The sequence below is a fragment of the Malania oleifera genome, chromosome 2 (genome assembly GCF_029873635.1).
Source record: "Malania oleifera isolate guangnan ecotype guangnan chromosome 2, ASM2987363v1, whole genome shotgun sequence".
Taxonomy (NCBI): Eukaryota; Viridiplantae; Streptophyta; class Magnoliopsida; order Santalales; family Ximeniaceae; genus Malania; species Malania oleifera.
Genome location: NC_080418.1, coordinates 88,447,181 through 88,591,359, shown reverse-complemented (window position 1 = coordinate 88,591,359; position 144,179 = coordinate 88,447,181). Strand labels below are relative to the sequence as shown.

General features: G+C 36.0%; 2 protein-coding genes across 11 annotated transcripts; one reads left to right on the top strand and one right to left on the bottom strand.

The window, feature by feature from the left end:
- Nucleotides 1-66,465: 66,465 nt before the first annotated feature.
- LOC131149123 (DExH-box ATP-dependent RNA helicase DExH10) lies at nt 66,466-123,425 on the top strand. Of its 10 annotated transcripts, none has more exons than XM_058099234.1 (19): nt 66,466-66,771; nt 67,181-68,234; nt 80,304-80,618; nt 80,759-80,863; nt 80,959-81,027; nt 81,288-81,455; nt 81,545-81,616; nt 81,702-81,818; nt 82,303-82,512; nt 82,663-82,821; nt 83,586-83,675; nt 95,748-95,840; nt 111,005-111,158; nt 111,575-111,723; nt 111,841-111,936; nt 112,557-112,649; nt 117,624-117,702; nt 122,578-122,654; nt 122,787-123,425. In XM_058099234.1, exons 2-19 carry the CDS (start codon nt 67,269-67,271, stop codon nt 122,865-122,867), a joined length of 3,093 nt encoding a protein of 1,030 aa, XP_057955217.1. In that variant the 5' UTR covers nt 66,466-66,771; nt 67,181-67,268; the 3' UTR covers nt 122,868-123,425. The 10 variants fall into 10 exon arrangements, 8 of the variants coding, with proteins under 8 accessions (XP_057955217.1, XP_057955223.1, XP_057955224.1 ...); XR_009135135.1 differs by having other exon boundaries at nt 66,529-66,771; nt 122,486-122,757; nt 122,833-123,425; XR_009135134.1 differs by having other exon boundaries at nt 66,529-66,771; nt 122,486-122,761; nt 122,833-123,425.
- Nucleotides 123,426-124,485: 1,060 nt separating this feature from the next.
- Nucleotides 124,486-126,761, bottom strand: LOC131148278 (uncharacterized). The gene is made up of 5 exons (XM_058097998.1): nt 126,326-126,761; nt 125,866-126,231; nt 125,723-125,760; nt 125,481-125,621; nt 124,486-125,361 (listed from the first exon to the last, which is right to left on the bottom strand). The coding sequence occupies exons 1-5, from the start codon at nt 126,759-126,761 to the stop codon at nt 124,486-124,488; spliced, it is 1,857 nt and encodes a 618-aa protein (XP_057953981.1).
- Nucleotides 126,762-144,179: the final 17,418 nt, after the last annotated feature.

Sequence of the window (144,179 nt, the reverse complement as noted above, 5' to 3'; positions counted from 1 at the left end):
TTGTATCGTTTCATACATACTGAGCTTCAAGTTTCATCATATGTATACGTGACTGTACTCACTTAGCTTTATTAGAAGCGATTCTTGAGTTATTTTGCAGATTTGATATTATAGTGCAATCACTATTTGAGTTGTGAACCGGGTGAGGAGGAAACTATGCCTTTCGTAAGTAGCAGATGTAAGGGAAGCTCCGTCCCAATTTAAGGAGCAGAGATTATAGTGGAATCCTTGAGTACGTGCTCAAGGCGAGGACATAGGCCGGGTTGACTGAACCTCGTAAAATCGTGTTTGCCTTCTCTCTTCCCTTATCTTTTTATTTTCTGTATCGCATTTCAATATCTAGTTTACATGTGTATGTTGAATAACTCCACATGCACTTAACTGGGTAAAAAGAATTCATATTGTAATTTAAATCAGCCTCAAATCCCTACCATTAATTAGTCAAATATAGAAATAGGGATTAATTGGTAAATAATCTAAAATACTTTTAAAATACCCAATTCACCCCCCCCCCCCCCTTCTCTTGGGATTACACCTAAATCAACACATTTCACACACTTCATCCTTAGATGCTAGAATTAAAGCCCATGTGAAGCATAAGTTTTTCCTCCTGGACTTTAGATTTTAGTTGGACCAAATAGATCTAAGTGAAGCAATTCTAGTAGCCTACTGGTGAAGATAAACTGTTTCTTTTTTAATTTTGACTTGGCTTGTTTACCAAGTTGACAATCATTAAAAATCTTGTCCTTTACAAATTCAGTTTTAGGTAGGCCTTTAACTAAGTCACCCTTGACTAGTTTTGAAAGAAGATCCATGCTAGAGTGACCTAACCTCCTATGCCATAAAGAACTAGTTTCACTTACAACTGAAAAGCATTTTCCATCTTGTGAAGCTAAGTTTTCAAAACTAATGGTGTAGACATTTTCAAAATGATTTGCAACAAAAAACACTTTATGTTCATTAGTATTTTCAGCAATGCAACTATCCCTTTTGAAAGTAATATCAAAACCCTTGTCACACAATTGGATAATACTTAATAAATTATGCTTTATTCCTTCAAAGAGCAACACAATTTCAATAACAAGGGAAGGTTCCTTACCAACCTTTTCGAATCCAATAATTTTGCCTTTGGCATTATCTCCAAAGGTGACAAATCCTCCTTGCTTTGGCATAATGGATGTGAACTTTGATTTGTCTCCCGTCATGTGCCTCAAGCATCCACTATCCAAGTACCATTTATCTTTGGAGGAAGAGCACCTAAAGCATACCTACAAAAGAATTTAGGTGACTTTCTTTGCTACCCAAATTTCCTTGAGTCCTGTAGGGTTAGAGTTAAATTCACCTTTTACTTTCCAAACCATTTTAGTTTTGACATCTAAGCTTTTAAATGGGCATTCAAATTTAATGTGTCCCTTCTTTTTACATAGGTGACACGTAGTATAAGCATAAGAATTACTAGAAGGGGTATGGGATTTTGACTCCTTTACAAAATAGCCCATATAAATATTTTGTTTCTTTTTCTTGTTTTCTATACCATTAAAACCAATGTCTTCTTTATCTTAAGACCTCCTTTGAGAACCTACAAGTTTTTCAAAATTATTTTTTCCATTTGTAAACTTGTAGATAATTTTGGAATCGTCTTCCACTTTTCTTTCTAAGTTTGCAATTTTCAACTCTTTGTCTTTCATAAGAGTGGTATAAGATTCTTTAAGGTTTTCTAAGTCAATAGTTAAATTTTTATTTTCATTTTTCAGGGTGGTGTTTTTTTTAGGCATTTAAATAAGAATCTTATGTATGTTAAGCAATTCCATTTGCAGTTCTTTATATGAAGGCATGCTATCACTACATGAATCATCACTGGAATCAGTATATAAGTAAGAGAAGAAAAATGTACCTCGTCATCATCCAGTGCCATTAAACAGGGGTTTGCCACCTCTTGATCACTTTACTCACTCTCTGAACTACATGATCTTGATTTGTCCCATATAGTTGCCTTCATTGCCTTCTTTTTCCTTTTGGGGTCTTTTTTTAGTAGAGGACACTTTGGCTTAATGTGCCCAACTTTTTACAATTATAGCAAGTGGGCGTATTCAACTCTCACTTACTTGATTCCTCTTTCTCAATTCTTGAGCCTAGGAAGTTTTTAGTGAGTTTTCAGTTCTTCTTGAAAAACTTTCCAAGTCTATTAGTTAGGAGCACCATGTCCTCATTTGACTCCTCATCATCTTCGTCACCTAAGTTCACCGTAGAAGCTTTGAGGGCAGTAGACTTTTTTGTTCTATTTAGCTCATTTAATCTTTCGTCGATTGCCATTTCTTAGGTGAGAAGAGATCCGATGAGCTCATCCAAGGTCAAAACCTTCAAGTCTCTTCCTTCTGCAATGGCAGTTGCTTTTGGCTCCCATATGGAAGGTAATCCTCTAAGCACCTTCCTGATCATCTCATAAATGGGGCAAGTTTTCTCAAGAGCATTAAGAGAATTAGTAATGTGTGTGAACCTAGTGTACATAAAAGATATAGATTCATTGGGAATCATTTTAAAAGCTTCGTATTCACTCATGAGCATGTCAATGCGACTATCTTTAACATCTTTAGTTCCCTCATAAGTAATTTCAAATTTATCCCAAATCTCTTTAGCACTTTTGCAAGCCATGATCCTATTGAATTCATTTACATCCAAAGCACAATATAAAGCATTCATAGCACTAGAATTTTTTTGCATTAACTTCATACCATTTTTCATTCATTTCTTCTTCACTTTTAAGAACTTCTTTATTTTCTACAATTTTCAAAGGTACATAGTATCCCTAGACAATAACTCTCCACGCTCTCCAATCCATGGTTTGAATGAAGATTCTCATGTTTTTTTTTTAAAAAGTATAGTTTACACCACAGAAGATTGAAGGACGTGTAAAGGATTGACCCTAACCAAAAGGGGATACAAAAACTTGTGCCATGTGATCTTTATACAAAAAATGGTTAGGACTATTGCACCGTGCTCCGATACCAAGTGTTAGAATTGGTGCAATCCCAAGAGAGGGGTGAATTGGTTGTTTAAAAAGTTTAGCCAAATATTTAAATAATAACTAACTCAATTAATGCTAGTGTTCAAAGTATGTAACTAACAATCTCAAAATGTATAATGTAGAAGCGCATAAATAAAAGGAAATAAAGAGCAACATCGGGATTTTACAAGGTTCGGCAATACCAGCCTATGTCCTTGCCTTAAGAAAACCACTTGAGGATTTCACTAATCGCTCCTTCAATAGGCGAAGCTACCTCTCTCCTTCACTCAGCGGAGGTGCATTTACAACCCCTCCTTACACTAAGGCGGAGACACCTTTACACAACCTCAAGCAATATACCCTTGCTTGAGTCAATTCACACCTGAACCGTTGTTCTTAAATGAAGATTTAAATCATGTACAAATGAAAGCTCCACAATAGAGCTAATGAGTACAATAGAAAAGCAAATCTAACACACCCCCAATGAATATGATTGAAGCTCAAAGGAGAAACAAAGTGTTCTCTAGGGTTTTTGAGAAATATATGGGGTAAGAGAACTTGAATATGATGTGAATGATAAATCTTAACATGTATCAATGGTTCATCATTGTTAAATGACTATAGAAGCCTTGTATTTACAAACAAGGTCAGGATATGGCAGTTATATAACCATTGGGCAAGTTAATATATATTTTATTTCAGAAAAATAATTGTTTTAAAGTTGTTATTGGCTTTTCCCAAGAGATTTGGTCGACCAAATTGATATTCGGTCACCCAGATTGCTAGCAGTTTCCCATTTCGAGATTTTTGGTCAGCCAGCCTTATGATCTGGTCACTCGGATTAAGGCAATTTCCAAAGCCATTTCTTGCGATTTTTGGTCGCCCGGATGACTTGAATTTTGACTTTCATATTTAAAATCATTTTAAGCCTTTGAATTGATTTTGCACTTTAATAAAATGATTTTTCATGAAAACTTAGAGTGGCTAAGGTACAACTAAGGTCAAGTTTCAGCTTTAACTCAAGTTCATGGGAAATATACTTACAAAAACTCCTAAATGCCATATACATAGATAATTATTTTTAAGTCTTCAATCTTAATCTTTAATGGCTCCATGAAATTGGCCAAGTAATGTCACCTTGAATGCTTCATGGTTTCCACTTTGCATCAATCATTGTGCTTACTTAAAACGTCATTCCTGTGAACACACTTAAAGCATAATTACGATGCTTTAGTTTGTCATTATCAAAACAGGATAAGGCTCAAAAAGTCAACACATCCCATACGTTAAAACATGTTGAACCCATCATGTTTAGAAAAACAGAAAATTAGGTTTGAATTTACTTAGTTTCCTATTCATTCATTGGTCACCCTAAACGCCCATTCTCATTTTAACATTAAAGCTATTGTCCAAAAGCCTATTTAGCCTTGACAATAAACTGTCCTCAACCTGGCCTTTCAAACTTGCAGATTCTTCTATGCAACCCTAGAGCAAAAAGGAGTAGGGTGCTACAAAATCTTATAGGAAAAAAGACTCTTCACAAAACATTAATATGAGGTATGAAAAGAGAAGAATGGAGAATATGGAAGAGTACTAGCTAGAAAATTTGGAGGTGGGGGGACTTGGAAAGAAAGTAAAAGTTGTTAATGAACAAGTAAATACTGAATGTTTTCTCTTTGCGAATGGAAATGCCTGACCTAACTCAGGGGTTTGTTTTAAAATAGATTATTGTGAAGGGATGGTGGAAGCTGGCCCAAAACATCCTTCAGAAATAATAAGAATTTTAAGTTAAAACTGTTGTGGGTTGGGGTTTCTTGCGACATATCGTTATTTAAAAGATCAGGTTGGGAAATTTCATCTAGACCTTCTTTTTCTGGAAATTAGAAGCAAGATTTCAAGCACAAATCTCACTCTCACAACTTTAATTTTGATCACTATGCAGTAGTTAATCCTCTTAGCTAAGCTAGAGGACTTTGAATTTTTTAGAGTGAGGTAGCTAGAAAATTTGAACTTGAATTTTGTGACAAAAAGCTTGTTATTATTTTATGCAAATAGATTAATGGCTTTTAATTGGATGCTTTTCTTGGTTTACGATGAACCCAAAACACATAAATGTTTAAAAGTTTGGGATTTGATAACAACAACAATAAACAAATTTCAAAAACATGTTTGCTTAATTGGGACTTCAACAAGATTATAAACTCTAAGGCCAAAATAGGTTTGAGGTTCTCACCCCCATATCTTTTTTTTAGCAATTTATTTGCTAATTCTTTTATTGATATTTGACTTAAGGGGAGAAAATTTACCTGGAATAATAGAAGAGAAGGACGAAATATGGTTTTGGAAAAAAAAAATTAAATCGAGTTGTTGTAAATCAAGGATGACTTGATTTCTTTGAAAATCCTTTCCTTCAAGTGTTGCCTATAATTTGTTTTGACCATTCTCCAAATTAACATACAATTGAGAATTTTTCTCATAGGAAGCTAATTTTAAGTTTGAAAATTGTTGGTGGCTCAATAATAAATTTTTTTTTGTTGTTAAGGAAATGTGGGGAAGAACTATGAAAGGTCCCCAATGCTCAAAATTAATGAGAAGTTAAGATTTTTTGCTTGTAAGTTGCTAGAATGAAGTAAGGTTGAGATTGGGAATTTAGGAAAACAAATTAATGATTGTCAAGATAATTTATATAAACTTAATTTGGATGATCCATCTTCCCCTGTTCAATTTCAAATCAAATAAATTTCAAAGAAGAATGAGAATCTGTTGCAAATGGAGGAAATTAAATGGGTGCAAAGGGCAAAATTGCAGTGGTATCCCTATGGCAACAAAAATTCTAAATAGGAGAAAATTTTGGATAGGTAAATATTGGAATATATATTCATTCATCTTGTACAGGAAAAGAGAAGAAATATACAGAATTTTATTTTTATTTTTCTATCATGGTATCAGAGCAATAGATCCATGGCTCTCAAACACTATCTTCCTTCTCCAATGACAGCCTTACATCTTCGGCGACGACCTTCCATCTCTGGCGATTATGACCCTCCTTCTCCAGCGACGATGACCCTCCTTCTGCAGCTGCTGCATCACTCCAAGGGCTTTTGTACGATGTTCTTCTGTTGTTCCTCCCGATTAAAGAAGAGCTACACGAATCCGAGTCCTCTACGGCCGAAAAATCAAGATTCAGCGAGTCATAGATTGAATTACACGACTCCGAGGCACGCCATCGCGACCGAATCGAACAACCTATAGCTTTCAATTGATTAACCTGTGTTGGCCTAACAATGCATAGGAATCTTATTTTGATGATAACAAATCAAGTGAACTTAACATATGTGGTTAAGTGATGATATTTCACGATTCAAGTGATCTTAATAAAAGGTTCAAGATCTTAAGTGCTTGATCAAGTTCATTAAAATCTTGGACTCAAAGACAGAAGATCAAATTAAGCTTAAAGTCCTTTGAAGAAAGAAGTCAAGATAGACTCAAAAAATGGAAGCAAAAGCATGAAGACTTAGTGTTATTAAAAGTTAGAATATTAGGAAGTGTAACGACCCCAAAATTTTTAACTATTTAAAATAATAAGAAAGATAATAAAAGGAAAGAAAGGAAAAAGAAATTTTAAAAGGGTAGCAAGCAGGTGCTCGTCAACGAACTGGATTTTCTCGTCGACGAGCAATCTTCTGAGCCTCGTCACCGAGTATGCAGGTCTCGTTGATGAGGGTTTACCAAGAGAGGTTCTCAAGTATCTAAATTTCATCTATGAGCTCCCGGTTTCGTCCACGAGTGGTGTTCTTGGGCTCGTCAACGAATCCAGATGTCTCGTCAATGAGGCCACGTGGCAAGTTGCTTATAAATAGGCAAAAATCATCATTTCAGCGAAGGATTTCATTTTTCCTTCAGTTTCTCTCTCTAAAAATGATCCCTCTACTTTCTCTCTTTGAATCCGGCCTGGATTTCGCCCAATTTGACGATTAGAAACTACCACGAGACTCCTGGAAAGATTCTCTACAACATAGGCGGAGCAGAATTTTGATTTGAGAGGTTTAGGAAACATCCCAAAACCAGGGTAGGTGAGATAATTTAAGGTTTTATTCTTATTTTAAGATATTTAGAACATACGAAGTATTATATGGGTATTTTTCTGAGATTTGAGAATGTTGGGATTTTTGGAATACAGGATCTCGTTTTGTTCAGTTTAGGCAGGAAACCCGTGGAGCAGGTAAGGGGAAATACTTTATAACAGATTTTTATTAATTTTTAACTGGATAATTTTTTGGTATAAAATTTTATATATTTAGGTAAATTATACTAAATGGTGCAGGAAACGAAAATATGGTTTTGATTATATATTATATTCAGAAAAATCGTGTGGCATGAAACCAACTTTGCTAATTAAATGGTTGTGAATACTGTGGAATGATAAATTATTGTGATTGTGAATATTGTTTGTAACGACCTACTTATCTTATCACATAATAAAACATACCTAATAACATAGTCAACCCAAAGCCATGGGTAACGGGGACACATCTGACATTCACAGCAGAAACCTAAGCAGCAGTAAATATAATTCACATTTCCATAACCATAAAATATAAATACCAGAGTCAACTACATTCCCAAATATCTGTGTTTATGTACAATCTCCAAAAGTACAAAATACATATAAACATATCTAGGAACCCACAACACACATCTACTGTTCCTAGATCAAAACTTACCCTCCTAGCGGGGTAGTACTACTGACTCAACGGCGGCCTCGCTCAGCCGATCTTTCTGGGTTTCCTGAAAATTATTTAAGTTCAGGGGTGAGACACTTCTCAGTAAGGGAAAATAAACTAAATACAGTCATGTGGCAATATGAATATTTGATGCAATTATACATATACAGTACATTTCGTATACCTGAAAACATTCATCAAATCATACTGAATAATCATATAGTTTTGTATTTTCTAATAAATCATATAGCTCATAAAATGTATGATATAACTGCTATTACTGAAAATTTACCCGGGATGTATAGCTAGCTAATGTCATGTATTACCCCCCATGACGAGTTGTGCAACCCGAAGGCAAGACCCGACAATGGATGGCCGCCCACTACCAAGTCAAAAATGTCTGTAAGTACGATGGGCTCGCCACACCCTGGTCCGAACTGCTAGGTGGACGTCTACAACTCTACACTGAAAACCACATCGACTATCCATCTCCCACCCCCTTGTGGGGTGGTTAGCACAAGTCTGAACATAATATCTGATCTGTATAGCAACGGTATCGTGCTCCTGTAACTAAACTAAACTATCATCCGAGTTCTAATAATACATAATATATGATAATATACAGTTTAATGTGAATAGATTGATAGCATATTCTATAACAACGTAAAAAAATATACGGCCTTACGCCGTTTACTTTGATATATGTGGCCTTGCGCCAAAATCATACATACGGCCTTGCGCCAAAATCATATATCATACACGGCCTTGCATCGGTTATCAATCACGACCTTGTGCCAAACATTTCATAAATATCATTCTGAATAAATAATTCATTTATCATGTATTTGAAACCATAATGTACTGCATTATCTCATAATCTATAAAAACATGCTTTATTCGTAAAATTTCCATTACATAATACTTTTCAAGTAAAATAATATTCATGCCACACAATGCTGAATAAACCGTATATTCTGTTCTAAAAATCATATTTCCTGACATATCATACTAATAAATATATATACATTTCAACATAATAGCAATTTTTTCCTAAACATGCATTATTACCAATCTCTTCATATACATTATATATGCCTCCTGAAAATAAATTTACTGATAAATAATAATAATAATAATATAGCTTGCATGGAAAATAACTGCTTTAGTTTATTACCTTACCTGACACTGAGAAGAAACCCCCCTAAAAATCCACTCGTCCTGCACCCGCGGGGTTCCCCATTCAATACCCTAAATTCAACAAATCACATAACTAAACTTTAGTATTTTTCCATGAATAACATTTCCTATAACTATGGGAAAACCAAATTTGGCATAAAAAGCCTTATCTCAACTCAGGGATGAATTTCAACTTAATCCCACCAATGATCCGCTCCAGCAGATTTGGAGAGAACCTCCCCAGAAGCATCGCGGTGGCCTCAGATCATCGATTCGAAGAACGACGGAGCCGAGATTGAAGAGAGAGGAGAGAGAAATCGTAGGGAGGAGGGAGAGAGAGAGAGATTTTCGCAGATTTTTCTGCGTAAAACTTCAGGTTTACACTATTTATAACATGGGCTTTGTCGATGAGCCATGTCACCTCGTTTACGAGGTTAAAAGGCAATTCGTCGATGAACTCTCCCCTTCGTTGATGAAATTCAAAGGCCCAAATATCGTCTTGGTATCTTCTCGCCGAAAAAACACACCTTCGTCGACGAGCTCATAATGCAACGTCGTCGACGAACATGAAGCTTTCGTAGATGAACCTTGCTGCCGCTTTTATATATTTTTCCATTATCCTCTCTCCTATTATTTAAATACCATTATTCTTTGGGTCATTACATTCTCCCCTCCTTATAAAATTTCGTCCTCGAAATTTTCTAATCATACAACTCATCATCCCTTAAAGGCAAAACGGTCTACTTATTTTATTACTTACCCTTACTTATGGCAGAGGAATACTGTGGTTATATTCCAAGTCCTGGGAGATTACATATATCAAAAGAAAATTCCCCCAAAACTAAAATACCACTTACTAACTAAAGTATTACATGTACCTGCAAAAGAAATACTACATATTTATTTACATTTCCTAATTATATCTGAACTTCTTAGAATAATTGCGAGTACTTCTGTCTGATCTGTTCCTCGAGCTCCCAAGAAGCCTCTTCTATTGCATGATTCCTCCACAAAACCTTTACTAAAGGAATCTTCTTATTACGTAGTTCCTGTTCTCTTCTATCTAATATCTACACGGGTACCTCCTCATAGATTAGTGAATCACTGAGCTCTAATTCACCATAACTGATAATATGAGAAGGGTCTAGGACGTATTTCCTCAACATAGAAACATGGAACACGTCATGCATCCTGGATAATGCAAATGGTAAAGCTAACTTGTAGACAACCGGTCCCACTTTCTCCAGAATCTCAAGCGAACCCATAAACCTAGGGCTAAGTTTACCCTTCCTTCCAAATCTCATAACTCCTTTTAATGGAGCTATCTTCAAAAATACATGGTCACCAACATCGAATACCAAATTCCTATGACAATTATCTGCATAACTCTTCTGTCGGCTCTAAGCTGCACTGATTCTATCCCTGATAAGCCAAACGTTATCGTACGCTTGCTGCACAAGCTCTGGTCCCATAACTCGCCGCTCACCCATCTCATCCCAATACAAAGGAGAATGGCATCTCCTACTGTATAGAGCCTCGAACGGTGTCATACCAATGCTGGCCTAATAAATGTTATTATATGCAAACTTTACCAGCGGCATGAACTGAGTCCAACTACCCCCAAAATTTAATACGCATGCTCAAAGCATATCCACTAGTATCTGTATCGTCCTCTCAGTTTGCTCCTCTGACTGAGGATGGAATGCCGTACAAAAAGATAGCTGAGACCCTAAGGCTTCCTGCAAGCTTCTCTAAAAACATGACGTGAAATGCGGGTCTCAATCTGACACAATAAATACTGGAACCTCATGAGAACGAATTATCTCCTGAACATAAATCTCCACTAAACGGCTAAGAGAATAGCTAATCTTGATAGGGAGGAAATGGGCGGTCTTAGTCAGCCGATCTACTATCACCCAGATCGCATTCTAGCCATGCGATGTCGACAGCAACCCTGAGACAAAATTCATAGATATATGGTCCAACTTCCACTCTGGGATAAATAGTGGCTGCAACTGACCAATCGGCCTCTAGTGCTCAGCTTTTACCTGCTGGCACGTCAAACACTAGGCTATATACTCAGTGATTTCCTTCTTCATGCCACTACACCAGTAAAACTCTCGCAAATCTCTACACATTTTCCTACTGCCGGGATGAGTTGTATACAAAAATCTGTGAGCCTCCTCCAAAATAATCTTCCTGATGTCAACATCGGCAGGAACACATAACCTTGTATGGAACGAAAAAGCTCTGTCATCTAAAATGCAAAATTCCTCTCCTTGACCAGTCTGCACTCTGTCTATCACCTCTGCTAATTCTGGATCTTCCTTTTAAGCAGCTTTAATCCTTTCCTGCAGAGTAGGTTGTATCACTAAACTGGAAATACACACTAGAGGATCACTCTCTACCAGTTCTATGCCGAGTCTCTCCAGATCCATCATGATCGGATACTAGATCTTCATAGCTGTTACCACTGGTCTTGCAGACTTCCTCCTTAACGCATCAGCTACCACATTTGCTTTTCCTGGGTGGTAACTAATAGTACAATCAAAATATTTAATTAACTTTAACCACCTTCTTTGTCTCATATTTAATTCCTTCTAGGTGAAAAAATACTTTAAACTTTTGTGGTCGGAGAAAATCTCGCATTGCTCGCCGTACAAGTAATGCCTCCAAATCTTTAACACGTGTACCACTACAGCTAATTCAAGATCATAGGTAGGGCAGTTATTCTCATATTCTTTCAATTGTCTGGACGCATACGCCACCACCCTGTCATGCTGCATCAATACACAGTCAAGTCCCTTCCAGGACGCATCACTATAAATGACATAACCCTCACCCCCTGACAGAATGATCAACACTGATGTTGTGACTAGTATTTGCTTCAATTCCAGGAAGCTCTGCTCACAGCTGTCGTCCCATTCAAATCTAGCATTCTTTTTAGTCAATCGTGTCAGAGGTCCAGATAATGCTAAGAACCCCTCAACAAAACGATGGTAATAACCAACTAACCCCAAGAAACTCCTAATCTCCTGGACGTTCCTCGGTCTAGCCCAATTCACTACCGCATCAATCTTACTAGGATCCACAGAAATTTTGTCTCTTGAAATAACATGCCCCAAAAACACAACTTTCTCGAGCCAGAAGTCGCATTTACTAAACTTGGCATACAGCTTCTTCTCCCTGATTGTCTGTAAAACCTACCTCAAATGTATCTCATGCTCCACATAGCTCCTCGAATAGACCAGTACATCATTAATAAAAACAACAAACAACCGATCTAAATATGGATGAAAAATCCTATTCATCAAATCCATAAATATCGCAGGAGTATTCGTCAGATCAAACGACATAACAAGGAACTCGTAATGCCCATATCTGGTCCTGAAGGCCATCTTCGATACATTGTCTGCTTTTACTTTTACTTGATGGTTGCCTAATTTGAGGTTGATCTTAGAATATACCCGTGTACCCTGGAGCTGATCAAACAAGTCATCGATACGGGGTAGGGTATACTTATTCTTAATGGTCACTTTATTAATCTCCTTGTAATCTATACACATCCTCATAGACCTGTCCTTCTTCTTCACAAATAGTACTGGAGCTCCCCACAAAGATACACTAGGTCGTATGAAACCCTTATCAAGTAAATCCTACAACTGCTCTTTTAATTCTGCCAACTTTGCTGGCACTATTCGATACGGTGCTTTAGAGATCGACGTTGTACCTGGAAGTAGATCAATAGGGAAATCTACCTCACAATCAGGTGGCAAACCTGGTAATTCATCTAGGAACACATCTGTAAATTCTTTCACCATAGGTGTATTGATAAACTTCAATTCATTTTCTGAAATTTCCTTCACAAAAGCCACAAATCCCTGATAGCCACTCTGGAGTAGCCTCCTCGCTTGAACAGCTGAGACCATCTGAAGTAGAGATTGCACTCATGACCCTGTAAATTTGAATTCTGGATTCCTTAGAGGTTTGAATATCACTTCTCTTGCGTGGCAATCTATAACGACACAATTAGCTGCTAGCCAATCCATGCGAAAGATGATATCAAACCCATGCATATCCAGCACCACTAAGTCAGCAAAAAAAAATTCTCCCCTCAACATCAACTGGACAACCACAAAGCATCCTACTACATCTTACCATTGACCCGATCGATGAAGCCACTAATAATTCAACATCTAGTGATTGTGTTTTAGCCCCACACAATTTAACACACCCCATAGAGACAAACGAGTGTGTGGCCCCTGAGTCAAAAAGTGCAATAACTTTAAATAAAAACGTATTAACCATACCTGTCACCACATTGCCGGCTGTCTCAGCATCACCCGGCGTTAGAGCGAAAACCCTGGTTGGGGCCATATTCCTCTGCTGGCCACTATGTGGCACCTGGTAGCCTCCTCGAGTAGGTCTAGGAGCAGGAGCAACACCAATCTGAGCCTGATAATCTCTCATCACATGTCCTAGCTCCCCACACCGGTAGCAGACACCTTGCCCGGCACAACACTCCCTCGGGTGTCTCTTTCCACAAGTTGGGCAAGCTGGAAGTGGATGCATACTCTGAAAACCTCGAGGCCCTACCTCCTGCCTCCGATCTCCATAGTAGCTAACTCTCTTCCACAAACCATGACTGACTCCCTGCTATGAACCAGAAGGTGCGGATCTCTTCTTCTGCCTCTACTCCTCAGCCTTTAACCGCTCTCCAATCTCTACTATAGTGGCCCTATCAACCAGCTTAGCAAAATCCCACAATTTTAGTATCGACACATGCTTATATATTTCTCTCCTCGAACCTCTTTCAAACTGTCGTACCTTCTTTGCCTCATCTGGAATAATGTACAGGGTAAAGTGAGATAGTTCGATAAACCTCACAGCGTACTGCTGCACTAACAGTTGTCCCTGTTTCAGGTTTAAAAATTCCTCTATCTTAGCTTCCCTAAACGAAGCCAAAAAATACCTGTCGACAAATATCTCCTTAAACCGCTCCCATAACATCTCCGCAAGTACTTTCCTCTGCTGCTCTAAAAGTTTCACCGCCGTCCACCATCGCTCGGCCTCTCCAGTCAATTTATATGTAGCAAATAGCACCCTCTGCTCCTCAAAACACTGCAGCACTGCAAATACTTTTTCGATCTCCTGCACCCAGTTTTTAGTGACTATAGGATCAATTCCTCCCGAGAAAACCAGAGGATTCATCTTAATAAATTTCTCTTCTGAGCTGTCATGGCCTACAGACGAACCACCCAGCTCCCTGGAACTCCTAGCAATCTCAACCATGACTTATTGTGCCATGCTGCGCAAAACTACATCTGAATCTCCACCCGCAACGCCTGAGGGTCCAGCACCCTCATTTCCACTAGCATAAGCACTACTGCCACTAGGGTCCATCCTAAAAAACAAATAACTTAACTTAGAACCCTATCACCATAACATATCATCCAACTAGTTTTATATTTCCTTAATTAATTCATCACTCCTAATCTTAATTTAAGGTTCAATCCTGCAACCTACATACCCAACCCGACGATATTTTACTATGACTTTCCTGAAACCGTCACCCCAGGAAAATCACATGGAAGTCCTACATCTAGACTACAAAATCAGACCTCAAATTCCCTTATCCTATACTCTGGTATTATTACTGCTGCATTCTAGAGTCTACGGAACCTAGAATCCTTGGCTCTGATACCAAACTATAACGACCTACTTATCTTATCATATAATAAAACATACTTAATAACAAAGTCAACCCGAACCCATGGGTAACGGGCACACATCTGACATTCACAGCGGAATCCTAAGCAGCAGTAAATATAATTCACATTTCCATAACCATAAAATATAAATACCAGAGTCAACTACATTCCCAAATATCTGTGTTTATGTACAATCTCCAAAAGTCAAAAATATATATAAACATATCTAGGAACCCACAACACACATCTACTATTCCTAGATCAAAACTTACCCTTCTAGCAAGGTAGTACTACTGACTCAACGGCGGCCTTGCTCCGCCAGTCTTTCTGGGTTTCCTGAAATTATTAAAGTTTAGGGGTGAGACACTTCTTAGTAAGGGAAAATAAACTAAATACAGTCATGTTGCAACATGAATATTTGATGTAATTATACATACAGTACATTTCATATAACTAAAAATATTCATCAAATAATACTGAATAATTATATACTTTTGTAGTTTCTAATAAATCATACAGTTCATAAAATGTCAGATATAACTGATATTACTGAAAATTTACCTAGGATGTATAGCTAGCTAATGTCATGTATTACCCCCCCACCATGACGGGTTGTGCAGCCCGAAGGCGAGCCCCGACAAAGGCTAGCCGATCACTACCAAGACGAAAATGTTTGTAAGTACGATGGGTCCGCCACACCCTAATTAGGACTTCCAGGTGGACGTCTACAACTTTACACTGAAAGTCACATCGACTATCCATCTCCCACCCCCTTGTGGGGTGGTTAGTACAAGTGTGAACATAATATCTTATTTGTATAGTAACGGTACAGTGCTCCTGTAACTAAACTAAACTATCATCCAGGTTCTGATAATACATAATACATGATAATATACAGTTTACTGTGAATAGATTGATAGCATGTTCTGTAACAATGTAAAAAAACATACGGCCTTACGCCTTTTACTTTCATATTTGTGGCCTTGCGCCAAAATTATACATATGGCCTTATACCAAAATCATATATCATACATGGCCTTGCGCCAGCTATGAATCACGTCCTTGCGCCAAATATTTCATAAATATCGTTTTGAATAAATAATTCATTTATCATGTATTTGAAACCATAATGTACTGCATTATCTTATAATCTGTAAAAACATATTTTATTCGTAAAATTTGCATAACATAATACTTTTCAGGTAAAATAATATGCATGCCACGCAATGCTGAATAAACCATACATTCCATTCTAAAAATCATATTTCCTGGCATATCATACTAATAAATATATATACATTTCAACATAATAGCAGTATTTTCCCAAACATGCATTATTACTAATCTCTTTATATATATTATACATGCCTCCTAAAAATAAATTTTCTGATAAATAATAATAATATAGTTTGCATGGAAAATAACTGCTTTATTTTATTCCCTTACCTGACACTGAGAAGAACCCCCTCTAAAAATCCACTCGTCATGCACCCGCAGGGTTCCCCATTCAACACCCTGAATTCAACAACTCACAAACTAAACTTCAATATTTCTCCATGAATAACATTTTCTATAACTATAGGAAGACCAAATTTGGCATAAAAAGTCTTACCTCAACTCAGGGATGAATTTCAACCCAATCCCACCAACGATCCGCTCCAGCAGATTTGGAGAGAACTTCCCCAGGAGCATCGTGGTGACCTCAGATTGTTGATCTGGTGAACAACGGAGCCGAGATCGAAGAGAGAGGAGAGAGAAATCATAGGGAGAAGAGAGAGAGAGAGAGAGAGAGAGAGAGAGAGAGAGAGAGAGAGAGAGAGAGAGAGAGAGATTTTCACCAATTTGTCTGCGTAAAATCTGAGGTTTACACTATTTATAACATGGGCCTCATTGATGAACCATGTCACCTCGTCGACGAGGTTAAGAGGCAATTCATCGACAAACTCTCCCCTTCGTCGACGAAATTCAAAGGCCCAAATATCCTCTTAGTATCTTCTCTTTGAGGAAACACACCTTCGTCGACGAGCTTATAATGCAACGTTGTCAACGAACGCTTCAATTTTATATATTTTTTCATTTTCCCCTCTCTTATTATTTAAATACCATTATTCTTCAGGTCATTACATTGTTGGGTTGCGAATCTTGGTTGGTTGAAAATACTATTTGTTATGTATACTATGATAGATGCGTGGATGTGTTAAGTGGTTGGATTTGCTTTTGATTTGTGCTGTGGTTCATGTAAATTGCAATATAGCGTTGGCAGTGGTATGAGGAGGTTGTTATATAGGCATCTATATTAGGAGGTAAACATTGGCGGTGGTATAAGGAGTTTGTTTACCTATTTACCATGAACATGGTGGTTTAAATTACAATCTGTGTGATGGTTAGTCCTATGTGAACCGTGTAATCTGTGTGATTGATTAGTCCTGTGTGGACCAGTCTTGTGTGGACATATATGTTGTATGGTTGATGGTCCTGTGTGGAAGTGTATGTGTGTGTACTGGAGTCTTGTGCGGACGTTACATTCTGTTTGGATATAGACTTTGTGCGGGTGAGAATGGATAATGTGTATATTCGGTGTGAAATGATTGTGATATGTGTGTTCATGTGGAACTTTAAGAAATAGGTTATTATAGGTTGTGGGTGACTTTAATTATTTAAGTATTTATGGTAAAGTAGAATACTCCACCCGAGGGCTTGCTGAGGAAGGCGAGTACTCTAGTGGTTGTTTGGGGATACCAGAGTAGAGGGAAGCCACTTGTGTAAATTCAGGTGTAATCCCAAAAGGGGGGTGAATTGAGTATTTTGAAAATATTTAATTTTACTTCATCAATCAGACCCTATTTTAAGATTTAACACAGACAATCACCATGGCTTGAAATTAATTCAATCCAATAATTTTATATTCATTTATACCCAATTAATTACCAAGTGCTTGTAAGGTTATTCAACATACACACATGTAAGATAGCTAATGAAATGCGTTGCAGAAATTAAAAGGAGTAAGGGAAGAGAGAAGGCAAACACAATTTTTACGAGGTTCAGCCAACCCGGCCTACGTCCTCACCTTAAGCAACCCACTCAAGAATTCCACTAAATCCTTACTCCTTTAACCGGAATGGAGATTCCCTTACAATCTGCTGCTTACAAGAGGTATAGCTTTCTCCCAATCCGTTGCTTACAAGAGATATAGCTTTCTCCTCAAACCCAATTCACAACCCGAACCGTGATTACAGTATAACTATTTTACAAAAACTCAATAATGTTTTTACACAAGCTAGTGAGTACAATAGAAATCCCTAACATATATTCATATGATAAAAATTGAAGCTCAGTATGTATGTAACGATAAAATCGTTATATGTATTATATGCTTCACAAAATTACCTTCAAGAAAATATCTCTGAAAAATTAATTTCTTATAAATAAACACTTTGGAGATTTAGGGTTTCAAACCAATCCACTTTGATGCAGGAAAATAAAGATATGATCCTTGTAAAACTAATCTTTAGTAGCACTCAGATCTAGGTTCCAACTATCAAGTAATTTGAAAGATTAACTCTTTGAATAAAAATACAACTTGAAATATCCCAAAAAATTTTCACACATATATATTTAAAACACTCTCTAATTGAGCAATCAAATAGTTTTTGTAGTAGTCAATCTTAGAACAATAAATATATTCAAGAATATCTCAAATAATTTAGTTTAATCAAATTTTTTCTCAAGTATGTATATTCAATCAGTGAATAAAATCTTCGGATTGTTATTTTTGTTCCCAAGTAATATATATATATATATATATATATATAAATTTTATGAGTTAAGGGAAAACAAAAATAAAATTTAAATGTGTAAAATACTTTTACCAAAGCTCAAATCTCATGATGAATGAAACGTTGCAGTAAGATATGAGTGAAAGCTCTTGACTCTTGAATGAGAATGCCCAAAACTTGATATATAGAAGTTGGAATGCATGCCCGTAGAGAATTTTCGTTTAATGCTCTCAAGATATGTTCAAAAAGTGGCACTAGGGTTCTTAGGTTAATTTTATATGTGTTCTCAACCCTGAGTTTAATCCCAGCCATTAGATCATTTTATCTGAACAAAATTCCACACGTATCCCCGTTGAACCGAAGTTCTGCGCCTGACATTCGTCGACGAGAGGACACCTTCGTCGACGAGTGTTCAACACTCGTTCGTCTACGTGAATGTGAGTTCATCAACGAGAGACCTATCAGAAATTTTTGTGCTCTCGATATTTTCTCATCGACGAGAACAAGGTGTTCGTCACTGACTGTCCTTCATGTGTTCATTGACGAGACCATTGGGTTCATCCATGAGGCCCCTAAAAATTTGCCTCCAAAATTCAGTTTAACTTAGACTCTTTTAAATAAATTCTTCATGATATGCATGCATCCTAAGGTCAATCTAAGGTATGATTTTAAGCTTTTGGCTATATCATATAAAATATGCAAATACAATAAAATCTAAATGTCCATTCCCATGACTATCTTGAACTTGTTGCTTGCATCTCCATTCTTCTACTCTTTTAGTTCCATGGATTGTGCCTGGTTATATACTCTTTAATCCTCATGGCTTCCATGACTTCCTTAACTTCTGTGCATGCTAAATAATGTTCCTGTTCACACACACAACGCATAGATCAAATACCAAGTGATTTGTCATTATCAAAATGAGATTGGACTAATAGAGTCAACAATCTCCCCCTTTTTTATGATGACAATTACACGAGTAAAAATAGAAAATGGGTTACCCCTAACAAGGCTCCCCCTCAAATAATGCACAATATAAAATTCAGCAATATGAAATATGCTCATCTATAATGTAAAAGTAGGCAATAGTTTTGCACATATAACTCATGTTCTTATGTGCTTTTCTCTCCTTGCTTTAAAAAAAAACACTTATATGCTTCTCCCCCTTTTTGCAAACTTATACTTGCTATAAACTATTATTGCTATGAAACTAATATCTATAAAGCTTATATTATTCTCCCCCTTTAGACATCAACAAAAAGGTAGGTATCCAAATGTTCTGACTTAGATATCTCATTTCTAGAAAACAAATCTCAACTTCTCCCCCTATGTTATTAAATTTACTCCTCAGCCTTTCTAATGTATATCTATGTTGTGGAATCAAATGTCAATGTGTACAAACACAGTATTTCAATTTACATAGGCATGTATAAGCAAATCAGTCATTAAAATTTAAACACTTAACCATGCGATAACCATATCTTGAGTTCAATGCCAAATATCAAGAGATTTTGGAAAAATTTTGATACTAAATGTTAGAAAATTTTGCCAAGTGTGATACCAAATATGATAAATTTAACCAATTGTTAATTTTAGTCCCTCGTAATTATGTTGTCTACTATAATTCTAGACAACTTCTCGACTATGCATAAGACCTAATTCACATCTAATCTAGATAAACTATCCTCTGAAAGTGGTTTCGTGAATATGTCTGCCCATTGTTCATCTATACATACAAACTCAAGTGTCACATCTCCTTTTTGTACAAGATCACGAAGAAAATGATGTTTAATTTCTATATGTTTAGTTCGTGAATGTAATACAAGATTCTTTGAGATGTTTATTGCACTCGTATTGTCCATCTTATAGGAATTGTGTCATAACTTAATCGAAAATCCATCAGTTGTTGCTTCATGTATAGCATTTGAGCACAACAACTTCCTCCAGCTATGTATTCTACCTCCGCTGTGGAAAGAGCAATTGAATTCTGCTTCTTTGAAAACCAAGATACTAAAGAATGTCCTAAGAAATGACATGTGCCACTCGTGCTCTTTCTATCCACTTTACTACTGGCAAAATCATCATCTTAAATAGCTAATACTCTCAAAGGATGTATACTTAGGATACCATAATCCCAATTCATTGGTTCCTATCAGGTATCTAAGTATTTGTTTGATAGCTAATAAATGCAACTCTTTTGGTGCAACCTGAAATCTTGCGCACAAACATACACTAAACATTATGCCAGGTCTGCTGGCAGTCAAATATAGTAAGCTACCAATCATCCCATGATAGAGCTTGATAACCACCGATATACCTTGTTCGACTTTGTCTAATTTCAATGAAGAGCTCATAAGTGTCCTTAGTATTTTTCCATCTTCCATATTAAACATTTTGGACAGATCTCTAATGTATTTCGATCAATTTATGAAAATTCCATGTTTTTCTTGTTTTATCTGAAGTCCTAGGAAGAAATTTAGTTCACCCATCATGCTCATCTCAAATTTATTTTGCATAGTACTTGCAAACTCATTGCACAACTCTTCATTTGTTACTCCAAATATGATATCATCTACGTATACTTGAACTAGGAGCATGTTATTATTCTTAGACTTTCTGAAAAGTGTTGTGTCTATCTTCCCTCTAATAAATCCATTATCTAGTACAAAACTACTTAGTCTTTCATACCAAGCTGTAGGAGCTTGCTTTAAACCGTACAAGGCTTTTGTTAGTCTATAAATGTGATTTGGATATTTATGGTTTTCAAAACCTGGGGGTTGTTCTACATAAACTTCTTCACTTATATAGTCATTTACAAATGCGCTTTTGACATCCATTTGATACAGCTTGAAATCCTTAAAAGCAGCATAGGCCAAAAGAATTCGAATGGCTTCCATTCAAACAACAGGCGCAAAGGTTTCCTCAATGTCTATTCCATCTTCTTGGTTATATCCCTAAGCTACTAGTCTTGCCTTATTTCTAACAACTATCCCATGTTCATCTTTCTTGTTCTTATATATCCATTTTGTTCCAATAACTATCTTATCTTCAGGTCTAGGAACTAATGTCCATACTTTATTTCTATCAAACTGGTTTAGCTCTTCTTACATGAACATCACCCAGGATTCATCCTCAATTGCATCACTCACATTCTTAGGTTCTTCTTAAGATAGGAATGCACAATGACTAACCATGTTTCTAAGTGAGGATCATGTGACTACTCCACGTGATGGTCCACCTATTATTTGATCAATGGGGTGATTCTTTATATACTTCCATTCTCTAGGTGAATCATTAATCTTATTTTCAATCTGATTATTTTCTCCAGATGGTTCCTTAGCTTCATTTCTCTTATCTGAATCATTTTCAGTAGACAGTTTTTCAAATTCCTTATTTATTTCAATTTCATCCTCATTAGTTTTTTTTTTTTTTTTTGGAGAAGGGATTTGACTCATCAAATTCTACATGGATAGATTCTACAACAGTTAATGTTCGTTTATCATATTCCCTATAGGCTTTACTATCTAAGGCATACCCTAATTTTAGAAATCATTTTCTGATCCTATTCAAACACATGCAAGGTATTTTACCCATGAGATTACCTAAGGATCGGGGTGATGACCCACCCAAACAAGTAGCATCCCTCTGCTCCGATATAATAGGCAACCCAAAGGTCACAACTAAAACATACTAAGGCACTTACCTTACTTAGTAAGCCCTCAAGTGATAGATTAATCTCATACTCACACAGTTCATACAAAAGTTTACCAGCGAAGGCCCCCGAGAATAGGGAAATCTACCCGCCCATACAAATAGTTTCCCTCTGCCCTTGCACGTTATGCAGTCTACTGCTACATCTAATACTTACCAGGGCACTCGCCTTTCTCACCAAGCCCTCGGACGAAGAGTCTGCCCCACCCAAATGTAACATGCTCTACTAGCATAAATACTGATAATACCATAATACATTATTATGTTTGTCATTTCTCTATAATTCTCATATGTTCATGTTCTTAGTTTTGTCATTTCATAGCGTTTCACTTTGCGTAGCTCTTTCCCATTTTACGCTGTTCATATTTCACATTTTAATTTTGTTTCATTCATTTCCATTTTCATTTCATTTCATAACATACCCAGCATCTTTCAACTGTTTTACCCAACATCTTTCAGCTATTTTACCCAGCATCTTTCAACAGTTTTACCCAACATTTTTCAGTTGTTTTACCTAGCATTTTTCAGCTATTTTACCCAACATTTTTCAGTTGTTTTACCCAGCATCTTTTAGCTGTTTTACCCACCATCTTTCAGCTGTTTTACATGGTTACATTAACACTCACATGCAGAATATTCCATATAACATTTTTATACTCACTTCATTTCCTGTATATCCTGCATCTCACACATATAACATATTTCCACATAGAATTCCTATTTACTCATGTCACACTATTTAGAAATACAAATCATATATATTCCTGTAAAATAAGTTAACCTACATTTAACATTTATATGCTGAAAATATACCTTTCATTTCTTACATAATTATCTTTAAAATATCTTTTACTTTCATCAATTCAATTTCACATATACGTATCTAATAAAACAGCCTTAGGCTCAGAAAGCATAATTTAAACGGTTGGCATTTTAAACCCATACAAAGACATATACACATATATTCATAATATATTTCATTTCCCAATTAATTCATAAAATATGGTTTAATATATATATTCCCCCTTACTTGGTTTCTTGAAGTACGCCAACAAGGACCCCGAAAAGATACATGCGGCGCTCACTCGAGCCCTGAATAAAAAAAATCCTAGTTCCATTAAATCATTCCTAAATAAAAAAATACTATTTTAATATTTCCTAGGCCCATAAATTTCAAATAAATAATTATACCTTCAAATATAATCAATTTACTCAATTTCCCAAATCTCACTCTCGCTTTGGAGTGGTGCCTATGAAACCCAAATTAAAAATTTACTCCAACCAAAACGTCGGCAATCGTGACTACGACCCCGTGGTGGTGTCCGATCGTCGATTTAGTAGCAGATTTAAGGAGAAATTGAGAAAATAGGAAAATGTTACCTTACCTCAAAAGTGGTACCTATGCCGCTCCTACGACAAATCCGCTCCGGTAGAAACGTCGATGGCGGAGTTAGGAACCCAATGATACCTTCCGTTTCCCGATCGGCCGAATATTGGTGGAAAAAATAAGGAGAGACAAGAGGAGGACGGAGGAGATGACGGGAGGCAAAGAGTGAGAGAAGAGAGGCGCTGTAATCTGAAGATTGAAGGCTTCTTGCAGAAGCTTTACTATATATATATCTTTATTCAAAATTTTTTTTACTATTCTTTTTATTTATTTATTTATTTAATTAATTTAATAATATTTAATTAATTAATTAATTAAAATTACTCTTAATTTTTTTTTTCATACTATTTCTTTTCATTTGTTTATTTAATACATTAATTTAATAATGTTTAACTAATTAATTGATTAATAATTTTAATTAACTAATTTTTTAAAAAAAATTTATATACTTTTTTTCGAGTTGTTATATTCTTCCCTCCTTAAAAGAATCTCATCCTCGAAATTCGCTACCCAATCATTGTTCACATTTGTTTTTTTTTTAAATTTATTAACTAACGATCTCACACAATCTAATACATATCATTATATAGATTTCTACATTATCCATAATTAAATAAAACTATCATTTATCTTAAATATAAACTCATACCTGCCCCTTGGCAATATCTGCCTCAGTTGGAATCAACAAGTACACTTGCGTTGGTCCACCTTTACCTAGAGGTACTTGCTGGTTTCCCCCGATACCATAACCTCTAAAATCAACTAACCAACCTCATGTCATACATTTTCATATACTTCAATTTAAATATTAAACATTCAACTTGACCACAAACCATTAAATCATATCACCTAGATTATTCTCCTTCAAATATTTTTCTCTACAAATCAACCAACCTAACCTTCGAGTTCAAATCCCAAGTTCTAATTTCTCTGCTCGAAAACATCACCATCGACGGATTTACCATGATTTTCTGAAGCTATCTACTTCTTCAGAAAAACACAGAAGACCATCAAGGGATTTCTGCCCCCAAGCTTAAGAAAAACAACTCAGAATTCCTAATAGTATCTTAATCTACCCATTCCTATCCTCATCCTAACTCAATCCTATACTCTGGTATTAATCCATCCTAGAGTCTAAAGAACCCAAAACCTAATGCTCTAATACCAAAATGTAACGCCCCAAACCCAATAATAGTGCTCGATGCGTTACTTGATTAATCGTGCTTCATGTCGCCCCAAACCTGCCTGGTGGGACCCGAGTGTCACGTTATTTATTTTCCTGTACCTAATAATCCATTAACATTTATGCAGCGAAAAACATAATTATAATCCTTCAACAATAAAATATCAGAGTTTCTAACTATAACAACCCAAATAATCCATCCATCAAACTGCATCTACATATCTATACATCTCAAAAAACATAATCTACAACTTCCAGTATTCACAACCATCCTTTTCTCAGAAGACTTAAAACATAAAACATAAAATATAAAATATAAACATCCCAAAATATCATCAAAATTATACTTTTTTTTCTCAAAATTGCTATAACAGCTCTAGCTCTCTAAGCTCGATCTCGTGGAGGTCCTGAAAAAGATAAGTTCATATGCGGGTGAGACACATCTCAGTAAGGAAAGAAACAATATATTAAAACAGCGTGTGACCAACATGAGATTTCTATATAACATATTATTCATCATTTGCAAATCATTAACATAATTTCTAAAATCATTTTCTGATCCTTTTCAAACATATGTAAGGTATTTTACCCACGAGATTACCTAAGGATAGGGGTGATTACCCGTCCAAACAAGTAGCACCCCTCTGCTCTAATACAATAGGCAACCCAAAGGTCACAACTGAAGCATACTAGGGCACTCACCTTACTCAATAGGCCCTCAAGTGATAAATTAATCTCGTACTCACACAGTTCATATAATAGTTTACCAGCAAAGGCCCCCGAGAATAGGGAAATCTACTCGCCCATACAAATAGTTTCCCTCTGCCCTAATACGTTATGCAGCCTACTGCTACATCTGATACTTACCAGGGTACTCACCTTTCTCAGCAAGCCCTCGGATGAAGAGTATGCCCTGCCCAAATGTAACATGTTCTACTAGCATAAATACTAAAAATACCATAATACATTATTATGTCTGTCATTTCTCTGTAATTCTCATCTGTTCATGTTCTCAGCTTTGTCATTTCTTAGCGTTTCACTTTACATGGCTCTTTCCCATTTTACATTGTTCATATTTCACATTTTATTTTCGTTTCATTCATTTCCATTTTCATTTCATTTCATAACATACCTAGTATTTTTCAGTTGTTTTACCCAGCATCTTTTAACTATTTTACCTAACAACTTTCAGCTATTTTACCCAACATTTTTCAACTATTTTACCCAACATCTTTCAGCTATTTTACCCAACACCTTTCAGCTGTTTTACCCAGTATTTTTCAGTTGTTTTACCCAGCATTTTTCAGTTGTTTTTCCCAGCATCTTTCAGCTGTTTTACCCACCATCTTTCAATAATTTCACATAGTTTCATTAACACTCACATACAGCATATTTCATATAACATTTTCATACTCAGTTCATTTCCTATATATCCTGCATCTCATACATATAACATACTTCCACGCAGAATTCCTATTTACTCATGTCACACTATATAGCAATAAAGTTCATATATATTTCCTATAAAATAAGTCAGCCTCATTTAACATTTATATACTAAAAATATATATTTCATTTTTTACATAATTATCTTGAAAATACATTTTGCTTTCATTAGTTCAATTTCACTTATACGTATCTAATAAAACAGCCCTAAGCTCATAAAGCATAATTTAAGCGGTTGGCATTTTAAACTCATACAAAGACATATACACGTATATTCATAACATATTTCATTTCCCAATTAATTCATAAAAATCTGGTTTAATATATATATATCCCCCCTTACCTGGTTTCTTGAAGTACGCCAATAGGGACCCCGAAAAGATACCTGCGACGCTCACCCGAGTCCGGAATAAAAAAAAAATCCTAGTTCCATTAAATCAACCCTAAATAAAATACTATTTTAATATTTTCTAGGCCCATAAATTCCAAATAAATAATTATACCCTCACATATAACCAATTTACTCAATTCTCCAAATCCCACTCTCACTTTGCAGTGGTGCCCAAGAAACCCAAATTGAAAATTTACTCCGGCTAAAACGTCGACGATCGCTACTAGGACCCCGTGGTGGTGTCCGATCATCGATTTAGCAGCAGATTTAAGGAGAAATTGAGAAAATAGGAAAATGTTACCTTACCTCAGGAGTGGTGCCTACACTGCTCCGATGACAAATCCGCTCCAGTAGAAATGTTGGTGGCGGAGTTAGGAACCCAACAGTACCTTCCATTTCCCAATCAGTCGAATATTGGTGGATAAAATAAGGAGAGAGAGGAGGAGGACGGAGGAGACGACGAGGGGCAGAGAGTGAGAGAAGAGAGGCGCTGCAATATGAAGATTGAAAGCTTCCTGCATAAGTTTTACTATACAACAACGACAACAACAAAACCAAGCCTTAGTCCCACTAAGTGGGGTTGGCTATATGAATCCTTTTCCGCCAATTTATGCGATCATGGACCATTTCTTTTGATAGATTCAAAGACATGAAATCCTTACTCACTATCTCCTCCCAAGTTATTTTAGGTCTACCCCTACCCCTTCTATTGCCCCCCACAGTAACTAAGTCACTCTTCCTCACAGGTGCACTATAAGCCCTACGTTGCAAGTGTCCATACCATCTGAGTTGTCCTTTCCTTATCTTATCTTCTATAGAAGCTACACCTAACTTACCACGAATATGTTCATTCCTTAATTTATCTTTTAATGTTATACCACTCATCCATCTAAGCATCCTCATCTCGGAAACTTTTACTTTTTGGATATTTTGTTTCTTCGTCGCCCCACATTCTAATCCATATAGCATAGCTGGTTTTATAGCTCTCCTATAAAACTTCCCTTTCAATTTTAAGGGTATTCTACGATCACATAGAACACTTGAAGAACTTCTCCATTTTATCCAACCTGCTTTAACTTTATGCATTACATCATCTTCAATTTTTCCTTCAGCTTGCATAATAGATCCAAGGTATCAAAATCTACAAGTACTATTTATTTCTTCATCATCAAGTTTAACTTTGTCTCCAATATTCCTCCTATCATTACTAAAATTACATTTTATATATTCTATTTTATTTCTACTTATCTTAAAGCCTCTAGATTCCAAAGCTTCTCTCCATAATTCTAACTCAGTCTCTACTCCATCCCTAGTTTCGTCAATTAATACAATATCATCTGCAAACAACATACACTATGGAACCTCCTTTTGAATACTCTTAGTCAATTGGTCCATCACTAAAGCAAAACGATAAGGACTCAAAGCAGATCCTTGATGTACACCTATGGTAATTGGAAATTCTCTAGTTTCTCCATCTATAGTCTTTACACTAGTCATTACTCCATCGTACATATCCTTAATGACATCGGTATACCTACAACATACACCCTTTTTTTCTAAAACCCACCATAAAACTTCCCTAGGTATCCTATCATATGCTTTCTCAAGGTCAATAAATATCATATGCAAGTCCCTCTTCTTTTCCCTAAACTTTTCCATTAATCTTCTTAAAAGATAAATAGCTTCTGTGGTAGATCTCCCAGACATAAAACCAAATTGATTTTCTGAGATCTTCGTTTCTAACCTTAATCTTTGTTTAACTACTCTTTCCCATAGTTTCATTGTATGACTCATAAGTTTAATTCCATGATAGTTATTACAATTTTGAATATCTCCTTTATTTTTGTATATAGGTATTAAAGTGCTTTTCCTCCATTCATCTAGCATTTTCTTAGTTTTTACAATTGTATTAAATAAATTAGTTAACCATATAATTCCGTTATCACCCAAGCATTTCCAAACTTCAATTGGGATGTTATCTGATCCCATAGCTTTCCCATTTTTCATCTTTTTTAGTGCAAACTTAACTTCGTTAACTCTAATTTTTCGAATAAATCTTATATTTTTAGTCTTTTCCTCATTTGACAATTCTAAATTTAAGCCTTCTATTTGGTTTTCATTAAACAACTTACTAAAGTAACTTCGCCATCTTTCTTTAATATCTTCATCCTTAACCAAGACAATGTCATCCTAATTTTTTATACATTTTACATTTCCTAAGTCCTTATTCTTCCTTTCTCTAACTTCAGCAAGTTTAAATATATCTCTTTCCCCTTCTTTTGTACCTAATCTATCATACAAACTATTAAATGATCTATATTTAGCTTCACTAACTGCCCTTTTTGCATCTTTTCTTGCCTCCTTATATTTTTCAAAGTTATCGTTGTTTCTGCATTTTTGCCACGTTTTATACCAAATTCTTTTTGTCTTGATGATTTTTTGTACATCTTTATCCCACCACCAACTTTCTTTACTATTTGAGAATCTTTCCCTTGATTCGCCTAAAATCTCTTTTGCTATATTTTTAATAGAGTTAGCTAATCTATTACAAAGAGTATTTGAATCTATCCCATCCTCTAAGGTCCAATCCCCATCTTTGATCATTTTATCTTTAAATTTTATTATATTTTCTCCTTTTAGGTTCCACCATCTAGTTCTCCTACACTGGTTTATTTTATCTTTTTTCTTCCATTTTTTAATGCATATATCTAACACTAAGACTCTATGTTGTGTGGTTAGACTTTCACCTGGAATGACTTTACAATCCTTGCATGATACACAATCTACCCTCCTAGTTAAAAAAAAAATCTATTTGACTTCTATTTTGTCCACTTTTAAAGGTTATTAAGTGTTCTTCTCTCTTCTTAAAGCAAGTATATACTAAAATCATATGACATAACAAAGTCTAAGATCATCTCCCCAGACTCATTTTTGTCTCCATATCCATATCCTCTATGTATCCATTCATAATTTTTATTATCTCTTCCAACGTGTCCATTCAGATCTCCTCCTATAAATATTTTCTCAGTTCCTGGTATGCCATGTATAATACTATCCATATCTTCCCAAAATTGTCTCTTAAGATTTTCTGCTAAGCCAACTTGAGGAGCATAAGCACTAATGATATTTATTATCTCTTGTCCTAATACCATTTTGATTTTTATAATTCAATCCCTTACTCTAATTACATCCACAACGCTATCTTTTAAGTTTCTGTCTATAATAATGCCTACTCCATTCTTATGTTTTTCTTTTCCAGTGTACCAAAGTTTAAAACCTGATATAAGTTTTACTATATATATATATATATATATATATATATATATATTTTATACTTTAACTTAGATAAATATATTATAATAAACTTATATATATATATATATATTCCAATTTTTTTTACTATTTCTTTTTATTTATTTATTTATTAATTAATAATATTTAATTAATTAATAATTACTCTTAATTTTTTTTCATACTATTTCCTTTTATTTGTTTATTTAATACATTAACTTAATAATGTTTAACTAATTAATTGATTAATAATTTTAATTAATTAATTTTTTTAAAAAAAATTTCTGTGTTATTACATTCTTCCTTCTTTAAAAGAATTTCGTTCTCGAATTTTGCTACCCGATCATTGTTCACATTTGTTTTTTTTTTTTTAATTTATTAACTAATTATCTCACACAATCTAATACATATCATTATATAGATTTCTACATTATCCATAATTAAATAAAACTATCATTTATCTTAAACATAAACTCATACTGTTGACTCTATGAGTCTAATCCTGTTTTGATAATGACAAATCATTTGATATTTGATCTATGCATTGAGATTGTGAATAAGAATAATATTTCGTATGCACGGAAGGTTAGAAAGCCATGAGAATTAAAGGACATACAACTTGACACAATCCATGGAACTAAAAGTAGAAAAATGAAGATGCAAGTGTCAAATTCAAGGGTCATGGGAATGGGTATTTAGAACTAAATGTATTTACATATTTCATATGATTTAATTCGAAACTCAAAATATACCCTAAACTGACCTTAAGACTCATGCATCTCATGAAAATCTTCTAAGGTTCAAGATTGACTTAGAAACCTAATTTACAAAACCCCAGAAAATGTTTTAATGAGTACATAAAGCAAGAGAGCAAGGTTTAAAATCCTACTCTCACTTTGGAGTGGCGCCTAGGAAACCCAAATTGAAAATTTATTCTAGACAAAACATTGATGATCGCGACTAGGACCCCGTGGTGGTGCGTGATCATCGATTTAGCAGCAAATTTAAGGAGAAATTGAGAAAATAGGAAAATACTACCTTACCTCAAGAGTGGTGCCTATGCCGCTCCCACAACAAATCCGCTTCGATAGAAATGTCGGTGGTGGAGTTAAGAACCCAACGATACCTTCCATTTCCCAATCAGCTGAATATTGGTGGAGAAAATAAGGAGAGGGAGGAGGAGGATGGAGGAGATGACGAGAGGCAAAGAGTGAGAGAAGAGAGGCGCTGCAAACTGAAGATTGAAAGCTTCCTGCAAAAGCTTTACTATATATATATATATATATATATATATATATATATATCTTTGTTCCAATTGTTTTTTACTATTCCTTTTTATTTATTTATTTATTTATTTATTTATTTTAATAATATTTAATTAATTAATTAATTAGTTAATTAATAATTACTCTTATTTTTTTCATACTATTTCTTTTTATTTTTTATTTAATATATTAATTTAATGATATTTAACTAATTAATTGATTAATAATTTTAAATAATTAATTTTTAAAAAAATTTAAATTTTTTTTCTAGGTTATTACAACACCAATTCCAATAATCATCATTGGCACCTCAGCTGTGTGACAATTGCCTATTAAAAAAAATTGAACGTTTGGTATTTAAATAATATTCTTTTTTATCTTCAAATAACAAAATGTTGTTTAAAGATTTGATTTTTTCTTGGTGGCTATTAAATAAGAAATGTAGGTGTTGCAAAAGTTTGAACCCCACCTCTAGCTGTTGCTATTGTTGTTGAATGGAGGATATTGGTGACCTCGGCAACTCTGGTGTTGTTTTATTTAGTTCTTATCAACATGGTGAGAGTGATATTTGGATACTTGACTCCATGGCTACCGACCACATGACATTTGACCCCAATGATTTCTAACACACTTCTCCGCCATGACGCACAAACACTGTAAATGTCAATGGAGTTGTTTCTTCAGTCACCGGCCTAGCATTGTGACTTTGTCATTTTCTCTCACATTATATAATACTTTGTTGGTTCCCTCTCTGCCTCATAAGTTACTCTCTGTTAACCAAGTAACAACATACTTAAATTGTGTTGTGCTTATTTATCATACTTTTTATCTTCTTCAGGATATTCTCACAAGGGAGATCATTAGGCGTGGTACAAAAGGGGGGGATTATACTACATAGATTATTTCAGTATGGGTCGAGCACATCATATGCATCATCTGAATGGTATCAAGGAGAACCAGATTTGGCTTTTACATCGTCGATTAGGACATCCATCGTTTGGGTATTTGCGACATTTATTCCCTGATTTATTTTCACATTTATCAACTGCTGACTTTAAGTGTGATACTTGCATTCTTGCTACAAGTCATCGAGTTACTTATCCATTGAGTATGCATAAAAGTGACATTCCATTTGCTTTAATCCATTCAGATGTGTGGGGACCCTCTCGTATTTCTACTGCATCTGGAATTTGCTAGTTTGTAATATTTGTTGATGATTGTACTCACATGACTTGGCTATACTTGCTGAAACATAAAGATGAGGTATTATGTTTGTTCAAATAATTTCATGTCATGGTTCAGACTCAATTCTCTGCCAAGATACAGATTCTCTAGTCCTATAATGGTCGTGAATATGTTAATCGAGGATTCCTTGATTATTTCCAACACCATAGAATTATTCATGAAACTTCTTGCCCACAAACTCCTCAGCAAAATGGTGTTGCTAAACAAAAAAACTGACATATACTTGAAATTTCTCATGCCCTTTTACTTGGCGCCCAAGTACCCAACTGGTACTGGGCTGATGTAGTTGCTACAGTTGTGCACCTCCTCAACCGTATGCCATCCAAAGTTTTGGATTTTAAGACACTCCTACAGGCTCTTTCAACTTATGTGTCCTTACCTACAACATTAATGATTCCTCCCCGAGTCTTTGGATGTGTAGCTTTTGTACATCTCCATAGGAACCAACGTAATAAACTTGATCCATGTGCTGTTCGATGTCTTTTTTTGGGATATGTCATACATCAAAATGGATATTGGTGCTATGACCCGATCACAAAACACACCTATGTAACTATGGATGTAACATTCCTGGAATCCGACATGTTCTACTATCCCTCGGTGTAACGACCCAAAATTTCATACCTTTTTTTTTCTTATGTGTGTGTGTGTGTGTGTGTGTGTGTGTGTGTGTGTGTTTGTGTGATTGTAAAGTCATACTACTCTGATACTCCTTTAATAAATACAGAAATACACCTATGCAACAGAAAACATGAAACTGTACAACCATATACACAATATCAGAATTCAGTATCTCCCTAAAATATACATACACAAAAACATAACTCTCCAGTATCATCTATTAAGACTCCTGTGATCTACCTAAAAATACTTCTCCTTGAAAACACTTACCCTACAAACAGGACAGTGCAACCGACTTCCTTATCTCCAAGCATGATCTGCTCGTCTAGCTGGATCACCTAAAAAATGTTAAATTACTAGGATGAGACAACTCTCAGTAAGAAGAAATATGCTATTACTAGTGTATGGCTATTGAATTTACATAAATAATTTATTGATAAATAACTGAACTAAGATATCATGTAAAATATAATACTGTGTAACTCACACCTACGTGGCTTAAAATACAACTATATTATATGAACTTTCTATTTATTCATACTGCTAATATTATAATATATCTACTGTTATTCTGTAAATTTGTATATATATAAGTAACTGTGAAACATCCCTAGAAAAATGTATATCATGATTTAACCCCTCATAACAGGGTTGTGTGGCCCATAGGCGAGACTTAACTCTGGTTGGCCCACCAGGATTAGTCAATTGTTACTCTATCAATCCTTAGACCAACCTTACTGCAATCCCTCCAAAGGCTTGGTAACTGGCCTCTCCCGCGTCAAACCAGCCACCTCAACCCAGATTTCTAGGGAGCCTGTAATCCCTCCAAGGCATCTTGATGGAAATCCACACACTATCTGAGATATGTGATTGCCCTCTGATTTGAAATAGCAACGATACCATGCTTTGCTGACTAAAATAATTCATCAGGGTCTGATACTATATAATACTAATATATAATTATCTTACTGTTTCATCATGATTCCAAAATAACCATAACACTGTAAATTTGGTCTGAAAATACTATAATATCTTACTGAAATAACTGTAATATCTGACTGAATAATCTAAACTATTTAAGTGTTATGGTTTTGAAATTCTGGAAATCATGGTATTCTATAAATACTATAATATATATGTCTATAAAATATCTGTCTGTATAATTCTGTAAAATCTGGTAAGGCATATTTCTATGCAAAAAAACTGTAAATCATGATATTTTGAAAAACTGTATAAATTCTAAACTGTTCTGATATTAACTCATGCCACACAATTAATAAAACTCATGTTCTGAAATTTGTAAAATGGTATAATTTATACATTGTATCTTAATAAACAAATACTATAATTTACTAATAAAATTTCTAAATTTACCATAGTATATTTCCCTTACCTAGCCACTAAGCTGATCTGCTAACTTCTATCTCGCGCCTATGGCGACCATAATACCAAAATCTTGAAATTACATATATATATATATATATATATATATATATATATATATATATATATATCCTTGTCAATCAACTAAATTTCCCAAAATAGTTTCATACTCACATTTCCTGAATTATAAACTATTTATCATTTATCTGGGTTCTTGAGGAAAAACACCCACTGAAAATCCTAGCTTGCCAGCCGTGTATACATCAACCCTGAATTTTACAAAATTGCAATTTCTCAATTTAACATCATAAATACATTCACATCTAGGCCTATACCTTAAATAAATTAATAATCAATCCAAAAATACTCAAATATCCCCCTTACCTCAGTTTTGGGATGGTGCCCCAAAACCCCAAATTGAAATTCTACTCCTCCAACGTTATGTAGAATCTTCCCAGGAATCTCGTGGTGGTTCTTGATCGTCCAAATAAGGCCTATTGGAGTAGAAATTGTAGAGAGAAAGGAGAGGGGTTCGTGGGTTTTTGAAGAAATAGAGTAATTTGATTTTTCTAAGAAAAAAATGAAGATCTCGGTTCTTTATAACATTCAGCACTAGCCAGAAAACCGTCGCCAATTTTTTGTGCTTCTCAAAAAACTATTTCCAGTTTTCTATTAACCGGCTCCAAAATTACCGTTTTACCTTTACCCGGTCGTGGTTAAAACCCAAAACCGTCGCCAGTTTTCTGACTCCTTTACAAAACCGTCACCGATTTTCTTCTGCCTTAGCCCAAAAATCCCTTTTTTCGATTTCTTTATCATTATTATAATTCCTGGGTCACTACACTCGATATCCGATTCTTCTCTTTAGGGGGAGATCCAGGTTGAAGAGCAGAATTGGTCAAGATTTGACGGGCTAGGATTTGATGGCATAAATACGATAGTCAATGGGGAACCTGATAAAACTCCAGATGAATCTCTGGAGGATGACATAACTCTAAAAGCAACATCTACAGCTAAACAAGAATCCCCCCACTACTCAGTACCTAAAGAGCCATCTTCTGAGAATATCCTTGAGGTAAACTCTCCCATTACACTTCCAACTAGTAATGATATGGATATCTCTGCTGGTTATACCTTACCTTTTAAGAATAATCTGTAACGACCCCAAATTTCTACTATACATTTTTTTCCACATACTAATAATACTCAGATACCATAAAGCATAGTCAAAGTCAACCCGGACCCATAGGTACCAGGGATTTATTTGCTTATACATAGATGTCATCTAAGCAACGGAAACTACAACATATTTAACTTATATACAATACCAGAGATTCACTGTTCTACATATACACATATATACCCCAAAAATCCATCATGTCTCCAACACGAATGCTTACCATGCGACTAGGGTAATACCAACGAACTCCTCTATCACGTAGCTTACTCCACTCATCTGTCGAGATTTCCTAAAATATTTGTAATGCTGAGGTGAGACACCTCTCAGTAAGGGAAATAGACTAATATCAGTGTGTGGCAACGTGAGTTTCATCATAATGTAAACATATACTGCAAATAAGATAACTATACTACATATATATATATATATGTATATATATCTTAAGTTGTAACTGTTATCACATGGAAAAACTATACCTTTAAACATAATCTTACAATATCATAATGAATTTTCATATCATTTAAATCATCTATTAAATCTGTATATTACTGAAATATTATACCCTGGATGTATAACTGCATATCATGAGTTCACCCCTCATGATTCGGCTTGTACATCCCGTAGGCTAGACTTAAGGCTGGCTGGCCTACTAGGTTAAGTCAAACATGACATAACTACGCACGATTATCCACCTATCCTGGCCTACCCATCCTACTCTCCGTCAAACCTCTAATGGGTCAATAATAGAGTGGGAATCCTACATCATCACCTACACTTTGGGGCTAATCGGCCTCCAACCCACACTTCCCGAACAGCGCGGTTGCACTATCGGCTATACACCAATCTGGTCCACACATCCTACTCTCCGTCAAACCTCTAACGGGTCGGCACACAGTGGGAATCCTCTCTCCGATCTGGCTAGCTAACAACGATATCACGCTCTTAACATACGTAACGATCTGAGTTCTGTTACTATATAATACATTTCACATAATATATTTATGTTCATAAATAACATTTTCATATTTCTAAAATAAACTCTAACTTTTACATATTTCTGAATAAAAGCTATCATTTCATAATTTCTGAATAAATTGTCATATTAAAACTTGTCACGGCATTTGCGTTGGGTGTCATATCATGGCATCTACGCCGGCTATCATTTACACGGCATTTGTGCTGGTTGAATTCTCACGGCATCTACGTCGGCTGTATTATCATAATATACTGAAAAATATCATAATTTCTATACTGATCGTCATTCTTCTAAAACTATTGTCAAATCATGTTTTTTCTGTGAAAACATAAAATATTCTAATCATGTTAAAAGTTTGCGATAAAATCATTACACTCACGCAACACAAGTGAGTACTACTATATCATATTATCTAACTCGGAAAACATATTTTACTAACAAAATAATATTAAATTTGAAATCAAGGTTTCCTCAGTTCAACATCAGTATTCCCAAAACTAATTATTTCATACATATAATTTCTAAAACAAATACTATATAATATACGTTAAATATTCTGAAGATACCTGACTTAATTTATTCCCTTACCTATTTCCTAAGAAGCATGTAGAAAACCCTAAAACACGCCTGCAGCATTCAGAACTCCAAATCTTGAAATCCCATCAACCCTAGCTTAATCGGCTCAAACCCTAGTGTATTACCATCTAACACCTTTCCTGGGTTCACATATACCAACTAATCACATAAACCCTAAAATAACTTACTTATCCAAATTTTGGGATGGTGCTCAAGAACCCCAAATCAACATTTTGCTCCGGCTAAGTTGTAGAGAATCTCCCCGGGATCAATGTGGTAACTTCTGGTCATTGAAATGGGGTAAAACGGAGTCGGTCGGAGGAGAAAAGGAGGAGAAATCGAAGTTAAAGAGAGAAAATGAGAGATAAAGTGATTTTCACGCTGAATTTCTGATTTCAGCGTATTTATAGACTGCTAGCCACGTGGCCTCGTCGATGAGACACATGTACTCGTCGACGAATCGGATAAGGGTGTTCGTCAACAAAGATAATGAGTTCGTTGACGAACCCTTAATGGCCTGAATTCCCTACTCTTGGTATCTTCTTGTCGACAAGACACGTGTACTTCGTTGACGAGATCTAGAAGGACGTTCGTCGACGAGAACCGTGGGTTCGTCGACGAATGCCTGCTGATGCTCCTTTAATATAATTCCATTTTCCTTCTTTTATTTTCCTTATTTCTTTTATTCTTCCTTTTTCCTTTATTATTTTATTACTATTATTTTTTTTCTGGGTCACTACATAATCATGGAAAGCCACCAAATAGGTACTCTCCAAAAATTGAGGAACAAAGGTTTGGATATCTGATTGCCAACTATGTATCTACAAAGAAACTATCCAAACCCATTAAAAAATTTGCACACAAACTTTTCTCGTACCATGTTCCCATTGATGTTTAGGAAGCTCTAACAGACCCTAAGTGGACCCAGACTACAAAGGAAGAGATGAATGCATTACTAAAGAACAAAACATGGACTTTTGTGTCGTTGCCTAAAGGAAAAAGGACGGTGGGGTGCAAATGGCGGTTCTCCATCAAACACAAGAAAGATGGATCTATCAAATGATATAAAGCAAGACTGGTGGCAAAGGGCCATATACAAGCATATGGTGTGAACTGTCAAAAAACGTTCTCACCAATAGCCAAGTTGAATACAGTCAAAGTCTTGTTATCTCTAGTAGCAAACCTTGACTGGTCACTGCACCAGTTTGATGTAAAGAATGATTTTCTTCACGGTGATCTTAAGGAGGAGGTGTATATGGATATTCCACTAGGCTATACGGCAACATATACGACTAAGGTTGTGTGTAAATTACAACGCACACTGTATGGAATAAAGTAATAACCAAGAGCATGGTTTGGGTGATTTAGCTTGGCAATGAAGAAATCTGATTTTCAGCAAAGCAACTCAGACCATACACTCTTCCTAAAGCATCAACTAGCAAGGTAACAACACTAATAATCTACGTTGATGATATAATCATTATAGGAGAGGATCCAAAAGAAATAACAAGACTTCAAAAGCAATTGGCGACAGAGTTTGAGATGAAAAATCTAGGAGGACTCAAATATTTTCTGGGAATTGAGGTTGCTAGGCCTAAGCAAGGCATATTTCATTCCTAATGAAAACATATCCTAGATTTATTATCAGAAGTTGGGTTACTTAATTGTAAGCCCGCAAATACACCAATAATCCAGAATCACAAGCTTGGAGAATACCCAGACCAAGTGCCAACAGACAAAGGAAGGTACCAGAAATTGGTTGGGAAACTTATTTATCTATCCCATACATGGTCTGACATGCCTATGCAGTAGGTGTAGTAAGCCAATTCATGCATTATCCAAGAGAAGATCATATGAATGCGGTGATTTGGATTCTTCGATTCCTAAAGTCCTCCCCTGGAAAAGGACTTATGTTCTCAAAAAACAACCACTTGAAGGTTGATGGTTATACAGATGCTGACTGGGCGGGAAATATTTCAGATAGAAAATCCACCTCGGGCTATTTTACGTTTGTTGGAGGGAACCTGGCTATATGGAGAAGCAAGAAGCAAAAGGTGGTAGCATTATCAAGTGTCGAAGCTATGTTTCGTGGGATGGCTAAGGGTCTATGTGAGCTTCCCTGGCTTCAATGACTATTAACTGAAATTGGCTTTGCCTCAAACTACGAGATGGACTTATTATAATAACCCAAAAATTCTTACCATTTTTTTAAAATATACTGCAAAATAAAATACTCTAATACCCCTGATAATATTTGCTATAACATCTCAGGCCCTAAGTGGGCATTGAGGAAATTCTTGTTTACAGAATAACATACCTATGCAGCGGAAAACATAAAGTCATACATCCATATTTACAATACCAGAATCAAGTATTTTCCCAAAATATACATACATAGCTACTCATCATCCCAACATCTATTACTTAAAACACTTGAATGCTACACAAAAATACAACCCTTTGATAACACTTACCCTAAAGGCAGGGTAGTGTAGACGACCTCTTTACCTGCAAGCCTGATCTGCTCGTCTAGCTAATTCACCTGAAAAATGTTAAGTCACTCGGATAAGACAACCCTCGGTAAGAAGAAATATGCTATTACTAGTGTGTGGCAGATGAGTTTACATAACTGTAATATTTGATTTAAATGTACTATAGACAATTGAATCTGAGAAAATATGATTAAATAATACACAGTATAATTCACACCTATGTGGCTAAACATAAATTGTTTTCTAAATAATCTATTCAAGCATACTTTTAATATTTATAGGTATGACTATGGTTTCTATAAATCTAGATATATAATAATAACTGAGAAAACTTTCCTGGATGGATAACTGAAGTCATGAATTAACCCCTCATGATAGGGTCGTGCGGCCTGTAGGCGGGACTTAACACTAGTTGTCCGACCAAGATAAGTCAACTGAACTCCTATAGTCAGATCGACCACCTCAACCCTAACTAACGGAGAGCCTATCCACAATAAAGGCACGATCGACTGCTGAAAATCCATTTATCATCTGAGGTATGTGGTTGCACTATGAACTGAAATAACATCAGTTCGTGCTCTGAAAACTGATCTGGTCCATCAAAGTCTACTACTATAAAATACTAATATATAATTATCTTGTTGTTTAATCATGATTCCAAAATAACCATAACACTGAAAATATAATCTGAAAATACTGGAATATTTTACTGAAATAATTGAAATATCTGTCTAAATTAATCAAAATATCTAACCGAATAAATTGAGATATCTGTTTGAATAAACTAAAATATGTGAGTGTTATGGTTTTGAAATTCTAGAAAATCATGGTATAGCATATTCTTGTGCAAAAATAATGTAAAACATGATATTCTAAAATATTGTTATAAATTCTAAATTGTTCTAATATTAACTTATGCCACACAACTAAATAAATAGAAACCCCTGTAATCTGTATTTTCAAACAATGAAGATAATTTATACTCTATAAAATTTACCCTGAAACACATATATATAACAGATAAAATTTTTGAAATTCCTAGCATAGCATATTTCCCTTACCTATCTGACTAGGAGGCTCGCCTCCGATCAACCCTCACACCCTTGGTGTACCAACCTCAAAATCCTGCAATTAAATATATACAAATTCCTTAGTAAAACACTGAATTCCCCAGAAAATCATTATATTCATATTTCCTAAATCTATCCACTCGTAATTTTCTAAACTATAATTTACCTAGGCTCCTAGAAAAATATCCACTGGGGTCCTCAACCCATGCCTGCAGGGTCCCAAAAACACTCTAACCCTAAAATTATAACACCCTAATTTTACTCCAAAAAACACTAGTATATTCTCATACAATACAAAATCTGGGCTCGAATAAACCTGATAATACTGGAAATACCTAAATAATCTACTTACCCTGATTTTGGGATGGTGCCCAAGTTTCCCTAATCTGCAATTTGTTCCAACAGACTTGTAGGGAATCTCTCCAGGATCAACGTGGCGGCTTCTAATTGTTGAAATGGGGAGAAGCGAGACGAGAATGGTAGAAAGGAGGAGGGAGAACCGAACTAGAGAGAGAGAGCGAAGAGATTTTGATTTTCCTCACTGAAATGTCATTTTAGGCTATATATAGGCCTCTGGCCATGTGGCCTCGTTGACGAGCGACGACACCTCATCGACGAGTCCAAGAAGGAGGTTCGTTGACGAACACATAACCTTCATCGACGAGTTTCAGGCCTTGAAATCAGCCCTCTCGGTAAGTACTCATCAACAAGACCCTGCTGAATCCCCCTTTGAAATTCCTCTCCTTCCTTTTATTATTTAATTGCAATAATTTTTCGGATCTCTACATTCTCCCCTCCTTGTAAAATTTCATCCTTGAAACTTGCTATCAGTACTACGCACCATCCTTTGAGAAAAATGAGTTACTTATTTTATTAATTACCCTCACTTATGGTGGAGGAATACCATGGTTACATATACGGTTCTGGGAGATTATAAATATACTCATAAAAAAAATTCTCCTAAAACCAAAACACTATCTTATCCTATAATCTAAAATACAACCATGCATTTCTATACTAAATAAAACAAAAATGACTTTATCTAAATAATATTGATTAATACTATATCTCACTAAACAAGTGTGGGAATTTCTGTCTGATTTCCTCCTCGAGTTCCCACAAAGCTTCCTTTATGGCATGATTCCTCCACAGGACTTTCACTAACTGAATTTTCTTAGTGCGCAATTCTTGTTCCTTTTTGTCTAAGATCTGCACTGGTGTCTCTTATATGCCAATGAATCTCTGAGCTCTATCTCTGCATAACTAATCACATCGGAAGGGTTTGGGACGTATTTCCTCAACATGAAAACATAAAATACGTCATGTATTTTAGATAGGGATGGTGGTAAAGCTAGGCTGTAGACAACTAACCCCATCCTCTCAAGTATTTCGAATGGGCCAATGTACCTAGGGCTCATCTTACCCTTCTTCCCAAACCTCATCACTCCTCTCAGTGGAGCTACTTTCAAAAATACCAGATCTCCCACGTCAAAGTTTAACTCCCAGTGGCGACTATTTGCGTAACTTTTTTGCCGACTCTGAACTACACTGATTCTGTCTTTAATATGTCAAACTTTATCGTACACCTGTTGCACCAATTCTAGTCCCAAAACTCACCTTTCTCTCACTTCTTCCCAATATAATGGAGAAGGACACCTCCTACCATACAACGCCTCGTAAGGTGCCATGCCGATGCTGCCTTGATAGGTGTTATTATAGGAAAACTCAACCAGTGGCATATACTAGGTCCAACTACCCCCAAAATCTAGCATGCATACTCACAGCATATCCTTAAGTATTTGAATCATCCTCTCTGTCTGCCCATTTGTCTGAAGATGAAAAGCTGTGTTGAATGATAATTGAGACCCCAAAGCCTCCCATAAGCTCCTCCTAAACCGTGATGTAAAACGTAGGTCACAGTCTGAGACTATAGATACTGACACTCCATAGGGTCGAACTATCTCCTGAATATAGATCTCTTCTAGTCTGTTCATATGGTAGCTAACTTTAATAGGTAGGAAGTGGGCAGTCTTCATAAGCCGGTCTATAATCACTCAAATAGCATTCTAACCATGCAGTGCCAGCAGTAACCCTGTAACAAAATCCATGGATATGTGATCCCACTTCCACTAAGGGATGTGGAGTGGCTACAATTATCCTGCTAGCCTATAGTGCTCAGCCTTTACCTACTGGCACGAATTCGGCTATCTCCCTCTTCATAGCACTCCACTAGAAAAACTCTTGAAGGTCCCGATACATCTTAGTACTACTAGGATGAACTATGTACAGGGATTTGTAAGCCTCCTCTAAAATAGTCCTCCTAATCTCAGCATCTGCAGGAATGCACAGTCTGGTACGAAATCGTAGGGTTCCATCATCAGAAATACTGAACTCTTCTCATTGTCTGTCCTGCACTTTCTCTATCAACTCTGCCAATTCTGCATCATTCTTTTAAGCAACTTTAATTTTCTCCTACAAAGTAGGTTGTACCACTAGGCTGGCAATGAATGTCTGGTGATCACCCTCTATCAATTTTATGCTTAGTCTCTCCAAATCCATCTGAATAGGGTGCTGAATCCTCACTACTGACATCGTTGCTCCTCTTGCTTTCCTGCTCAATGCATCAGCCACCACTTTTACTTTTGCTAGGTGGTAGCTAATGGTACAATCATAATCCTTAATGAGCTCTAACCATCTTCTCTACCTTATATTCGAATTATTCTGCGTAAAGAAATACTTTAAACTTTTATGATCAGTAAAGATCTCGCATTTCCCACCATAAAGATAGTGCCTCTAGATCTTCAAGGCATACACCATTGCCACTAACTCTAGGTCATGCACAGGGTAGTTTTTTCATACTCCTTAAGCAGTCGTGATGCATAAGCAATAACTCTTCTATGCTGCATTAAAGCATGTCCGAGTCCCTTCAAAGATGCATCTCCGCATATAACAAATTCATCCTCCCCTAATGGAATGGATAGTACCGGTGCAATAACCAACCTCCGCTTTAATACCCAGAAATAGGGGTGAGCAAAATTCGGTGAAAACCGAATTAACCGAATTAACTGGCCGAAATTGGTCGGTTCAGTTCGGGTAAAAATCTTGGTTCGGTCGGTTCGGTTATAATTCTACAAATTTCGGTTAATTGGTTTCGGTTCGGTTATGGGTAAAAAAAATTTCGGTTAACCGAATTAACAGAATTACTAATTAATTAGATTTTAAATATAATTTATGAATATAAATTTTGCTTATGTAAGTGCATTAAGGAGTTTAATTAACCTATTTGGATTCTTTGTTCTATGGTAAAATATTAGTTTCATTAATAAAATTAATAAATAAGGTATTTAATTAAGTTGGATTTGGTTTTAAAAAAAAATTATAATTGTATTATATTTCTAATAATTAATTTAAAATTATTTCGGTTAAAATCGGTTAACCGAATTACCCGAATGGGCAATTCGGTCGGGGTCGGTTCGGTGTCTTTCGTCGATTCGGTCGGTTCGGTTAATGGTTTACATTAACCGAATTTTTCGGTTAATTCGGTTAATTACCCGAATTTAACCGAACCGACCGTTTGCTCACCCCTACCCAGAAACTCTACTCACAATCATCTGCCCATTCATACCTCATATTTTCCTCGTGAGTCGTGTCAGTAGACTAGATAATCTAGAGAAACACAAAGCGTCAGTAATAACCTACCAAACCTAGAAAACTTCTGACCTCCAGGACATTTCCCGGTCTCACCCAATTCACTACTATCTCTATTTTACTTGGATCAACTGATATTCCATCCTCGGAAACCACATACTCGAGGAAAGTGACATGTCTAAGTCAGAATTCATATTTCTTAAATTTAGCATATAATTTCTTTTCCTTTAACGCTTGTATAACCAATCTCAAGTGACCCTCATGCTCCTCAAAACTCTTCGAATAGACCAACATATCATCAATAATTACTACAAAAAATTAGGCCAAATATTGATGGAACACCTTGTTAAATCCATAAATACTACTGGTGCATTAATCAATCCGAATGGCATTATTAAGAACTCGTAGTGCCCATAGCTGGTTCAGTAAGCTGTCTTCGAATTGTCCTCTGCTTTAACTTTTACCTAGTGGTAACTCGACCGAAGGTTAATCTTGAAATAGACCTAGGTCACCCGGAGTTGATCAAATAGATCGTTGATTTTGGGAAAAGGGTATTTATTCTTAATTTTCATTTTGTTTTTCTCTCTATAATCAATACATATCCTCATGGTCCCATTCTTCTCTTTCACGAACAAGACTGACGCTCCCCAAGGCGACATGCTGGGCTTGATAATACCTTTATCTAACAACTCTTGTAGATGGTCTTTCAATTCTTTCAATTCAGCTAGAGCCATTATGTATGATGCTTTAGATATTGGTGCCGACCCTAGTAATAGATCCACAGTAAATTCAATTTCTTGGTCAGGTAGTAAGCCAGGTAATTCCTCTAGAAATACATTTGGAAATTCTCTGACTACCAGAATGTCAATTTGTTTCAGTTCTTCTTCTGGTATCTCCTTTATATATGCATTATAACCCTAGCAACCACCCCGAAGTAGCTTCCTCGCCCGAATTGCCGACACTAACTGTGGCGAGGCATGCACACTTGAATCTATAAATCTAAATTCTTGCCCACCTGAGGGTCTATAGGTCACTTCTTTTTTATAGCAATCAATACTGGCATAATTAGCTCCCAGCTAATCCACTCCAAATATCACATCGAAGCCTCGCATGTCTAACACCTCAAGGTCGACTGGTAATACTTCCTTCTGAATGCCCACTGGATAGTTTCTAAGTACCCTCCTACATCTTACTACTGATCCAGTTGACATAACTACTGACAATCCAACGTCTAGCAACTATATCTCAATCCCACATAATTAAACATATCCCAATGATACAATCAAATGGGTGGTACCTAAGTCAAATTAAAACAACAACTATTATATGGTAAAATAATGTTACAATGTCTCCAGCAGCCTCAGCATCTCCCGGCGTCGATGTGCAAACCCAGGCTTGCGTGGTATTTCTCTATTAGCCTCCACGAGGTGCCTGAGTATTATTCCGAAGTCGCCTAGGAGCAGTAGCTGTACTATACTGCATACGACAACTTTGTGCTACATGACCTGGTATACCACATCTATAGCAAACATTGTTTCCCAGCCGACATGCTCACGTATCTCTCCTACCGCATATAGGGCAAATAGGGTACATCTGCTTGCCCTGAACCTCATGGCTCCCAATCCCCTGCCTCTATTCATTGTTATGTCCATCTCTCCCCCTTGGGCCTCAGCTAAAGCCCGCTTGAAATTCAGGAGGCGTGGGCCTCTTCCTCTAGTTCAAGTCCATAAACTCTTCCGCTTGAGCGTCTCTGGTGGGAAAGTGAATGTATCGATCATAGAAGATTTCTTTAAAACGGTTCCATGTCAGGGTTGCTGAACCAGGCCTTTGTTCTTCAGGTAGCTTCACTGACATCCACCAACGCTTGGCCTCCCCAGTCATTTTTAAAATAACATATAAAATCTTTTGTTAGTCTGCATAGCGAAGGCTAGTCAATATACCTTCCATCTCTTGGATCCACTCCTTCGTAGTAATTACATCGGCTCTTCCCATAAAAGTGGGGGGACTCATATTGGTAAACTGCTCGATATAGCAGTCCAAATCAGTTGGTGATCAATACTGTCCCCTAAGATTCCACGCAATTCCAATCATAACCTATTGGCCTACATCACACAGCATCTGCTCACAATCACTGCCACCCATACTGAATGCCCCTACATTGCCACTCCTTTCAACATTCCTATTGCTATTTTCAGGGTCTATTCTGAAAAGAAAATAAACATAATATGAAAATTCCTACCTCATAGTGCAATTTTATCTAAAATACCCCATCCCTCTTATTACTAATTTAAGGTCTAACCCTACCATATGGAAATAGAAACCGACGATAGTTTACTATGGTTTTCATGAAATCGTCACCCCGAGAAAAACACAGAAACCACCCTGAAATTCCTACTTTCAGACTACAGAACAGAACCCTAAATCCTCATCCTAATTTCCCAACATTAGCTTACTGATATTTTGTTCTATCCTTTCCTAAAATTCTATTCCTATATTCTGGTATTGTTTTGCGTTGTACTCTAGAGTCTGCAAAACCTAGCAACCTAGACTATGATACCTAATTGTAACGACCTGAAAATTATTACCATTTTTTTTAAATATACTTCAAAATAAAATACTTTGATACCCCTGATAATGTCTGCTATAACATTTCAGGCCCCAAGTGGGCACTGAGGAAATTCATGTTTATAGACATACCTATGCAGCGGAAAACATAAAGTCATACATCCATATTTACAATACCAGAATCTAGTATTTTCCCAAAATATACATACATAGCTACTCATCATCCCAACATCTACTACCCAAAACTCTTGAATGCAACACAAAAATACAACACCCTGATAACACTTACCCTACAAGCAGGGTAGTGTAGATGATCTCTCTGACTGCGAGCCTGATCTGCTCGTCTAGTTAGATCACCTAAAAAGGTTAAGTCACTGGGATGAGACAACGCTCAGTAAGAAAAAATATACTATTACTAGTGTGTGGCAGATGAGTTAACATAACTGTAATATCTGATTTAAAAGTAATGTAAACAACTGAGTCTGAGAAAATACATATAAATAATACATAATATAACTCATACCTATGTGGCTTAACATATATTGTTTTCTAAATATTCTATTCAAACATACTTTTAATATTTATATGTATGACTACAGTTTCTGTAAATCTAGATATATAATAATAACTGAGAAAACCTCCTTGGATGGATAATTGAAAGTCATGAATTAACCCCTCATGACAGGGTTGTGCAGCCCGTAGGCGGGACTTAACATTTCCTTGCGAAATCTTTTTAAGTGAGTATATCTTGAGAGATCCTACAAAGCTATAATTCTCATTACATTTGTTGATAATTGATTTTCATATTGAGAGCTAAGCAAAGATTTTTCCACTGATTTAATTCGATAAATCTTTGTGTGGAAAAATCTCAGAGCAAAGTGGGTCTTTGCATTGTTATTGCAAGACTCATTTGGGCTTATATTTTTGTGTACAAAAATACTTTACAAACTTATTTTTTGAATATCTCCTTGTGCTTGAATATTGAGAAAATATTGTTTTGAGATATTTAGAATACTCTTGGTAGACATCTTTGAAACCTTAGACTTATGATCGAGATATATTTATATATATAGTTTCAAAGATAGTTCTAGTATACACTCTTGTGCTTATTTAAGAGCACACATTATAGTGAGTGTAGATTGCACACATTCACATCACTGAACTTATAGTTCCTATTGTGTTGATGTGCATTGTTTAGTGACTGTGCGTATTGGTACAAATCAGCTTGTTGGAAAAGCACTAAAATTGTACAAGAAATTTATATTGTAAATCTGTTGCATTCTAGGCATGGCCTGAGGGAGTGGTAATCCAACCCAGTAAGGATTGTGTAAAGCTTTGGGTCAGCCCTATGAATTTGACCTATGGCCTTCTCCGCCCCGCAAGGAGAATTTGTAAAGGTTGAGGTCAGCCCTGTGCTAATTAACCTGGTTGTAATCGGTGCCGCTCCACCCGTTAAGTGAGCATTAGTGGAATCCTCGGGCTTGCGAGTTAGAGGCGGGGACGTAGGCACAGTTGGCTGAACCCCGATGACATATCATGTGTGCACTTTATTTTACCGCAATTTATTTATTGCATGTGTATGTTATTCTTTGATTATCAATGAATGCTGCGCATGATTTAAATTTTCACATATTACATTTATCTGCGCATTTGGAATTGCATAGAAAGACCCTACGTTATGAAAACTGTTAACATCTAGTTTAACCTAGGAATAAGTTTTAAAATTTCCAATTCACCACCCCTCTTAGGAATACACCAAAACTAACATGGTCCATCAGAGTCTACTACTATATAATACTAATATATAATTATCTTACTATTTCATCATGATTCCAAAATAACCATAACACTGAAAATCTAATCTGAAAATACTAGAATATCTGACTGAAATAACTAAAATATCTGACTGAATAAACTGAGATATCTATCTGAATTAATTGAAATATCTGACTGAATAAACTGAGATAACTGTCTGAATAAACTGAAATATTTGAGTGTTATGGTTTCGAAATTCTGGAAAATCATGGTATAGCATATTCTTGTGCAAAAATAATGTAAAACATGATATTCTGAAAGACTATTATAAATTCTAAACTGTTCTAATATTAACTCATGACTCACTCTAAAAATGAGCAGTTCAGAAGTTATCCCAAATATAACAGTCTAGTCGTGTAATACTTAGCCCAAGGGCCAGATCATCTCCTTGAGGAAAGCACTTTAGTTCCAAAATTTGTGTAATTCTAAAAGAAATTAAGAAAAGACAAATTACTCAATACAGTTCAAATTCAGTTCTTAGGATTTTTGGGATTTTTGCAATGACACTTAAAACAACGTAAATCCTAACTGAAAATTTATCATACATAAAAATAAATAAATAAATGTCAGATTCAATACTAGAATAATGAAAGAAACAAATCCTGCAATCATTCTAGTAAATAAAAATAACAATAACATAGAGCAATGACTTATGACTTCCCATGCCAAGCAACTATACCGGAACCATCTTCGATTTACTGAACCTATTTTTGGTAAGGTCTTAGATACTACATTCTTTGAAGATGACTTTCTCGCCATTCTACTTTTGTTCAAAACTTTAGGATGGGACAAGTTTATCACTTATCAGGCAAAGGGAGTGTATCCAAATTTGGTTAAACTTTTTTATGCTAATATTATCAAAGGAGACATTGTGACCTCTACCCAAGTTATGGACAAAGCTTTTATCATTACTCCTCAATCCTTAGCAACCATTCTAAATATCAAACAAGGAGAATTTGAGTGGCCAATCATGGATTATGGCTCAAGATTTCTCCCCTAAGGAGTTTCTCCCTCTAGTTATGTTTGAGGATCCCATTTACTTTGGACATCCTCCCCTTTATAATCAATTGAACTTGTAGGCTCAAATCCTTCAAAAACACTTACAATATCTTACCTAGGGTAGGATCACACAACCACGTTTCTTATCTAGATTGCTTTGTAATGTGGTTTCTGCTTAAAGGAAAAAAGCTTGACTTGCCAAGCTTAATTCTGAAATGGATGATTTCTAGAGAAGAAGCTCGTAAGGTAATTATTCTATATGGCAGAGTTCTGAACCTTGTCTTTGCACATCTTGGTGTAGCCACTCCATCCACGTTGTTTATTAAGAGAACCCATTATGACATCTTTTCTTCTACCACACTTTAAAAAATAGGTTATGAGTGACATGATCAAGGGTGGTTTCCCAAATATGGTTGGCGGCTACGACAAGCTCCTGCACCCCAACAACCAGCTCAGCAACCTGCTCCTCTGGCAAGTGACACCCCTTCCTGGTTTATTGCTTATCAGCAACAGATCACTACTCTTCATGATGAAGTTCGTACAGGCTTTAACTCACTCCGAGCACATTACACTTCTCTTGATCAAAGGCTTGGACGGATTGAACAACATATGGTCGGTTCATCTTCTTCACATGGTAAGGCTCTTATGGAGACTACCTCTGAAGAAAATAAAGATAATGATGAAAGTGAAGAGGAAAATGAAGAAGCATCTGAAACTGTTGGGGCAAATAGTGCTTAGTTATTTTCTTAGCTTGATCAAACCTTAATTGTAATCTTTGCATCTGATATTACACATTTCTATTTTTTCTTATGCTTTTATGATTTTTCACATGCTATTTTGGGACTTATTGCTTATCTTTTATACATGTTGAATGCTAACTATTTGTTTTGTACTTATGATGGCTCAATGCATTAGACTTTGTATACTTTTCTTGATACCCTTCTCTTTTTGATTGATGTCAAAAGGGGGAGAAGTTTGGGCAAAAATGAGTTTAAATTAATTGAGTTTAAGTTGGGCAACTGGCAAAACTGAGTTTAAATTTGTTCCACTTTGAGCATGAAAACTAAGCATGAAGGTTATGCTAACGCAAGGGATATGCAAGTACAAACTGAGCATGAATGTATGATAAAATAAATCTGAAAATGATAAAATAATATAATGATATATAATGATATTAGTTTTATTCTATACATGGCTTAAACTTTACTTTATGAATGAAATTCAAAATTTTATTGCACATGACATATGTTTCATTCAAAGGAAGTTAGAGTAACATTTATGATGATATCATGATGTATGAGTATGAATTATAATTTACTTTACAAATCTTGTTAAGATTATGCTTATTGTAAAGGGGAGCCTTATTAATGCTTACTCACTTTTGCTCCTTATTTGTCATCATAAAAAAGAGGGAGATTGTTGGCCTAACAAGGTTTAATCTCAAGTTTTGATGATAACAAATTAAGAATACTTAACATGTTTGTTTAAGTAAGATTTCGGGACTTAAATGTTTTCATGTGATCAAGATCAAGTATTGGAAGAACTCTTATAAAGCTTGTGCTTGAAGTCAGAAGGAATGAAGAAGTTGAAACATGTTGAAGATGACATTTCAAGCTGGATATAAAGAGCAAGCCAAAGCATGAAGACTTAGTTCTTAAGATAGAGTTATAGTATATAAGTCGCATGTAAGTACTTCACAAATTCAATATTGAAGCATGAAGCTCTTAGGACGTATTATTGACTTAGAGACTTGGTTTTAAATTATGGAAAATGTTTTCATAAAGTCTCACTTACCTTTTCCAAGATCAAAGTTAAAGTTTTGAAATCAATTTTTGAAAAAAAAAAAAAAAAAAAACGTATAAGTTGCAAACAGGGCAAGCGACTGATGAATTTTCATCAAGTGACTGACATTTTATTTTGATGAATTATGAAGCAAACTGAGCTTAGAAAGGCAACTAACCTTTGAAGCCCAGTCAACTGACTCTTCATTGTGTTTTCAAAGTACACTGAACTTAAAAAGCTCAGGCAACTGGCCTTGGGGCATAGTCGATTGAGGTACATGTTTTAACTTTTAAACAGCATTGGGAAAATTTACAAAATTGATTTCTTAGGCTCCAAACTAAGAGGAAACTTGGGGAAAACAGAAAGATACTTTATGACTCTATATATACATGATATTTTCAAAGCCCAAATACAACATCAAGCATATACGAATCAAAAAATTCAAAATTATCTTGTTAAATATCTTTCTGAAACTACTATTGTGCTGTTGCATTATGATCTATTCTACTTAAATTCTCAACTCTAAATCAGAATCCCGGTGATATTATTCTGAGCTTCATATTCTATATTGTTTATTTATTGAAGTATACTGATTTCAATTATACAAATCTGCTCTAACTAAGAGTACTTGTTATACAAACAAAAGTTGTTTCCTTGTTCTTGTTTTTGTTTGATGATTTAGGATTGTTGGATCATTGCCTAATGAGAGGGGATTCTCGTTAGAGAGGCAAACTCCCCCTTTGAGGGAGAGAGGTTGTAACTTCACCTAGTAATGAAGTTGGAAAGGAATCCTCAGAGGGTGTTGCTTGGGGTAAGGACATAGGTCGCTGGCCGAACCTTGTAAAAAATATTGTCTTCAACTATTCTTCCCTTAATCTCTTTAAATTATTGCAATTATATCAACTACATGTATTCTTATTTGAATACTGAGAACTTATTGGTTATTGGGAAATTGCTGGAAAACTGGTCAAGGGAACTATATTGATTGTTTGATTGAATAATCAGATTATACTTAAATACTGAACTACTGAATATTGGAGCTCACTGACATCCTGATTTTGATTAATATTTGAATCAAGAAATTGATTGGCTGTATGATTTGGAAAGTTTTGAATATTGAAGTTACGAGAATACAGCTGAAGTAAACCTTGTGAATTTGAATATCTTATTAAAGATATATTACAGGGTATTTGAGATCAATCTTCTGAAATCCCATCTTGATATTTCTTATTGAAATTTATAGCTGATCTTGAATATTGTTCATTCATAGAAGATTGAACCTGGATTGTGATAATATATTTACATACAAAGGATTGATTGTTATTGAGAAGTTGCTGACTAGTATTATTGTGATTGTATGATTGTAGTTATACTAAATTAAAAAGGGTTATACTTAACTAAAAAGTTTATAAAGAAATTTTTAAGAACCCAATTCAGCACCCCCCCCCCCTCTTCTTGGGAGTACACCTTAATTCTCATATAGGAATTTTGAGTATGTAAAGTGATTCCCTTATCTCCTTATCTTTTTAGCCTTTGCATGAAAGGTTTCTTTTATCCTCTTGACAAGGACACATCTATGGGTAAAATTAAAAGGTATTAAACCCAGGAGAAATGCTTATGTGATTTTTCATATATATATATATATATATATATATATATATATTTGCAAATGACCGTTTTATTTTTTGCAAGGTTAACTTTGATAATTTTCATCACATTAATGCTGTGTTTGGAAGCATGAATTTCAGACCTTGAATTTATATGAGGTGTGAAAAAAGAATAATGAAGAATATGGAAGAGTACTAGCTAGAAAATTTGAAGGTGGAGGGACATGGAAAGAAAGTAAAAGTTGTTATTGAAGAAATAAATACTGAATGTTTTCTCTTTGGGAATGGAAATGCCAGACCTAATTCAGGGTTTATTTTCAAACAAATGATTGTGAAAGGATAGGGGAAGCTGGCACAAAACATCCTTCAGAAATAATGAGAATTTTAAGTTGAAACTGTGGTGGGTTGGGGTTTCTTACGACATATCGTTATATAAAAGATCAACTTGGGAAATTTCATCTAGACCTTCTTTTTCTCATGGAAATTAGAAGCAAGATTTCAAGCACAAATCTCACTCTCGCAACATTAATTTTGATCACTATGTAGTAGTTAATCCTTTTAGCTAAGCTAGAGGACTTTGAATTTTTTAGAGTGAGGTAGCTAGAAAATTTGAACTTGAATTTTGTGACAAAAAGCTTGTTATTATTTCAGGCAAATAGATTAGGTGCTTTTGATTGGATACTTTTCTTGGTTTATGATGAACCCAAAATGCAAAAATGTTTTAAAGTTTGGGATTTGATAACAACCACAATAAAGAGATTTCAAAAACATGTTTGCTTAATTGGGGACTTCAACAAGGTTGGGTTTGAGGTTCTCACCCCTATATCTTTTTTTAGCAATTTATTTATGCTTATTCTCTGATTGATAATGGACTTAAGGGGAGAAAACTTACCTAGAATAATAGAAGAGAAGGACAACATTTGGTTTTGGGAAAAAAAATTAGATCAAACTCTTGTAAATCAAGGATGACTTGATTTCTTTAAAAATCCTTTCCTTCAGGTGTTGCTTATAATTTGTTTTGACCATTCTCCAATTGAACATGCAATTGAGAATTTTTTCTTATAAAGAGCTAATTTTAAGTTTGAAAACTTTTGGTGGCTCAATAATAAAATTTTGTCTATTGTTAAGGAAATGTGGGGAAGAACTATGAAAGGTTCCCAATGCTCAAAATTAATGAGAAGTTAAGATTTTTTGCTTGTAAGTTGCTAGAATGGAATAAGGTTGAGATTGGGAATTTAGGAAAACAAATTAATGATTGTCAAGATAATTTATATAAACTTAATTTGGATGATCCATCTTTCCCTGTTCAATTTCAAATTAAATAAATTTCAAAGAAGATTGAGAATCTTTTGCAAATGGAGGAAATTAAATGGGTGCAAAGGGAAAAATTGTAGTGGTATCCCCATGGCAACAAAAATTATAAATATTTTTAACCTATGGTGAATGAGAGAAGAAGAACACTAGAATTGTTTCTATCGAAATAGAGGATGGAAACAGTATGATCGAGCCCAAGGAAATTATCAAAGTAGCAATTTTTTTTTTTTTTAGAGTACTTGTATTCTTCTTCCAAGCTTTTAGGGTCTCAAGCCCTTGTTCATTCTATTGATAAGGCCATATCGTATTATCACAATTTTTTATTTAGAAAAAAAGTGTTCTCTTTACAAGAAATTAAAACAACAACCTTTCAAATGGAGGCTTTAAAAGCTCCAAAACCTGATGGATTCCCTATATCCTTTTTCATAAATTCTAGGACATTTAGGGTGGGGATATTGTTAATGCCGCTCTTCATTTTTTTCAAAGAGGATTTTTGTTAAGAGAGTGGAACAAGACTAATATTACTCTTATTCTGAAATCTCATGATCCCCGATCTTTTAAGGATTGGAGGCCAATCAACCTTTGTAATGTCATTTACAATATCAACACAAAGACTTTGAGTTGCCATTAAGTTGGATATAAGTAAAGTCTATCACTCAATTGAATGGCCTTGTATTCTTCACATTCTTCAAAAGTTGGATTTCTTGTATTGTTGGGTTCGATTGGCTAATCAATGTATATACTATAAGTTTATCTATCCTTGTGAATGATCAAAATTCATAGGAATTTTGAGTATGTAGAGTGATTCCCTTATCTCCTTATCTTTTCAGCCTTTGCATGAAAGCTTTCTTTTATCTTCTTAACAAGGACACATCTATGTGGAAAATTAATAGGTATTAAAACCAGGAGAAATGCCTATGTGATTTTCCATTTTTTTTTTTTTGGCAAATGACTGTTTTAGTTTTTGCAAGGTCAACTTTGATAATTTTCATCACATTAATGTTGTGTTTGAAAGCATGAATTTCAGATTTTAAATTTGGATTTGAATGGATTTAGACAAATTTCAATGCAATTTTGTACTACATTTTATCCAAATCCAAATCCAAGACCTCTCCAAACATGGGTTAAAAATATCCTCGCCATTCTTCAAAATTTTTTGGAACTAAGAATTAATCTTGCCAAGTTTACTTGCTAGCTTATTCCCAATACTCCATGGACTTTGAGGAACCTTATGGCTGGAAGAATTGGTGTTCATAAAACTTGTAGTATTGAAAGGTACATGGGCACTTGTACCAATTTTGGAAAGAGGGAAGTGGTTGCTTTTCAAGGCCTTCACGAAAAAGTTTAAAAGAGAATTAAAAGTTGGCATAGCAAATTATTAGCCTAGGCAAGTAGAGGAGTTTTAATTAAAGTAGTGGGGGCCAGTCTTCCTATTTATAAAATGAGCATTTGGAAAGGTCTACTCTCGATTTGTACATCAGTGAATAATTATTCGAGAGATTTTTGATGCAGCTCGAAAGAAGATGGTGGTAAAAAAAAAAAAAACTCATTTCTCCTTTTGGGAAGCTTTATGCTTCCCTTCTTCTTTTAGAGGGCTGGGTTTTCATAACTTGAATATTTTCAAGAAGGCTTAATGCTTAAATAGGTGTGGAGGATGATTGAAAAACCTCATTCTATTTGGGCCAATACTTGGAAGACACTTAATTTCCAGACGTCCTTTATTTGAGAAGCGAAATGCTCAAATTCAGCTTTTTGGGGTTGGAAGAATGTATTTGAGGGCTTTTGAATTATGGAGAATTTTTTTGCATTCAAACAATAAGTGATGGTAACTTCTCCCTATGGGAGGATCCTTGGATGCCTTACCATCCTCCTTCCACCTTTAATCCTTTACCAAATGCTAACATTAACATCAAAAATTTATGGGTTAATGGCAATCTATAATGGGATAAACAATTTTTTTATCTCTCCTATTTGTTGATGAGATTAGCACAAATTTAGATAAGATGCCAATTTCTTATTTTTCTTTTAAACCAAAATGGATCTAGACATTTGCTAAAAACGGTTTCTTCTTAGCTAAATCAATCGTTATATTTGTGTGTGACTCTTATACTTAGTGGGATTCATAAACAAAGGAAGAAAAACATGAGTTTTGAAGTATTCCTAAGTGGCAACAGAAGACTCGTCAACGAGGAGATTTAGAGAGCAAGAAAAATTCAGAGATCTTGAGATACTGAGAGCAGAAAATGGGCTCGTTGACGAATGCCCTGTTCTCGTCGATGAGTGTCCTTCTTGGTCTTGTCGACGAATCCCCTATTCTCGTCAACGAGAAATTTTGGGCTGCAAGCAGCTTTTTGAATTTTGAATTTGAACGTTGGGGTGGTTGGGTAATTGGAGGAAAACCTATAAAACATTGTTATATATGTCATTCTGGGCATGTATTGAGAGTAAGTGATCATTTTGAGAAGTATACTGTGTACTTTGAGATTTCCATAATGAAATTTGTGTGTCATTGCTTCCGTGGATGTAGGTTTTATCGAACCACGTAAATTTATTGTTGTTCTTGTTGTTTATCATTTCCTGGTTGTGTTGCATTTACTTGTTGTATTTATTCTATTGTGCTTCGTATTTATCCTATCCATATCACAATAAATTAGTTAAGCGATTGTTGTTATGACATCGGGATCGTCTTCTGCAAGATTTGACATCGTCAAATTTTATGGAACCGGGAACTTTGGTTTATGGCAGAGGAGAGTGAAAGACATTCTTGTACAACAAGGAATGGGAAAGGCATTACTTAGTGTTCAACCATATGGAATGGATGAGAGACAACATGGGGAGAATTGCAAGCAAAAGTCAGTTCTAGAATATACTTGTGTTTGGCCGACGAAGTACTCTATCGGGTGATGGAGGAGGATTCTCTAGCGACTATATAGCAAAAGTTAGAGAGCTAATACATGTTTAAATCTCTTAATAATAAACTTTTTTCTTAAGCAATGTTTGTATTGACTTAAGATGGTTAAAGGATCAAACTTAGATTAACACATTAATGCTTTCAATTAAATTATTAGTTGATGAGAGTTGATGTTAAGTTTGATTAGGATGACAAAACTTTGATGTTGTTAAACTCTTTGCCCTTGACTCATACCTATGAAAATCTTATGACCACTCTTACGTGGGGAAAAGAAACTCTTGATCTTGAGGAGGTAACAAGTGCTTTGCTAAATTTTCATCAACGATTGAAGATATGTGATGAAGGAGAAGACTTGTGGTAAAGGGTAATAACGAGCAAGGCAAAGGAAAATCCAAACATGGATCAAGTTAGAAATCCCGAAATCAATCTAAGAAGAAGAAAGAAATCCAGTGTTATATATGCGGTAAAAAGGGGCATGTGAAACTGGAGTGTCTAGATTGGAAAAAGGAAAATTCTGAGAAACATAAAGGTACTTCAAAATCTGCAAATGTTGTTCAAGAAGGAGATTCAGCGTATGGTGATAGTGATGTTCTTTCAGTTTCAGTGGGATCAAAAAATCTAACGGACTCTTGGATACTTGACTCTACATGTTCTTATCATATGACTCCAAATAAGGAGTGGTTCAGCACTTATAGGTTAATGAATTCTGGATCAGTTCTTATGGGTAATGATGCTTCTTGCAAAATTATTGGCATAGGAAATGTGAAAATAAAAATGTTTGATGGTGTTGTAAGAATGTTGTGTAATGTAAGAAATATACCAGAGTTAAGAAAGAGTTTGATATCACTTGATACTTTGGATTGTAATGACTTTAATTACAAGTCCAAAGGTGGAGTTTTGATGATTTGGAAAGATAATCTAACTGTAATGAAAAGGCAAAAACTGGATGGGAATATCTACACATTATAGGGAACTACCGTTGTAGGAGAAGCTACAACAGTAGATGTTGAATTAGATGAGACCGTCTTGTGGCATATGCACCTTAGGTATATGGGGGAACACAGCATGAAGGAACTACACAAGAGGAAACTTTTAAAGGGCTTGAAATCATGTCAGCTGAAATTTTACAAGATTTGTGTTCTTGGAAAATATAATAGGGCAAAGTTCAGATCAGCTATACACAAGACAAATGGTATTATTGATTATGTGCATTCAGATGTTTGAGATCCAGTTAGAGTTGCATCAAAGGGTGGACATGTGTATTATATGAGTTTCATTGATGATTACTCACGGAAGGTCTGGGCTTACTTCATGCGTCACAAATCAAATACATTTGTCAAGTTTAAGATTTGGAAGGCTAAAGTGGAAAACCTGACAAGAAGGAGAATCAAATACTTAAGGTTGGATAATGGGACCGAGTATGCTAATTCTCGATTTATGAAGTTTTGTGCGAAGCAAGGCATCAAGAGACATTTTACAGTTCGCCAGACACCTCAACAAAATGGTGTGGTAGAACGGATGAATCAAACTCTTTCTGAAAGGGCTTGGTGTCTCAGATTAAATATAGGGCAACCAAAGAACTTCTGGGTTGAGGCAGTGAGTATGCCTTGTTTTCTGATAAACCAATCACCAAAGGTGTCACCAGAGGGTAGAGTGGCAGAAGAGGTTTAGACGGGAAATGCAATAGACTACTCCCGATTGAAGGTTTTCGGGTGTCCAACCTATGTGCATGTATTTAGTGAGGAGAGGTTTAAGCTTGACCCAAAGTTTCGTTGTTACATTTTTTTGGGATATCCAAAGGGTGTGAAAGGGTACAAGCTATGGGACCCAGTGGCAAACAAGGTGATGATTAGTAGGGATGTAGTCTTTAATGAGAAAGGTATGGTGAAGCGTACTAAAGGGTATGATGAACAGAAACAAGAGCCAAAAAGTTGGGGCAGTGATGAACATGTTGTGCAGGTGGAATTGGAAGTTCAGGGCAACAACAATGATCATGGTCCTATGATTGTAAGGAGCTCTAACTCGGGAAATCAGCAAGTCAACGATATTCCTATATGGAGATCTAGATGCACTATCAGACCTCCACCAAGGTAAGGATTTGAAGAGTTAGTATCTTATGCTTTCCTTACTAGTTGCAACGATCCAACTACATTTCAAAGGCAATGCACGACCAGGAGAAAGATAGGTGGATGAATGCGATGATTAAGGAGATGGAATCACTACATAAAAACCAAACTTGGCATTTAGTGGAGCTTCCAGATGGGAAGAGACTGATAGATTTCAAATGGGTATATAGGAAAAAGGAAGTAATTTTAGAAAAGAAAGGAGAGAAGTTCAAGGCACGGTTGGTAGCAAAAGAATACTCATAGAAAAATGGGATAGATTATGATGAGATCTTTTGTAGAGACCTAGAGAATTATAACAATTAAATAATAAAGGAAAAGAGAGAAAAATTTTTTTCCCAAAGGAACTTAGGAGGGTCTCATCAACAAACGCAGAATATTCGTCGATGAGTGGCCTTCTTAGGAACATCGACGAGGACACGTGTCTCATCGACAAAGAAAAACCGAGAGCGGGATTAAGGATATGTGGGCTCATCGACGAACCCATAGTCTTCGTCAACGAACTTCCTCCTTGGACTCGTCGACGAGGCCACGTGGGCAACACTCTATAAATAAGCTCAAGTCGGGATTTTGAGCTAGAAAATCACATGCAAAACCTCTTTCTCTCTCTAAAATCCATTTCTCTAACTTCTCTCTAGAATTTTGGCTTCGATTGTCATCGGTTTGATGACCGGAAGCCGCTACGTTACTCTTGGAAAGATTCTCTACAATATAGATTAGAATTTTGATTTGGAGCATTTGGGCACCATCCCAAAATCTGGGTAAGTTGGTTATTTTAAGTTTTATAAGTAATTGGGTATTTCTCGATTGAGGGGAATGTGTAGAAAGGTATTATACCGATGATTGTTGATTTGTTGGGGAAATGTAAATTTCAGGGTGTTGAGTTGGGAACACACAGGAGTAGGTTTAGTTAAATTTGTGGGCTTTTCAGTAAGCCAGGTAAGAGGATAAATTAAGTCAACATTTTTTATGAAATTATTTATTAATATACAACATTTACTTTCAGAAATTATGTATGTAATAGTATAGTGTTTGAGAATACTATTGTTGAACAGGAAAATAGATTTAATACATTTTATCATAAAATATGATTTTAGGTCAGATTTTATGTTTAGCGTATTACTCACATTTGTGTGGCATGAGTATAAATTTCTATGAAAGTTATATTATATCAGAATATTATGATTTTTCCAGAATAAGCATGTTACAACAGTTTTCAGAAAAACCATAAAAGCAGTATAGGAACTATGGTTGAAAATATTATGTTAAACAGTGCAGAAATTTCATGTTCAGTATGTTATGATATGGTTGACATAGATGCTGTGATTTATATGTTATGATATAGCCGGCGTAGATGCCATGATTTATAAGTCGGCATAAATGTCGTAATTATGTATGTTATGTCAGAAATCAAGAAATTATTATCATGTCAGATATTACTTTGAAATATGAAACAGTTATGTATCAGTAATATGATATGTACTATATGTTATCATAATCAGGATGACTTAGTCTAGATTTCAGAGCACGGTACCATAGCTATATGATAAGATTACGTTCAAGTATTAGTTTATGTTAGTGCTATCACACATCTCAGATAGAGTGTGGGAGATAGCAGACGATGTGGCTTCAGTGTAGTGTAGGTGTCCCCCTGGTAGTCCGGACTAGGTGGGGCAAGCCCATCATACTTACAGACATATGTTTGACATAGCGTGGTCGACCAACCATTGCTAGGTCCCGCCTACAGGCCGCACAACCCTGTCATGTGGGGGGTAAGACATGACATCATCTAGCTATCCATTCTAAATGTTATTTCAAGTATTATGCAGTTATAGAAGATGTTTACATGATTACAAAATTAGTACGTTATTTATTATGATATGATGAATCATGTTTTACTCATAATTTATACAACCAGTTTTATCAGATATATACGTATTATGTATAGTTCATGTTGAAGCACGATAATACTCATGTTGCCACACACTGATATTAGTTTATCTCCCTTACTAAAAGGTGTCTCACCCCAACTTTACAAACATTTCAATAAATCTAGATAGAAGAGCGAATAGAGCTCCGCAGTAGTAAAGGTTGACCAAACTACCCTCTCAGTAGGGTAAGTAGTTGAGTTAGGGTCAGATTGGTTTTTGAGTTATGACCCTAGGGTACTTTTTGGTCCTTTTGTGGATGTTTGTATATATATGACAAATTCAGTAAAATTTTGGTATTGTGCCTGTTGTTGAATCATGTATGTAATTTATGTTTTCTACTGCATAGGGTATTAGAGATGTATGATAGGTATATCCCCAGTACCCATGGGTCCAGGTTGATCATGACTATATCAGTTTAAGAGGATATCAAAGTTATTATAAATATCATTATATAAAAAATAAATAAATAAATATGAATATATGTATATGGTAAAATAGGCAAGTCGTTACATCTTTTCTCTAGTGGTCCGACATACTTCTATCGAAATTTTAGTGGGGTTGGTAGCTCATTATGATCTTCATTTGGAACAAATGGACGTGAAGATGCCGTTTCTTCATGGTGACTTGGAGTAACAAATCTACATGGTATAGTCAGAGGGATTGATTGAATCAAGAAAAGAAAATTTTGTTTTCCGGTTGAAGAAATCTCATTATGGGCTGAAATAGTCTCCAAAGCAATGGTATAAACAGTTTGATTCTTACATGATCAAGACTGGCTACAAAATGTGTGAGTATAAGGGCCGCGTATATGTGAAAAAGCTTGAGAATAGTTCTCTTATTTTCTTGTTATAATACGTCGATGATATGTTGATAGTTGCAAAAGATTTAACTGAGGTGAATCAGTTAAATGACCTGTTGTATAAGGAATTTGACATGAAGGATCTTGGCTTGGCCAAGAAAATACTTGGGATGAAGATTCGCCGTGACAAAACTGTAGGGAGACTATGGTAATTTCAGGGCAGTTATGTACCGAAGGTGTTGGAGAGGTTTAGCATGGCTGATGCAAAACCGGTGTGTACACCTTTAGCGAATCATTTTAAGTTATCTACTGTAGGTTACCCAAGTACGAATGAGGAAATCCGGGACATATCAAAGGTCCCCTATGCTAGTGTCGTGGGGAGTTTAACGTATGTAATGGCGTGTACGAGATCAGATTTGGCTCATGCAGTGAGCATGGTAAGTAAGTTTCTCTCTAATCCAGGAAGGTAGCATTGGGAAGCCGTCAAATGGATACTAAGATACTTACGGGGTATGTTGGGATATGGCATCATGTTCGGCAAACAATAATGTTGTCCTTCAATTATGGGGTTTGTATATGCTGATTATGCTAGAGATGTGGATGACAGAAGATCTACAATGAGATATGTGTTTACTCTTGTAGGAGGACCGGTATGTTGGAGATCCATGGTACATGTTGGTTTTTTGAGTCCGATTTATTTTTTAAGGTTGACAAACATACGTGTTACTTATGGGTGTAATCTAGTGACTGAACAGGTTATAATTCAACACACATATAAGGGGAAATTGAATACAGGAGGAACTTCAAGTTTATCATCATTCTGACGTGTTCCATGGAATCTTGAAGAGCAAAAGGAAGACGAAGACATTTGTTTATTTCATTTATAATGCATTTATTTTTTTATTTTGGTTTGTAATAACTACATTTATCCTGCATGATATGAATGTAAGCTCAGACAGAATTGTAAACAGACCTTAGGGCCGATTTCGGTCAACCAAAGGTCAATCGAAGCTAGGTTTTTTAGGGTAAATTAAAATCCTAGACCTTAGATTGACCCTAGGTCCTTGCACATAATTTTGCTAAAAATTGGGACCAAATCATAAGTGCGAAAGGGCTTCGGGTGATCGAACTATGTGCTTTGAAAAGGCCTCGGTCGACTGAATGACTGACTAGTCAACAAGTTTGAGTTGGTTCAGGTGACCGAACCAAATTGAACTGAGCATCCCCGAGCAACCGAACCCTTGAGCAGTCACTTTTCGCCTTCCCTAGGCACCCGAACTTCATGTTCAAATATGCTTTGGGTGACCGAAAGTTGAAGTTCGGCATACCAAACTTTAGACCGGGCTACCAAATCGCAGCCTTTTGAAATCACCTTCGGTTCAGTAAACCGAGTTCATTTTTAGGCACCCAAACCTCAAAAACTCGCTTTTTCTCTTGTGTCTGTTCGGCGACCAAACTCAGGTTCAATCGACCGAAACTCTCGGTTCGCTCATTTTTAATTGCGGTAATTAAGGTTAAAATTTAATTAAACTTTTCTAAAAATTCCCAATAGGTCCCTAATGGTCATAGTTTTTAGAAAAACTATAAATACCCCTTCATTTGTCAAAATTAGCAACTTTGATTAGCCCATTTTCTCTCCAATTTTTATACTAATCAAAGTTCCCCCAAAACATGCTTTAATTGCAAAATCTTTTATGGGGTAAATTTTATACTCTCCTAACACTCTTTGTTACCTTTTGAAAATCATTTGAAAGAGTGTATTCATTTTGATTGGACTTTTATTTTATCAAAGTGCATTTGCTCTCACCTAAAGTCATATTTTTAGAAAATCATTTTGAGGGTAAATCTTTGAGTTTCTCCCGTTTATTTGGTTGATAAATACTTTTGGAGAAAATATTTTATAGAATTTAAATCTTTATGTGCTTATTATATACATCTTGTTCATAGATTGAAAATATTATTTTGAGTAAAATACCCTTACTCCCTGAGCATATTTAATATCAATAGAGTGTGTATATTTGAGTTTTATTGTGTACATTTCTACTTGTATTTTTCGGAAGCATTTTCATGTACAAAAATAGTTTTAATGTACTGGTTAGGTTCAGCTCATTACTTAAAATAGGGAGTCTCAACCCCATAAATGAGACCGGTTTGATTCAGTCCAAAAATTGAACTGGGAAGTCTCAAACCCATAAGTGAGACTAGTTCGGCTCACCCTAGTAATTGAGTTAGGGTTTTCTACGGCCCGTAAGGAGAGGATGCAAATGACTTATACTCTGACCATTTAAGTGAGCAGGTATAGTGTAATCCTTGGAGAGTACGTCCAAGGCGGGGACATATGTTGGTTTGGCAGAACCTCGATAACAAATATCTTAGTCGCTTTCTCCCTATCTCATTTAAATTACTGCACTTTAAATTCAGTATGTGTATGCCTGTTTATTTACTGTTATATTTATTTGCATGCACTCATTTACTTTAAATGAGATACGCATGTATGCATGAACCAAATAGATTAATCTTTTTACATACACACGTTTAATATTGAATGAAATATGATATGTGGTGAATCAGTGAAACATTTAAATTAGCCGATTTTTTTTAAAAAAAATCTCCAATTCATCCCCCCTCTTGGGATCACACCATTTCCAACAGTACAATCTTTAGTAGCGTTATCCACAACTGAGGCAGAGTATATGGCAGTTGCCGAAACTACAAAGGAAGCCTTATGACTTACCAGTTTAGTTAGAGAGCTGGGGTTATAGGAAGATGGAGTGGTGCTGCATTGTGATAGTCAAAGTGTCATTTACTTAGCGAAGAATCAGATATACCATGCTAGAACCAAGCACATTGATGTGAGGTGTCACAGGGTTCAGGAAATGATTGCTTCAGGTGAGCTTGTGTTGGAGAAAGTTCACATGCCTGAAAATGCAGCGGATATTCTGACAAATCAGTTACTTCTGAGAAGTTCAAGCATTATTTGGACTTACTCCATGTCTCCAATTGATAGAAGGGAGACAAACCCAACCGAATGGTTCAAGTTCAAGGTGGAGCAGTTAGATATGTTTTTCGAAATTCTCCTAAGGGGCGTATAATCGCTAAGGTGGAGATTGTTATATTTGTGTGTGACTCTTATACTTAACAAAGGAAGAAAAACATGAGTTTTGAAATATTCCTAAGTGGCAGCAAAAGACTCGTCGACGAGTGTCCTGTACTTATCGACGAGGAGATCTAGAGAGCAAGAAAAATTCAGAGATCCTGAGATATCGAGAGTAGAAAATGGGCTCGTCGACGAATGCCCTGTTCTTGTCGACTAATGTCCTTCTTGGTCTCGTCGATGAATCCCCTGTTTTCGTAGACAAGAGGTTCTGTGCTGCGAGCAGTTTTTTGAATTTTGAACTTGAACGTTGGGGTGGTTGGGTAATTGGAGGGAAACCTCCGAAACACTGCGATATATGTCATTTTGGGCATGTATTGAGAGTGAGTGATCATTTTAAGAAGTGTATTGTGTACTTTGAGATTTCCATAGTGAAATTTGTGTGCCATTGCTTCCGTGGATGTAGGTTTCGCCGAACCACGTGAATTTGTTGTTGTTCTTATTATTTATCATTTTCTGGTTGTGTTGCATTTACTTGTTGTATTAATTCCGCTGTGTTTCGTATTTATCCTATCCATATCACAACATCAACATTTAATCTTTTGTTGAAAAATGGAGAAACCTCAATTTTAGCATTTTAGCAATGATCTAGAACATGTTTTTAAAAGAAAATGGTTGTCTAGATTATCAAGGGTGAAGACTAAGTTGAAATTTAAGAAAATTTTCTAGAAGCTTTTAATGAATCTTTTTCCTATGAGAGATGACTTCAAGAAGCACCAGTTTATTTCAGGAAGTTGTTTATATAACTGTAATTTGGAGAACGAGGATACTACTCATCTATTTTTGAAATGTTAGATGGTGTAGGAGTATGATTTTGCATTACCTATTCAAACTAAGCTGAAAGGTTTCTCAAGAGTAATGAAACCATTTTAAAGGGTTCTTGATGATCTAAGATGGTGTTTTGTGGATATTTCTATTTTCCTCTATTGCTTGATTGTTTTACTATGGTTAATTTGGAAATGGGGGGAATGATATTATCTTCAATGACAGGACTTAGAGCATCCTTTCAATAACATTCGATTTTGATTATTCAGCTACAGTAGGTTTGGTTTTTAGGAAAGATGCAAATGAAGTCTAGTTGAAATTTTAAGAGCATAATTTTTTTCTTCTATTTTTGTCCTCACAGATGCTATCTACAAAAAAAAAAAAGTGATTATTAATTTTAATTCTCTTTTGTTCAGAAAAAGAAAAAAAAACGCCCCTCATCATACCGTAGCATATATTATTAAAGAAATGACAAAATAAGTGATTAGGGCACAAATGCCATTTCGTTAGTGCTTCTGTACTCGAGGGGCCTTTCTCGCTTTTCGACGAGACTGTCCGTCCAGATCTTCTCCGGCGAACTCCTCAAGACGACTGTCCCGTCGTCTCTTTCCGGCCGTCATTCTCTCTCTTTCTCTTCGACGGGACGACTGGGCTGTCTTGAAGAATCTTTCTCTCTCATTTCGACTCTGGAGTCTTGACAATCTCTTCGTCTCTGCAAAGTTCAGCCTTCTCTGTTCAAAAGAAAGTCAGGTGAGTTGCTCTCAGACAACAGATGACCTGCTGTCCCCCCCCCCCCCTCTCTCCCAAATGCTTCATTTATGGAAAATGAAAGATTGAAAATTGAAGCGTTGAACTTTGAGCTTGAGCTGCCATTTCCCTCCAATAAACTGCTGTTTGTTAGATTTTTTCTCCGATTTTCCACAATGAAAGGCTGAACCTTGAGCTGCTGTTATTTAGGAATTATGATTTATTTTATCTTTATTATTCTAATTTTTTCTTCTATATAAAAATTTATTCTTATTTATTTATTAATTCAAAAAAATAATAATACAGTTTTCGAAGTCTTACGCCCCTGAACGCTTGGAGGCTTAGGCCTAACCCCGAGGTTAAAATGCCTCCTCTGACCCCCTAAAATCTGACTTTTCTCCTTTGTTAACAGTGGAGAAGAATTTGCAATTTATTATTTGAGGATAGAGCTTAGACTAAATTGAAGTGAAGTCGGAGGAAATTTTGAACTAGACCTTGAAATGGAAAAGCCTCTGACACCAGGGAAACGGAAACTATCTGAAAGTGCAGAAGGCAAAGAAGCCCCTAAGCAAGAATCTGTGTCTAAGCGCCGTAATTTGGCACGCACATGCATCCATGAAGTTGCAGTTCCTAGCGAGTACATTTCATCCAAAGATGAATCGACTCATGGGACACTTTCGAATCCTGTGTATAATGGTAAGATGGCAAAGAGCTATCCATTTAACCTGGACCCATTTCAGCAAGTGTCCGTGGCATGCTTGGAAAGAAATGAGTCAGTTTTGGTTTCTGCACATACATCGGCTGGTAAAACTGCAGTTGCGGAATATGCGATTGCAATGGCTTTTAGAGACAAGCAAAGGGTCATTTATACGTCACCACTAAAAGCTTTAAGCAATCAAAAGTATAGAGACCTAAGCCAAGAGTTCTCAGATGTTGGGTTGATGACAGGTGATGTTACGCTCTCGCCTAATGCTAGTTGCTTGGTGATGACGACAGAGATTCTAAGGGGAATGCTTTATCGAGGTTCTGAGGTTTTGAAGGAAGTTGCTTGGGTTATCTTTGATGAAATACATTACATGAAGGATCGAGAAAGAGGAGTTGTTTGGGAAGAGAGTATTATTTTCTTACCTCCAGCGATTAAGATGGTTTTCCTTTCTGCAACTATGTCGAATGCCACAGAATTTGCAGAATGGATTTGTAATTTGCACAAACAGCCTTGTCATGTGGTGTACACAGATTTTCGACCCACTCCTCTGCAGCATTATGTGTTTCCCATGGGTGGGTCGGGGTTATATCTTGTTGTGGATGAGAATGAGCAGTTCAGGGAGGATAATTTCATGAAGCTGCAGGATACATTCACGAAACAGAAAATAAGTGATGGGAATAGGGCAAATGGCAAGCCTAGTGGTAGGATTGCTAAAGGTGGGATGGCTTCAGGGGGCTCTGACATTTACAAAATTGTGAAGGTGCACACTTCTGCATTCATGCATTTATATTGTTTCTCTTTATCATAGTTTTCAAATCAAGATTCAAATCAAGAATTGAAATTCCAATTTCATGAATTGAGAATCGAGAATTGAATCAAATTGTAAGATTTGGGAAATAAATTTTAAAAAAATGATTTTAAATGACTTGCATAAATGTAAAACAAGCAAAATAGTAAAATACATTGAAATTTCAACAAATATGGATCATCCATATTAATAATTGGAATGAAGCTTGCCTTTGAAGCAAGTTTTGTAGGTCTAAATCGTGCTATGATCTATTTTAACTCATACATATATTGATCTAAAAGGAAAACTAGCCATATAAGGAAGATATTCCGTGATCTAACCATTCCACTTCTATCCAGTTAAGCTATAACACTTATTGTGTCACTCTAAACTAGAACACTAAGTCTAAGAGTTCAAGAGACACTAAAAAGTAAGTTAAGGGCGCACAAAAAAAATTTAAAAAATTGAAATTCATGCTTAAGGACACAAGCAAATCAACACTTATTGTCAAGATATAAGCATTGATGGCCATCGTAAGCTTGGTGCAATAGCATAATTGCATAAACAATGCACTTAACAAGTAAAGCTAACAAAGGAAATAGGAAAAAAACATGAAACTTTTTGTGATCGTTTTGATCTATAAAATAGATATTGAATGGCATACAAGTGCAAGTCCATCATTGCTAGTTTACATGTTTAACGATAAAAAAAATTCATGTGCATGCTTTCTTAAAAAAACAATAATGAGAGGAAACAAAAAAAAACTTAATGAAAAATTGAACTTTATGGTTTTTAAGGGAATGAATCAATGAAAACAATAAAAATTTGAACTTTATGGTGTTTTATAAGAAAAGTCTTTTTTAATGCGTGGGCTTGCTCTAATAACTAAAACAAGAGAGTAAATAAAAAACATAAACAAAACTTACTAAAATATAAAAGAAAAAGAAAATCAGATCTTTAAATCCGGCGGAGTGGAGAGGGCAACGTGCCAACCAAAAGCTCACCCACCTAGTTGACTTTGGTTTTCTTCTCAAAATAGGTTTCCTTCTCTAACTCTGGTTTTCTACAAATCTTATCTAATGGCAGACATAAGAGATGCAGAATTAGAGGGCCAACAGACTTCTTTCTTTCCTCTTGGAGGACAAAACTCATGTAAATTGCAAATAGAAGGCTAACATGAAAAAATAAAAAAGGTTTAAAAACCTTTAATTTGGGTTTTAGAGGAGTTGCATCCAAATCTTACGATTTGTACAATTTGATTCGGTTCACTGATTCGCTAGAGTTGCATCCAAATCTTACGATTTGTACAATTTGATTCGGTTCACTGATTCGCTAGGCGAATCATATGACTCACTAGGCGAATCATATGACTCACCTTAATTCACAACCATCTGTGATTCGAATCGATTTATGCCTTTCTTGATATGAATCATACAATTCTAACAACTACGGTCTTTATTTGTTGTTACTAGTATTTGCTTTACGTTATTGTGAAGATAGATTTTGAAGGAGTTTTTATTTTTTCAATTTTTTTAATAAAAAGTTAAATAATGTGTCAATCTTGTTGGGTGTCATATGGTTTTCCATTGTATTTTATATTTCTTTCTGACTAGCCTATAGGTGCAAGTAATTTATTTCAAAAAATCATGGGAAATATATTTAGGAGTAGTGGAGAGAGATGGTTGTGCAGCGGAAGCTAGTGCAAAATTTAAGTTATTTGAACTAAAAAATAAACCTAATGCAACTTCTATTTAATATGAGTGATGGTTGTTTTTGGGAAAATTGACAAATACACAAAAAGAAGAGTTGTCTTTACAATAATAATAGATATTCAAGGGCTTAATTTTGGAAATTCAGAATTCATATTTTCTGCGGTCACATATTTTTGCTAGTAGGCATCACTCATGGAATGTGCACTTCCAAAATAGAGTGGCCCTTGTAGGCATTGTTTGATGTATGGGTTTAGTTTCTACCTCATAGCCTTCTATTATATATATTTTCTTCAACCTTTGAGACAGTGAGGCGTCATCAATCCGTAGCACCTACATGCTTGACTTTGCCATTGCGTAGTTTTGAGACATTGCTGCTGTGCAATTTCTTACCTTTATATTATCGACTTCTTTTAATTGATTTCATCAGAATTATTGCATTTGAAGTAAAAAATTTCCTAGTTCACAAACATGTTGGGCTTTGTTTGGTTCTCAGGGAGAATGGAAGGGAAAAATATGCTTAAAAAGATAGAAGAGTGCCTTTCTTGAGAATTTATGAGATTTTTCGTTGTGGTTTCTGAGAACCAAATGACGGATGTGAAATTTTGAAACTTTAAAGAATTAGGTCACTTGTTATTGTTCAATGGTTTGTATGTTATGGGCCTCCATTTAAGCTAGCTGAAAGCTTTAATCATATTTAAATATTTCATATGATCAAGAAACTTCAATCATAGAAAATTTAATGGAATGTGACTTTGATAGCTGATATGATTGGGAGATGTTCACTAGTTGCAAGTTGAGAGGTTGTAAGAGATTTCCTAGTGCAAAATCCATTTGATCAATGTTGCTGGTGAGACATATCTGCCAAGGACGTTTAGAAAAGTAGTTCTTGAATGGTCATGGAAGCAAACTACCTTGTCTACTCTCTCTATTAATATTTTGATGCAGGACAAAATCGAGAATCTTTAGCTAAGGGAGAGATTAGAAGAAATTGAAGAGATGAAGGAAAGGGAAAAGAGGAGGGAGGAAATAAAAGGAGGTATCATATGTTCACTTTAATTCAAATTCATCAACAACCTAACTCTTTCATGGATTTCACACACTAAAATACATGAAATTACACATATACCCCTAAAAATACATGAAATTAGAAACAAACGTCTAACTTACAAACATACTAGCAAGCTCCCAAAATACATAATCAACACAAAGTCATTTAGCCAATGGAGAGATTAGAAGAAATTGAAGAGGAAGGAAGGGGAAAAGTGGCAAGAGGAGATACAAGGGGGAATCACACAATCACTTCCAATCAAAATTCATCATCAACAACTTAACTCTTTCGTGGCTTTGATTCACTATTTGTAAGAAAGCCTAAAATACATGAAATTATACATATACTGCTAAAGATACATGAAATTAGAAACAAACCTCTAAAATACACAAACATTACAAGCAAGCCTTCAAAATACATAATCCTGCTAAAGCAAACTGCACACGCATAATAAACAATTACTTAATTGAGGATATTTGGGTTTGGGACCCAACAATCCATTGACCCTATTCTTTGACATAGGCTTGCAAATTGGGTTGAAATGATCCATCGAATGACCTTCTTCTCATCCTACAGCAATTCCCTCCTTCCCAAAAGAACTCAACTCTATCCTGTTAGGAAAAGTGCCAAGAAGTTCATCACCATGAATAGAATCATCCCGCTTCATAAGAAAGGAACTAGTAGTACACTTCAACTTGGTGCGTGGAAGAACTCAAGATGGCATCAACTTATACTTCTTGTTGTCAACTTGGGGGCAGAAGGGGGGGGGGGGGGGCGATAAGAATTCTCATTTTCATCATGCTTAACCTTATGATGAAATAACCATGGACGACCCAAAAGGATATGCCAAAGTTTGAGAGGAAGGAGATCACATTGCATTGTGAGGAAGGATATCTCATTGCATTGTCTCCATAGTTGAACAAATCTTGAAGGTTCAAGTTGGTATTGTTAGCCCAAACAATATTGTATGGATGAGGTTCAACTTTCAAATTCAGCTTCCTTATAGCTTCTTCAAAACTACATTTGTACAACTACCAGGATCAATAATCAAAAGCTTTTGGCAAATCACCTGGGTTTGAAAGATGTTAGTCCGCCTTCAGTCTTCTTTTTCTTCAACCTTGTGGAAGAGAGCATATGTCAAAGCACTAAACAGATTTTCATGTTGCCATAATCATCTAGGCCACTTGGGATTTCTCTTTCAATTTCAACTACTTGAATGCCATTGTCATCATCTTCTTCTTTTTGTGCAACTGCAATGACCAGCAAATTGTGCGACCAAAACCTTGACATTTGAAGCATTTGATTGATGGTTGGCGCTTGGCCCTTAGAAGTTGTTTCAGAATGCTCAGGAGTCCTATTAGCCTGAACACCTTTGCCCAATTGCCCAACTGTCTTCTCTCATACAACCCTAGTAGTACTCTTCTCAATCTGAAGGATTGATGTAGTTCTAGGTGGATTTTCATTGCATATCCTGCTTAATTTGAGTGGCAACTTGTACTGCATCTCCAACTATAATGAGTGCAGCAATCTTGGAGGTAATGGCTGGCTTCAATCCTTTCCTATACAAAGCTATCATCATATCCTTTTTCCATTCCATCTCAGCACGAGTAGCCAAATGATTGAATGTACTCGTGTACTTGTCACTATCTTTTCTTCTTGCTTCAAATCAATGAGTTGGAGATGAACACACTGCTGGTAATTGGGAGGTACAAATGAACATGCTGCTGGTAACTGGGAGATATAAATTGTTCCTACATGGCTTGCTTCATCTCACCCCACGTTGTAATCTGACCAAATCTCCTTCTTCTAAGTGTCTCCTGTTGCTTGATCCACCAAATTCAAGTAGTTCCCATTTTGATTCATCCAAATACAACTTTCTAGCCTCATTTGTGTCATACCATTGGAAGTAGTACTCAAAAGAAATGAAGAATACACCCAATCATTAAATTTCATAGGGAGAACCGCCACTGTCAAGTTGTGAGACTACTAGTTTAATTCCCTCACTCAAATGATCATTTCGTGCAACTCAAAAGTGTGAGGGACAGCAGCTATACTACCTTGCTTGGTAGGAAAATCCGTGGATCTTTTACCTATGGCCGAAACTTTAGTTGTCAACCTATTCAAAGCCTTGGTAAGTTCCCAAGGCATTCTCCATGTTTTGTACTATCACATCCCTGCTTTTGGCCTGTGACCAGCCTTGACCCCATCTAAAATTTGATGGAGGTACAAGGCCTAAGCAAGAATTTATTTTTCTAAACCGTCCTTTGAAAACAAGTGAGAAACCAACAACAACAGCAACAACAAAACCAAGCCTTAAGTCCCACTAGGTGGGGTCGACTATATGAATCCTTTTCTGCCTATTTATGTGATCATGGACCATTTCTTTTGACAGATTCAAGGATATTAAATCCTTACAATCTCCTTCCAAGTTATTTTAGGTCTACCCCTACCCCTTCTATTGCCCCCCACAGTAACTAACTTACTCTTCCTCACTGGCGCAGTTTGTGGCCTACGTTGCAAGTGTCTATATCATCTGAGTTGTCCCTCCCTTATCTTCTATAGGAGCTATTCCTAATTTACCGTGAATATGTTCATTACTTAATTTATCTTTCAATGTTATACCATTCATCCACCTAAGCATTTTCATCTTGGCAACTTTTACTTTTTGGATATTCTATTTCTTTGTTGCCCAACATTCTGATCCATATAGCATAGTTGATCTTATAGCTGTCCTATAAAACTTCCCTTTTAATTTTAAGGGTATTCTACGATCACAAAGGACTTATTTCTACTTATCATAAAGCCTCTAGATTCCAAAGCTTCTCCCCATAATTCTAACTTAGCCTCTACTCCGTCCCTAGTTTCATTAATTAATACAATATCATATGCAAACTAGTGATCTGACAAATTTTACGCTGGCTGTCAGCTACCTAATGCAACCCTCCTCCTTTTCCTGGGTTGGGACTGGCTGTGTGAAAAAAATTGGACATTAAGTGAATATTTGTTGAAAACACAAGATACATATATTTCATAGAACAACTAGAAATGTTTTACTTTCAGTAACAACTAACAAGCTCTTCACATTGGGTTGTTCTTTACATACAACATCATTCGCACTTCGTAGTCTACATGCATAACCGCCAATCAAATACATACTTAGTATCTCATTCTCTTGGAGAACTTAACAAGTGGAGCTCTCGTTTAGTTCCTGAAATTATCAAAGAATAGGGTGAGCAACCACAAGTTCAGTAGACATTCTTAATTCCCCCTTATTCAAATAAGGATTTCAATGCCTGGCACATGATTTCTTACATGCATGCATAATCATAATGTGCATGGAACACTCTTTATTCAAAGCAATATGCAGGACACACTCTTTATTCACAGCAATCTGTTCATCTAAAATTAACATTGCAAGACATCCAAATAGCATGCATATACACATTTTTTCAACGTAGCAGCACTGTCCCAACTAAGTGCAAAGTTCATCTAAAAAAAGTGCCAAATTCTAGCTTTGCCAATCACTGCTTAATGCGGGCATGTGCCAAATTCCAGCTTAGCCAACCACTGCTTAGTGTGGAAACACGCTCTGGAAGTTTAGGGCCTTTCACCCAAGGGAGACTCAATCCTACTTGCTCAAATTTCACAATATCAGAGCCACAATAACACATGGTGCCAGCTGTTTCACACAATAGCAATTTAACATATGCATATGCAAGCTTTTCCACAGCAAGTAAAACAATCATCTTCACAAGATGAATATCTACCACATGTAAATTTCCAACTAAACAAGATATACAGCCAGGATAACCAAAGAAAAAATATATGCAACCATATCAAGTGATTATCAATAACAAGCTTAAATCTTCTGTATTAAGATTCAACTCTATGCAAGTTTTTCAACTCTTATTTCCTTTGAATAACCAAAATCCCTAGGTGAATAATTGAAAATTTAGAACACCTACCTTGATTTGCAGCTTCTTCAACTCAGTTTAAGTTTCCTTCTGAATTTCCTGTCTTTTCTTCCTATTTTCTCTGAATTTCCCTGATTTTCTGCGGAGTTCTCTCTCTCTCTCTCTCTGGAACTAGGGTTTACAGCAAGAGTTTATGGTATTTTTTCTGTGTTGGAAGGGTTAAGACAGAGGCTATTTGCTGCCAGCTGCTTGCTGAGTGTCTTCTTCTGGGCTGGAAACATGGCAGGACAGCAGCAGCTGGTGGCAACAAGGGTCCTGTAGTGCTGCTATCTGTGTGCTAGGTGTCTTCTGCTGGTTTTCAGAGCTGCCAGGTGGCTGCTGCTCGTTTGTAGTGCTACCTGTGTCATACCTGGTGTCGACATGCTGCATCCTTTTTTGTTTTTTAAAATTTTTTTTCTCTCTTTGCCCCAACTCTTACGTTGGTTGTGTTTTAGCATATCCCTCATAATTTTCTTTCATCTAAGCCCTTCCTACCACTAATAAGTCAAATTGAATTTCCAATATCAATCAACACAACTCAATTAATGAAAAACATGACTTGTATAAACTTGTTAAATGCAAAACAAAGCAAGCCATGTTAATTTATCAAAATAGTTTAAATTTTACCATAGCCTAAAGGGTATGGTTATCACATGTACCCTATCGGACAATAATTCCACCTTTGCAGGCAATTAACATTGGTCACCATGTTGCAATTGCATATCACTAGGATTTTTAAACAATTTGCTAACAATTCTCAATCTATTCATGCAAACCTCAAACTTCATTCTCAATCTTAAGAACAATTTTCAAGTACAACAAACCCTCATAATCAACTTACAAATGGCATCAATTTGGTCTTATTTTCTATGTTGGCACTCAATTTCTAGCCTTTTGCATCAAATTATCACGCTTGCTTGCAAAATATTAGTCCCACAATCAAACTATCATGTTGCAGATCAAAATGACAAGGATGAAGGCCAAAATATCGTGGCTGGAGCAATTTCTCGTTAAAGTGGGACATACAGGACTGCAGGAGAATTGACAGTTTTCCTATAGTGTCGCTGGCATGTGAGCCTCCAGCAATGAAATTTCAGGCGAAGGTAGATCAGGGGGTGAGGATTGAAATGATGGTGGTGGTGTGCAGAAATAATCCCAGAAACTTAGGAATTTAAGAGGGGCTGACTGGAAATTTTTGGCTGGTGCATGGGACTTTCACCAGTGAGTGGACAGTGATCATATTTCAGGTGAGAGGGTTTCCCCCCTGCCTTGGGGGGGGGGGGGGGTGGGGGTGGAGGAGGTATGTTTTCAATGGTATGGATGGTGTTGCAAGGTGATGTCTGGAGATTAGAGTTTAGAACCAGAGGCACAACTTTAATTGGACATTTCAGATGAACAGTGTTTCTGCTTTCTAGGATTTTCCTGTGATTTCTGAACTTAGTTGTTGGAATTATCTGGTTCGAAGCAAAGTTGGCGAAAATTGGAAGTGATTTGCATTGATTTTGATGTAGGACAGCAACTGGAATTTAGGAATCAGAGAGAGATTTGAGAGAATTGTGAAGAGGAGGAGAATGAGAGGAGAATGAGAGAAGGAGAGATGGGGCCAGAACATAACAGATGCCAAAGTGGACAATACTTTACCGGAGTTGGACCGTTACATTTGGTATCAAGGCTACCATGGGGGTTTCATGTGGGTGGATCCTACACAGAGGTGTAAGCCACTCTGACTAAGGCGTCAAAGATTGTACGGGAGGGCCTATCATGGTCCCACATCGGATGTGTACTAGGGATATCTTGGGCTTATAAGGATGGTTTGAACTCCAACTATGTGATACGCCTTTTACAGGACACACCCGTGAGGCTAGTCGGCCAAAGTGGACAATACCTCACTGGATTTGGGCTCAGGACCGTTACATTTGATATTAGAGCTATCCTGAGGGTATTATCATGTGGGTGGATCCTGCATAGAGGTCTAAATCATATTTGTATTTAGACTTTGTTGAAAACTAGAAGAAATCTTCAACCATTTTGTGTTGCTTTATTCAGCTACACTGTTCATATTTGCTGCTGCCTTACTGACTTGCTCTGAGGGCAGGTAGCTTTAATTTCTTGATGTAATGTTGCATGATCAGTTTATGCATCTTCTGACACGTTTCTTACCTCTTTTAATTTATGTTTTAAAAGGCAAAGGCGTAGGGTGAGGCGTTTTACCCTCCATGAGGTGTGGCGTAAGCATTTTGGAACTGCATTTTTTTAAATAATTAATAAATAAAATCAATTTATATATAGTAAAAAAAATGAGGAAAAATTTAAAATAATGGAGAAAAAAATAATTTTTAAATATTATATAGGCCAAGGCATTACAAATGGTTCCCATTAATTTTTAAATTTAAAAATTAAAAAGCTTATGCGCCATTTAAAACATTGGTTTTTACTGTAAAAAGGGGCCCAAAATTTTTAGCCCAAAATCTTGAAATCTAGGGCAAAATAGCTCCCAACAGCTCTGTCTAATAGCTTCGGTGTCCAATTCTTCGATCAGCAGCAAGTCAGCAACTAGTGAACCCTTCGAGCACTCTCGTCTCCCTTTGGCTCTCCTCTACTCTAGTCGAGAGAGGAGAAGAAGCTTTGTCGAGAGAGGAATCGTCGCTGGAGGAATCATCGTAGGAATCATTGAGAGAGGAGAAAACTGGAGGCGTCGTCGAGCGAGCAGAAGCTATCGTTGGGGAGAAGACGTCGCTGGAGGCTTCGTTGAGAGAGTAGAAGTTTCACCGAGAGAAGAAGCTTCGTCAAAGAGGCAGGGGTTTTAGATTCATTCTAGGTGTCCTTGTTTTTATTTATTTATAAAGTTTATGTTTTAAATCAAGCAGCCCAAAATGCGTATGCCTTTACATTTGAGACGTAAAATGCGAGTATTTACACCTGAGGCGTACGTATTTTTGAATTTGTGCATTTCCACATTCGCCTTAGGGCATTTTAAGCCCAAATTGCCGCTTCAATAACGCCTTTTGAAACACTGATTTTTAATAAATTAGGCACTTACATTTTATTTTTATTCACTTGTTTTGTTATAGTACATGGATTAAAACATTTGGAGGCTGATGCTGTAACGACCTGCTACTTATTAAACATTTTTTTTTTCCGTAAATATCAACTGTCTAAAATTGTACTGAAAATAACTCAGGCTCAAAAGAGCACTGAAGAAACTGTCTGTCTCTCATACATAACTAAGCTCAGCGGTGTACAAAGCTGGGAACTGCTATATACAATACCAGAAAACTATAATGCTCTTAAATATAATTACAACACAAAATACCCAGTGACAACATCCAAAACCTAAAATCTACCCCAAATCACTGGCATAAAAAATACACCTACCCTTCCAACTAGGGCAGCTCAAGTCAATCTCTAACCACGAGCCTGATCTGCTCGCCTAGCAGGATCTCCTGAAAAATAATAAGTCACTGGGATAAGACAACGCTCTGTAAGTGGAAATATGCTATTACTAGTGTGTGGCGGTTGAGTTACACATTTGTAATACTAAAATAGTACTGATACTGTAATCTGAGTAAGCTGATAAACAGTATAGAATATATGGAATATAATTTAAAACATAACTGTGTATCTGAGTTTGCTATTTGAAGGTACTGCTAATATAATAGTATAAACTGCTATTGTGTGATATATCTGTACATAGAAACTTCTGCTATACCCTGAGATCTGTATATCATGATATATCCCCTTATGATAGGGTTGTGCGGCCCATAGGCTGGACTTACTCTGATTGGCCTACCAGGCAAGTCAATCTGAATCTCTAATATCCGCCAATTTATGTCGATCTGGCCCACTGCAATCACTCCGGGCCATCTCTAACCTCTATCATCATCTAATTGACTACCTCAACCCAGCATGCTGGGGAGACTGCAATCTCTCTTGGCACGGTTAGACGGAATCCACATATTATCTAAGTCATGTGGTTGCACGTGTCTGAACTAGCAACGGTCCCGTGCTTTGCTGTATTTATCTGTCTGTAATTTCCACAGGGATCTGATATCGTGTCAGTATACATGTATAAATATATAATCATCTTGCTGCTTTTAACATGATTTCAAAAAAAACCATAACACTATAAATTTGAGCTGTAATATCTGAGATATCTGACTGAAATATATATATAATATCTGTATGTATCATCTATGATTTCTGTCTGTACTATCTGTAATATCTGTATATAATATCTATATATAATATCTGTAATCTCTGAATAATCTACTGTAGCATCTTGATGCTATAACTGCATAATCTGTCTGAATAAACTGTCTGAGTGTTATGGTTTAGAAATCATGTTTTTCTGAGAAATACTATAAGTCTCATTCATTGCTATAATCTGTATGACTGAATATCTATAATACTGTAAAATCTACATACTGTACTGTAATAAACTCATGCCACATATTTGGGAAATCAAAATCTCATGCTCAATTTCTGTAATTCTGCTGTAAAAATAATATTCATGCTATTCTGGAAAAATAATCTGATCTGCATGCTTATAAATATACATTCATAGTATTTTGTTTACATATTAAAAATCGCTAACATAGCATATTTCCCTTACCATAAATCTGAAAAGCCTCTACTAAATTCTGGCCCTATACTTGCAGAGTTCCCAGATTAACTTTTTGAAATCAACATCCCCTAGGACCAAACATTAGTATTTTTCTGTATACAACATTTCTTATAACTGTAGGGAAAGCAAATCCTGAATAAGTTGCCTTACCCTGAAATTGGGATGAATTCCAAACCAACTTTTCCCATGATCAGCTCCGGCAGACTTGCAGAAAACTTCGCCAGGAGTGTCGTGGTGGCCTTAGATCTTCAATCCGGCGAGAAATGGGGCCAGGATCGAAGAGAGAAGGGGAGGGAAACGTAGAGAGAGAGAGAGGAGAGGTTTCTGCGCTGAAAATTTTGATAAAAATCCGACTTTTAGCTATTTATAGAGCCGGATTCGTTGACGAGACACATCACCTCGTCGACGAGTCCTGTAGAAAGTTCGTCAACGAACCTGCACCCTCGTCGACGAGTTTCAGTCTGCCTTAAATCCTCTCTCGGTATCTTCTCGTCGACGAAACCCCTGTGTTTGTCAACGAGTCCTGTAAAAATTTCTTGGGTTATTACAGTTGCATACTGTCTTGACAACTTGAAAATGATTGTAAATTCATAATTAGCTTTTCTTTCTTTCTTTCTTCCTTGCTTGTTTTGTTCTTGCATCACAACTTTGTGCTGTGCTGTATTTCTTAAGTGATTGTCATGTAATATTTTCTGCACATTTCAGATGATTATGGAACGGAAGTTTGAACCAGTCATCATTTTTAGTTTCAGTAGAAGAGAGTGTGAACAACATGCAATGTCTATGTCCAAGCTTGATTTTAATACCAAAGAAGAGAAGGATGTCGTGGAGGAGGTTTTCCAAAATGCAGTACGTTGCTTAAGTGAGGAAGACAGAAATTTACCTGCTATTGAGTTGATGCTGCCACTACTGCAGCGAGGCATTGCTGTTCATCATTCTGGCCTTCTTCCAATTATTAAAGAATTGGTGGAGCTTCTCTTCCAAGAAGGTCTTGTAAAGGCCCTTTTTGCCACAGAGACAGTAAGATTTTCTTCAGAAGCCAGTTTTTTTTGGGTCTCAATACCAGTTTTGTGATTGTATTCACCTACCATCTAGCTGAAATGCTAATATCTAACTGCAAATTTAACAATGTTCCTCACTGTTTTTTTTTTTTTAAACAGTTTGCCATGGGATTAAACATGCCTGCAAAAACTGTTGTTTTCACAGCTGTTAAGAAGTGGGACGGTGACAGCCATAGGTTTATTGGATCTGGTGAGTATATCCAGGTGAGTGAAGATTGTGTTGTTTTTATTGTTGAAGTTTTTCAATTGATTTTTTTTTTCCATTTTATTATTGATAATTGTTGTCCAACTCATTGTAGATGAGTGGAAGAGCTGGGCGTCGTGGCAAAGATGAGCGTGGCATTTGTATCATAATGATTGATGAGCAGGTGGCTTTATGACTGGTTATATCAACTCTTTTTTCATTTTTGCGGTATCACCATCTAATCAACCAAGAAAATCCTTCTTACTTACGAAGCGCTGTGCCATGTGATTTAAACTTGCAGAGACATTTTATTCAAATCTAGTCATAGACTGACTTGTGCTACCAGAAGCATATAATATTCTTTGAATATGTTTGGCTGGCATATTGGAAAAGCAGGAAAATTTAACATGTTCTCATTCTGTTCTCACCCCATGATCATTTCAGATGGAGATGAATACGCTGAATGACATGGTTTTGGGAAAACCAGCTCCTTTAGTCAGTACTTTCAGGCTGAGCTACTACTCACTTTTAAACCTAATGGCCCGTGCTGAAGGCCAATTTACAGCTGAGCATGTTATCAGAAATTCATTCCATCAATTTCAATATGAGAAGGTTTCTGTTGAACCCTGTTTTTTTTTGTATCAGCACCTTATTTCTAATGATATTTACTGCCCCATGGGGTTTTTTAAAATCTGTTTCAGGCTTTACCTGATATAGGGAAAAAGGTCTCAAATCTTGAACAGGAAGCTGCCATGCTTGATGCTTCAGGAGAGGTAACCGTAGTACTTTATTGTTCTTACCTCCAGGCATCATTCCTTGTATTCATTCTTTAATTTATTGGCATTTCAATCATTGTAGGCTGTAGTTGCTGAATATCATAAGCTAAGGCTTGAAATAGCCCAGCTTGAGAAAAAGATGATGTTAGAAATAACAAGGCCTGAAAGAGTTCTTTATTTTCTTCTTCCTGGTAGGCTGGTATGTGCTGAGACTGGTTATTATAGTTCTTATCTTATTACAATCTTAATTATAAAATCCTTCTTACATGTATCTGTTAATAATATAGCATACCATTTCATCCTTGCACGTGTATAATTAATGACATCGTTAAGGGAAGTATTCATTGGTTGAAGAGTTTTTTCATTGTACATGTCAATAATGTCGTTTGTATTTGCTTTTTGGTCTTATACACCTGTGTTTATGCTTACTAATTACTTATCAGTTTTCATCTTTTTTTCCTCAAAAGATAGATTAGTTACATTTTTTCTTCCCAATTTCAATTATATTCTTCATGTTGAGCAGCATGTACCTGGCTTAGGCTGCTCCAACTGCTTCCCTTATTACATTTTGAACTTGGAAGATAATGGTAGTTAGATGGTTTTGGAGTCGGTGTATGTGGGGCTCAGAATGATATTTTTCTTGTAGCTTTTGACTTTTTTAGATGTGATTTTTCGTAATGCAGGTTAAGGTAAGGGAAGGTGGAACAGATTGGGGTTGGGGAGTTGTTGTGAATGTTGTGAAAAAGCCGGCAGTAGGGTTAGGCACGTTGCCTTCACGTGGTGGTGGCTATATAGTGGATACATTACTTCATTGCTCTCCTAATTCAAATGAAAATGGTGCGCGGCCAAAACCTTGTCCGCCCCGTCCTGGAGAAAAGGGCGAAATGCATGTGGTGAGTTGACTCATGTGAAGCAACTGTTTCAGTTACAATCAATTTTGGTTAAATGCAGTTTTTTTTTTTTTTAACTTTTTGAATTGATCTTTCCAAGAACATGATGATATGATATATGCTAATTCTCTGATCATCTAGCATCTTCTTTAGGTCCCTGTTCAACTGTCCCTAATTTCTGCCCTTAGTAAGCTCAGAATATCCATTCCTTCCGACCTTCGGCCATTGGAAGCAAGGCAAAGTATATTGCTTGCGATACAGGAGCTAGGAAATCGTTTTCCCCAAGGTCTTCCAAAGCTTAATCCTGTAAAGGTATCTACTAGTTATTTTAGATTTTAAATGGCAGTTTTTCAGTGCTAAATATTTTGATGCTTTTTGTGAGATTCACTTAATTATTTCAAAACTTTGGGACATTAGGCATTGGTTTCCTGCATCTCTTTGTAATGTTTTTCCCACTTTTTTGTCCCATGTTCAGCTGTATCTCTTAGGGAGGTTATGTATTACACTGACTTAGAATGGGGATGTGTAAAGATTTCTCCTGTACCAACTTTTAATCAGTTGATTGTGGATGGGTAAAGATTTCTCCAATACCAAAATTCAAGCAGTTGATTCTGCATTCATTCTCATTATATACTACATTAGTAGCAAGATATACCACTGACACCGTATTTGTCTTGCTTGTATATTTTATTGCGGGGGTCCTTTTTTTTTATTGTGGTGCTGTGTTCCTTCTTCATTTCAGCCTTGTATATGTATTGTGTAAATGGGTCCACCTCTTCTTTTGTTAATTAAATAATTTATTTACCAAATAAAAAAAAATATTCGAAGGTATTTTGTTCACAAGTTCACTCTGTTTGATCATATCTCTGTTGTTTTGTTTTTATGCGCATAAAATTTACTTTTTTTTCACTTGTTCTGCTGCAATGTAATTCTGTTCTCTAGTGGCAGAAGTAAACAATTTTCAACATTGTGCTTGCACTGTTGAGTATTTTTAGAAGAGAGAGAGAGTATGGATTAGTTGATTAGTTAATTAATGTTGGAGCTTTATTTAACTCATCGTTTATAATGTTTGGCAGGACATGGGTATTGAAGATCCAGAGTTCGTTGAGTTGGTTAGTCAAATTGAGGAATTAGAGCAGATATTATTGGCTCATCCAGTGCACAAGGTTTGCATATTATTTAGCACTCACTTTTTTGTTCCTTATTGCATCAATTAGGTTATTGCAGGCAGCATTTCATGTAGGGAGACACCCTAACTAGAATTTTAGTTTAAGCAAGGTTAAGAGAATTGAATGACAGGGCAAGGTCAACATATTCTTTTGATTAGATTATTGGGGGCATTATTTGATGTAGGGAAACACACCGTAACTATGACTTTATTTTAAGAGAGTAAGGTTACGTTTAGTTTGCGGAATTCCTATTCCCAATTATAGATTAATTTCAGTAGGTTAGTTACAATTAATTATACTAGAAATTATGTTGTTACTATAAAGCAAATAACAATATGAAACATTTTATGAGTCCATATTAAGGAATAGATAAGGAATAACTATTCCCAAATTTCATCATGGGATGTCTATTCCCTTCTTATTACATGTTGAATGAAATAATTAGGAATATAGAAGGAATAACTATTCCCTTGATTCCCAAAATTTAAACTAGTTTTCATCTTATTCCAATGAATAGCTATTCCGCCGAACCAAACGAGCTGTAAAGGAAGTGAGAGAGAGCTGTTGAGATTAAAATGCTCGGCCAAGGCTGGGCTTCTGGAATCCATGTCCTGGGATAGAAGAAAACATGTAAGGTTCTGGAAAGTTCATTATAGAAAAAAAAATCTAGCCTGCAGCTCTTTGTCGTATATAGCATAAAACCAAAACAAAAATAGAAATCTCAACCTTTTTTTGTGGGGTAGAAAAGGAAGTTTTATAAATTAAAAAGAGGAACCGATATTACAAGAAGTCCTCACACATGAAGACAGAGAAAAGCAAAAGCAAAATCATGCTATAAAAAAAACAAAAGAAAATCAATTTTTTATAAAGCTTCCCACTCTTGTTACAACTTGAAAGCAGCATACCTTAAAACATCCTGCGCGAAGCCCAGGAGAATCCAAATACCTCACCCTTCCCCAAAGAAGTCCGACTGATATCTCTTTCCATCAAAGATTCTAGCATTCTTTTCCAGCCATATTCCCCATAAAACAGCACAAAGAGCACGTTGACAACCTCTTTTCTACAAACCCAACTCTTAAAATGTCTTTAATCTCCACCGTGTAAGAAAACTTGAAAAGAGCTGAAAAAGACATAGAAGCCCCTGAAAATAACTCTGCCACAGCAACAGCGGTGTGAACAACATTGGGCTACAGTGCTCCTGTAGTGCTGAGCAAGAATTTAAGGTGAAAATTCAGGCTTCTGCTCTTGCTTCAACTCTGCCAAGGTTAAAAACTTGTTCTTGAGTTCCATCCAAGCTTTGCTGCAATCAATTGGAGTGCCAAATATACTGAAAAACTTGTCCTCGAGTTTCATTCAAGCTTGCCACAATCGATTAGAGTGCCAAATAAATGACACACTGCTTATAAACCTTAATTCACTCATGACAAATCTTGCACTTTGAATATGAATCTTGATCTTTTCTTCAAGTGGGGACAACAGAAACAAGTTGCTGAATACTAATTAGTAGTGATGCCACTTGAGATCATGGAAACATTTTTTTCCAGCACACATAATGCTATGTTCAGTATGTTGTGATTTTTGAAATTTGACTAATCAACTCTCTTGTAGAAAGTCTTCCCAAACATCTTCCAACTTTTCTTTTCGGTGTGATATGAACAAAAGTCTTTGTGATTGAATACCCCTCCAATGAAAGGAATATGAAAAGGTCTTTCAGAAGAATCAACCATAACCAAATTATGGCTTTGTGATATTCATCAAATATTTGGTCTATTACTCCCTAGTTATGTGATTTTTGGAAAAAAAAAGAGAAAAAAATCTAATCTATATCCTTATCTTTGAGATAGGCAGCATATGCTAGTGGATAATCCCAGTTGTTAGAGGTTATTTATGTCTTTTAGTATTATTATTAGTAAGTGTGTTAGTTGTTAATTAGTGAGAGTTAGTAAGCGTATTATTGTCATAAGAATGTATTTAATTTGTGTTATAAATAGAGGGAGAGACCTATCTTCAAGTTTGGTCATTCATTTTAATCAAAATCTCAACATGGTATCAGAATGTGATCCAACCTAAACCCTATTCTTTTCTGAACGCTATTCTTCTTAGTCGTCCCCAGAAAAGCCATTCCGCAGCTATCCTTCTTAGATTCACCTCCACCGCATTATTTCACAAAACCAACCATATACCCAAACACGGAACCCTCCGAAGCCTAATCCCACAGATCACATTGTTGGAGGAGCTCCTATGCGCTGCCATACACCGGCCAAATGCCGGCAGTGCTGATCCCAAATGCTGGTGCGTGAATGAGTTTCCAGCCACCTCCCCCCCAAAAAAAACCATATTCTGATTCCTTCTTTAGACAATATGATCAAGCTGTTGGGCCTGTTTTTCGCTAAAAAATCCAACCTTTTTCGACCATGCACTCGCGATACTCCGTTAAGCTCTGTTTGGGGTTTGTGAAGGCTTCTTTGCGAATTTTTTGGAGCAATGGCAGTGTTCATGTCCAGTTGTGAGGCTGTGGCAGTGCTATATCCGTCGGTGAGTCGTTCATCTCGTCCATGGTTGTGTCGGTACTTTGCATAGTTTGTGATTGTCTCAATTAGTTTTGAATATTCTTCTTGTTTGACATTGGTGTGGCTACTGATTTGTGAGTGTTGGGATGGAATCCATGCAACATCAACAATAACAACAACAAGCCTTAAGTCCCACTAAGTGGGGTCGGCTACATGAATATTCTGATTTCTTCTTTAGACAATATGATCAAGCTGCTGGGCCTGTTTTTCGCTAAAAAATCCAACCTTTTTTGACTATGCACTCGTGGTACTCCGTTAATCTCTGTTTGGGGTTTGTGAAGGCTTTTTTGCGAATTTTTTGGAGCAATGGCAGTGTTCATATGTCCAGTTGTGAGGCTGTGGCAGTGCTATATCTGTCGGTGAGTTGTTCATCTCGTCCATGGTTGTGTCGGTACTTTGCATAATTTGTGATTGTCTCAATTAGTTTTGAATATTCTTCTTGTTTGACATTGGTGTGGCTACTGATTTGTGAGTGTTGGGATGGAATCCATGCAACAACAACAATAACAACAACAAGCCTTAAGTCCCACTAAGTGGGGTCGGCTACATGAATCCTTTTCTGCCAATTCACCTAATTCTGAGCGTTTTCCTTTATCTGATTAAGAGCTATTAAATCCTTCCTCACTGCCTCATTCCAAGTTATTTTAGGCCTACCCCAACCCCATTTCATGCCATAAACGATAACTAACTCATTCCTCCTCACAGGTGCTTTACTAGACCCGGTTTTCAAATGCCCAAACAATCTAAGTTGTCCATCCCTTATCTTGTTTTTAACTGGTCCTATGCCTAAATTATTGGGTATATGTTTATTTCTTACTTTATCTTTTAATATTAAACCACTCATCCACCTTAACATTCGCATCTCAGTAACTTTCATTTTTTCTACATGTTGTTTCTTAGTTGTCCAACATTCTAAACCACAAAACATAGCCGGCCTTGTAGCCATCTTATAAAACTTTCCTTTTAATTTTAAGGGTATTCTACAATCACACAACACACCTAATGCGCTCCCCCATTTTACCCAACCTATCTTAATTCTATGTACTACATCATCTTCAATTTCCCCTTCACCTTGCATGATAGACCCAAGATATCTAAACTATCAGTGCTATTAATCTCTTCATTATCCAGTTTAATCTTCTCTTTGTTGTTACTCCTTACATTACTGAAATTACATTTGATATATTTTGTCTTATTCCTACTTATCCTAAACCCTTTAGACTCTAATGTGGCTCTCCAAAGTTCTAACTTAGATTCCACTTTGCTCCTACTATCATCAATCAACATGATATCATCTGCAATCTATGTTCAATTACTCTTTCCTATAATTTCATCATATGACTCATATTCTTAATTCCATGATAGTTATTATAGTTTTGAATAACGCCTTTGGTTTTGTGCAAAGGTACTAACGTACTTTGCCTCTATTCTTTTGGCATTTTCTTGGTTTTTAAAATAGTGTTGAATAGATTAGTTAACCAAATTATTCCTTCATCCCCTAAACATTTCCAACTTCAATTGGTATTTTATTTGGTTCTATAGATTTCCCACTTTACATCTTTTTTAATGTCATCTTAACTTCCAGGACTCTAATTTTGTGAATAGACTATTTTTAATATTCTCTTCATTTGTCACTTCCAAGCTTAATCTTTCATTTTGGTTTTCATTAAACAACTTATCAAAGTATCTCCTCCACCTTTGTTTATGCCTTCTTCTCTAATTAAGACATTATCACTCTCGTCCTTTATACATTTTAAATCACCTAAATCTTTGCATTTTCTTTCTCTTGCTCTAGCAAGTCTATAAATGTCTTTTTTTTCCCCACTCTTTTGTATCTAGTTTAGTATATAAAATATCATAAGCTCTATGTTTAGCTTCATTGATAGTCTTTCTTTGCATTTTTTCTCGCTTCTTTATATTTTTCAAGATTTTCCATATTTCTACAGTTTTTCCATATTTTATACCAATTTCTTTTTGTCTTAACTGCTTTTTGGACTTCTTGATCCCACCACCAAATTTCTTTAGGACACACCTAAAACCTCTTTTGCTATTTTTATTATAGAATTTGCCTTTTATTCCAAATAGTATTTGCCTCAACCTTATCTCCTATTGTCCAATCACACTCTTTGTTCATTTTATCTTTGAATTTTACTATATTATCTCCTTTCAAGTTCCACCATCTAGTCCTCTAGTGTTGATTTATGCTACTCCTTCTCTTCCATTTTTTAATATGTATATCTAATACTAAGACTCTTATCTTCTGTATCTAAACTTTTACCTGGAATAACTTTACAATCCTTATAAGATAGACAATCCCCATTCTTAGTTAAGAAGAAATCCATTTGGATTTTATTATACCCACTCTTGAAAGTTGTTAAGTGTTCTTCTCATTTTATAAAGCAAGTATTCAATATAACCAAATCGCTAGGCATGAAAAAATCTAAGATTGTATCATTGGCCTCATTTTTATCTTCATTTCCATAGCCTCCATATATCCTTTCATACCCTATATTATCCTTGCCAATGTGACCATTCAAATCAGCTCCTTTCAATGTCTTTTCAGACATAGGTATCCCTTGTAAAATACTATCTATATCTTCCCAAAATTGTCTTTTCAGATTTTTTGCTAAGCCCATTTGGGGAGCATACACACTAATGACGAACACTATCTCCAAGCCTAAAGCTATATAGATTTTAATAATCCTATCCTCTATTATCTTTTAGGTCTTTATCTACAATAATACCCACCTCATTTTTGTGTTTCTCTTTACTAATGTACCAAAGTTTAAAGCTTGATTTTTTGATTTCTCTAGCTTTCTCTTCTACCCATTTCGTCTCTTAAAGGCAGATTAAGTTAATTTTCCTTCTAAACATTATTTCCACTATATTCATACTTTTTTTCGTAAAAGTCCCTATATTCCAAGTTGCTAATCTCATCTTAGTTTCTTATGCTAACTTATTAAATATCCCCCTTTTATAGTAAGAATTCATGATAATAAGATCTAGCAAAGTTTTACGTTGGTTGCTAGTTACGTAACACAACCTTGCTTCTTTATTTGGGCTTGGGATCGGTTGTGTGTACAAAGAATTTATGTTGCACAGCCAAAGTGCACATTTGCGTTATTTTATTTTATGTAGTAAACTTAGTTCACATAGACAATTTTCTAAATCACACCCTACAATTATTAGAAAACACACAAATACAAAGTGTTAAAAAAAAAAAATTTAAAGCATAAAATTTTGGATATGAATCCAATCTATACTAATTTTTTATTTTTAATTTTAAAACCATGCAATAGTACTTATTGAAATATTTTGTATATTCTAAAACTTGCAAATGGAAACACAAACACAAAAATGCATATACTAAACCTGCAAATCAAAAACACAAAATCTCCACTACTAACCAACTATCGTAGGAGAAGATCTCATTGGTGATTGAAACTAAAAAGGTAACAACAACTACTTGAAAAATACTTCCATTAGTACCTTTGACCCAAGAAATTTGATGCTACTAACGAAAAATCAATCAAAGAATATTTAAGCAACGAGAGATTGGAAGAATTCTTTAAATCTAAATACAAGATTCAAATATGAAAATATTGAAGAAACAAGATTCCTCAACCTATGAAATCTTTATTGCTTCTTAATGATTTTAGGACTGAAGAAACAAGAATCCTTGGATTTGTTTGGATCTTTAGGAGAAAAGAAAGGAAAAAAGGAAGTTTAGAGAGGGTGTCTGTTTGGTTGGTGAATGGTGAGAAACAAAACCAAAAAGGGGGAATGGAATAAAGGAAAATGAAAGAAAAGAAAAAGAAAAGAAATCTTTAGAAGTAGAAGTAAAAGAAAGAAAAAGAAGTGGAATTTGGTTGGTGAGGAATTTATTTATTTTTGGATGACTTTCAAAATTATAAATCTCATATATGAAAATTATAAAACCTGGAAGCTGCAGAAGATAATGGACATTTTTTACATGCATATGGCCTACATGTGGGGTGCATGCGCTGCTAGTGAGGGGCCTCTGGGAGGGTATTCCTGCTGATAGCAGATTAGGATGTGGTGAGTCTATTGGTGGCAGTGTGTCAAAACAACTCCGACATTGGGATGGGATCTATGAATCCCAAATATTTGTTTCCTACGTCGCTGTCATAGATAACGACTCAAAAATTGGATGGAAAGAACTATGTTCAATGGTCTAAAGTTGTTCGAGTTTATTTGGTAGGATTAGGAAAATCTGACCACTTGCTCCAATTTTGTCCTTCTGATGTGAAGAAAAAAGAAGTGTGGGTTCAAGAAGATGCCTTGATTGTTTCCCTCTTATGGAATTTGATCGAGCCACAGATTGCTCCGATGTGTATGCATCTAAATATGTGATAGGAGATTTGTGATTATGTCAAGTAACATTACTCGTATGTATGATTTATCCAAGAGTACTTTCAGTTACAACAAGAAGATAAGAGTATTGCAAATTATTTTGGAGAGATATTCATAGGGATCTTAATGTTGTGCACTTATAAATGCTGACATACGTGAGATGCAGAAGCAGAGGGAGCAGATGGCAATCCTTTGTGTTCTAATGAACTTGAGACCCGAGTTTGAGGCAGTCCGGTTTCAGATACTTAGTAGTGCCGAGCTACCATCATTTGCCGATGTTTATTCTTGTGTCCTTCGTGCTTCCTTTGGCACACATTCACCTGCTCTTAAATCTAGTTCTAAGAGGACAACCTTTGCTACACAGGGTGATTATAGTTTTCTACCAAACAACCGCAAAAGTTATCGAGGTGGTTTGACTGGTCGTAGTGGTAGAGATGGATGAGGTAGTGGTACTCCTCCCAAGTGCACTCGTTGTGGACGGAGTAAACATACTATTAAGCAGTGTTGGGATCTTCACGCTAGACTTTCACATGTTGCAAATGTAGCCACCACCAACTTCACACCTTTGGGGGCAGCCAATACAGCCACTACCAACTCCTCACCTTTGGGGCCGAGTGGGGGGCAACATGCTGTATCTATGTCAAAGGAAGAGTATTCCAAGTTCCAATAGTATCAAGCATCACAACAAGCTTCTCTTCCCATTGCATCTCTTACCCTAACAAGCAATCCTATAGTATGCCTTTCATCCAATACTTCTCGTCCTCATCCTTGGGTCATAGACTCCATTGCCACTGATCATATCACAAGTATACCTAGGTTTTTCTCCACTCTTCAATATCCTGCAAATTTACCTTGTGTTACTTTTGCCGATGGATCCACCACTGCAATCAAGGGAATTGGGATTGTAAATCCCAGTTCTTCTATTCTCTTCCTTCGGTTTTGTATATTTCCGAATTTCCTCTCAATCTTATGTTCGTTAGCAAGATTACTAAATCCTTGAATTGTTCAGTGACATTCTTCCTGATTCTATGGTTATTTAGGATTTGAAGACGATTGGCAGAGTGTGTGAAGCTAGTGGACTCTATCACTTTGAGCCACCGTCTCCTTACTTCCCGCACTGCTGCTACCACACCTTTCCAAATTCATTGTCGCCTTGGTCATCCTTCACTGGAAAATTTAAAATGTGTTGTTCCTAGTTTGAGTTCTATCTCTAGTCTTGATTGTGAGTCTTTTCAGTTGGGAAAGCACCATCATGCCCCTTTTGCTTCCCGAGTCAATAAATGGGGGGCTGCAAGCCTTTTTATATTAGCTCATTCAGATGTTTGGGGTTCTAGTAGAGTTGTGTCCAAGTTGGGCTTTTGGTACTTTGTAATCTTTGTGGATGATTCTTCAATAATGACTTGGTTATATTTAATAAAAATCGTTCTGAGTTATTTCATTTATTTTGTGCCTTTTGTTTTGAAATAAAGACTCAATTTGGTTTGCCAGTTTGAATACTTCAAAGTGATAATGCTAAAGAGTATTTTTGGTGATCAAGTCACTACTTATATGACTTAGTTTGGTATTGTCCATCAATCATCCTATGCCCACACTCCTCAACAAAATGGGGTTGCAGAGAGAAAAAAATAGACATTCTTGAAATCACTCGCATCTTATATTTTGAAATGCATGTACCTAAAGTGTTGTGGAGTGATGCTATGCTTACTACTTGTTATATCATCAATAAGATGCCATCATCTGTATGTTAAAATTCCCTACTCCATTCTCTTTCCTAATTCACCTTTATTCTCTCTCCCTCGTATATTTGGGCATGTCCTTTGTTCATCAACTAACTCTTGGGTGGATAAGTTGGATCCTAGTGCTATAAAATGTCTCTTTTTGGGCTATTCATATACTCAAAAGAGATATCGTTGTTATAGTCCTGTGTTACATCGCTTCTTTGTTTTTGTCGCTGTTACCTTCTTTGAGTCTACACCTTACTTCATTCAGTCCTTGAGTACTTCTGAGCTCAATGAGTCTCTTCCTTTGCTTAATTTTCCAGATTCTACTTTATTGTCCTTGCTTGACCAACCATTTGAGTCTCCATGTAGTTTGAGTCCTCATCGTCTTGACTATCCAAATTTGCAAGTGTATTCATGACGGCGGTTCCAAGGAATTGTTCCTCTAGCTTTTACGACAACACTTTTGGTTTCCTCGCTTGATGATCATACTCCCCATGATGTTGATCGTCTTATTGTTGTTCGGAAAGCTAAACACACATGTACTCAACATCCCATTTCCAACTATGTTTGTTATGACTCCTTATCACTCTCCTATTATTGTTTTGTTATTGCTCTATCATCTACTACCCTTCCTAAATTTGTTTTGGAAGCCTTAGCCCATTTTGGGTTGAAGAGATGAATGCTTTACATAATAATGGCACTTGAGACTTGGTGTCTCTTCCTCTTGACAAGTTTATGGTTGGTTATCGGTGGGTTTACACTGTGAAAGTCAACCCTGATGGTTTTGAGGATCGTCTAAAGGTGCGTCTTGTTGCTAAGGGATATACTCAAGTTTATGGTCTGGATTATTTTGATACTTTTTCTTCGGTTGCCAAACTTGCATCAATATCTGTTCATCTCCTTGGCTACTACTTGTCACTGGCCTCTGCATCAGTTAGATGTGAAGAATGCCTTCTTGCATGGTGACCTTGAGGAGGATATATGGAGCAACCACCTGGATTTGTTACTCGGGGGGGAGTCGAGCTTAGCGTGTCGGCTCAAGAAGGTTCTATATGGTTTAAAACAGTCTCTCAGAGCATGGTTTGGTCTTTGACGTGTGCAATGGATCATTAAGTGTTTTATCATCCTACTTCATCTGGTAGGATCCTTCTTGTCGTTCTGTGGATGATATTGTCATTACAGGTGGTGATGATAAAGGTATTCAGAGTCTCAAACTTTTTCTACATACTAAGTTTCAAACCAAAGAATTGGGACTGTTGAAATACCTCTTTGGTATAAAAGTATCTAGATCTCGTATGAGAACTGTTTTGTTACGGAGGAAGTAAGTTCTTGATTTGTTTGATGAAACTAGATTGTTGGGATCTAAACTGGTTTACACACCCATGGATCCTAACAAGAAGTTAGTGCCGGATATGGGTGTTTTGCTACCTAATCCTAGACAATACTGGAGACTTGTTGGAAAGTTGAATCATCTCACAGTCACCCAACTGTATATATCTTTTGCAACAAGTGTTGTGAGTCAATTTCTAGATTCTCCGAGGACAAGTCATTGGGACGCAGTAATTTGCATCTTAAGATATCTTAAAGGTGCACCTTTGAGAGGTTTTTTATATCGTGATCAGGGTCACACTTATATCCATGGATATACAGATGCAGATTGGGCTAGGTTGCCTTCCAACCGGAGATCCAACCGGGTATTGTATCTTGGTTGGTGGTAATTTGGTTTCTTGGAAGAATAAGAAACAAACTATGGTAGCCAGGTCAAGTGCTGAATTAGAATGTAGAGTTATGGCTCATACTACTTGCGAACTTGTCTAGTTGAAGAACATGTTGGAAGAATTGGGTATTTCTCATTCTCAGCCTATGAAGTTAATGTGTGACAATCAAGATGCTTTTCATATTGCCTCCAACCTAGTCTTTCATAAGAGAACACGGCACATTGAAGTTGATTGCCACTTTGTTCGGGAGAAACTTATGCAAAAGCTCATTACTACCGCTTATGTGAGGTCTGATATTCAGCTTGCTGATTTGTTTACCAAAGGGTTGGGGCGGGGGGGGGGGGGGGGTTGTTCGTGTTGAATTTATTTGTAACAAGCTAGGAGCATGTGACATTTGTGCTCCAGCTTGAGGGGGAGTGTTAGAGGTTATTATGTCTTTTAGTATTATTATTAGTAAGTGTGTTAGAATGTTAATTAGTGAGAGTTAGTAAGGGTATTATTGTCATTAGAGTGTATTTAATTTGTATTATAAATAGAGGGAGAGACCTATCTTCATGTTAGGTGATTCATTTTAATCAAAATCTCAACACCAGTATTCAAGAGCTTAATCATAGCTTATCACGGAGTGTTTTGGAATTTCGATCTACATAATTATATTCTTCAAGTTGGTCTTCTCCCTAGTTTCCTGTTGACTACCTTTCAGCATGTTTGAAGGGTTATGTTTGCTGAGTATTTCCATTTGGACTTCTGCAGGACCTCTGTGCGAGTTTTGCATCTCTTTCATTAGTTTTTCCACCATTCTCCACGTTTCTAGCATCTCTTGAGCTTGACTTAGTGGAGGAAGTCTTTTGCTCTTTTTTGCTAACATAGTGATTTTGAGGTCTAATTTATGTTGGGGTACAGACCTTTAACTAGAATTTCAACGCGAGGGTAAGCAAATTGAAAGAGAGAGCAATAGAAATGGAAACACTCAGCCAAGTGTTGGTCTTTTAGAGTTTAAAGTCCAGGGAAGAGGACGACAAATGTAACTTCATCTAGAGTGTTTATTGAAAAAAATAAAACATTGCATTTCATTACATCAATTAGAACACTTTATATATAGCGTAAGAAAAAAAAAAGATTAATCCTAACCCTTAAGATAAGTTTAATCCCAAACATCCAATATAAAGTATGGAACCTAAAAAAACAAACGCCCATAAAAAATAACTGTCGCATGAGCATAAACAGTACTGGAAAGGTATTGTGCTACAGTGCCAGGCAGCTACTTGGGTGAAATTCGGGTTTCTGTTTCTGCATCAGTTATGGATTGCATTATTATGCTATTATAACTGGAAAAAATTTTGTTGACAAAGGTGGTGTGGCCTCAGTTTGCAATTAATTTAGACTTCTCTCTCTATTTATCATGTTTGGAGGGCCAGAAACTCTTTACTGTTTGAACAGACTCCTATTAATGTTGCTGCTGTCTCTTCGGAAATTGTGCTAGATCAAAGTCAGATGTGCTAGTCTTGGAAAAATGGATAGGCTTTTTTGTAAATTTGTGAGTCTTGGGACTCTGGCAGGCTGGCTGTTTTGCCAGTCTTTGTTGCTTCAAGTATTTGTTAATATTGGAATAAAGAATACACACACACACACACACACACACACCCACACGTGTTCAGGCTTACTCTTTCTCATTGATGTTTGCAGTCACAAGATGAACATCAGATGAGATGTTTCCAGAGGAAAGCGGAGGTGAATCATGAAATTCAACAGCTTAAGTCAAAAATGCGAGATTCCCAGGTATGGTGTATATTTTGCACATCCCTATGAGGTTTGCATGAAATATGATTCGATTAAACTGTGGATCTGAATCATAGTTTTCAAATCAAGATTTGAACTGTGAATTCAAATTGCAATTCTGGGAATCGAGAATCAAGGATCAAGAATCGAATGATAAGATTTGGTACAATTTCCAGAATCAATTCTAAATGACATGCATATATTGATATAAAAACAAGAAGCAAAATGATAAAGTATATTTAAATTTTTACAAAAAAAAAAACCTCATATTTCATGTGCATGCTTTCCCTAAGCAAATGAAAACTAAGAGAAAGAGTCGAGGAATATTAGTAAAGGAATGAACTTTATGCTGTTTAAGGGAAGGAATCAAGAAAAAAATAATAAAGAATTTAACTCTTGGTGTTTGTCAACAATTAAAAATAATAATATTTCATCTATATTCTTTCACAGACTAAATAGAAAAGTATGATACCAAAATTAACAAACTACCACAATAGCCAACTCTTGAATCTTTACAAAATGAAACATGAGTACCATCTCAGCTGTTGAGTGTTCTTTCCCTTCTTAATAGCATAACAGTATACTTCTAGAGTGAAGAATTGTTTTGTGAGGCAACATAAGACGTAAGTTGTATTTCTTCTCTTTTTAGCACAAAACTAACATGGACAAGGAATTGAAAGCATCATGTAAAAACAAAAGCAAGAAAAAAAAGAAAGAAATGTCATTTTGGGAGTTTTAAACTAGTTGGGTTTGTTAGGATATGATAGATCTAGAATCATGTCAGTTGATAGATTTAGATCAATTTGTTCGATTCACGAGGTGAGGTGAACCGATAGATTCGGCAATGATTCGGTAGTTTTAGATTCGCTAGTAAGATTCGAATCGATTTTGTGTGGAGTTGATATGAATTGTATGAATCGAATCGAGAATGTAAGATTCTAACAACTGTGATCTGAGTTATAATGTTTCATTCAAATTGATGGGTGATGCACAAAAGATTTGGATGAATTGGTCAATCTGCCAATCGCTGGAAGTCTCATCAGGGGCAGCAAAACAAAGTGTAAATTTTTACAGCTTATCATGCGATTGAGAGGAATAGTGGAAAGGGATTCATGCAACTCACCCTCTCGTAGTTGGAGCTCTATTATTGTTCTTGCTTTTTTTTTAAGAAAACTTTTAATTTTGTTTTGAAGAAGCAATTTTTCTTTTGAGAATGCACGACCATTTTGCTGTGCTAATGGCAAGTGTTTTACTCAATTTACTTTTTTGTGCTCTTTATCTGTACAAAAGTTTTTTCTTATTGGTTCACTCTCTTTCGCCAAACCAAGTTAGGGAGAGCTCTTCTTTCATGTTTCCTCTATATCTTTATGCGTACTTACCCTTTATTCCCTCATATATGATTTAATTTCTCTTCCTTTCCTCTATTATAGTGCCTATGGTTATTGATTTGTTTTCAAGTTCTTGTTTGATTTGTGGGATTTGTTCTGCATTGTGTTGGATGATTTGGCAGCTTTATAAGTTCTCAATTTTCTTGTGGTTGAAGTAGTTGTCACTGAGGTTTGATGCATTTGCTTGGTGGTGGATTTGTCGTTTAGTGTGGTGTTCAGAGTGGTTGACGTGTTTGATAGTGGTGGTGAGGTACTCTGAAGGCTGTGGTTCTGTTGCTTATGAAATGCCCCGATGGTTGTGGTTCTGTTGCTTATGAAATGCCCTGATGGTTGTGGTTCTTTGATGCTTCGTGGTTGTGGTTCTTTGATGCTTCGTGGTTGTGTGTGGAAATAAAGGTGGTTTTTGTGCAATCTGGTTCATGGAAGCTATGCAGGGTGCAGTTTTTTATTTTTTTTCATTCAAAAATTGAAAATAATATGGTAAGGTTGTGAACTATGTTGATTGTGGTTTGGGATATGATATTTATACATGACTTGGGTAACAGAATACAGAAGGAGAATTTTGGGGTTGTGAAATATGTGAAGGATAGCTCCGCAATGGTACCCAAGCTTGCAGTTGCCTCACTTGAGGCCTAGAACACTTGGGCACAAGTTAATTGGGAGAAGCGGAAATCCATGAATGATTCTAGCGCAGATACCATTGGAAATCAGGAGAAAACATTTACAAGTTTTTGGGACTTTGGAAATCTTGCAGGATGGAGACATGTTTGCCAAACCTGACCTTGAACTGACTCTCGGAGTTCTATAGGACAGAGAAGTGAAAGATGGAGGGAGGTGAACATGTCACATGGAACAAATGGAAGGAGATAGTGGAGACCGAAGGAAACGCTTGCTCTCCAGACTCCAAATATGACAAATCCAAGTCACTCTTATGAACATGAGGATGAAGGGCTATTGATCTAGCACTTGTGGAGGAATGGTCAGTGGGTGATTCAGAGGTTGTTCAAGGAATTGATGATGGGTTGTCTTAAGGGGCTAGAGAATTTGACAAAGATGGCGGCAATTTGTTCAGAGATGTACAAGTCCATATGTTGCTTTGAATCCAGAAGAACATATGGCCACCTCCACTGCGAACCCAGCTTGCTGTAAAATTTTCTTCTGATTGGTCCATTATCCCTAATTCTAGCCCAATTTCGGAGACAATGCACTTCATTTATGACCAACCAGAAATCCCCCAGGTAAACAGAATCTCTTCAGTTAGTATTCTCCCAGATTTGATGTTGTCTCAAATGAACTTTCGGCTACTGTTGTGCTATAAGGAGTCCACCAATGGGGGTCTTCCATAGTTGTGGACCTTTTAGAGGATGATAGATAAAGCCAAGATTCTTAGGACATCCTAGACAAATTGGGTTGGTCTTTGTGAACTCTAGTGGTGGGAGAGTTAGGATGAGTACTGAGGAGCCTGTGGATAGGAAAAAAGCAAAGAAATTGAGTAGGAAGTTGGAGTGACTAGCTTCAAGTTAATTATGAGAAGGGACTGATGTAGGGCAAGAAGCTAATCTTGGGAAGAGCCATGTTGGAGAATAATTAAGAAGAATTGGGTTAAGGGATTGTTGGGTTTATTTAGTAGTTTATTATGTATTTAGTTTAATTAGTATAATATTATGTGTATTTTGGGGACTTGTTTGTAATATTTGTGTGAAGTAAGGGTATGTTTGTAATTCATGAAATTTTAGGGATATGTGTGTAATTTTATGTATTTAGGCTTTCTTATAAATAGTGTGTGAAAGCCATGTTGTAAGTTAGTTGTTGATGAGTTTGAATTGTTGATTGAACATGAGTTCCACACCACCACCCCCCCCGGTATCTCCTCTCTCCTCCCTTCCCATACCTTCCTCTCTTCTATTTCTTCTAAATTCTCCCATGGCTGCAGAACCTTGATGCTGCGCCTGTATCCATTTGGTATCAGAGCCCAACCACGATCTGTTTCTTCTGTTTTAATTCCTCCATCTTTTCCTTTCTATCTTCTTCTTCCCCCTCTTCTTTTCTTCCCCCACTGTTCTGCAACTTCTGTCTCCCTCTGGCACTGCTTCTTCTCCTTCTCTTCTTCTTTCCATATCCTCCTCTGTTCTGTAACTTCTCCCTCCCTCTCTGCTTCTGCATCTTTATTCTCTTCTTGTTCTCTGGTTTTCTGCTCTGCTTCTTTTGTGTTCTCTCACTCTCTTCTTCTACATTCTTCCTTCTTGTCTTTTCATCTGTTTCACTTCCATTATTCTCTCTCTGATTCTTCTCTATTCTGAAATTTCAGTTTCAAAAAAAAAAAAAAAAAAACAGACCCAAAAAGCAGTTCTGCTGTTTCTGAATTTTTTCAGAAATTCCAGTCGTGTCCCCTTTTTTGAAACCCTGATTTCAAGCCTAGATTCTGCAGCACAACCCACACCACCAAAAACAGAATCTCCTAAAACCTTTCTCCTCAATATTTTATCACCAGCCGTGAAGGCCCATGCACCACCTGAAATTCTCCAGCCGCCAGCCCCTTCAAAATCCACCTTTGCCAGATTTTTTTTTAACTCACCAACACTATTCAAATCACCACCGTTTGATCTACCACTACCCAGAAAATCATTGTCGGAAAGTCGCTGCTGGCAACTCACATGCCCCATGTGCTGGCAAATGTGAGTGAGGATTCTGCCAGACTCCACCCTGCTGCCAGAATCACGAGAAATTGGTTCTTACAACAAGAAATTGGTGTTTTCTCTATGATATTTTGATATGCAGCAAGATATTTTGATTTTGGTCACTACATTGCAAGCGTGATAATTTTGGTATGAAGCCCATGAAATTGTCACTCCAGTATTATAAATCAGGTTTTTTTGTTGTAATTTTTGAGTTTTCTTTGAATTTGTTTCATTTCAGCAGGATAATGAATATCAAAGGTGAATTGAAGATAGTTTTTGAGAAATTGAGAGTAAGCCTTTTGGGAAATTGTGTTTAAGGGTTGTGATGTATAGCTGCAGCATATATATATATACATAAATGCAGCGACATGTGACAGATTATAGGACAAAGGAATGCCATTTATCATACCTTGGGCACAATTTCAAGCTCTTCAACACCTTTCTCAAATGCAGAGAAAAGGTTTCCAAAATCATTATTGATTGAAAATGTCCAATGAATGTGGTTTCCATAAATGGAGTCACTTGAATGCAATTTCATCTGGAACCTCACCCGGAGCCTTATGAGATGTCTTGGTTTGATAACTCTATTGTACATGTTTATGGAAGATGTTTGGTTCCCAACTTCCCATCCAAATAGGGTGAATATTTGGCTGATGTTTGGTGTGATATCCTACCTAAGAAGACTGGCCATGTACTCCTTGGTTCTCCTTTGTTGGATGATTTGGGTGTGACTCAAGGGCTTGAGAATACATACGTCTTACACTATAATGGGGCAAAAATCGTTTTGAAGTCTACTCTATCAATTTAACTAAGACAAAGAATCAGTCACATTTACTCAACTTGAAAACACTACAAGCAAGGAAATGCATGTGTTTGAAGACATCCAAAGTCTTTCATACATTCCTATTGTTGAGTTTGTTATCCCCGATATGTTCATTGATGCTAATTCTCAACTCACGTCTATGGTGCTGCCAATGGAATGTAGTTTCTTGTCTTATTCAAGCATTGGCTTTCGAAGAATCCAAGTTTGCTTCTCCCTTTTGATTCTCCAACATTTCAAAATTCAAGGCTGAATTTTTTCTAGTTGGGGGAGAGTTCATGTAGGACAAGAAGCAAGATCTTGGGAAGAGCGTGTTGGGTTAAGGGATTGTTGGGTTTAATTAGTAGTTTATTTTGTATTTAGTTTAATTAGTATAATATTATGTGTATTTTGGGGACTTGTTTGTAATATTTGTGTAAAGTAAGGGTATGTTTGTAATTCATTAAATTTTAGGGGTATGTGTGTAATTTTATGTGTTTAGGCTTTCTTATAAATAGTATGTGAAAGCCATGTTGTAAGTTAGTTGTTGATGAATTTGAATTGTTGATTGAACATGAGTTCCGCCCTGGTATCTCCTCTCGCCTCCCTTCCTCTCTTCTATTTCTTCTTAATTCTCCCATGGCTGCAGAACCTTGATTCTGCCCCTGCATCAGGGACTCAAGTCCTTGAGGGTCACAAAGAGTATAAAATGAAGCTCTTTTCTTCGAATTTAGGGGATAAAAAAGGGGGGGGGGGGGGGGGAGCTAGGAAAAGAAGAATGGTGAAGGAACTCATTAATAATACTAAACTTGACATCTTATTCTTGCTGGAGACCAAGTTAGAAAAAGTGAATCCTTTTTTATCAGAAGCATTTGGGACTCAAGGGGGAACATTGTGTGGTCCTCCACTTTTCAGGTGTGTGGGGGGTTTTGTTTTGGGACACGAGGGTAGCTTCTTTTAACAATTGTCCACTCAATTCTTCTTCTCTATCCATTTTGCTCTATTTCAAAGGTTTCGAGGAGTGGTGATTTAGATCTGTTTATGTTCCAAATTCGAGACGCTTTTTTCAAAGAATGAGTTAGTGATTTTGATTTCTGCAGCCCACGTTGGGTAGTGAGTGCTGATTTCAATATTATACACAATTCCATGGAAAGACTAGGGGCCTCGGGGTCTCTTGTAGTTTGAGGAGTTTCTATTTCTTTATAAAAGACTGCAAGCTTAGGAATATTTCCCTTAGCACTACCCATTTCACTTGGATTGCATTGGGAGATATACATGAGGAAAATAGATTTCTGTTCACCAATGTATGAGAAGACGCTTTTCCATATATAGTGTAGGTGACCCTTGCAAGGCCTGTTTCAAACTGTTGTCCATGCTCTTAGATTCCAACTCTATGCAATGGGCCCTATACCATTTAAATTTGTGTACATATGGTTGACACACCTGTCATTTAGGGATTGGTGGGGGGAGTGTCAGGTATAAGGGTGGGAGGGATTTAAATTGATGAAAAAACTAAAGTATGTGAAAATTTTAAAATGAAGCTGAAACAATGCATAAATAGGTTTTTGGAATGTTAAGGAGGCTAAAATAATATTTTTTTTTTGTAATGATCTAGATGTCGTGTTATTATGGAAGGGCATGAGTTGCTCTAGAAATCAGGGGTGACTTGGGTTAAAGAAGGGGACTGCAATTATTTCATAGAGTGGTTAATGAGAGGAAGTGTTTTACTATTCAAGCATAGGGCTAGTGGTCATGCTCATATTGGTGTGGAGATCGGTAACTTCTACAAGCATCTATTCCCTAAGCATTGCCCTTGTTGGCTAAGGTTGGAGGGCTTGGATTGGAGTCCAAAATTGAGGGAACCTTAGCTTTGTGGCTTAAGGCTTCAGAAGCCTTTTGAAGTTGACCAAGTAAAAAAAAACACCAATATTTGGGATGTGTAGGGAGAAATCCCCGAACCCTAATGATTTCATGATGGCCTTCATTTAGGAGAATTAGGAGCCTCAGCATGAGGATATTATGAGGTTTGAGGAATTCCATAAAAATAGGATGGTAGATAATAGTGTAAACTTTGCTTTTTAACCCTTATGCCAAAGGAGGAGAGATACATAAGGGTGAGGGATTTTAGGCCTATTAGTTTGGTTAGTAGCCCTTGCTCTTTTATGTCTAAGTTTTATCTAAGGGGCTAAGAGGGGTTTTAGGGGATATAGTGATCCATGACTTAGTTTGCCTCCATTAATTATGGATAGATCTTAGATGTTGTTTTGGTGTCCAATGAGTGGTAGAGGTTGTGGGGAGGAGGGGCAGGTGGGTGATAATCTTTAAGCTGGATTTTGAGAAGGTTTATAATACAGTGAACTGGGATTTTGGATAATGTGTTGTGTGCAAAAGGCTTTGGAATGGTGTGGGGGAATTGGAATAAAGGATGCATAAGCTTGATCAATATTTCTATTATTGTTAAAGGGCAGTCCATATAGAGGTTTAGAGCTTCCTTGGGCTTAGGCAAGGGAATTTGCTTTCTGTTTTTGTTTACCCTCGCGGCAGATGCCCTGAGTAGGATGGTCACACATGCAGAGGGATTTTGGGTGGCCAAGGGCTTATCTATTGGCAAGGAAGAGGTGGAGGTCTTATGTCCCTATTTTGCCAATGACACTATGCTGTTTCTTCAGAATGATGCTGATACTTTGTTAAAATTTTTTTAAAACACTTAGAGATTAAAGATCAACTTGCCCGAGAGTTGGGCGGTGGACATTAATATGAGGCAAGGATGGTTTAAGGCCTTGGCTTGTGCTATATAGAGGAATAATCACTCTCCTGTCTTGGTCGCCTATGGCAACCCTAATTCTGTGGCTTTTTAGGATCTTGAGAGTGAGAGGGCCAGTAGTATGTTAGTGGGGAGGTAAAAGGGGTACTTTTCCTTCCCTCATCAATGATGCGCTATTAGCGTCCTTGTTTGCTTCCTATCACTTTTTTTGAGTGCTCAAGATTGTAGCTAGGATTCTAGAAAGGATGATGGCAACTTGACTTTCTTTGGTTGGGTAAGAGATATCACTTTGTTAGCTAGGAGGTTGTCACTTGTCAGTAGACCAAATGGGAAGGGGAGATGGGTATGGTAATGTGTTTTCCAAAATGTCTCTTTGATTAAAAATGGTTTTGGAGGTTCCTTATAGGAGGTCAATTCCTTATGGCACAAGGTGATAGTATGGGGTTCAATCAGAATGAGTGGGACTCTAGAGGAAGTAACTTCATTTCTCATGCAAGCTCCTAGAAGTTTAAGGCTTAGGTTGCTAGTCGTCTTCCCCCCTTCACGCATTTCAAAGTGGGTAATGGAAATCAATGTGTGGAAAGGCTCAATCAAGGCTCGCCTCAAGGCGAGGCAGGCCTTAAACACCTTGAGGCTCAATCTAACATACCAAATCCCAAAAAGGCTAACACATTTTCACTAAGGCGTATGCATTTGTATAAAAGACATGTTTTTTGTGCTTTTTTAGTTGAGACATGCATTTTGGTTTATGATTCTCAAGTTAGATTTTTGGTTGGAAAATTTTAACTTCATGTTTATATAGAAGGAATGTCATAATATGACTATGTGTTGACTTCTAAAACTCTTGGAAATCAACCTTTCCAAAATAATTGAAATTTGCATCTTTGGTCTTGAAAGTATTTGAACTTTACAATATTATAGCTATCTCTTGTACATCATGATTTTCATAATGAATTCAATTAGCAATTTTTAAATGGTCAACAAGTGGTTTGCAAATTACATTTGGTTTTTTTACATTATATTTGTGATATATATGATTTATTTACATATTTTATGGGCAAAAGACACTAACCTCCCTGAGGTTTGACAAAAAGACAATGACTTCCCCTGAGGCTTTAAAAATTCCCAAAACGTCCCCTGAGGTTTGTCCAAAAAACACAAACCTCCCCTTGTATTTTTCAAAAAAACGACAATTTTTTTTTAGAGGAGGTCTATCGTCCGTGTCTTTTTGGAAAACCTCAAGGGAGGTCACTAACATTTTTGAAACCTCAGGGGAGGTCTGTGACATTTTTGAAAATTTAGGGGAGGTTTCTGTCTTTTTACCAAACTTCAGGGAAGGTGAGTGTCTTTTGCCCTATTTTTAATTTATAAATAAAATTCTCAAAAGGCTTATGCACCAACCCTTGAGGCTTATGCCTATGCCTTTTAAAATGTTGATGGAAATAGGGTTTGGTTTTGAGAGGATGCTTGTGTGGCTGAGGGCTTATTGAAACTAATGGTGCCTTGCCTATTTAAAATGACTCTCTACTTTCATAATGCACCTATAGGGGGCTCCCTTTCTTGAGATCTCCATTTGTTTAGGAATCTCAAAATCTCAACAAAAGAGAGGCTAATAAGCTTAACACTTTACTCAATGCTTTGAATAATTTTCTTTCGTCCTAGGGGAGATGAGAGGATGAGGATGATTTGTCAAGTCTCTCTTTTCCATATCTTTCTTCCTTCACCTCCTCAAATTTGCTTTCCCTAGTTTCTTCCTTTTGAGCTAGATCATGTGGTCTAGAGAAGGTAGAGGTTTCATGGCCTAGTGTCACTAGCCGAACACATCACACCTTGTGAAGGGTTGTGTGGCACTAGCTAAAGCACTCTTGCTTAACTAGTTGGCCAAAGTATATTGTAATTTACCATAAGAACACATTCACAATAGTTGAGTGAAAAGAAGTGGAAGCAGTAAGCAATTCAAGAAAGCAAATGACATGCAAGCGGTAAACATTGAAGCAATGTAATTCATAAACAACACTTCCATAAGCAATTTGTGTTTAGTGAGGGAGACAAATGGGCTAAACATGTTTACAAAATGCTAGTGAGTTCTAGAAGATCGATGAACACTCACCCTCCCTAAAGAGCTTTATATGCTCTATGTGGTTTGTGACATTCTCCCCCACTTATGCGTACTCCTTAACTCTCTCCACGAACAATTGCAAGTCTTTTGTTGAGATATTGATTTCTTCATCTCCAAGGCCTTTCCACTTTACTAAAAACTTATGCCGCTTCTTCCTTGATGATGTGAACTCTTTGTCCTCGAGGATAACTTCAAATTCTCTTTTGTCATTGTCTTCAGTGGTGCTCTGGTTGACTAACTTCTGTTTGGATCTTCAATGTCAGCACTGAATGGCTTGTAGCTAATTTGAAACACATGATATACTTCCATACAAGTTAAAGGATCAACCTTGTAGGGGGCCTTCTTGGATTTGTACAAGATGGGGACTAGTCCTTCATATTTGCGAAGTAGTTTCCTATCTTAACCCCATAGTAAAGCACCAAGTCACCTACATTGAAGTGCAACAATCTTCTCCCTTGAGTTGCTCACTTCTTCATCTGCTTGGAGCCTTTATTTAGGTAAGTTCGGCGATCTCTGCATTTTGTCTCCATTCTTTGGCAAAGATGCATGCTTTTGGACTTTTTCTTTATACATCTCATCGTCTATTTGAGGTAACAACGGTTGTTGGGCCTATAACAAGCTCAAAGGGTCTTTTATTAGTTGTTGAGCTCTTTGGGGAAACAAAATTGAACCACATCAAGTAGCTACACTCAATTCTTTTGATCGGTGGTGAGGAAATGGCGCCAGTACTCCTCTAATAGCCGATTGAATCTTTGTCTGTCCATCTTTCTGCAAGTGGTAACTTGAAGAGATGTCAAGTTGTGAATCGAGGATTCAGAAATTTATGTCTAGAAGTTGCCTGTGAATCTTGAGTTTTGGTCATTGAGATTGTCTTGGGGAACACACTAATACTTCACAATATGTTTAAAGAACAATTGTGTTGTCCGCTTTGCAAATAGTACCTTGGTGCAAGTATGAAAGTACCAGAATTTGAAAATGTATCTATAACCATAGGTGTAAACATTGTATCTCCATCTCCGGGCAAGCTGGTGATGAAGTCAAGTGAAACACTCCCCACAATTTCATTGGTACTTGAAGAGACTCTAACAGCCTTGCGATCTTCATCCACTCCACTTTATCTTGCTGGAAGGTGAAACAAGTGCAAGTATACTTGACCACCTCATCATGCATATGTGGCTTGTAATACCTCTACTTTAGCAGTGCCAAAGTGCGAAGTCATCCTACATGACCTGGCCACACGGTGTCATGACACTCTCAATTGTGTTTTCCTTAGATCTCTTGCTCGAGGCACAAAGAGCTGTGTTACCATGTGTTGTTTGCAATCCATGATATGGCTTGTAATACCTCTACTTTAGCAATGCCAAAGTGTGATATCATCCCTACATGACTTGGCCACACGGTGTCATGACACACTCAATTTTGTTTGCCTTAGATCTCTTGCTTGAGGCACAAAGAGCTAGTTACCATGTGTTGTTTGCAATCCATCTTCTAACTAGAATTGGCTGATTTGCCCTTTTCCACCAACCTCATGACCTTTTGGGCATTTGGATCTTTGGAAAGGTTCTTCTTAGTGTGCTTCTATATTGTTGTGATTACCTTATTGTCAAGTTTGTTACCATTTGTAAGGCTACAAGCTCGACCTTCTTGCTCTTTGAATTTGTGAATTGGTTCATCTGTCCCATTTTGTGCTCAAATAAGAATCGAATTTCGCTAGGAATTCTTGTCAATAGACCTTCTTGGGTGATAACTTCGACTGTGTGAAGAAGCAACTAATAGTTGAGTAATCTATTTTCACCAAAAAACATCGACCCAAGTAGGTAATGTCTTATGTCGTCGTGCATGAAGGCAATGTATCACTGTTGGCATCTCCTTCTCGTAAGCTGTGTATTTCTACTCTACTCTCTTAAGTTTACGACTCTTGTATGCAACACGATGCTTACCTTGTAACAAGACTCCCCCAAAGTCAATACTTTGATGCATCTGTCTGTAGTACTAGATCTCGCATCACAACCTCTTTTAAGTTGTCAAAGGCTCCCTGAGACTTCTTTGTCCAGTTCCACCCATGACCCTTCTATTACAGTTTTGTGAACGGGGTAGTTCTCCTTGAGTATCTCTCCATGAACTTTTGGTAATAGTTGGCAAATCCTAGTGTGGAGCACAACTCCTTCACTGATGTTAGGATCTTCTACTCCGGCATAGCTCTCACCTTCTCTATATCCATTCGGATATGACCTTATTGATCACATGACCAAGGAATTTGATGCTTTGTTGAGTGAAATATCACTTCTCTTTCTTCACTTAAAGGTTATTCTCATTTAGTTTGTTGAACACCTTTTGTAGATGCTCTTTATGTTCCTTCAGAGTGGAGTTGTAAACAACAATGTTACCCAGATATACCATGACAAACTTGTCGAGGTACTCATGAAATGCCTAGTTCATCAAAGTACAGAATGTCGGCGACAAATTCATTAATCCAAAGGGCATCACCTAGAATTCATACACCTCATACTGTGTCATGCAAGTGGTATTTAGCTCATCACCATTTGCCATCTTCACCTGATGGTAGCCTGACCATAAGTCAAGTTTGGTGAAGTACTTGGCTTGACTTAGCTGATCAAACAAATTAGCAACCAGTGGAAGAGGATACTTGTTGTGCGTACTCACGTTATTGAGCACGCAGTAGTCCTCACACATCTATATGCTCCCATCATGTTTTCCTAAAACAATACTAGTGCTCCGAATGGTGCTTTGGAAGGACATATATACCATGCTTCCAATAACTCATCAAGTTGCTTTCTTAACTCTACTAACTCTAGAGGCGCCATTCGATGTGGCCCTATAGTAGGTGGCTTCACTCTTGGTAATAACTCAATCTCGTGCTCCATACTCTGTCGTGAAGGCAAGTTGTGAGGCAGTTTGTTTGGCATCACAACTTTTTACTCATCCAACATAGTTTGAATGGCAGTAGGCCCCCACTTTTAGCCTATGTTTTCATCTACCATTAGTGTGGCATGATATGCCTATTCACCCCTTCTCAAACCCTTATTGAGTTGCATGGTTGAGAGGAGCTCATTGTCCCCTTTCTTCGCAACAACTTGTACCATACAAGGGTGGTCTCCCCATCAGACAAAGGGAACTAGGAAATGGCATCGATTGTGCCTTAGTCTCCCTCATGAATTCCATTCCAAGAATCACTTGGAAATCATCCACCGGGACAATTGTAAAATTTTTTCCTGCTCACTGTCCAAGCTTCACAGTTGCTTACTCGGCTATTCCCAGAGTAGGTTAAGTGTAGAGCTAACTGCTTTCATGGATCTTGAGTATTTCTCTAAGTTCAAGTCGAGTCTTTGTGCTTATGCTTGCAAGACGAAATTATGGGTAGCCCTAGCCGTAGCATGGGTCCTCTTCCCATTGACCTGCAAATACACAAAGACCAACCCTTTTCGACCCCTCTTCGATACATTGGGCAACTACATTGCACCCATCCTTGGGGTTTCCTCCTCATCTTCTAGTGCCCCTCTGCAATGGAAGCTTGTAAGGCATTGAGTGATGGCTTGTTAAGGTTTCGACATAGGAAGCGTGTCATCTTACTCTTCCACTGGCTGTGTTAAATAAGATGACAAAACTTCTTTTGAAGTTGATGCCTTGGTGTCGGATCCCCCACTTTTGGGTTTGCCCTACTTGAAAACTTTTCATTGTTTCCACCCATGCCACTCTCTTTGGACATTGTGGAACTCTCTCTAGCATAGTCAACCAAGAGTTCCACGACAGCTTGTGTGGCAGGCAAGTCTTCAACTCTTTTTCATTGAAGTTTTGTCCTTCGATTTTAACCCGTCAAGAAAATAGAATAGAAGTTTGTCTTTCTTTGACATGTCACGGATATCCAACATCAAAGCAGAGAATTGTTTCACATACCTCTTGATTGTACTAGTTTGCTTAAGGTCTCACAGTTTACATCGAACATTGTACTCAAAACATTCTCAGGAAAGAATTGGCATTGAGCTCTCTTTTCAAGTCTACTTGACAATCAATTACACCATGTACTTGGTACATGGATACTCCAACATCCTTGCTCTATTTCATTGTACTTGGTATGCCACCACAACTTAGTGTCACCATTAAAGTGCATTGTTGCCATGGTTACTTTCGTTTCCTTTGAGTCAGTCCACACTGCACGAAAGTATTGTTCCATGTTAGGTAAGAAGTTCTCAACTCCTTTGCATCACGTACGTTTTGAGTTATGGCACCTTTGTTCTTCCATATTGTATTCCCATATTGTTAAAATTTCCTGTAGCAAGAACCATTAGGCTCATCGTGGTATTTGGATATACCATTTGAGCCTATAATGTTTCTACCATCGTATGGAGGTCCTTTGACATCTCCACCATGGAACCCTATTGGTGTTTTTGTGATCTCTCTGATGCATCAACACATTCAGCAAGTTTGATGGTCTCCATGGCCACATTGTTGGTTGTCTTAGCCTGCCCCTCACACTCACGATATTGGTTACATGGTCTCTTACAGATGCTTTGCACCATCTCATCATACAAAGACAACTAAATTCAATTAACAATTAACCAAGCTCTAAATCCAACTGTCGTGGGTTGAACACTTCACACCTAGTGAAGGGTCGTGCCGTACTAGCTAGAGCACTCTTGCTTAACTAGTCATCCAAAGTATACTGCAATTACCACAAGAACACTTTCACCGCAGTTGAATAAAAAGTAAGCAGCAGTAAGCTATTCATGAAAGTTAATGACAAGCTCACGGTAAAAGGGGGAAAAAAAAAAAGAAAAAGAAAAAAAGAATGGTTGGTTTAGGAATGTGGCCTTTTACATTCAACAGATTTATAAAGTACATATCTATTTCTTTCAAAAATAAAAATTGAGAAGTTAAAATTGGGAACAATCAATGGGTAGAAATCTGTGGGCTTTCCTTCTTTACAGAAACGTGTTAGATATGTTTCCGTTATGTTTTGTTAAAAATATCGTACAAAAATCAAGATAATAAAGAATTATTGGTAGAAAAAGATGCAGGCCTTGTATATAATATATATAAATGAAACATGCAATGTTTGACTGCATGCAGTGCTTTTCTAATATTTCTTTTTCTTGAGGCCTGTGTGTAGTTTTCCCATTTGCATGGTGATTAGTGGACTTCCTCTAGGAGAAACAGGAAGACCTTTGGGGTGGGGTGGGGTTTGTCTGGCAAGGTTTATATCTGGATTTTGTTTTTGTCTGGATTCATTTTTCATGGAAGAAAGAAATATTTTTGCTACTACTTTCATGGACATTGATTACAGATGTTAATAATTTTAGTCATTGTCTATCTCAGTTTCAAACTGCAACAAAAAAACTGCATTATGTTGTTTTCTGTTAGTCTTTTGTGTTAATCTGAATATTCATTGATTTCTCAGCTTCAAAAATTCCGCGATGAACTTAAGAACCGTTCACGAGTTTTGAGAAAGCTTGGCCATATTGATGCTGATGGTGTTGTCCAGTTGAAGGGGCGGGCGGCTTGCTTAATAGACACTGGAGATGAACTTCTTGTTACTGAATTGATGTTCAATGGTGAGCCTATAATTACTTAATTACTTTGTTGTCTGCAGAATCTTATTTTACGTAAAGCAGGCAGGTCAAATTGCATGGAGGCTGGGCTAACTTTCTATATGATAAGATTGAGCCTGTGCTTGCAAATATTCTGTGGGTCATGGAGAGCAGTTTGACATATGCATGTAAAAACTTTAATGTGCTAAAGTGTGGCATGACCTGGATTAGGAAAACTGTAAAATAGAATTTAACATACAATAATTGTTTATTTGTCTTTATCCCATAAACTTATTTGCATTTATTTAAGTTGAATGCTGACCTAGGAGGTAACTGGGCCTGCTTCTTGTCCCGGCTTAATTGGCGTATATGTTGGGTTTTAGCAATAAGTATGCCTCATTTCATTCAAGTCTTCTAAACCTTAATACATTTTTAATCAGGTACATTTAACGATCTTGATCATCACCAAATTGCGGCTCTGGCAAGTTGCTTCATTCCAGGAGACAGATCAAGTGAGCAAATACATTTGAGAACTGAGCTTGCTAAACCATTACAACAGCTCCAAGACAGTGCAAGAAGAATAGCACAGGTTTTCTCATAGCCATTATGCCCTACATTATTTTTCAGAATTGAGGTTTAACTTGTAAATTATACTTGGAAAAATGTTTTAAAAAAATTATGTGGAAATACCTCTTCACGATTGCAGATACAACTTGAATGTAAATTGGATATAAATGTGGATGAGTACGTGGAATCAACAGCGAGACCATATTTGATGGATGTGATTTACTGTTGGTCAAGGGTTAGTGTGTTAATTTTACTACTGTACTTCATATCTGCATTTTTTTTTTGCATGCAATTTGCATTTCTTTGGTGAATGACTTGGTCTCTATTGACCAAGTCAACTGACAAATAGGTTGCTCATAAGGATGAGAATATCTATACAATGTCATTTAAGTAGAATATTACTTAAAATCATTATATTTTGAATTAATCATGTCACTCTTTTCCATGTTAATTGGAACATGCTGATGCTCTCTCTCTCTCTCTCTCTCTCAACACATGCAAGTCATTCTCATTTCTTGCAATTGTCACTAATGGTTTTTGATTTTTACATATTATTTTGGTTTTATCTCACTTAATACATACTTGGGTTGGTTGATGGTTCTAAGGATTAATTTTCTAGAGCTCCAGCTTTTTTAAGCTCAAAAATACTTGGGTTGGAGGTTTGAGGATTAATTTTCTAGAGTTCCTGTTTTTTTAGGCCCATTCTAATTTTTCTTTAAAATTGTTTTAGTAGGCTAGGCTTGTTATTGTGTTTAGTTAGAGTTTTTATTTATTTATTTATAATAAATTTCTACATATATTTTTATTTTTTTGAGTTTACCATTCAACCATTTTGTCCTTGTTTCTTTCTTCCAGGGGGCGACTTTCTCAGAGGTTATACAAATGACTGATATATTTGAGGGTAGTATTATCAGGCTTGCTAGAAGGCTCGATGAGTTTTTGAACCAGGTACCTTTTTATCTCAGGAAATCCATCCTGTTGATCTCTTTGTTCTTCATGTGATGCTGTTGTGCATGAAGACTATTTTTTTTTTTTTTTCATGACCATTGATCATCTTCTTTTCTTCAAGAAGTTTTTGACCTGATATATAACAGTGCTGTGTTGGTCATTTAATCATTGGATCAAAGCATCCTGATGGTCATGACATATACAACTGCCAATATTGGGGTTGATGCAAGAGAAACAAAAACACTTAATACATAGATTGAAAACGAGTATGCCTCAGTGAGGTGCAGGCCTCTTCTGTAACTTACAACTTGATAATAACAAAATTACATGGCATTCCTTATCAACTAATACTGCTCTCAATGCTCTTACTCAAGCTGGAGCATAGATATATGTAATGTCGTGCCTGTTAATAGGGTGCATAAAAGGGTCCCCAACCAAAAGATTTAGTGAAGGTGTCTTCCACCTGATCCCTTGAGTTGACATAAGAAATTTCCATTTGTTTCATCTCTCAATCCATAACAAAGTGACAATCGCCTCCTACAAGTTTAGTGTGTTCATGAAACACAGGATTTGAAGTAATGGGCATGGCAGTTGATTATCACAGAACATCTCGCGATGAGCTTCTTACTTTTCCAAGTAACCAAGTTCCCTCCAATGAGTGTATAATACTCATAAGCAAAACAATCTGTCTTTATAATCCCTGGCCCAATCAGCATAAAAAAGGGAGAATATCCAAACTACTAGATGTCTTAAGCAACAATCCCTTTTCTGCAGCTCTCTTTTGATATTTCAGACTTTACTACACAGCTTCCCAATTTACTGTTTAGGAATATTCATAAACTGATTGGGAAAACAGCAGAACAAATATCAGGACTAGTTTCAGTTAGATAAATTACTTGCCAACCAACCCTCTATCTCCCTGGGTTCTCAAATCGCTGACATCATTAACTGTTACTATTTAGGAATATGCAAAAACTAACTGTCAACTACGGCAGCAGAACAAATATCTGGATAGTTACAGTTACATAAATAACTTCTCAATCACGCATCTCCCTGGGTTCTCTAATCGCTGACATCATTTTCTCCAATTTAGTATAAGGATCCATAGGAGTATCACTGACTTGTTCCCAAGTAGCCTGGTACAAATTAGTAACATATTTCCTTTGGGGGAGAGTGATATCTTGTTTGGATCTGGCAAGTGGCAACTTCTATTGCTAAGAATTAATGGAGTGTCCAAGATCCTCAGTAGCTATTGGGTTATGTAATGCCAGCTGTGTCTGACAACTGTTGATGACATTGTTACTACAGATACCAGCGAGTTAAAAGGGTTTCTGAGGCACGCCTCGATGCATTTTGAGGCTAGAACACCTCAACGAATAGTGTAAATGGCAAAATTCTCGAAAGGCATACACATTTTGGAGTTATGCATCAGCAAAAAAAAACCCTCATTTCACGCCTCTACATAAAAAGTGTATAGAGAGAGAGAGAGAGAGAGAGAGAGAGAGAGGGAGGGAGATGCAATGGTTGGAATAAAACATTTATCTGGATGGGCACGTGGCGATGGCCCTATTATTCATGGTCAAATATGCCTACTACCAGTTGACTTTAAAATCTCAAGTTTATTTTAAAAGTAAAATTTAAATTTATCTGGATGGGCACATGGCGATGGCCCTGTAATTCATGGTCAAATACACCTACTACCAGTTGACTTTAGAATCTCTTAAGTTATTTTTTAAAAGTAAAATTTAAGAACCTGTTTTGTTTTAATTATCTAATAAAATTCATATTATTTTTTAATAATATAATTTATTTATCTTTTTTTTGAATACAAAATTAAATTCTCAAAAGGCTTATGCCTCACCTCCTCAGGAGTAAAACGCCTCACCTTACACCTTTGCCCCTCAAAACACTGACAGATACTGGTATATTCATGATTGCAGAATTAGTGTTATGACTGATAAACATAGAGCGATCAGATGCTGTTTGGGCAATAATATCCCTATAATATAATATAATCATGCTCTATTATTATATTTAAATTAACAAATTACTAATAAACTGAAAGTAAAATTTTTAATTTAGCATAAATATTGATTTATTTTAATTAATATATATAAAATAAAACTTTAATTATAGAAATTAATTATAAAGTTGTAATGAAAATTTAAGTAATTATTAATTAGTAAAAAATTAAAATGGCTATTAAAACTATTAATTAATGTAAATATTAGTTCATTTGTAATTAGAAATATTAAAAATGTTAATTACAAATTTTAGTTATAAAATTTTAATTAATTTTTAATTAGATAATATTTAAAATGTCTATTAAAAGTGTTAATATTTATGTTACTTAGCATTTTAATTGAATTTGTACTTTATTAGATAAATATTGTTATTGTTTTATAAAAATTTAATATAATAGTTAATATTTAGACACAATATTGCCTTCAATTATTTTGGTTAATTGATTATTAAGTGTTAAATATTTTAAATTTATAATTTTTGAAAATTTTAGGAGATAGATTTAATTAAGTAAATATTCTTAATAAGTTTTTATGTATAAAATATTATTGCTTTTCATATATTTGTTATGTCAACGGTATAATGAACATCTTAAAATATCTATTAGGATTCGCATGTTGAACCAAACGTTGACATGGGAATCATATGTACATTCTTGGAAATCTTACAATGAGAACCAAACAAAAATATTCCCATGAGGCAGGCATCCTATTCGTAGGAATGAGATTCCTTAGAATGTCATTCAATGAGAATATTTTTTATACTGTAAACCAAACAACCCCTATAGGACTCTCTTGGAACAACATAATAGGGAGGCTGCTCTATATAAACTTTTGAGTGTAATCAGAAGTTAGTCCCTATACTATTAAGTAAAATCTATTTTAGTCCTATACTTTTAAGTTTTAATTAGTACAATTAAGGACTTGTACTTGCTTATTTCATGCAATTGTTTTTGTCATCTTAATTAAATCTAAAAATATCAGTGAATTTTAATAAAATATCTTACATTCATAAAGTGTTGAATTTATGTTACACATTGTGTCACTATTTTTCTTAATAAGCTTTTTTTTTTTAAATCTCATCGTGAAGTAATTATGACTTCAAGCATATAATGTGTGTAAAATAATTCAAAAATAATATATTTCGTAACTAATAATATATATGGGCCCCAAATGAGCTGACTAATCTCCAAATGCTGAAGCATCTTCTATTAATTTCAACCACCCTCCAATTTCTAATGATTAAATTAGTTTAAATGACAAATTTAATTAAAAAAATTAATTAGTACAAGTCCTTAATTATCATTTCATTCTAAACTTCTTGACAAAATATGTATTACATTTTTGCTCCATATAAACTTCTTGACTAGGTTGATACACATTGTTGGCCCACCACCTAACAAGCTTTTATGTAAAGTGGTGACATGACATGGTTTTAGAGCTGTGGTGCTAGAGGTCATGAGTTCAAGTCCTTTTATGCTTGTTTTTCTCCTACTATGCCGTTATAGCTTACTTTGTTCTGCATGTCTTCATGTATGTGTTCAAGTTCGTTTGTTTACTTCTTTTGCAAGAGGGGTAATACATGAGGGGGACTGGTGAACAGCTGGAAATACATTGTTGGCTCACGACTTAAGAGCTTAGGCTTTTATATAATATGTATCTGGAACAGTTAAGTTGGTGAAGTGTGTCTCTATACTATATGATCAGAAATATCATTATGTCTGCTATGTTGTTAGGTCATCGTACCATGGCTATTTTAATTATTTGGTAGCTTTTAAAAGTTTCGTGGCCCAGGTAAAATCTCAAACTGCCTTCCTTCACCATGTAAAGAATTTTTTTTTATCAATAATTTTTTGAGCCAACCAACTTAATAGTTAATACAGAGAATATCTTATGCCTTCTATTTTCAATTTTTTCTTTTAATTTGCTGGGTTATAGATATCAATAATTATTTAGATACAACTGATTGAAAGGGTACTACTACACAAATTTATGGCATAGCATTTACTGGGTTTGTAGTATCCAATATGAATTAGTATTTCATCTATTGTTAGATAACTGGACCACTTACCCCCAAAACATCAAATTTTTTATTTTGTTCTTTCGTCAAACCACAAATATGGAGTTGACCTTATACAAATATGGCCAAAATGTTAGGAGTACCTTTTGCACACAGACACATACACAGACAGGCACACATTTTAGTATGAGTATATACTACGATGTTTTAAGCCATGACATGATCTTATTTCCTAGATGAAAGAGAATTTTTTGCTGGGCATCAAGCCGTGTGGATCTATGTTTATGAAACTGGAAGTTGTTCCTCAAATATGATTTTTTAGTTACAAAAGCTTGGGAAAGTGTTTCAGTAAATATGCAGAAATGATCACATGTTCTTTTACCTTGGCTTAGTTTTCCACCAAGCCAGCAAACAGATTTGTGCTCAAACTGGGAGATATGATTTATCTGGCATCATCTTCTTGGTTATTAGTGAAAATCTGCAGTATTAGCTCCAGAGGCACCAAAAGGGACCAGGTTGTCATCTGTATTTGGTGTGAGTAGAACTTAGTGGAGCTCTACGACTGCTTCAAAAAGACTGAACAAAAAGTGACCAATGAGCATATGAAGTACACAAATATGACTTGTGATGATATGCATAGGTTCCAGAAGTACCTGGATATGGAGTTTTTGAGTTGATACAACCTAGGTTAAGGGTGTTCTATGGTGTTGCATATTGTTATCTAAGATGTGTCATTTGATGATTGCATAGAATCGCCACAAGTATATGAGTTTCATTTTTAGATGTGTTGTGTAAGGGTCTAATAAGTGATGTGAATTTACACTGCAACTGATAAGGTTCATTTATTTGTTCCTTTTGTAAACTTGATAATTTACATTAAGATATTTTTTCCTTGTTCCTATCTTCTTCCCCCCCCCCCCCCCCACCCACCAGTTGCGTGCTGCTGCTCATGCTGTTGGAGAAGCTGATTTGGACAGTAAATTTGCAGCAGCCAGTGGAAGTCTTCGCAGAGGTATTATGTTTGCGAATTCCTTGTATCTATAGGTTTTTGCGTGTGGAATGCATGCAACCCTGGCAAGAAGTTTCTTCTGCAGTAGCAAATGTGCGGTTGCCTTGTATGATGTGCTGGATGTGGTATGAAATTATATCCTTGTTTTTGCAGCACCCGCTTCCCCCCCTTTTCTTTTTTCTCTTTGCATTCTTTTGATGACTTCAAATTTCTTTTTGATAATGTTATGGTTGCTGTTGTATTCGAATGCTAATTCAAGTTGTACATGCAAAGTAGGTAGAACTAATATAATTAGACAGAAATATTAGAAATCTTGAGCAAGTTACTGTGAATCTTTATTTATTTTATCCTTTTTTTTTATTTTTATTTTTTTTTGGGGGGGGGGGGGTGTCAGCACTTCAAGATTCGTCTCTTACAACATGGTGAGATTTTGGAGATGTGTAGATTATCAGTGGTGAATTGGAATTTTGACTCAGTGGGATTGAGGAGCATTTAATTGTTTTCTAAAACTTTCTAGTATTATTCAACGCAATATCTTGGGCTAATACAACCATCTCTCTAGGTGGGGTTGGCTAACCGCACAACCTAGGGCAATATCCTTTGATAACTCTCTAGGTTGGGTTGGCTGAATTCTCTTATGCTATTTGGCACAATCTAGGGAAATATCCTTCGATAATGAGGACTATCAAATCCTTCCTATCTCAGTCATAGTTATTCTAGTTCTATCCTCGCCCTTCTGCTGCTACTAAAATTAACTAGCTTACTACTACTTATTGATGATTTAGCCTATACACTGCTATTGCCTAAACTATTTTACCGCTTTATCTTGTGCTACACTTTTCACGAATGTGTTCATTCTTTAATTTATCTTTTAGAGTTTTACCCTCCATTAATCTTAACATTCTCATTTTGGCAACATTTATTTTTGCGATATAGTTTGCCAACATTTTGATCTATATAGCATATTTGGTTTTATGGATTTTTTTCTTTTTTTGGTTAATTTTAAGAGTGTTATGATCACATGACACACTTGAAACACCTCTCCATTTTTCCTGAGTTGCTTTAACTCTTATGTATTACATCTTCAAAATTTCCTCCAACTAGTAGATCTAAGATATCAAAATTAAAAATCTACCGGTGCTTATGATTTCTTGATTTGATCTTTTCAATTGTATTTTTTTCCCTAAAATGATCAAATTTACATTTCTTATATTTGGTTTTATTTCGACTTATCATAAAACCTTTAAATTTTAAAGTTTCTCTCAATTTTTAGATTCTACTAGACCTCTAGTTTCATCAATCTAGACAATATCATATGCAAACAACATATACCATGAACCTCATTTTCTTTTTCTTTTTTTTTTGGTAAATAAGTGCATTTGCAACAACATATACCATGGAACTTCATTTTGGATATTTCTAATTAGTTCATCCATTACTAATGCAAAAATTTAAGGGTCTTAAAGAACACCTATTGTGATTGGAAATTTCCCATGTTGTCCTAACATTGGTTATTACTCTGTCGTACTTACATTTAGTGACATCTATATACCTATAACATTTTCCTTTTCTTTTCCCTAGAACCCACAAACTTTCCTAGGTGCCCTTATGATAGGCTTTTGCTAGGTCAGTCCAAGCCATATTCAAGTCCCTTTTTTCCCGAAACCTTTTTCATTAATCATCTTAATAGATATGAAGCTTTTGTAGTTGATATTCCATGCATAAAAGCAAACTAATTTTCTAAAAAAGTTGTTTCTAATTTTATTCTTTATTCAATTACTCTTTCCCAAAGTTCCATTATATGACTTAAAACTTTAATTCTATGATCATTATACAATTTTATTTATCTCCTTTATTTTTGCATTTGGGTACTAAAGTGCTTTTCTCTAATCGCATGCCATTTTCTTAATTCTTATAAATTCCTAACTTTTCTATTTTACATCTTCTTTACTGCCTGCTTAACTTATTAGCTGTAATGTTGTTTATAAATCTCAAAATTTCTTTTCATTATTTGTCAATTTGAAGCTTAAGCCTTCTATTTGATTTTCATTAAATGATTTACTAAAATGAGTTCACCATCTTTCTTTTATACTTCTTGTTTAAGTACAATAATGTCCTCTTTTTTTGTTTTTTTCATATATTTAATACTACTACCTAATTATCTACTGCTCAAGCAAATTTAAATGTCATCATTTATCCTTCTTTAGTACTTACTCTAGTATGTAAAATTATTATTATATGCTTTATATTCAGCTTCCTTAACAATCTATTTTTTAATTTTTTCTTACTTCATTATAGTTTCAAAGTTGCCATGTTTCTACATTTTTTGTCATCTATTAAACTACGTTGTTTATCTCAACTGTTTTTTGAATGGCTTGATCCCACACTAGTCATGCATCTTTCTGTAAATCCTCTTTTGCCATTTCTTTCAAAGAACTACCTTTCCAACTCCAAAGACTATTGTGTCTACATTATCTCCTACTGTTCAGTCACCATCTTTTATCGTTTATCTTGAATTTTTGTTATATTTAGAGGTTCTACTACTAAGTTTTCTGACATTGATTTAGTTATCTTTTCCATCTATTTTTTTGGGGGCCCTTCTTGGTAAAAATAGCCTTTTCATGACTGCTAGTGCAGATTTGAAATATTTACCATGCTAGATGACCAATTCATTCAAACTGTTGTCTTTCTCTAGGGTTTATTTTCATTCAAAATCACATTTTCATGTGAGGTCTTTCCACCCTAGTACTTGATCCTTCAGAAAAAGCTTGATCAGGAAGAACCTGTGCTTCATCTGAAGCAAGCTAGCGTTTTATTTGCCGTCACGACCAGTTGTAGGTTCAATTTTTCTTGCCTTCCGCATTCTCCTCATTCTAAATCCGAGTGTTTGACCAATTTCAAGAATGTCATCAGGTTACTTATGAACCATGAAATCCACATATTCCCAGTTCAACTTTCATGTTATGTTCTTTTACTACAGACGTTTCAACAAGTCATATATGTCTTGTGGATAATGAGAGATTTTGGAGTTTCTATATATCTTAATATTTGTGGTCTCATTCCATTCCATAAAGCTGACCACTTTGCTTATACAAAGATATTGATGGTGTTACTTTTTAGCAACACAACACTGATGGTGCAACTTCATGCATCCTGTTTGTGTTTCTATTTTCAAAATTTGGGGAACAGGTAGGATTAAAGGAAGTGAGTCTTAATATGAAGGGGTGTTTGGTTCATGAAATGTAACATTCCAGCATAATTTGAGATTACTGAAATACTGGATTCCTATAATCATGTTACATCAATGCATCATTCCTTTGTTTGGTTCATCTAGACATTCCTAGCCACGATTTTTGGACGAGAATACGATCTTCCTCCACTCTTACAAGACTATTCCACTCTACATCAATCCACAGCCGGTGAAGCTTAACGTTGTAGTCTACGGTGAAATTCTACGCACTAAAACAACCCAATATCAATGACCTCCTAGAGGCGATCAACGGAAGTTGGAGATCTTGATCTTCACCACAAATAGACTATTGTTGATGATGATGATTGATCTTCATTTGTCTCATAATCTTGAAGTTTAAAATCACTGTTAGAAAATTCGCCGAAAAATTGGAGTTTGTGAAATTGAGATCTATACATATATATATATATGATAGAGATTGGACTGAACTTGTCGTCGAAGTCGTTGTCCACCTACCCAGTGGAAGCCAAACATCGTTGTGATGATGGGCATTAGTTGTTTAGACCATTAGCCATCTACTCCATCCTTACTTGCTTTGCCTGCGCCCTCCTCGACGGCAGAATTGCTCTCCTTGATGACAAAGTCGAGAGGTTGTGCATACGCCCTCATCCGCAAGTTGCCCTGCTCTTTGACCAAAGAACCCACTTAACACATTTCCTTAATTTAGGAAAGTTATAATACCATCTCTTAAATGGTAATAATATTTTCCCAAAATATAATTAGATAATATAATTGGTAATGTGAATGATTGGATTTTAAAATTTTAGGGCAGAAGGCATTCACCTACCTTTAAATTTGGTAAAATGATAGAAACCTTCTTTACGGTTTTAAAATTGTTGGACTTCTCTTGTATTTTCAAAATGTCATAGACCTTCCCTAAGGTTTGCAAAAAAGACGTATACTTAACCTTCAAAAAACTTGTCTTTTTGTAAAATATTAGAGTTTGCACCTTTTTGACAAATTTTAGGGGAGGTTCTTGAAATTCGTAAAATGTTAAGAGTCATAAAATGTTAAGAGGAAGTTAGTATCTTTTTTGTCAAACCTCAGGGTGAGGTCAATGTCTTTTGCCTCAAATTTTATTTGTGAACCAAACATGGATGAGGAAATATGTAAATAGAGGCATCCTATTCAGTGGTTGGATGTAAACCAAAATGTGTATGTGGCATCCAAGTATGGCTGTACTTGTGCGATGGATGGAAGGAAATGCAAATGCTTGTAAACTGAAGTATGTAATTGGGGGAGTCTTAAATTTGAATTTATGTGAATTTGAAAAAGATGTAATGCATAATTATTTTAATTTCTTTTGTAAATTCACCGGCTTTAAATTTGAGGCTCAAAATACATGCTTCGAAACACAATGTAAAAAGTATTCTTATGTTGTGGAGGAATTGCCCAACATTGTGGGATTCATAACTCATTTATTCACTGCTAGTGATGAATTAAGTTACAGAAAAAACATATTTTTTTGCTAGGCAAGAAAACTGAACATGCTTATAGCCTGTTTAATTTGCTTCTATTTTTCCCTTCAATTTTTAGTTTAATGAAAAAAAGGGTAGCCAGGTAGAGCCAAGTTTCATTTATTCACACTGCAAATTTTATGATCAAATTATGCCTTGATTGGCTCGAAGATGACTGGAATGGTTGGCGTGCGATGTGCAAGCTGAACTCCGCGCCCATTCTCATCAATTTTTCCTCCCACCCCGGTGTAAGTCGCATTTCAAATTTGTTGCCAATTTTGCAATTACAAGTCCCAAGATCCGCAGTGCGAGGATGACTCCTCTCCAGGCAACCTCCACTGTCCCCAAATTGTAGGTACTGAAAATCAACGTTCCTGCAGACAACCGTGCACTGTGAGGTATTGACAGTCACCCTTGATTCTTTAGGAATGGTACCAAGCTTTGCTTCTTCAAGGTTGTGAGGAGCGTTCCTCGCAGAGTGGTCTGTAAATATGGTTGCTGATGCTGGGGGTGCATTTGTTGCTATATGTCCCTTCAACGCCATGCACTGAGGTATTGACAGTCGCCCTTGATTCTTTAGGAATGGTACCAAGCTTTGCTTCTTCAAGGTTGCGAGGGACCACCGAGCGTTCCTTGATAAGTGGCCTGTAAATATGGTTGCTGATGCTGGGGGTGGATTTGTTGCTATTCGTCCCTTCGACAACGATGTCGTTGAACAGTTGGATGGTTAACCAGTTCAAGCATGGCCGCTCCCGGAGTTGTGTCAACGGTTGCAAACTTGCAATGGTGATAACAAATCACAATGTAGGCCACATTCCACTTATATCTCCTTTCTTCCCAGCATTTGGCTTGTGTGCTTACCTCCATAATTTTTCTGTACTAGTTTAGCACAAGAATTTTAACTCATAAAACTAAATTTAAAATTTGTAATGCACAACTCAAATACGTGCGATTTTTTTAAAGCTAATATTAAATAATATGATGTTTTAGTATTCTTATAATAAAAAAGCATTTCAAAATAGTAGTACTTAGAGTTGTAACTAAAGTATTTCCATTTTCCTTATCCAAATATTAGAGTTGTAACTAAAGTATTTCCATTTTCCTTATCCAAATAGTATCAGTTAATTGAATATTTTTTAATCTCAATAAATATGAAATTTAAGTTTGTGCTCTCCCTAAGGGTGTCCTTGTTTTTAAGCGCATGTAAAATTATTATGTTATAAGATATAAAAATAGTCAAGTATAAATTTATGTAGTTTGGTTGAACTTAATTAAGAATATTGTCTTGCTGAATGAAATATTGAGAAAAAATTGAAACTGCAAGAAATAGTTATAAGGCTAATCTATACTTTAAAATAGTTTAATAAATTAATAATAAAGAACTAAAATTTCAAAAATAAGAAATCATGTAATTGAAATAGTTTAATCTTCACGCGAAAAGGTGGTTGCACAATACTCCCTTAAACTAAGTCAATCATCATATGTCCACATTCAACTATTTAAAGGGGTTGCACAATTAATAGTAATTATCAAAGGACTATTATAACTTTTGAAGTTTTGAGGTAAAATTAATCAAAACAATATTATTAATTAAATGAATTAAGAAAAATTAATAATAATTAATTGAAAGCCTTATTATCCAAACCATGCAAACAATTGAGCATCAAGTTAGGTTGATCATGCACCCATTCTAGTTGTATTTTCAAACGTATTTATGGATTGAGAGATCATAGTTGTTGATTAAGTTGATAATTTTTCATTTTTAAATGGATGACTTTGTCCATCTATGTTAGCATAAGGGTATATTTACAATTGAATGCTGACTTCATTGAAAATTCTATTTATTTTTTTTTTTGATCAAATGGTAAAAGTGTATATTGATCGAAGTACGTATGTACAAATACTATGGGCATACCCAGGCCAATCAAACAAGGTATTATACCAAATCGAAAATACATCCAAAAACCTGGGCATACCTAGGAACCAAAGAGAATCAGCCAATCTCAATACATTCAAGTCTAGGTATCCCTAGAAGAAATCATATTATTTCTTCCTTACATAACCGAAACAAGACATCTTTTAACCATTGAATTGCATATTGACTAGAAGCATATCATATTTGTTAAAAATTGTTGTGAAGGTGTGTCTTTGAATTACTTTGACTAGCTCCAAAAGATAGATTGAATGTCCCTCAAATCTGGATTTGTTCCCAAAGTTCCAAATATAATAAACTATTGCAGCCAGGGTGATTGTCCGTCCAGCAGCTTGAATGTTTTTGCCCTTTGCCTCCTTGTGCATCCATTTGACTGCAGCCTTGATGGTGGTCATACTCCTTTTTAAGCCTAACCATTCCCTAATGATCCTCCAAACCTCACCTGTAAATTTGCATTTAAAGAAGAGGTGGTCAATGGATTCTGTTTTTGTATTGTAGTAGGTGCATCTCTGGTCTGTCTCCACTCCTACCAGCTTATCACAAGTACACAGTTTTCCTTTCAGAGTCAACCATAAACAAAAAGCATGTTTAGGTTGGGATCCGTTGAACCAAACTTCCTTTCTCCATGGAACTCTAGGCATTTTTTCTCTCCAGAATTCGTAGCATCTGTGTGAGCATAAATCCCACCCTTCCATCAGCTCAATGGCACTTCCAACACTCCCAGATTTGACAAGAAGCTGATCTCTAATCTCTAGAATTTTCTTGAAGAGCTTGGAATCCTCCTTTGCTGTAATCCCCCAAATATTATTGTTCTTTAAGTAATTATGGTGGATCCATTTAGTCCATAGGGAGTCCTTCTTGGAATGTATATTCCAAAGAGTTCTAGACAGTAAAGCTTTGTTCCAAGAGCCCAGAAAAAAAATGCCAAGCCCTCCCTCATCTTTTGGAAGGCAGATGTCGTGCCAAGCCACCAGGGGTTTCTTCTTGCCACCCCATAAGAAGACCCTACACACCTTAATAATCTGTCTAAGCACATTTAAGGGATAGGAAAAATGGCAAGCCAAAAACATTCCACCCCTTGAATGATAGAATTCAGAATTTCCAATTTCCCTGCATATGATAATGTGTTACCTGGCCATACCTTTAGCTGGTTTGAGATTCGATTAATTAAGGGACTATAGTGAGACGAAGTTAATCTTGAAGCCAACAATGGAACCCCCAAATAACGAAATGGATAGTCCCCTATCCTCATACCAATAATATTCAGAATCTGCTCCAGATCCTGATTTTGATTCCTGCATAGAACAAATTAGACTTCTGGTAGTTTATAGCAAGGCCTGAGCATTTGGAAAAATTATCAAGACATTCCATTAGGCTTCTTACAGAGACAACATCATCCCTCGAGAAAAGCATTAGATCATCTGCAATTATTAAGTGGGTTAATCTCAAATCTCCACATTTCAGGTGGAATTTAAACCTGAAAATGCCAGAGAGAGATTTCAGGAGTCTTGATAGATAGTCCATACATAAGACAAAAAGTAGAGGGGAAAGAGGATCCTCCTGTGTCAAGCCTTGATTTCTAGGAAGGAATCCAAAGAGACGACCATTAAGGCTAACAGAGAAGGTAGTAGTTGAAATACATTTCATGATCCACCTAATCATCATAGGAGGGAACTTCAAATGCTTCAGTAGGTCAGAGATGAAGGACCAATCAATTGTATCATAGGCCTTTCTAAGATCCACCTTCAGGAGGCATCTTGGAGAGACCCTTTTCCTTGCATACCCTCTAATTAGCTCCTGCATCATGTATATATTCTCCACCATGCTCCCTTTTTGTATAAAAGCCGCTTGTGCAGGGTCAATTATCTCTTCCAGGCAGGGTTTAATTCTAGCTGCAATGACTTTAGAAATAATCTTATAGAAGACATTACAGCAAGATATAGGTCTAAAATCACCAACATGGTTGGCATTACTAACTTTAGGCACCAGGGCAATGATAGTGTGATTGAACTGTTTTAATAGCATTGTTGAAAAATTCTTTGACTGCACTTATGACATCCAAGCCAACAACAGACCAGGCCTGTTTGAAAAAGCAAGCAGAGTAACCATCCGGTCCTGGGGATTTGCCATCCTCGATACTAAAAAGTGCATCTCTGATTTCTTGATCTGAAATTGGGATAGTCATGGAGATTCTCCTGGCCTCACTGAGAACCGGCCCCGTATCGACAACAAGAGGATCGAGTGAAGAGCAAGTCTGCTTTTTCCCCAGCAGCATTTCATAAAATTTTACAAATTCCTTTGCAACTTGGGAATAAGAAGTGGTTACTTCACCATTTTCTTTTGTAATAGCAGCAATATGCCTTCTCATCTTGTTCTTGTTTAGAATAGCATGGAAATATGCAGAGCTCCTATCACTGCACATTATATATTTGTTTTTATTTCTCATGTAATTAATAAACATGAATTTCACTAAAACTCAAAATACAAACAACAAACATTAAAGGATGAGGGGAAAAAAAAAGGGAAGAAAAGATTCACCATAAAGATTCATTGGTAAATCTATTTCTCTCCTTCACCCTCAACAATAGGATTGGGAGCCTTATTATTGCAATCAAAACATTTTCCTAGAGCATAGATTATTCGAAACAAGGCACAAACTATACAGGAACGGGGAATGCATGGATAACATATTCTCAAGTGCAGAAAATAAAAACAAGTAAAAGGCATGGTTACAACACACTCCCAAATATGGGAAAGAAGAAAGAAACAAAAAAGCTGGGATATGATTTGATGAATGAACAAATGAGCTAATTCAATTAAAAAAAGATTTGCTTGTAGAAAACACAAGATTCATCAGCAACTATAGGTTAATCCACAAAAAAATATCATAGTTTAATCCCATAATAGTGCTAAGGGATTCAAGACAGACAACTATTCCTTTACTTAAGTCCTCTTTTAAAGTATAATTTTCAGCATTGTAAATTGATCATGGCCACACCAGTATAAGGATTCCACTAAAGCTTACTTAACGGGTGGAGTGACGCCGATTACAACCAGGTCAATTCAAGGGGCTGACCTCAACCAACAAGCTTTATCAGGATGACGCTTTTAGCTTTCATAACCGGGTCTAAGCTAGTCCGAGATTATTTCACAGGGCTAGTTTCCCTTTTCAGGTCCGCGCCTAGAATACAACCAATGTGTATAAAATTTGTGCATGAAAATACGCTTCTACACAAGCAGATGTGTGTACTAGTACAGTTCAATCAATATTGTAAGCACGAATGATATGTAAATATGTTCAGCGCTCTAATATGTGCTAAACACTCAATTAAGTATAAATTATCAATCCAGATCTAGAGTGTATATCAAAGCAAGATTTGAAACACAATATGTGAATATCACAAAATTAGATCAGGGTTTCAAATATGCTTAAGCAAGCTGATTCAAACAAACTCAATAAGATATTTCAATATACAAAGCACAATAGATTTGTTTGAAAAGCTAGCTTTTGAGAATAATTTTTGCACACAAAAATTATAGGTTTAGGTGTCTTGCAATGACAATGCAAGAACCACAACCCTCAAAGTCTTCTCACACAAGATTTATCAAATAAAATTGGTGGAAGAACTTTAATGTTAAACTCTTAAAGAAAATCAATCAAACAATAATACAAGTGAGAGTTCTAACTAGTAAGATTAAGCACAATAGGTTTAGAAATACTTACAACACTTGAAAGATCAAGAAATATGGAGTGTATGAGTGTTTTGGAGTAGTATAGGCTAAATTAGGGTTTTGAAAATTGAGAGAATTTTTGTCTTAATCAAAATATTAATCCTTTGCTAATTATGACAAATGAACTGGTATTTATAGGCAAGGAGAATTTTTTGACCGTTGGGGACACAATGGGTATAATTAAATTTGTTTCAAAAGCCATTAAGAAAATTAACCTAGTTTACCCCATTAAAAAATCGGTAAAAAATATTTTAACCCACGAGGTTTAGGTGCTCGAACGTACTTAGTCAAAAATCCAATTTTTAGTTGTTTGGGTGCCCGAAGAGTGAGTCGGTCAGCCGAACAAAAATCAGTAGCATTTGTTCGTTAGTTCAGGTGCTCGGCTCCAAGTTCGGTTAACCAAACAGACCAATTCGGTCACCCGAGCCCAATTTGAACGTGATCTTTTGATCGCCCGAATAGTTGAAAAGTGCTCTAACATAGGTTCGGGTGCTCGAGGAAGATATGCTCAAATCGTGCCCAAATCAGCAAGTCAACATATTGACTTGTTCGGTCGCCCGAGCCGTTTTACATGACATAGGTTCGGTCGCCGGAACCCTCTCAATATTTTCCATTAAGTTCATTTTTAGCCTGAATTGATTCCCCTGATATGAAAAATGATGGGAACTTGTGTACTAATTGTAGGTACCTAAGGTCTAACTAGGGTCGATTTGAGCATACTTACCTATAATGCATGATGTAAATTATTATAGGCCATAGGAGTGTGCAGTCCATAATTAAATTTACATCTCAGAATGAAGAAATGAAATAATGATTACAAAGACAACATATATTTCTTCATTCATCGACATGAACACCACACGCCATCAAGGTATGTCTTTTAGTCCGAATACACGTGCACAGTGAACTTGCATGCAATCCTTAGTACAATCATCAGTACCAAGAGTATTTGTCATGATCAAAACTAGGTGTGACCTATCAGGTCAACAATCTCCCCCTTTTTGATGATGACAAATACTTTATGCAAAAGTGGTACAACCAAGGAAGGCTCCTCATGACTTTATGCATAAAGATAATTAAAGTAATGGATAAGTATAGATTAAGCATATTACACCCACTTTTGCCTCTTCTCCCCCTTTTAGCAACAACAAAAAGGGCCAAGCAATATTAGCGTGAAGGCAAAAGATGTCATTTAGATACAAAAGGTATATTGGGAGGATTTTTTTAAAAATTCGGCAGCATGCCGTTTGAAAATGACACAATCCCAAGATAACCTTGTACCTAAGTGACTTGTTTGGAGTTTGAATATAGCATATTTCAATCAATTAACTCAAACAGAATGTGCATCAAAGAAGTATAAGTAGCATGCAGTACATTAATATTTTATACTCCCCCAATGGATGATTATGCAAGGATGACTATTGATTTTTCATTTGGCTTTCACTCATCCTTTCAAAAATATTTAATGTTAATTTTGTTATAATCATCTTTGGTTGCCAAAACAAACATGTATTCCCATGAGGTATAGTATAATGAAAACATATGGGTCTGATACCAATTGTTATAATTATGTTGTAAAGAAGATACTAACTATTAAAATACCACTAGTTATAAGGACATGTTGTTTTGATACCAATTGTTAGTTTTGAAATAAACATGATATCAAACAAAGATTTTACCAAGATGTGCACATTGATATCACATTGTTAAGGTATTTTCCAAAGGATATAAAAATTGAAGGCAAAATACATATTTATTTTCTTAGAGCCTAATGATTTTAAAGTTAAGTGACTACCCCCAAGAATAAACATTTTCTTTATAAACCAACTTGAGTATAATTCAAAAATTATTTTAGAAGCACAACTCAAGTTTTAAGAAGTTTAGCATTTAGAATTGATGCAGAGTTATGTGCAATAAATTTGAAAAATTTTGACAGCATTTTGTTTGAAAATGTTATCTATACATAAGAATCTGTTAATTTCAAAACATTTTAAATTTGTATGCACAACCAGCTCCAAAGAATTCAAAATTTTAAAGTAAATGAGTTAAGCGTAAATATTTAAGATCCAAGATCAAATTTCATTTGCACACAAAGTTTTCAATTTTAAAAATCATTTTAACCTTTTGGGCAAATGTTTACAAAAAATTCAGCAGCATGCCGACTGTAAACATGACATTTCCCAAAATTAACCTGCACAAAAATGATTTCCAAACAAGTAGTATATCAAGAGTTTAAGGTATGTGAGCACCTAGATCTATCAATAGGTAATTTCTCAATTACTGCATCCGCTATGCAGGAGACTTTTCATCACAAGCATACATTTCAGTGGTATAATCAACAATTCATAAGAGAAATGAACTATCCTATAGATGATATGAACAATAACTAACAATGGATAGTTATGAGATTAGTGCAGAGTTGTTCTCATAAAGACATATAGACATATAAGCTTAAACAAAAATTGAGAGTATTTTAATATATATAGATATGAAAGATAAATGCTCCCCCTCAATTATGCATTCGACTCATTTAATGCTTTTTTCTTATTTTTCAAATCATTTAGCCAAGAGATCTAGATTTTTAATGACATATGCTTGGCTTTGGATGAATAGACTTAGATGACCAAAAAGTCACAACAATTATTTCTTTGAGAGTTCTAAGCCAATATTTGCCTCTTTTTTTATGATTTACAATACGTGAGAGGTCCCAAGTTGGAATGAATTTTGATTTAAACTATATATGCATAGGTCTACTTAAATTTTATACATTCATCTAGACTGAGACCTAGGCAATTTATTAGTCATTCAACTTATCTCTAAGTATATAAAACTCTAATGAGTTTGACTGAGTGTTTGAGAGCTTTGTGTGAGAAGTAAAGAATGAATACTCTTAAAGATTAAAAATTTTTATCTAAGTTCAGGAGAGTATTCAGAAGTAGGACTTTGTACAAGATAAGCATTCTAAAGAATGTCCTAACTTATTTTGGCAAAGAGCATTGTCGAGGATATGAATAACTAATAACTGACGTTCTTTGGTGATTGGAATGTATCCTTTAGATATGATCCAAGGATACGAACCAATGATAGGGTGGATCTTTACCTGATGTGATCGTGGTATGGTAAAGATTTCCTATGGAAGATATAAACCAAAATTAGAGGATTTATAATTTAAGCTCAAAGGGAACTTTTTGATTTAATAGTGAAATTTGAATCCCCTAGTGGATGCCTCTAGTTTTGATCAAGAGAAAAGATGTCTTTTAATAAGCACTAGAAATATTTGGAATTTATGATCAATAGTGCTTCAAGTCTAGAGTGATGACTAAAAATTTTATTAGGTATTTTAGGCTTTCAAAATGAGTTTAGGACAAAATTTTTTGACCTCATTTCCTAAAACTCAAACTTGTGCAATGGACAGAGTATGCTTAACATAAGATTTGTACATTCAGGCATAGATTAAGCATTAAGAATTTTATATCCAGCAAAGATGCTTTTGTCCATTTGGAAGCGGATTTTAATTAAGCTATAGCCAATGATTTCATATTTCAACCAATGAATATATGCATTAAGTTTAGATTGGTTATTTTGCTTGAATTTTCGTATTGGATTAATTCTTCAAGATCCTTAGTATGTAAAATTTTGAATAGTGGGCATATACTAAGTTTTTACAATTTCAGTCCGAACCACTACCTAAGCCTTTAGTCAACACTATCCCTTATAACTAATCCTAAATATTAAGGAAGAATTATGTGATTATGTAATTCCTGTTTGAGTAAATTCTTCCTTGAATTTCAAGAGGTTTTCTTTCTTAACAACCCATGCCATTTTTCTATCTTTAATTCTTGATGGGTTAGGACTAGGTGGTACTTTGACTCTCCAGACCCGTTTGGGTGTTACACCTTTTCTTTTAAATGGGCAATCAAATTTTATGTGCTCTTTCTTTTTACATAAGGCACATGTGGTGTGAGTGTATGGACTAGAGGAGGTACTAGCATAATGTTTCGATTCTTTTACAAAGTACCCCATGTATAGGTTCTTCCTTTTCCTATTTTCAATTTAATTAAAACCTATACATTCTTTATCTAAGGTCATCTTTTGTGAACCTAAGAGTTTGTCAAAATTTTCTTTACCTCTAGTGAATGTATGGATGATCTTAGACTGGTCTTCTATTTTCTTTTCTAGATTTTGAATTTTTGAGTTCTCTAGACCTTTGTAAACATTCTAAAGTTTCATAAGTTCTTTAGTCCTATTGTTTGCTTTATTTTCAAGAACAAGGATACGAAGATTCTTTTCATTATCACTTGAAATTTGAGATCTTACAACATTCAAATCTTTTTCTAATTTTTCATTCTTTTTTATTAACTGTTTGATTTTTAAATCATTTTCCCTTTCAACAAAAACTTTTAATTCACATTCTTTCAAAGATGCCTCATAATTTCAAAGCAATATATATTTTGTTAGCTTTGACAAGTGACTTATGAATTCTAACATATTCAATTTGCAGTTCTTCATAAGTAGGCATGCTCTCACTATCACTATTATCACATGATTCAGAATCAGATGCATCATTCAAATCATCATATGAATCATTGCCAAGATTATCTAATAACATAGAAGGAGACGGGATTACCTCACTGTCAATTAGAGTTATGAAGCACGGCTTACCTCCTTCAAAATCCGTAGAGCTTGAATCACAAGGAGTGATCGCCTTTTCCGGCGTAGTTGCTCCATATCTCCTTTCAATTTCCTCCCATATCTCCTTAGCACTGTTACATGCCATAACCTCACAAAGAACATTAGAATCTAAAGCATGTAGCAAGGTGTTCAGGGAATCAAAATTTACCTGCACTAAGTTCCTAACATGATCATTCAATTCATACTCAGATTTAGGAACACTAGTACAATCAATGGATTTAATAAGCACATTATCACTCTAATTAATGACATTCCAAATTTTCCAATTTAAAGCTTTCACATACACCATCATTATGAATTTCCATGTAGTATAGTTTTCACCATAGAATACTGGTGGGTGTGTGACCAATCTTCCCTTACATGAAGGGGATGCACTAACACGAGCCATCATGATCTTTTAACTAAATGACGTCTAAGTCTAAGTTACGAGGGTCTGATACCAATTGTTAGATTTGGTGTACTCTCAATAGGGGATGAATTGGAATTTCTAAAACTTATTTTTAGGTTAAACTAGATGTTAGCAGAATATCACAACTTAGGGCCTTTCTATGCAATCCCAAATGTGCCGAAAAATATAATATGTGAAAATTTAAATCATGCGCATCATTCACACTATAATATACACGTGCGATAAATATAAAGTACGGAAATATAAACAGGCACACGATATGTTATCGGGATTCGGCCAAATGTGCCTATGTCCCCGCCTTGGCTACACCAGCACAAGGATTCCACTAAAGCTCACTTAACGGGTGGAGCGGCACAAATTACAACCAGGTCAATTCAAGGGGCTGACCTCAACCAACACGCCTTACCAGGATGGCGCTCCTAACTTTCCTAACTGGGTCTAAGCTAGTCCGGGACTATTCCATAGGGCTAGTCTCCCTCTTCAGGCCCGCGGCTTGAATACCAATGTGTATAAAATTTGTACGCAGAAATACACTTCTACACAAGCAAATGTACACTAGTACAACTCAATCAATATTACAAGCACGAATGATATATAAATATGCTCAGTGCTCTAATGTGTGCTAAACACTCAATTAAATATAGATTATCAATCCAGATCTAGAGTGTATAACAAAATAAGATTTCAAACACAATATGTGAATAACAAAAAATCAGATTAGGGTTTCAAATATGCTTAAGCAAGTTGATTCTAACAAACTCAACAAGATATATCAATATACAAAACACAATGTAGTTGTTTGAAAAACTAGCTTTTGAGAATGATTTTTGCATACAAAAATTATAGGTTTAGGTGTCTTGCATTGACAATGTAAGAACCATGACCTTCAAAGTCTTCCCATGCAAGATTTATCAAATGAAATCGGTGGAAGAACTTTAATGCTAAACTCTTAAAGAAAATCAATCAAACAATAATACAAGTGAGAGTTCTAGCTAGTAAGATTAAGCACAATAGGTTTAGAAATACTCACAACACTTGAAAGATCAAGAAATATGGAGTGTATGAGAATTTTGGAGTAGTATAGGCTAAATTAGGGTTTTGGAAATTGAGAAAATTTTTGCCTTAATCAAAATTTTAATCCTTACTAATTATGACGAATGAACTGGTATTTATAAGTAAAGAGGATTTTTTGACCGTTGGGGATACAATGGGTACAATTAAATTTGTTTCAAAAGCCATTAAGAAAATTAACCCGACCCCATTAAAAAATTGGTAAAAAATATTTTAACCCGCGAGGTTCGGGTGCTCGGCCATAGGTTTGGGTGCCCAAACATACTCAATTAAAAATCCAATTTTTAGTGGTTCGGGTGCCCAAAGAGTGAGTCGGTTGGCCTAACAAAAACCAGTAGCATTTGTTCGTTAGTTTGGGTGCTCGGCTCCAAGTTCGGTTAACCGAACGGACCAATTCGGTCTCCCGAGCCCAATTTGAATTTGATTTTTCGGTCGCCTGAGTAGTTGAAAAGTGCTTTGACACTGGTTCAGGTGCCTGAGGAAGATACACTCAAATCAAGTTCGGGTGTCCGAATGACCAAGTCAACATATTGACTTGTTCGATCGCCCGAGCCGTTTTACACAGCATAGGTTCGGTTGCCCGAACCCTCTCAATATTTTCCATTAAGTTCATATTTAGCCTGAATTGATTCCCCTGATATGAAAAATGATGTTAGGGACTTGTGTACTAATTATAGGTACCTAAGGTCCAACTAGGGTCGATTTGAGCATACCTACCTATCATGCATGATGCAAATTATTACATGCCATATGAGTGCACAGTTTATAATTAAATTTACATCCCAGAATGAAGAAATGAAATAATGATTACAAAGACAACACATATTTTTTCATTCATCGGCACGAACACTGCACGCCATCAAGGTATGTCTTTTAGTTCGAATACACATGCACAGTGAACCTGCATGCAAGCCTTAGTATAATAATCCGTATCAAGAGTATTTGTCATAATCAAAATTGAGTGTGACCTATCAGGTCAACAAACTCCCATAAAAAAAATCCACTTTTTTTAAGTTTAAACAAGTAAAACAATATTTTTCAAAGCGACTATCCATGAAGTGGCTTGAGAGTGGAAAAATAAGTTTGCTTGAAGTTTAACTTGATTTTAATCTTTATTTTATAGAGTTCTCATTGAAAAAGCAATTTTCTAATGAAAAATAAATGGATTTTAAACATAAACTTCAAGTGGTTTCAAGGGGTTCAAGTGTTTTCAAACTCATTAAAATGTTTTCTACTTTTTTTTTTTTTAAATGTTTTGGAGAACTACAAATAGTTTGATTTTTTCCTAAAAATATGTGTCTGTTTAGATTGAACCCATCATTTCATTTGATAGGTTGCCACGTACCCCATTTTTTGAGGATTTGAGTGCATTTGTAGTTCATATGCAACTTTAGAGAGTTTTTTTTTTTCCAAAGTCGGATGGCACTAGAAGACTTAAATAGAAAACATTGCACTTTATTAATTGATAAAATGAGTATTAACTATTTCATGATACAATACAAGACTTAAAGACAAAACTTCTTATTCACATCTAAATTACAAGGTTGATCAGTCATTCCTTTGTCTATGTCAGCTAAAATTACTACACCTCATGAGAAAGCTCTCTTCACCACGTCAAAGTAAACTTTCCTTTAATGTAATTTCTATAGTTGGGATTTTCTTCAATAGCAAGTCCTTCAATTGCTCATGAGGTATGGCTATCAACCTATTTTCATCAATGAAGTTTAACTGGTCCAATTTGCTCTTTGTGCACCAAAGCGTTAGTTAATTCAGATTTTGTGAGGACTCTAAGAGATGCTCTTTTGTGAGGACTGTAGTTGTTTCTATTGAAGTCTTGGCAATTATGCGACAAGCATGTAATTCGAATGGCACCATCTCATGCTAATCTCATGCTTTATAAATAGAATGCACTCATTATAATGAAAACATTTAATAGAAATTAAGAAAACATAAGATTTTTTTTCTTAGGTTCTTCAAAGAACTTGTGAACTTATCTAGGATTCTTCCTTGTGGATGAGTTTAAATTTTATACCTTTGGTTTGTGATTCACTTATAATCATTGGGTCGAGATTTGTAACTTTATACCTTCGGTTCGCATTTCATTTATAAACGTTGGGTTTGGATTTTCTATCAAAAATATGAATATTAGCTTTCTTGGGCAAGTATTCCAATATTGTTTGTTGGGTTTTAACGCATGTCGATTGAAGTTCTCATCATTTGGTACCATAACTTAGATTTTAAAATCAGGTTTACTATCCTTTTATCTTTTTTTTTTTTTTTTTTTCATTGTTATCATCCTATCTTGTTTCATTTGTGTTCATTATTTCTCGTTCTTGTTTTGTGACGTACACCAAGTTGGGAAAAAAAAAAAAAAAAAACGTCAGAAAAGAAAAGAAAGCAAAAAGAAAAGAAAGAAAAAAATTGATATTGAAGCAACAGATACCACTGTACTCATCAAAGCTAATTTTTTTTTTTCTTGAATCGTGACTTTTGTAGTTTCAATTCTCTAAAAAAAAAAAAAAAAAAAATTGATTTTTCTCCTCTTCCTTTGATTCGTTGTTTCTATAATATTTTCTTGCCATTAGTATTGGTTTAAATACTGCAAGTTGAATTTCTTGATCAAGTTTATTAGTTTAATAAAGAATTGAAAAGTGGAAACTATGAGTGGAAAAAGGCAAGAGAGTGTGAGACTAATATAAGAAAAAAAACCAATTTAAGAGCAAAACATGAGTGTGAGTGACATAATTTGAGTGCAAACACGTGAGGGAGTGTTGTGAGGAATTATTTCTAATATTTCCCTATAGTTTCAAAATATGTCTTCCAGCGGCAACACATCAAATAAAGAAGGAAGGGAGGAGTCTTCTTTCATGTTGCAGGCTATGCAACAACAATTTGAACGTATAAACATGGTGTTTAATGAGATTCGGGATCAGATGGATAGGCAAGACGCTGTTATTGCTACTTGGCGCGGGGGGCATCCCCAAAGAGTCCCTAATGCTAGAAGATAAGAAAGGCGTGCGCATGTGGATGATTTTGAGGACGACCACGAGGGTGAGTACAGAGATGAAGAGGATTAAGCTTCATTGAATAGTGAGGGCAGGTTTGTGCTAAGGGGAGAAACCGTGGTAGAGGTTTTCGAAGAGATTTGAGATGGCAAGATGGGACTGACATAAACCTAGGAAACATCAAAATAAAGATACCATCGTTCCAAGGGAAAAATGATCTTGAAGCGTACTTGGAATGGGAGAAGAAGGTGGAGTTGATTTTTGAGTGCCAGAGCTACTCCGAGGAGAAAAAGGTAAAATTCACTGTCATTCAGTTTATTGATTATGCTATTTTATGGTGGGATCAACTTGTGACGAACATGAGTAAAAACCATGAGAAGCTTATTGAGAGATGTGGGAGGAAATGAAGGCTACCATAAGGAGGTGGTTTATCCCTAGTCACTACTATAGGGACTTGTATCAGAAATTACAAAGTCATACTCAAGGCTACAGTAGCTTGGATGACTACTACAAGGAGATGGAGATCGCCATGATTCAGGCTAATGTATAGAAGGATAAGGAAGCTACCATGGAGAGGTTTTTGAATGAGCTAAATTGAGACAATTCCAACGTGGTGGAGTTGCAACACTACGTGGAGTTGGAGGACATGGTGCACATGGCAATAAAGGTAAGGAAAGAAACTTGGTCATTTCAAATCCGGGCTCCTCTACTTCATGGAGTTCAAATTGGAGGAAAGACGAAGGGGCTATTTTAAAATCCAAAACCGAACCACCAAAAAGGAGAGATGAAGTTCCCAATGTCAACAAAGGTAAAACTAAATCCCAAACTCATAATCGTGATATTAAGTGTTTTTGTTGTTTGGGAGTAGGTCACATAGCTTCCTAATGTCCAAATAAGAGGACCATGATCGCACATGTTGAAGGAGAGGTGGAAACCGAGAGTGAGAGCGATGATGAACAAATGCCACCGCTTGAGGACGCTTGTGATGATGATGTGCAGTATCCAGTGGAGGGTGAGTTACTTGTGACTAGGCATGCTAAGTGCCCAAGTCAAAGATGATGACATGGAACAATAAAAGGAGAGCATTTTTTATTCTAAATGTCACATCAACAACAAGGTATGTAGTATGATCATTGATGGGGGAAGTTGTACTAATGTGGTTAGCATTACTTTAGTTGAAAAATTGAATTTACTTACCTTGAAACACCCTAGACCGTATAAGTTGTAATGGTTGAATGATTGTGGGGAGGTTAAGGTAAATAGGCAAGTCCTAATTTTTTTTTCAATTGAGAAGTACAATGACGAAGTACTTATGCGGGTCACATATTATTATTGGGCAGACCGCTACAATTTGATAGGAAGGTCACTCATGATGGGTTCAAGAATAGGCATTCTTTTGTAAAAGACAATAAAATTGTTACTCTTGTACCGTTGACTCCAAGACAAGTGTATGAAGATCAAATGAAATTCAAAAGAGAGAATGAGTTGAAAAAAAATTGTGAGCCGAGAGTTAAAAAAAATGATGAAAAAGAGGGTGAAAGGAAAAAAGAGAGTGAAATGAAAAGAGAGAGTGAAGAAAATGAGAGAGAGAGAGAGAGAAAGAAAAACTAGTGAGCTTTTATGCTAAGACAAGTGATGTCAAGAGTGCATTTTATACAAACCAGCCTATATTTGTACTCTTGTACAAAGAGGCATATTTTAATACTAATGAACCTGGCGAATATTTGCCTAGTGTTTTTGTTTCTTTGTTGCAGGAATATGAGGACGTGTTTCCTAAAGATGTGCCTAGTGGATTTGTAAGAACCCGACTTGAGATAGGTGTATTAAATAAATGAGAAAAGAGAAGGAAAAATTAAAAGGTAAAAATATGCAGGGCTCGTCAATAAGCAAAGAAGCCTCGCCGACGAAGCCTCTTGTTTAGCTCGCTGACGAGATTCAGTAGCCCGTCGACGAGGAGATGCTAAGAGATTTTGGGAAATTTTAAAATCTCAGGCTCGTTGACGAGGCCACCTTGACGTCGATGAACTTCCTTCTGTGGCCCGTTGATGAGGACGTCGTTTCGTCAACGAGTCTGGTCGGGTCAACTTGTTTATAAATATCCTTGGCTTTGCGTAATGGTTAAGAAAAAAAAACCTCTCTCTCTCTCTCTCTAGGACTCGAATACTCTTTCTCTCTCTCTAGGATTTCAGGCCGTTAGTTGCCGGAGTCAACGATCCGACGTTGCTACATGGATCATGAGGAGAATCTCTATGTTTATAGTGGATCAGAAATTCGTTTCGGGGATTTTTGGGTTTGGACCAAAAATTGAGGTAAGGGTTTGATTTCGTTTTCGTTTCGGTAGATTTGTGGAGAATAGTATTGTAAGCAAGTATTGTTCTTCGTTGTTTAGGTTTTGGTACCTCGGTTCATAGTTTTGGAGCCGTTAAGCTCGTGTTTTGGTATTCAGGAAAAGGTAAGAGGATTCTATTTATAACAATTATTTTTGAAATCAGAATTGGTAAATATGTAGTTTATGATTGTATGTATGTTTTGGTTACTTATTTGGGAAAATCTATCAGGTGAAAATGCGGGATTTTAAGGTTACAGTTTTGGGGAAAATTGGGGGTTCAGGTATCATCTCTATTTCTGTTGGAAAATCGTATATTTTATAAAACTGTAGTAATGAGATGACCGTACCTGTATTTGCATTAAATTGTATTCTCGAATTGAAAACGATATGATTTGTTGTAAACTCAAATAAAAGTGAAATGAACTGTTGTATGTAAATGTTCTAGGTTTTGTAAAACAATTGTGACGACTAATTACCATAAGCTGAGGGGTATAGGAACATAAGTTCCAAAATTTTTCTAGGTTTTGTGAAATTTGCCACATCTCAGCTAATTATCGTGGGTAAATGCCATGTCAGCTCTATATCCTAGGGTGTGAAATATCGTATGTTTGTTTCGGCTGGTCACCGATGGGTATGAGTGGATACCGTATTAGCAACGATATCGTTGTGGGGCTTGGTTATTATAGGGTATTGGGTGCTTGAGTGTGATGACACTGACCATATGTTTGGTATCATATGTACTGGAGTTGGATTGTGAAAATACTGGAATTGTATTGTGTTATGTTTTATGTTGAAATAACACCTGTATGCCGCACATTGATTTAATCTATTTTCTTCCTTACTGAGAGGTGTCTCACCTCGAATATACAAATGTTTTTCAAGTCCTTCGAGTAACCGAAACTAGCATCCTAGTGTTCGGGAGCGTGGGTGTCAGTTAGCTATATATAGTATTTGTGTAAGTACGGATTTTGTAACCAGGTTGTCATTATTGGGTTTTGTAGACACTAGGGCATGTACTTTATTTTGGAGCATAAACTCTCGTCATGTATAGACTCTGGTATGGTAGATTGTATGTATTAGAAAGAATATTTCTGCTACGTATTTGATGTGTGTGTATGTGTATGTGATTGTGTATAGGGTTTACATGTACCCCACGGGGTCGGACCCTCATTCAGTGTAGTATCATGTATGTTTTAAATGATACAAAGACAGGTTATGTTACTAAATTCACACCTAGGGCCCATTTGCGGGTTCGGGGCGTGACAACTTGGTATTAGAGCAAAATCAGGTTGTTAGGTCTTGTAGACTTGGTTAGGCGTAGCTATGTGTGCATACCAGAGTATAGGATGTAGTAAATGGGTAGAGTAGGTCGAGAGTTGTCTTTTAGCTAGACGGGGACTCATTGGCGGTGTTCCGTGTTTTTCCTGAAATGATGATTTTAGTAAAACCACGGCAAACCATTGGTGATTTCGTGTCGGAGTGGTAGGACAGACCTGGATCCGTGAGAGTTGTAGTTAATATGATTAGCTTTCAATGATTGTGTTAATTGTGTATGATATATAAATTCTAACCAATTCCTATCTTACTTTTAGAATGGAGTCCAAGGATAACAACTTGGATAGTGGTTTTGAGGGGACTGCGAGTGATGAGTTTCCTTCTGTGTCTCGAGGTTTGACGAGACAAGTTGTTAGCTTTGGTGTATTCCTAAGAGGGGGGGGGGTGAATTGGGTGTTTAAAAAACTTTTGCCTAGGTTAATCCAGATCAATAGTATTACGCAACCTAGGGTCTTTCTATGCAAAAAATAAACTCAATTATTCACAATAAAACATACACGTGCAGTGAATAAATTACAGAAATATAAAGAGCACGCACGATATGTTATCGGGGTTCGGCCAACTGTGCCTACATCCCCGCCTCTAGCTCGTGAGCTTGAGGATTCCACTAATGCTCACTTAATGGGTGGTGCGACACCGATTACAATTAGGTCAATTAGCACAGGGTTGACCTCAACTTTTACAAATTCTCCTTGCGGGGCGGAGAAGATCCGAGGTCAAATTCACAGGGCTAATCCCAGCTTGATCTTTTTGGGTTAGATCAAGCTCTCTCAGGCAACGCCTGGAAATACAACAATATTTTTCATAATATAACTGGTACAGTGATTATACTTCTCAAGTAAAGCAGATATGTACCCAATATAAGCAATCACACACACATAAACAATATAGGTAATGTAAGCCTAGTGATGTGATTTTGTACAAGCAACACTCAACAAGGTATTATCACTAATATGCTTAAGAGTGTTCTAATCAAGTTATTTCTTTGAAACAGTAAATATCAAATCTCAATAATGAATCAGAGTTTCAAAGATGCTGCAAATATTCCTAACAAATCAAAAATATTTTCTTCAATGAAATATGATCAAGAGTTGTTTGAAAGAATAATATAGCTTGTAGAAAAATATTTTGCACAACAAAATCAAAGCTATATGAATCTTGCAATGACAATGCAAAGATCCTTAAGTTTGTTAGTTTATCCCAACACAAGATTTATGATGTTCAAATCTGTGGGATAAACTTAGATGAACTCCCCAAAAATGAATCAAATAATCAATCAAGCAAATGAGAGTTTTAGCAATATACACTAGCACAACCAATACGCTCTCACAATGCTAAAATGTATCAAAAGAATAAGTATTTGAGAGTATTTTGGGCAATATGAGTTTTTGAAAAAGAGAAGATTTTTTACTAATGATTTTTGCTAATCACCTCTTAATTTTGCAAATGAGCCCCTATATATAGAGAATGACAAAATTATAGCCGTTGGGGGACACATATTGCATTCTTAAATTTGTTGAAAAAGTTTAGCAAAATTAACCCTGTTTAACTATTTTTAACTTCAATAAAAATTAATTTAACTAGTGTGATTCGGGTGCCCAACTTAAGGTTCGGTTACCCGAACAGACCTTAACAAAAAAAGTTCTTTTTTGAAGTTTGGGTGCTCGAGTCTGGGATTGGTTGGCTGAACAAAAGACAAAATGTTTCTATTCGTGGTTCGGGTGCCCGGAGCTAAGTTCGGTAGCCCAAACTTTCCAATTCGGTCACCCGAGGCATATTTGAACGTAATATTCGGGCGCCCAGGTTGGTGAAAAGGTATCAGGTCAGGGATTCGGTTGCCCGAGGAAGATATGGTTAAAATGTGTTTGGTCGACCGAAGTATGGTTAGACTATTGACTTCTCAATAGTTCGGGCGCCCGAGGTGAAATGAACCACTAGGGTTCGGTCGCCTGAACTCTCTTAATTTTTCCTGTATTATTCAATTTTATTCATTTTAACACTCCTCAATTTTGTATGATATATGTGCATGAGTGTTGGGACCTAGAGTCATACTAGGGTCTTTTCAAGTACACCCAAAAACTTGGCGTCGGTTGACCGAAGGTCGATTGAAGGGTGCCCTAAGGTCAATCTACGACATTTACGAGCTTACAAACCTACATGCATGACATGTAGAGATTATTATAGACCATATCACTAGTTTATTATAGACCCATTTTACATTAATTGACTTTACAATATGAAATAGAATCTTCAAGGTCTTCATGCTTTGCTTTCATGTGCCATTACTTGATCTGCTAAAATGAACCTGTACATACACTTGAAAGCCATCAAATACCTGAGTATTTATCATTATCAAAATTAGGTGTGACCTATAAGGTCAACATCGGTGATGCGGGAGATCGGGCGGAGTGTTAGGAGACGTGAGCATGCTCCTATTGCTATGGGTTGTACAATAGAGAGGTTCACCCGCATGCACCCTCCGACGTTTACGGGAGGACCCGATCCGATAGTAGGAGAGAATTAGGTGTAGAAAATCAAGAAGATATTGGAAGTTCTGCACTGCATTGACCAACAGAAGGTTCTTTATTCTACTTTTCAGCTAGCATGAGAGGCTGAAAGATGGTGAACAGCGGTGAGTTTGCTTGAGAAGTATAGAGCTGGTCCATCTGGTATGACTTGGAGTCGCTTCAAGGAGGTATTTTTCGAGAGATAATTCCCAGCTTCCACTCGTGATGTGAAGGCTGATGAGTTCTCGAACCTGAATCAGGGAACCCTGATGGTGCTAAGATATGCTACCAAATATATTGAGCTATCTCGTTTTGCGCCGTATTTGATCTCGAATGAGTATGAGAAGACTCAGAGGTTTGAGAAGGGCCTGAGGAAGGACATCCGCAGGCTGGTGGGTATGCTGCAGATTCGAGAGTTTTCTGTTCTGGTGGATAAAACCACCATAGTTGAGGCTAACCTCCAGAGGGATGAGGTGGTACAAGAATAAAAGAAGAGGTCGGTATCTTCTGGTTCTCAGTCTGGTCCTTGACAGGGACATTGGAAGTGGAAGAAGAAGAAGAACTATGGTTCGGGTTATCGCCAGAATATCGAACGACTGGGTCCTCAAGGGGATCCATCTTCCGTGCAATGCACTAGGTGCCGTAAATGGCATGACGGTGAATATTAGCCGTTTTGGGGTATTTGCTACAATTGTGGCAAACTGGGCCGCATATCCCAAAACTGTCAGGCACAGAGGAGCGATATGCCTGCACAGAGCCA

Bases quoted from the DNA above. Each gene is read 5' to 3' on its own strand.
- LOC131149123 (XM_058099234.1), top strand. From the start codon at position 67,269: ATGGAAAAGCCTCTGACACCAGGGAAACGGAAACTATCTGAAAGTGCA. The intron at 81,028-81,287 runs GTGGCTTTATGA...TGATCATTTCAG, and splicing joins TCATAATGATTGATGAGCAG to ATGGAGATGAATACGCTGAA. The intron at 95,841-111,004 runs GTATGGTGTATA...TTGATTTCTCAG, and splicing joins CAAAAATGCGAGATTCCCAG to CTTCAAAAATTCCGCGATGA.
- LOC131148278 (XM_058097998.1), bottom strand. From the start codon at position 126,761: ATGTGCAGTGATAGGAGCTCTGCATATTTCCATGCTATTCTAAACAAG. The intron at 125,761-125,865 runs GTATGGACTATC...TAATAATTGCAG, and splicing joins CCCTCTACTTTTTGTCTTAT to ATGATCTAATGCTTTTCTCG. The intron at 125,622-125,722 runs GTAAGAAGCCTA...AATCAAAATCAG, and splicing joins CGAGGGATGATGTTGTCTCT to GATCTGGAGCAGATTCTGAA.